At 37.7% G+C, this 121,896-nt stretch overlaps 1 protein-coding gene across 1 annotated transcript; it reads right to left on the bottom strand.

Annotated features, from left to right (window-relative positions):
* Nucleotides 1–12,976: 12,976 nt before the first annotated feature.
* On the bottom strand, nt 12,977–64,242 carry FAM241A (family with sequence similarity 241 member A). The gene is made up of 2 exons (XM_053566730.1): nt 63,934–64,242; nt 12,977–15,163 (listed from the first exon to the last, which is right to left on the bottom strand). Exons 1-2 carry the CDS (start codon nt 64,069–64,071, stop codon nt 14,918–14,920), a joined length of 384 nt encoding a protein of 127 aa, XP_053422705.1. The 5' UTR covers nt 64,072–64,242; the 3' UTR covers nt 12,977–14,917.
* Between the last annotated feature and the right edge of the window lie 57,654 nt (nt 64,243–121,896).

The raw sequence follows: 121,896 nt of genomic DNA, 5'->3' as shown, positions 1-121,896 counted from the left end.
CCAAATGAAGTTACAAACTGCCTCCCAAAGGATTCTATTCCCTACGCAAATGTTTGGATAACAAATAGGTGAGAGTTTTATTTCATTTATAATTCACACATCATAATTGTATATATTGATGGGGTACAGTGTAATATTTCACATCAGGCCAATTAGCATATCCTTCAGTATAAACATTTATCATTTCTTTGTGGTGATAACATTTGAAATCTTTTCTAGCTATCTAGAAACATACAGTGCCTTATTATTAGCTACAGTCACCTTACTGTATAATAGAACAACAGAATTTATTCTTTATGACTTTCTACTTATTGGCCAAATTGTCGTCATTCTCCCCTCCCCCAAAGAAATTTTTACTTGGACCATCGATTTGAGAGAATGTTGTAAAAAGCAATATAAACTTCTAAAAAATTCTGTATTTAATTATTTTTAACTTCTGTAGTGTTTAAATAAATTCTATACAAGTTTGCTTAAGAGAAAATGAAGCAGGATGGAGCTTAGCTCAGGGACAATTGCCCTGAAACTTGAGCAGATCACTTAAGAACTAGTTCATGTTTACTTTCAGCTACTATATACAACTCCCAAGCTACCTGCAATGTGACAAAGCAAGATTGAGTAGGACTGCAAGGCATTTCGAGTTATCACAGAGGAAAGAGTTAAGATTTAAGATATAAGATGCTGGGCTCTTCAGTTGATTTGGTCAGTCAGATTAAAAAAGGCATTATTGCCAACTTGAGGAAAAAAAACAGGATTGCTCCAGCAGAAGTCCAAGAGAGCTTCAGAAGGAACTTGCCTTGGCCTTGGTTTGGAATTGCTCCTCTCCTTCCTGACTTTCTGGTATGGTGGTAGTGGAAGAGCAGCAGAGGTAGGAAACTTTCTGAAAAATGTTTTCAGGGATTCCAGATTATAAACTATCATAACTCATGCCTGGTATGCAAATAGTTGAACAAATAACTGTATAAAATTAGATTCAAAGTAATCAGCAGCGCTAAAAAATTTTCACTTCAATAGTTTTCAGGTCATGACTGAACTTTGTGTGACATTGTCTCATTTTCCTAACAAGAAATGGTGACATAGCCTTTGGAGCGCTTTGTGCCCCCACAGACCAGTTACAACTAAAGAAAACAGTTCAGCATTTGGGCCTTCTTATGTTTTTTGTCAGGCAGGCATCACCAGGTTTCTCCATCTGTGATCAGGCCTGACCACTCATGCAGTTTTTATAGTAGCAAATGAAAATAGTTTGGAAATTTCCATCTTGAAGGCCAGCACCTTGTGGAAAAGTTTGAGAAGCATTTTGTTCATTACTAGAAACTCAGTTTATTAACATTCTTAGTATGTATTTTTGCAGCTCTTTTATAATTTCATTAACCACTTTTTGCCAGGCAGGGAATGGGTAGAAGGGAGAGACATGTAATGGACTCAATGCATGAATTAGCATGAATCAAAACTATAATTTTTTTATCACAGCATATATGGACTGCATTCTAGAAAAATAAATGATGCAAAAATGATGAAACAAAACATATCTACCACTTAGAGATCACCACTCTCAACACCTACTGTATTTCCTAGAAAATGCTATATAAATAAAAAATATACAAACATAATAAAAATACACAACAAATATAAACATACATATTTCACCAAAGTTAAGACTTTTTTTTGAGACAGAGTCTTGCTTTGTAGCCCCAGCTAGAGTGCAGTGGTGTCATCACAGCATCATAGATTTTTTAAAACATTATCCAATAATGTTTTACCTCTTTGAGAGCTAGATGACATTGGCATTTACAAACAGAGAAACCGAGGCACAGTGAAATTTCTAGAGGGCAGGAGTCAAGTGCCATATCTTTTTCCTCTGTTATGTTGCCCATTCAATGTACAGATATTCTTTGTAATCACTATTGGATGGGTACAGTAGCTGACTTTCAAAAACCAATACAGAGTAAAGGGAGATATTGGGGCAGAAATATTTTCCAATTCTCATAAACCAGAAGAACTCTTAATGAGAAGAAAAAGGTGTTGCTGTCAGAAGCAGGAATCAAGTCTCATGCCTCATAAAGACTTACCCCCCAGTGAATATCCAGCACCTGTTGTGCTCCCCTGAGGAAGCCCTCTTAGTAATATGCAGATATATTGAGGATGCCTCATGGTTGGGCATGAATGTACAGGGAGATTGCCAGGTGCAGGAACCATCTCTAATGCTTCTTCTTTAGGGTCCTCTAAGGCCACACGGCCACGTTGATGTTAACCTGAAATGCCTCCCTAATAGAGCTTTCTGAGATGTTTCTGGCCTAGGAACTCTTTTATGGATAGACTGGTCCTGAGACCAAGACTGTTTTGGGGTTGATGGGAGAATGAGACAGTGTTCCTGTCTGGTCTTTCCTGAGCAGATCAGCACATACCATGATGGTGAGGCTGTTCAGGACCTCTGAGCCAGCAGACCCTGGAAGTGCTCAGCCAGAAGCCTGCATACTTCATGGTGTTTTGGAGGTATCCTAGGAGTATTCTGGGATTCATAGATTGGCTAAGGACCCTACATCAAGGAGGAGCCTCTAGAGGTATACCTCAAACCCAAAGACTCTTGTGTGTGAGACAATTGCTTTGTATCAGGACATTTAGATTCCTATTCTTTTTTCCTCCCCTGAAAAATTATTAAACAGAAGTCACATGCTCACATGAAAAGTTACAGATCAATACTTTTTCAAATGAGAGTGAGTTAATGTGAATTTTATATTGCCACTGTGAAGTAATGTATAAAAAGAAGAGGGTGAAAAAGAGAAGCCATTAGAAAGTCATGTTGTCTAATAACGCAAATTACATTTATAGAGAAGGGGATAGTATGCAGTGACTGATGTCACTAAGGGGTCAAGTAGAACTTGTTAAAATTACTTTTTAATAAGCTTTTCATTTTATAATACCTGGGGATTAAGACTTACAGAAAAGTTGGGAAGGTTTTACAGAGGGCTCCTGAATATCCAGGATGCAGTCCTTCCTCTTGTTACTATCTAACATTCAAATTAATACTCACAGTATAGTACCTTTGCCACAATTAGGCAGCCAATAATAGTTCATTATTATTAATTAAAGTTCATTTTCATTTAGAATGCCTTTCTGTAAATAATCTTTTTCTGTTCTAGAATCCTGTCTAGGATACCAAATTACATTTATTTATTTGATTTTATTTATTTTTTTGAGAGAGAGTCTCACTCTGTTTCCCTGGATAGAACGCCATAGTGTCATCATAGCTCACAGCAACTTTGAACTCCTGGGCTCAAGCGATCCTCTCACCTCAGCTTTTCTATTTTTGGTAGAAATGGAGTCTCTCTTTTGCTCAAATTGATCTTGGATTCCTGAGCTCAAACAAACCACCTAACTGGCTAGGAATACAGGCATGAGCCACCGTGCCTGGCCAATACCACATTGCATTTAATCATCATGTGTCCTTAGTCTTCACGGGTCTGTGACAATTTTTCGGACTTTCCTTGTTTTAGATGACCTTGACAATTTTGAAGGGTATGGGTCAGATATTTCTTAAAATGATTCTCAAATTGGATTTGTCAGATGTTTTTCTCATGATTATCCTGGAGATATGGTTTCTTGAGGAAAACCACAAACGTAAAATGGCATTCAGTTAACACCCTGTCATGCTATCACATGACTTACCGCTGATGATATTGAGCTTGATGCTTGACTGAGGTAGGCTTTGTCAGGCGTCTCCAATATCAAGTTACTTCCTTCCCTCCCTCCCTTTCTGTATTCTTGGAAAAGTAAAAGCCCACACTTATGGATTTGGGAGTTATGCTCCACCTTCTGGGGGGGGGGGCGGCAATATCTATGTACATTTTGTGAAATTCTTAATTTATTTTATTTTTGGAGACTGAGTCTTGCTCTGTCACTCAAGTTGGAGTGTAGTAGCATCATCATAGCTTACTGCAGCCTTTAACTCCTGGGTTCAAGGCATCCTCTTGCCTCAGCCTCCCTTAGTAGCTGGGACTACAGGCACATGCCACAGTGCCTGGCTAATTTTTATTTTTTACTTTTTTGTAGAGATGGGATCTCATGCTATTGCCCAGACTGGTCTTGAACTCCTGGCCACAAGCCATCTTCCCAAGTGCTTGGATTACAGACAAGAGTCACTGCACTTAGCCTAGAATTCTTCTGTACAGATTTGTCTATTCTCTATTATTAATTTGTTTATGCAATCATTTATTTCTATTGAGATAAACAGTGGGTGTTTATTTTAATACCTTGGGTTACAAGTAAGTTACACTTTATGTATTTTGCCCCTCAAGTTGTTTAGCTTTGATCTTTGGAAGCTCTTATATCCTCCTTTTTCTGTGATTTTAGCACTTTTTTACTTTCCAGAATCATCTTGTATACAGAAGGTGCCAAAAAAAGTATACACTTTTTAATAGAGAAAAAAACTGTATTAAAATTGTAGTACTCAAGTTACATTTGATCAGCACAAGAGATACAAGATATAATATGTGTACACAAGATAACAAACATTATTAATATAGGTATAATAAAATATAATAAAATGTATTACAATTTTAATACAGTTTTTTCCTTTTTTAAAATGTGTGTATTTTTTTGGCACCCTTTCTAGTTTCTGTACCGGCCTAGAATCAGCCATTTCTCCAGGGAGCCTTAGTTCCTTTTACTGGAGAATTGCATCAAATAGAAAGATGTGAGTATGCTGGTTGTTAGTGGGGTGTTGTTGCTTCTAGGCCATGTCAGCTTGGAAAGATGTGTCTTTACTAACCCCTTGTATACATACATATCTATTACAGTAACACTTCCTGTAAGTTAATCACCCAAGGCACTGTAACAAACTGGCCAATATATGAACGTGATCAACATAGGGAACTCAGCCTACCATACGGATGCATATATGTGGTGCATGTCCAGTCCCTGAAAAGTAGGTCAGCTCAGCTCAGCACCTGTGGCTTAAGTGGCTTAGGCGCCAGCCACATACACCTGAGCTGGCGGGTTCGAATCCAGCCCGGGCCCGCCAAACAACAATGACGGCTGCAACCAAACAATAGCTGGACGTTGTGGCGGGCGCCTGTAGTCCCAGCTACTTGGGAGGTGGAGACAGGAAAATCACTTGAGCCCAGGAGTTGGAGGTTACTGTGAGCTGTGATGCCATGGAACTCTACCCAGGGCGACAGCTTGAGGCTCTGTCTCAAAAAAAAAAAAAAAAAAGTAGGTCAGCTTGAGGAGGTGGTCAATGTAGGGAGGTGGTCAACTATGGAGGTTCTACTGAAGTTCTATATTTCTTCATTTGTATCTATAGTAAGCTATATATGAGTTTATTCTGATGTCTCTTGCTCTGTATTTAAAAAAAAATTAGCAGCAGATTGTGTCTCACAGAATTCATTTTGGTTTGCTGTGATTAAACGTCCAAATCAGTATCTTAAATCTGTTTTCTGGGTCTCCACTGAAGATTAGATTGCATTGAAAACACAGTTCGACTGGGAACTGATCCCTGCACAGAACTAGCAAAGCAGTAAACATCAAGAGAAAGAGAAGAGGTGGGCAGGTAGGGCAATAATCTGGCTCTTTGACTAGATAGCAAGAGCTATGAAGTGTGAAGTGTGGATATACTTGGGGAATTCACCTATACCACTTTTTCTGGTAGGAACATTTCTGACAGTCAGTGATGAAGAGAAATGACTCATCTGGTACAGAAAGCTGTTTTCATAGCATAGTTGTTTGTCTTACTTGATTTGGCAGAGATGAAACATCACTTAGCATCAGCCAGAAAGCACCTGTAATTTAAAACAAGTATTATAGTCCAGGCCTTTTTGTTTCTAAGTCTTCCTGCCATTGAAAAAATAATGTCTCCTTTGTATAGCCTAGGGCTTTTGTAAACCAAGTTAGTGGAAGAAAAAACCTGGCTCATCGACTTGGGTGTCAGCAATATGGTAGGGCAGGAAAAGCAGATTTTCCATTACAGAGAGGTGATTGTAAAGATAGGTTAGCCAGGCATAGAGTTCTCAAGAAATGTTTCTTACAACTCGAAAAATGGAGAAATACCTGAAGAGCTGTATTTAGCTAACATCAGCTCTATCTAAACATCTTATAAAAACATCTAAAAGTGTAAACTGACGGTTAAGGAAAATGTGGGAGAACCAGTTTTTAAACGCACTAAGAGATAGCACTAAAGATATGCTATAGCTTACCATAAACATTTGATTTGAGAAAGCTCCAGTTTTCAGGTAGAAAGAATTACCTGAAAGAAAAGGAAATATGAAAAAGAAGTCCGGATGAAATAATATAACTGAAGGTTTGCTAAAAATAGAGAAAGACTAATTAAAATAGTAATGTGCATTTAGTAAGATTTCAGACTAAAAAGACTTTATGAACACATTACTAATACTCTTTCAAATGCTACATATGTGCATATTAATCAGCTTTCCTGGCTTATACTATCTATGTATACAGCATGTACCCATGTGTGCTGGCATAGGATGGATTTTTTACAAAAGTACTGGTTTGGGCTATAGAGTGTGGGTTATACTGGGTAAAATTATACTTATTTTGGTAAAACATTTTGAAATATGTATTGAAAATATAACATAGAACAACAAGTTAGTTTGAAATTTCACTTCAAAATCAAAACAACATACTGTATGTGATTCTATAATGTCCTGTGAAACTCTTAGCCTATGATACGGAGTAAAACTTAGAGCTAAGTATTTTCAGAATTGACTTTATTTTATAAATGTTCAGACCACAGCAGAACTGTGTGAATTGCTGAATGTGATTCTGCACCTAAGTGTACCTAGGCAAAGAAGCAACAGAAAATGCATGGCATGGTGGTAAGCAGGTGTTTGAATAAAGTGTCTTGATAAAGAAAGTGCAGTTGCACAGAACGCATTCATTTCTGTTCATCAACTCTGAGGGTTCTTCATTCCTTATTTTTATGATCATTTTAATTCATGAAGCACTAATTGTTAAAATTAATAAGAGAATTTGTAAAAATTTTAATCATGAGTGATTGAGAACAGAGCATTGTAGCAGAATTCCCTTGGATTTACCTGTCTTTTGGCAACGATAAAATAACCAACCTTTTTATGGCTTTCAATACATGTAATTTCCATGGGTACTGAAGAAGGCCATTTTCTTTCTCATATGTGAATGTTTATATTTAACAACAATGACTAACATTTGTTGAAAGCTTGCTTTATACAAGGCACTGTGATAAGATATGCAGTAATTTATGCAACCATAACAGTTACACTTTACAGATGAGCGACTTGAAGTTTAAAAGGGTGTAGGTGTGGTTTGTTCACTCTACAGTTAGCAAATGACAGAACAAAGTCTTAAATGCAGGTAATATGTAAAGAGATCTTTTTATCTGAAAGCTTGTTTGGACACTGTTCTAACATTTTCTTATAACTAAAGGGGAAAATTATGCCTAAATACTACTAAAGTTTTAGTACATAATTGGGTTGGGGCCACGGTCTTGTTTGATCTCACCCACTCCCAAGATTCCAGGGACAAAGCAGCAGCTAAAAATTACTCTTGTGTATGTGGGCAAAATATTCTGGACTTAGATTGGAGAAAGTTCTTTTCAAGTGCCTACTGAATTACCAAATCTGGCTGCCAAGACCATATGTGCTAAAAATAAATAGGAAATTCATGATTAGTGCCAACTCTCCAAGTCATAAATCAGTTGCAGTAGTTGTTGGGGTATGAGTGGAGGGTCCAGGATGTAATTTCTTTGTAAGTGAGTTCTGCTTTGCCATTGAAAATGTTATTTAAATATTCTCTGAAAGTTTGAGGATGAAAACGGCTTCGGAAACTTGGGAAAGGAGCTAGAAATCACAAATCCGAATCCTAGAAAGACTTACCTACTTCTATGCTCAAACCTCCCCACCTTCCAAGACATAACTGAAGGTTTGCTAAACCTTGATGAGGGTTTGTTTTGATGTCTTGTGAGGCCCCATCCAAGGGACTTACTAGCTTAAATGTTGGTCTAAGCAGTTGATTCATACAAAATATCTTGAATTTCCTACTTGTAGCTCTTAGTAATGGGGTTTTCTGTTGATCATTTTGTTCACTTATTCTTGGTACCATCAACCCATTGTTGGACGCTGGACATACTATTTAGTCAACTATAGCTTTACCATAATTAAGACCTGAATCTCATAATATCTAACACAACAAACTAAAAGCTGGATTCCCCCACCCTAATTTTTTTTTAGCCATCCTAACCAATGAGTTGATGGTTTAGTCATTTCCATACACTACTCTGAAGAGTGGGGTTTTTGGAAGTGACTCAGGTACCGTGGAGAGTGAGGTGGGAAAAGAATGGAGTCTGTAGTAGATGCTGTGCTGTGCTGCTCAAATTCTCCCTTCAGAGCTGAAAGATTTACAGTTGCTAGGAGTGCTGCTTGAGGACAAGCCCAGCTGTCCTCGCTGGGAATTACTTTTGGCTGAAGAGAGATGCTTCTTCCAGTATGGGAGAACCTTGAAGGGCAATCCTAGCTTCAAAGAACCCCATAGGGTTGCTAAAGCCTTATTATGATTCTCTCTGTCCAATCCTGCCCCCTTCACTTCCCTCACAGGTGCTGATTCCACAGCAATCCCTAATACCTTCTCTGCATGCTAAATTCTTCTGGGTCTGCTTCCCTGGGAACTTGACTTATAGCAGTATCAATCACAGCTGCTCTTTTATCACATACATATCATATGATCTCAAACACATATTTGATATTCATATAAGATTTAATTCAAAGCAAACCAAACTAAGAACTTTTGAAAGCTTACTGGTATAACAGTAATGGACAGCTAATGAAATGCTACATCTTATATGAAAAGTCATCATTAGAGGTTGTGCAAGACCAATTTATTTAACTTCATCTGTATAAACCAACAGCCAGGGAATGTGTTTCTATGTTTTCCTTTGTAATTGTTTCTTCTTAATCTTTATTTATGTTTTCCATTTACACATATGCTCTTGTGCCCTTTAAAACAGAAAACATCTTAAATAAAAATTATGACTATTTTTAATATTACTTATCTAAAAAACCCCAGAAAAGCAGATTAACAGAAGCAATCATGGCAGATGAGAGAACAGTATCCAGTAGGTGGCACATATTCTCAAACATGGATAGAGTTTTTACATATCCCCCTACTCCAAGAAAAATAATTCATTTTAGGCTTTGTCTTAACTGTGCTATTAATAATTATATTGCATATAGACTTTCCATTCCTACATTAAAAAAACTCACGCTAAAAAATATACCATTAACTAGCCAACTGTAATACAGGAGACCAATAACCAAAAGGGTTCCTGGTCTGATGATACAAGTCACTATATTCTGTGGCACTTTGGAGAACTGATGACGGAATTTTCAGGTAATAAGTTGATGAAGGTTGAATGATAAAACTTGCTGAAAAATTGATGAAAAGATAACTCCAATTTAATAAGAATGTAAATGTTCTGGACCTGTAGCAGGCTTCTGAAGGGTTCATTCAACAATTCTAATTTACACAACACTCAAGGCAACAACAGAAAGAAGCAACACAGCTTGGAGGCAGAGGTTGATCTTGATCTTGGTTTTCCTACTTCTCTTTGCCTGGGAAGCCCTACACATGTCAGGTCTTGGCATTCTGTTCCAGCAATAGGAATGAGGGAAAAAGACAAGCTCTATTCACTCTTAGCTGTGTCATTGCTTTGAAAGTTTCCAAACTGGATGTGGCAACCATTAACTGACAAGCAGAACATGCTATCAGGAGTCAGAAGAGATACTATGAAAGAGTATTATTTATTAAAAAGAATAACAAACTATTTTATATATGTGTATACATCTGGGTTACTAGGACATTCTAGCAATTAAATTATTCTGGAGCCTAAAATACCAAGCTTAGATACTTGAGAATTCCTATTACCATTTCAGAGCTTTTTCATAAAAAGTTAAAATTAGTAAAGGTGCACTGAAAAATATTAAAAAATTATGAAATTCTGGTAGCATCAGTGGCCATATGTATTGTACTATTTCTTTCTTTTTTTTTTTTTGTAGAGACAGGGTCTCACTTTGTGGCCGTCGGTAGAGTGCCATGGCCTCACACAGCTCACAGCAACCTCCAACTCCTGGACTTAAGCGATTCTCCTGCCTCAGCCTCCCGAGTAGCTGGGACTACAGGCGCCCGCCACAACGCCCGGCTATTTGTACTATTTCTTTTTTAAAGAAACAGTGAATCAACCAAACAACACTGGAAATACATTTTCTCCTAAAAAATGCAAGTGTGTAGCAACAATATTGTGTATGTATACAAATAACAGCGCTATTCTTTTATCAAAAGTGAATAAGCTTTATAAATTATAACGTATACATCAATACACTCTCTTTATGCATACTTTTTTTTTTGAGTCAAAGAACTCTCAAGTACTATCAACTCTAGATCTTTTCAGGGGACTATAGAGAGAACGTGAGTAAATGAAGTTGACTTACTCACTTGACAAATACTTTGAGCACCCATTATGTGCCAGGTGTTGTGTTTGGCACTAGCACTACAATGATGGCTAAGACAGACATATTCTCTTACCTATGAAGCCTGTTTAATGGAGGAAGCTGACAAACAAGCAGTTTAGCATAAGAAGTGCTCTTAGGAGAAGCACAGGGTTCCACATAAGGAGCTGCCAAAACTGAATTTAACGGTGTCGGAGAAGTTTTTCTGGAGCACGTGTTGTGTAAGATGAGGTTTTAAGGCTATGTAGGTGTTGATCAGTCTGGTGGGAAGGGGTTAAAAAAGAAGGTAAAGTATGTAAAATTCTGGAAATTAAGATGCATGTTTCTTTAAAAGAACTGAAAAAAAAGTTCAGTGTAGCTGAATCTCGGAAACGGAGGGTGGCAGTAAAGAGATGAGGTATGCAGAAATCAGTGTGTGAAGAGCTCTGCAAAACATATTAAGGAGTAAGGACTTTGTCATAAGAGCAACAGAAAGTCACTGAAAAGGAGATTGCAGTCATGTTTTAGAAAGATTACTATAACCATAAAGTGGAAAACGAAGGCAGGGAGGCCAATCAGGATTTGAGGTAGCATTCAAGGGCGAGATGACGGCAGTATGGATTAAATTAGTGATCCTAGGAATAAAGAGAAACAGAAAGATTAGAGAATTTTTAGAAATAAAACAGATAGGACTTGGTAATTGGTTATATATGTAGGCAGTGTAAGAGAGACAGAAGTCAAGGGTATCACTACAATTCCTGCTTGAGCAGTGAGGGATAAGATTGTGTCATTTGCTGAGATGGGAAGCACAGGAAGAAAAGATTTGAGAGGATGCTGAGCTCCTTTTTTGGACATGCTGAATTTGAGGTACTATGGAATAACCAAGTGCAAATGTTGGGCAAGCAATTGAATGCATGATCTTATGTTCCATACGGCGCTCTGAATTCCAAAACGCAGACTGGGGAGTTGTTAGTATGTAAATCATAACCGAAGTCATGTGAGTTGCTGAGGGGAGGTATGGAGTGATGAGTGAACAGGTTGATGGGGTGAACTCCAAGTAACACCAAGAATTAAATTCTGGGAAGAGAAACAGGAGTCACAAAAGACCCTCTAACAACCCTGAAGCCACAATTCGTGTATCAGTTTATATTCTTCTTGACCAAGTCTATTACTAGAGGCACTAATAGGTATGAAAGCTTTGATTTTTTTGTTCTTCTTCCTTCACTTTTGTAAAGCCATAAAATGATAATGAAAATGTTCAAATTAAGCTGAAATCAATAAACATTTGTAAAATAACTGTTACAATAGAATCTACAAATAAAACAGCTTTTGATTGTGAGGTACCTAGCTTTGATTATGAGGTACCTAGCTTTGATTATTTTGAATTTTCTTTTTCACAACAGCCGTTATACTGTAGTTTGCCCTCCATCAGTTCCCTGTTTCTCCTTTCCTGATCACCTGGATAGTCTTTAATGGATTTGCAGCTCAGTGATGACCCAGAGAGATTTTTCTCTGATCAAGACATGTGATTATATCAAACAGAGTCCAACAGAAAAAATAAAGAGAAAAAAGGTAAATAAAAAATCATAACCCCTACCCAAACCCACATGATTAAATAAATACATGTTGGTCAGAAGATAACCATGGCCCATAATCCCCACATAAAAAGATCCAAAAACATTTGGATAGGTTGATGAGCATTTACCTCTGTCCTTTCCTTTATTTCACAAAACTTGTTCTTTCCTTTCCTATCAGTAGGATAGAAATGGGAATGTGGTCTTACAAGGGACGCTAGTCAATGATGTGCTGATGTATTTAATAATGGGCTCTTCAGGAAAAAAAAAAGACCCCTGATTTGTAGTGTTTGACAATTTTTTTTTTTTGCATAAATATTCCCACCATAGCCAATTTCAAACTACCAGTGTCAATGAAAGCAGAAAAAAACATATGCAGTTGGCTCTTATAAGCCATTGCAAGCCGGCTACAGCACACTACTGAACTAAAAATGATCTAACCAGTAGCCAGGAATGGGAATATACCTTGTACGTGACAGCTTAAGATATGAGAGAATTGAGTTCTAAAAAATACAGGGTTTTTACTTTTGGAAAAATTGATTTACTCATCTACAGTTAGATTATTTGTAGACCTTGACCTTTTCTTTTGAGAGGGCTGGCAGTATGAATGTACATTATATAATCTAATAACCTTAGCATTTTAACTTCTATTTCTTTATTTATAAGCAATAACAGCTTCTAAAAATGGCTTATATATGAGATTAAAATGATTGAGAATTGTTTTGAACTTAATTCCTTATACCACAAAAGAAAAACATTATCAGTTTCATTTCAGGATTGTTAGTATAATCTGCACTCTCATATATATCACAAAAGAAAATATTTTATCTCTATTAAATTAGTAAAACTTATTTTTTTCCATATCAAAGCAAAAGATTTGATGGTATAGTGAACTAACCAATTAGTAATATATGTAGAAAGAATACCAGCAAAATATCTTATTTCATTATATAATTTAATAATGCCCTATTAACAGCAGTGAGCAGATACATAGTATTTACAGTACACTAAACAATTACTATTAATATTTACTTTTAAAATATTTTCAACATTAGGCACTGGTGAAACCACAGCTCTTATTTGTACACTATATTTTTGTTGCATTCCAAAGGAAAATTAAAATTCTTGGTAGCATTAGAAAAGAATATACCTATTAATATTTTACAGATATACAAATTCTCATGACTTTTGAAAACTGCACAATTCTAGTGTGTACAAATGAATACACCTTTTCAAACAGTTTACACTTATACTAAGTTCATAAAAGTTACTATAAAAATATTGCAAATGCAATAAAAACACAAAGATATAGTACAAATTCTTTTGTTTTTAGAAAGTCAAATTTAAAAAGGCCTGTATTTATACAAATGCATAACACCTTTTAGTGTCCCCTGACTGATATTTCTATTCAGGATTATCTGGTTTTAGACATCTAAGTTTAAAGTATTTTATTATTTTCTGCTTCAGAAAGAAAAGACACCAAGAATAAAGGGAACACATTTTAAAAATAAGATTGGGTAAAAACTTTATGAAGTAGAGTAGTAAGCACTCTACATGTGTTAGTTATTGCCCTACCAAAACCAAAAATTCCCTGCTATCCCATTTTTCTCATATTTAATTTCTTAATTATTTAAATCTCTCCTTTGTTTATAAAGTCTTTGAGACAAAATTATAAAGATTTAGGCTCTCTAACAAACTCCAAATATCATGAAAGCCATTTTTCATTTTCCAAGCATATTTTAAGAAATGTTTATTTCAGTATAAAACTTCAAAGTGCTGAATTCAGACACATTAATAATATGGCTAGCCAATTACTGACTTGGCTTTAGCCTTAGAAGCATATTATTACAGTTGGCTGTTAAGTTCCAAATTTAAGTATTTGATTTTATACTGTAATGTTACAGATAATAAAGAAAAGCAGTTTTTTTTCCTGAAAATAACAGTAAAGTATAAATAAATTACTTTTTGCAGAAAAAAAATCTATGCCAAGATAGGAAATACATCGTTTCAAATCTTAGAATTGTTATAGAAAACTACAAAATTATAAATTTCTGAAAAAAATTACACTGAAAATGTCTCCCTTGGAAAAAAGTCAGATACAAGAAAATATAGCATATTATCATTGAGTGCAGTCAACTAGGCTTATGAGACTTCAGAAACTCACAAAAAGTAATTAGCACCAAAATTGTCTAACACTTCAAATTATATACTGAAGTAATTCCAGGTCCAAGTGTTACATTATAAAAAAGTTATATATAACTCAAGAACTTTCCCTGACAATAGTAAATATATTCTTTTCAACTTTTAGGAAATGAGCTAGCTTTACTGATTTTTACCACAATATTAAGGTAGAATATGCTAATTATCTTGGTTCAGGTTGAGCAGGGACAACAGAAATCCAAGAATTTCCCAAATAATGTCAGATAATTTGGTGGGGTACATGAGGAGCAGTTTTCCAATTAAAACCTATTTTTAACTTGTTTCATCCTTCTTCAAAAATGTTTTATTAGAACTCTTTACAAGAACTATATTGCTTGATTTAAATTCTATATTCTATTAGTTTGCCTGCTCACTTTTTGGTGGTGTTACATAAAATCTGGCAGGGGGATAAAGGTATCTAAAGGAGATAGAGATCACAGTAAGTGAAACATGAGTTTTGAATAAGCTAATGTATATTCAAACTATCTATTTAATCCTGCTATAATCAAGAGTTGAATTTAGTTTTAAACAATGTCCACATATATATTTAATTACAAACAGCCAGTACACAATTGGAAACAAGGCAAACTTTTTTGGTGGTCCAAAAGTGAAATACATAACCTCTCCAATTTACATACGTGGCTAACAAATGTGAAACAGCAACTCACTCAGCCATGTTTACTGCTGTACATAAATAATGACAAGACAAAGAACAGCAACTAGCCCAAGGGCTTGCAGGCCAAGGAACCACAGCATAACCCAAAAGAAAATGACTATTACTGGTTCCACGATTCGTTCTCCAAAATACATCCGTGTGAAGCCCATGTTGATGAGATTTTTGTTCAATTCACCAAAAAGTGTCCCCATCTTTTTGTAGTCATCTCCAACAGGCTCACCAGTGTGGTTTTGTGATTCTTCAACATCCTTTAAAAAACAACAACAAAATATGAACATAAAAATAAGAAACAGGTAAAGTTTAATAAATAAGAGCAATAGCTATCTTCTATCTTACAGTTCTCTCTCTCTCTCTTTTTTTTAATTGTTGGGGATTCATTGAGAGTATAAGAAACCAGGTTACACTGATTGCATTTGTTAGGTAAAGTCCCTCTTACAATCATGTCTTATTCCCAAAAGGTGTGGCACACACCAAGACCCCCACCCCCCTCCCTCCTTCCCTGTCGCTGCTTTTCCTTTCCCCACCTCTTCCTCCTTCTCAACTCTCTGCTCTCCCCTTCCCCCACACCTACCGCGTCAGTAATTGTCATTAATTGTCATCATATCAAATCAAAGTTCTTTATCTCCCAAGGGACTGGGCACATTTCTGACAATTACTTAAATAAATACTTATTAACTGAAAACAGGAGGAATGTTCTTTTTGATCCTGGAATTGAAAAAACAGCTGCTTAAAATGAGGAATGGCATCTGTATTTCTTTTTTATTTTTTTCTGAGACAGAGTCTCAAGCTTTCGCTCTGGCTAGAGTGCTGCGGTGTCACAGTTCACAGTAACCTCTAATTCTTGGGCTTAAGCAATGTTCTTGCCTCAGCCTCCCAAGTAGCTGGGACTACAGGTGCCCGCCACAATACCCAGCTTTTTTTGGTTGTAGTTGTCATTGTTGTTTAGCAGGCCCGGGCTGGATTTGAACCCACCAGCTTAGGTGTATGTGGCTGGCGCCCTAGCCGCTTGAGCTGCAGGCACCAAGGCCACATTTGTATTTCTAGTGGTAGTGACCATGATTTCAGAATAACCTTTCTGTCACTTTCCTGTTTTATAAGGGAGAGTCCCAGGTTGCTGTGTCCTAGTAAGCTTTCTTTGATATTAAGACTTTAAGAAACCAAGCCTCAGCTGACTGGAGCACGTCTTGCTGTTACTCTTGAGCAATCCTAAGCCATTATTGCCGTGATTGTTCATTCTTAGGCCCACGGCCGTGGACTCCACTGTAGGCCCTTATATAATTTCCTGTCCATTCTACAAATGTCCTAACTGCCCCTTATGAATCTCATCAAGACAGAAAAAGTTTTTAAACAGGATTGATTCTTTACAATGAGGCCAAAGTTCACCAAGAAGTTAATGCCACAGAGAATGTCTATGTGTACCTAGTTATATATACCCAAAACTATTATTTCCATTATCTCCCAATCTTATTACAATTAAGGCCATCATATCAATTATTACTCCACTATCTCTCAGCTTCAAACCCACTCTTGGGATCTCTGCAAATGTTTCTGCCTTCCTGTCACCTCTGCCAATACAAGTACCAGAGAAACACTGCGTAGAGGGAGAAGAAAGAAATTTGCTCGTTTCCTTCAGATGGGTTTCTTGATCCTGTTAGTCTCACTCTAACAATAGTTCTTCCTTGTGGCAACAGTTCTTTCCAGTAGCAGCAGCTAATTGTGATTTGGGGTTTTTCTAACACTTGCAGAACCAATGTCAAGGTGCCTTCTTGAGACACCAGCTCCAGGGTGCTCCTTCCTCAGATATTGGTTCCAAGGTCTATAGGTCCTTCCTCTCAACATAGAGACGCCAGTAACAGGGGAGCAGTGACCCATTCTCCCAAATCTGTATTTCATCTCATTGGGGGCCTTTTCTCAATCTTCTCAATTGTAGTAATTCCATCTCTTTTCTCTGCTGCAAGTTTGCTACTCACTTGTTTTTCTGGTAGACAGAAGTGAAAATCCAAAAGTAATTTTAAAAATTACACAAAAGTAGAGCTCAAAAGTAAATCTGGCTTGAAAACATAAACTTAGTGATGACCCATTGGTGGCTAGGATGATGGCTGCTTCTGGCTGTTATGTTGTATTTTAATGCAATGGTTTCTAAGCTTTAGCTTACATTAGCATCTCTTGGAGAGCTTGTTAAAGCACAGATTGCTCGGCCCACCACCAGAGTTTCTGCTTCAGTAAGTCTGGAGTGAGGCTTGGAGTATGAGAATTTGCATTTGTAATAGGTTTCCAAGTGATGCTTATAATACTGGACTGGTGACTATCCTTTAAAATCATTGTCTTTATGTTTTCTTTCTGCCTTTTTCATTCTTTAATATCTAGTTAACAATTACTTATATTAAATATCTTTGTTAAAATATAGTTTAAAATTAGTATAGTTTCTCTCACCTCACTAGACCCTAGAATAGTCACCAAAGAAAAACTATGCCATGTAGGTGCCATAATTGTAATTATAACTTATTAAATATTAATTAAAGTATATTTTTAGGAGTCGCGGTTCAAATAACTATTGAACACCTACTTGCTCATAGTAGGTACAAGATGGAGAATTTTTTGTATGTTAAATAGAACCATTAGGTAGAAGGTTTCACATAATAACCAATCACTAAATATCATTAAATAGGCTGTTTTGGCCAAAGGAAAGTAAAATTATCTTAAAAAGGGAGTGTCATAAAAATTACCTGATACAAAGAGCCAATCAATTTGAGGAAGTTTTAAGATATTCTTCAAACATCTGAATTAAACTTACATCCTTCAGTAGAAACCAAAGCTTGATCATTTCAGTCATAAATCAATAAACTACTAAAAATATTTTTTTCATTTTAACAATGAGGACTATGAAAATTCTTTTTTTTTATTCCACATATTTAGTTAAAATACATCATCAAGGGAAGATTGACTGAAGAAAATTTAACTTATGTTTGACATAGTCAGGGAAAAGGATTTTCAGTTTGACTTTAAGAAGAGCACTTTCCCCATATACTAGTAATTTATGTAAAGCACAGAGTGCTGAGGGAGATTGGTGAGATAGTAGAAAATGAGACTCAATGGGTCATCACTAAGTGTATGTGTTCAAGCCAGATTTACTTTTGAGGTACACTTTTATGTAATTTTTAAAACTACTTCTGGATTTTTACTTCTGTCTACCAGAAAAACAAAATGATGCAGTTCAAATGCAGGTTGTAAGCCCTTAAACTAGCTGAATGACCTTGGCCCGACTACGTCACTTTCCTGAGCCTCAGTTCTCTAATGCATAAAATGGATATCATCCTTTTTTGTTACTGGTAGTTTTCTATTAAATTATAATTTGTTAATCATCTTTTTTTAAAACTATTTCTAAATTATCTTTTTCTTCACTAGTATGCTGCACTTAGGTATACTTTGTTTCTTGATTTCCTATACTTTTATGTGTTCCCTGATAATACACTACATTAGAAAAAACAAACTTGTTCTTGCCTTTCTTTAGGGTAGAATCTGAAGAGTCCTTGGTTTAATCTGCAATTCCCCTGGTCCCTATTCCTTTTTGCTTCGCCAGTGTTTAGCACAGTTTTTTCTTTTCTTTTCTTTTCTTTTTTTTAATTTCAGATTAATTTGAGGGTACAAATGATCAGGTTACAACGTTTGCGTGTGTTGGGTAAGGTCCCTGTTGTAGTTGTGTCTGGCCTCCAGGAGGTGTGCCACATACTTTTTACATTTTGCCCATTAGGAAGGAGCACAGCATTCTCTTCCCTCCTCCCCTCTGGCTGCCCCACCCAGCATTGTTGCTATTGTTTCTGTACTTTTTTGTTTTTCAGTTTTTATTAAAGTTCTTAAAAAAAAATTCTTTTTTGCTCTTCCCAATTTCTTGCTATGTACCCATTGTTCTTTGGGGTTTTTTGTTGTTACTGAAGCTTAAGACCTTTTCTTCAGTACTTTTGTGGTTTTAGTACAAAGGAAATATCCTAATCTAATATAGTAGGTACTCTCTGAAGGTTTCTGTAAAATTCTTTGCAAATGAATTAAATCTATAAATTCTTGTGTTTTTTTAAGGGGAAGAAGTAGGTGTCACAACACTTAAATCAAGATAAGGAGTTAGTTAATCAGGCCAGGTGAGGATCACAACATCTCAGATCTTGGGAATAGCTAGTGGGACTGAGCCTGGAAGACACAGCAGGGACTGGGGTGGTCAAACTGTGGCTGTTGCAGCCTGCTGCTACTTCTTTTTTTAATTATAAAAAGTTTCATGTGCATAAAAAATTAGAGAAAGTAGTACAATAAACCCCTGAACATCTATAAGTCAGGTTTAGTAACTACTACAATTTTGCCTTCTTAGTGAAATATTTCTTAATCTTGGGCAGAGCCTGTGGCTCAGTGAGCAGGGCGCCAGCCCCATATGCCGAGGGTGGCGGGTTCAAACCCAGCCCCGGCCAAACTGCAACAACAAAAAAATAGCTGGGTGTTGTGGTGGGCACCTGTAGTCCCAGCTACTCGGGAGGCTGAGGCAGGAGAATCGCCTAAGCCCAGGAGTTGGAGGTTGCTGTGAGCTGTGTGATGCCACGGCACTCTACCAAGGGCCATAAAGTGAAACTGTCTCTACAAAAAAAAAAAACAAATAAATAAATTAAAAAAAAAAAAAGAAATATTTCTTAATCTTAAACCAAAAAAGTCCCTAGAATGCCTAAAAGTAACATGAAATGAAATTCTGTAGAAATAGCAAAGATATCTAGCAATGAATTGGATCAGAAATCCAAACAATTTTAAAAGAAGATATTTAAGAATATGGAGAAGAGGGAAGCAGAGCAAGATGGCGGCCGAGTAACAGCTTCCTTGCATCTGGGCACCGTGAGTCTGGGGAGATAGGACTCCAGGCATCTCTGGCTGGTGGGATCTGCCTATCATCACTCCTATGAGGATACAGGGAGTCAGCGAGAAACTTCTGGACCCCAAGAGGAGGACTAAAACAGTGGAAAACCGGCAAGTGGTCAAGTGTGTTCAATCCGTCTAAACCCGCCCACAACTGTAAGTTCAGTAGCAGCGAGACTGCAAACCAGAAAGGCCTTGCCTGTGAACTGTTTTGGTGTCCTTGGACTTGGCACTGAGTTGAACTGCCTTGGGGAGGGCCTCAGTGGGAGTGCGGAGAACTTTGGCCGTTGTCTAGGGCCCCAGTCTGAGCTGCTGAGCCAGACGGAGCTAATAGTGTTTGGCGGTGGGTCACACGGAACCATTGTCAGTGATCTGCCCCGGCAAGCTCCGCCCTCAGGGTCACAGAGCTAGAAGGGTGGAAGCTGGTAACCCAGCAACCAAGTAGCCTAAGGGTGGGGTCTGAGCCGCCTTGCAGCCCAAACCCTCAGGGGCAGAGTGAGACTGGTTTTGGCACACTGGGTAAGTGGATAGCCACTTCAGCAGTGATTCCAGCGAGAGAGCTGGGAAAGCTTCTGCTCAGCAAGTTTAAAAGTTCAAAGTGCCTTTTAAGTGGGCTGAAGAAAGATTTAGGGTGTCTACCTGCTGGGGTTTGAGAAATCAGCAGCCTCCAGTTGTATCAGAACTGTGATTAACATCTCATACCCCAGAAGACCACGTATTGCCCAGACAATATTCAATAACATACAAACTGCTTTGTTTTTGGTTGTGGATTTTTTTCTTTTTTTTTGTTTGGTTGTTTTTTTTTTGTTTATTTTGACATTGTTGATGTTCCTTTGTTTTTTAATTTCAATCCTTTCCATACAGATCCCTTTTTCTTTCTCAATTTTTCTAGTTTAATTATAATTTCCCATTGCTGCCTTTTTTAATAACTAGAACTTCATTTTTGCTAGTGTTTCTACTGCTATCATTTGGTTTTTCACCCAATTTTATCCGCGTAAAGTTTTCTGTTTGCTTGTTTTGGTTTGATTTATAGCATTTTTGTCTTTCCTCTCTACTTGGTGGAGGTGGGGTACTGTGTCTGATCAGGTTAGCAAAGAGCTGCTGACCTCAAGGGAAACACCCAACTGGGCACCCCCAGAAGGTGGGGTTTTTTTAAGGTTGTGTCAAAGTACCCTACTGTACACCTATATTGCCCTGTCTCCCTCTTTCTGTGCCTCTCTTCTTTTTGTTAATATTCCTTATACCCACCCCCTCTCCTTTCTCTATCTTTCTTTTTTTTCTTATCACTCGGTCCTCCTTTCTTTCATCCCTTTTTTGCTCTTCAACCTTCTCACCCTTCTGGTCCTGTAACCCTTAGTCCACAGGCACAAGAACTTAAAGAGCAAGAGGAAGTGAAAGGAAAATTAGGGCAAGGAAACAGATAAAAGAAATCACTCATGAGGAAGAATCAGCAGAAAACTCCAGGCAACATGAAGAACCAGTCTAGAACAACCCCACCAAGGGACCATGAGGTAGCTACTGCAGATGATTCCACCTATACAGAAATGTTAGGAATGACAGAAAGGGTATTTAGAATACACATGTTGAAAACAATGAAAGAAATGATGGAAACAATGAAGGAAATTGCTAATAAAGTGGAAAATAACCAAAAGGAAATCCAAAAACAGAATCAAATAAGAGATGAACGATATGAAGAATATAAAAAGGATATAGCAGACCTGAAGGAGCTGAAACAGTCAATTAGGGAACTTAAAGATGCAATGAAAAGTATCAGCAACAGGTTAGACCATGCAGAAGAAAGAATTTCAGAGGTAGAAGACAAAGTTCTTGAGATAACTCAGACAGTAAAAGAGGCAGAAAAGAAGAGAGAGAAAGCAGAACGTTCACTGTCAGAATTATGGGACTTTATGAAGCGTTCCAACATACGAGTTATAGGAATTCCAGAAGGGGAAGAAGAATGCCCCAGAGGAATGGAAGCCATACTAGAGAATATTATAAAAGAAAATTTCCCAAACATCACCAAAGATTCTGACACACTGCTTTCTGAGGGATATCGGACCCCAGGTCGCCTCAACTCTAACCGAGCTTCTCCAAGACACATTGTGATGAACCTGTCCAAAGTCAAGACAAAAGAAAAGATTCTGCAAGCTGCCAGGAGTAAGCGCCAGTTGACCTACAGGGGCAAATCCATCAGAGTGACCGCAGACTTCTCTAATGAAACTTTCCAAGCAAGAAGACAATGGTCATCTACCTTTAATCTACTCAAACAGAACAATTTTCAGCCCAGAATTCTGTACCCTGCTAAGCTAAGCTTCAAAATTGACGGAGAAATCAAATCATTTATGGATATACAAACATTGAGGAAATTCGCCACAACAAGACCAGCTCTACAGGAAATACTTCAACCTGTTCTGCACACTGACCACCACAATGGATCAGCAGCAAAGTAAGAACTCAGAAATTAAAGGACAGAACCAAACCTCCACACTGATGCAAAAGATAAAACTAAGCAATGGACTCTCACAAAATAAGACGAATAGAATACTACCACACTTATCAATTATCTCAATAAATGTTAATGGCTTGAATTCCCCACTGAAGAGACATAGATTGGCTGACTGGATTAAAAAACACAAGCCATCCATTTGCTGTCTGCAAGAAACACACCTGGCTTCAAAAGACAAATTAAAGCTCCGAGTCAAGGGTTGGAAGACAATTTTTCAGGCAAATGGAATTCAGAAGAAAAGAGGAGTTGCAATCTTATTTTCAGATACATGTGGATTTAAAGCAACTAAAGTAAAAAAAGACAAAGATGGTCATTTTATATTGGTCAAGGGAAAACTACAACAAGAAGACATTTCAATTCTAAATATTTATGCACCCAATTTAAATGCTCCCAGATTCTTGAAGCAGACCTTACTCAGTCTGAGCAATATGATATCTGATAATACCACAATAACAAGGGACTAACACTCCTCTTACAGAGCTGGACAGATCCTCTAAACAGAAATTAAACAAAGATATAAGAGATTTAAATGAGACCCTAGAACAACTATGCTTGATAGACGCATATAGAACACTCCATCCCAAAGATAAAGAATATACATTCTTCTCATCACCCCATGGAACATTCTCCAAAATTGATCATATCCTGGGACACAAAACAAATATCAACAGAATCAAAAGAATTGAAATTTTACCTTGTATCTTTTCAGACCATAAGGCACTAAAGGTGGAACTCAACTCTAACAAAAATGCTCAACCCCACCCAAAGGCATGGAAATTAAACAATCTTCTGTTGAATAACAGATGGGTGAAGGAAGAAATAAAACAGGACATCATTAACTTCCTTGAGCATAACAACAATGAAGACACAAGCTACCAAAACCTGTGGGATACTGCAAAAGCAGTTTTGAGAGGAAAAGTCATCGCTTTAGATGCCTACATTCAAAAAACAGAAAGAGAGCACATCAACAATCTCACAAGAGATTTTATAGAATTGGAAAAAGAAGAACAATCTAAGCCTAAACTCAGTGGAAGAAAAGAAATATCCAAAATCAAATCAGAGATCAATGAAATTGAAAACAAAAGAATCATTCAGAAAATTAATGAAACAAGGAGTTGCTTTTTTGAAAAAATAAATAAAATAGATAAACCATTGGCCAGACTAACTAGAAATAGAAAAGTAAAATCTCTAGCAACCTCAATCAGAAACGATAAAGGGGAAATAACAACTGATCCCACAGAGATACAAGAGATCATCTCTGAATACTACGAGAAACTCTGTGCCCTGAAATTTGACAATGTGAAGGAAATGGATCAATATTTGGAATGACACCCTCTCCCTAGACTTAGCCAGGAAGAAATAGACCTCCTGAACAGACCAATTTCAAGCGCTGAGATCAAAGAAACAATAAAAATGCTTCCAACCAAAAAATGCCCTGGTCCAGATGGCTTCACTCCAGAATTCTATCAAACCTTCAAGGAAGAGCTTATTCCTGTACTGCAGAAATTATTCCAAAAAACTGAGGAAGAAGTAATCTTCCCCAACACATTCTATGAAGCAAACATCACCCTGATACCAAAACCAGGAAAAGACCCAAACAAAAAGGAGAATTTCAGACCAATCTCATTCATGAATATAGATGCAAAAATTCTCAACAAAATCCTAGCCAATAGATTACAGCTTTTCATCAAAAAAGTCATTCATCATGATCAAGTAGGCTTCATCCCAGGGATGCAAGGCTGGTTTAACATACGCAAGTCCATAAACGTTATCCACCATATTAACAGAGGCAAAAATAAAGATCACATGATCCTCTCAATAGATGCAGAAAAAGCATTTGATAAAATCCAGCATCCTTTTCTAATTAGAACACTGAAGAGTATAGGCATAAGTGGCACATTTCTAAAACTGATTGAAGCTATCTATGACAAACCCACAGTCAATATTTTACTGAATGGAGTAAAACTGAAAGCTTTTCCTCTTAGAACTGGAACCAGACAAGGTTGTCCTCTGTCACCTTTACTATTCAACATAGTGCTGGAAGTTCTAGCCAATACAATTAGGCAAGACAAGGAAATAAAGGGAATCCAAATGGGAGCAGAGGAGGTCAAACTCTCCCTCTTTGCTGACGACATGATCTTATACTTAGAGAACCCCAAGGACTCAAACACAAGACTCCTAGAAGTCATCAAAAAATACAGTAATGTTTCAGGATATAAAATCAATGTCCACAAGTCAGTAGCCTTTGTGTACACCAATAACAGTCAAGATGAGAAGCTAATTAAGGACACAACTCCCTTCACCATAGTTTCAAAGAAAATGAAGTACCTAGGAATATACCTAACGAAGGAGGTGAAGGACCTCTATAAAGAAAACTATGAAATCCTCAGAAAAGAAATAGCAGAGGATATTAACAAATAGAAGAACATACCATGCTCATGGATGGGAAGAATCAACATTGTTAAAATGTCTATACTTCCCAAAGCAATCTACCTATTCAATGCCATTCCTATCAAAGTACCTACATCGTACTTTTGAGATTTGGAAAAAATGACTCTGCGTTTTGTATGGAACCGGAAAAACCCCCGTATAGCTAAGGCAGTTCTTAGTAATAAAAATAAAGCTGGGGGCATCAGCATACCAGATTTTAGTCTGTACTACAAAGCCATAGTGGTCAAGACAGCATGGTACTGGCACAAAAACAGAGACATAGACACTTGGAATCGAATTGAACACCAAGAAATGAAACTAACATCTTACAACCACCTAATCTTCGATAAACCAAACAAGAACTTACCTTGGGGGAAAGACTCCCTATTCAATAAATGGTGTTGGGAGAACTGGATGTCTACATGTAAAAGACTGAAACTGGACCCACACCTTTCCCCACTGACAAAAATTGATTCAAGATGGATAAAGGACTTAAATTTAAGGCATGAAACAATAAAAATCCTCAAAGAAAGCATAGGAAAAACACTGGAAGATACTGGCCTGGGGGAAGACTTCATGAAGAAGACTGCCATGGCAATTGCAACAACAACAAAAATAAACAAATGGGACTTCATTAAACTGAAAAGCTTCTGTACAGCTAAGGAGACAATAACCAAAGCAAAGAGACAACCTACACAATGGGAAAGGATATTTGCATATTTTCAATCAGACAAAAGCTTGATAACTAGGATCTATAGAGAACTCAAATTAATCCACATGAAAAAAGCCAACAATCCCATATAACAATGGGCAAGAGACATGAATAGAACTTCCTGTAAAGATGACCGACGAAGGGCTAACAAACACATGAAAAAATGTTCATCATCTCTATATATTAGAGAAATGCAAATCAAAACAACCCTGAGATATCATCTAACCCCAGTGAGAATGGCCCACATCACAAAATCTCAAAACTGCAGATGCTGGCGTGGATGTGGAGAGAAGGGATCACTTTTACACTGCTGGTGGGACTGCAAACTAGTACAACCTTTCTGGAAGAAGTATGGAGAAACCTCGAAACACTCAAGCTACACCTCCCATTTGACCCTGCAATCCCATTACTGGGCATCTACCCAGAAGGAAAAAAAAATCCTTTTATCATAAGGACACTTGTACTAGACTGTTTATTGCAGCTCCATTTACAATCGCCAAAATGTGGAAACAGCCTAAATGCCCACCAACCCAGGAATGGATTAACAAGCTGTGGTATATGTATACCATGGAATACTATTTTCAGCCATTAAAAAAAATGGAGACTTTACATCCTTCGTATTAACCTGGATGGAAGTGGAAGACATTATTCTTAGTAAAGCATCACAAGAATGGAGAAGCATGAATCCTATGTACTCAATCTTGATATGAGGACAATTAATGACAATTATGGTTATGGGGGGGAAGCAGAAAGAGGGATGGAGGGAGGGGGGTGGGGCCTTAGTGTGTGTCACACTTTATGGGGGCAAGACATGATTGCAAGAGGGACTTTACCTAACAATTGCAATCAGTGTAACTGGCTTATTGTACCCTCAATGAATCCCCAATAATAAAAAAAAAAAAAAGAATATGGAGAAGAAAATGGGCAGTGTTCTTAAATTAGTGCGATTACAGTCAAGGAATGTCATTATAGTATTCTATGTATGTAGGCTATTCCTTCAAGCACTATAATTCTAAAGGGTACAAACTGTGTGTTGGTAAATGCTTAACAATGGGCTTTGTGGAGGGCCGGGGGAAGCTATTTGCCAATTCTGTATGTTTGTTCAATTTGTATAATTTTAGTACTCTCACTGTAGCCAATTTCAAACTGTTAACAGCCAGCTTACACTGTTTCTGAAAATTTAACACTCAGTTTTTAAGGTCTGGTAGGAGCCAGCACCAGCACTTCACAGTAGGAATAGTACTTGAGATAAGTTAAGATAAAGACCTACATGGTCATTGATCTCTCCCTATTTCCATCAATTGGTATATTGTTATTTTTTTAAGTTTATGAAATTGATAAATTGGAATAGTTAAGCAGAATCACTACAAGTCAGTTGAAATTGGAACACTGTATTAAGAAATAAATATATTATGATGAATAGTGACTGTCAGATTGAAGGAAATGTGTGTAGTGACACAAAATTTCTGTACGTAACAGAATTTTGCTTTTTGTGGTTTGTTTCATGCAGATATCAAAAGGCATCCAATTCAATCATTTTTACATATGCATATGTACAATAACATTTAAATCACCTGGTTGATTTGTGAGGAGGAGTGTGCTTTGTGGGGGGTTTTGAAAAAGCACCCTCCTCCATCTATATGCCAGATCCAAAGGCCAGGAACAGGAGGATTCTTGACCTCCTCCCTGTTCCACATGTCCCATACAGCTTATCACCATATCCTCTTTGATTTACCTTTTAAGTATTTCCTTAATGTGAATACACTATCCATCTACTGCTATAATACTAAACAATCTTACTAACATTGCTTGCCTTGACTATTCCAATACTTTCCTAACATTGCTCTTGCATGGACCCATTAGCTCCCCTTATAATCTGTATAACACACTGCAGCCACAGTGTTTCAAATTGCAAATCCAATCATGCCATCTCCTTCCTGCTTTTCAGATGAAGGCCAAAATCTTTAACATGATCTATGAGGCCCTGCTTAGTCTGGTTTCTATCTGGATCGCTGGCCTCATTCTGTCATCAACATCCCTCTTTTTATTTCAGCTTCTTACATAGGCAATGCTCTTGCCTACCACAGGGAGTCACATATGTGTTTTCTTTGCCTGACAGTCTTTCCTCCCTGCTTTTCTTAGTAGTTAAATCATGCTCTTCTTTTAGTCTTAGTTTAAATCTCAGCTCAGTCTCATATAATCAGTCAATGGCCTTTCAATGTATTCTAATTCACATTCAATGTCCATATGTAGGTGATTATTTGATGTCTAACTGTACTTCAACTCCTTGAGGAAGAGGCAATATCTATTTTTGCCAGTCACTGATATCCTCTGATATGAGTAAATAATAGGGACTATGTCCTGGGAATAGCAGTGCATAGAAGAAGCTCAATTCATGTTTTTTGAATAAGGCTGGGCGCAGTGGCTTTGGGACGCCGAGGCAGGTGGATTGCCTGAGCTCACAGGTTTGAGACCAGCCTGAGCAAGAGCAAGATCCTGTCTCTAAAATTAGCCAGGCATTGTGATGGGTGCCTGTAGTTCCAGCTACTCGGGAGGCTGAGGCAAGAGAACTGCTTGAGCCCAAGAGTTTGAGGTTGTTGTGAGCTATGATGCCATAGTACTCTACCAAAGATGACAAAGCGAGACTCTGTCCCCCCCAATATATATATATATATTTTTATTTATATAAATTTATATATATATTTTGAGTAAATAATATTTTATCTTGTGTTTTCCTGGCAAGAATTAGGGCACTATTTGGTAGATTTTCTATCTTGCTCACTTTTTACCAAACAAAAGATGGTCCTTATTTTCCAAAGTATTATTTATTATAGTAATCTCAAGGCAATGTATAGATTTTTATGAGACTAGTAGTATCTCTGACGTGGGTATTATCTAGCATCCATTCCTTCTTTCCCCTTCTTACGTAGTATTACAACCTTAAACCAGGCCATAGTCTTCAGGTGAGGTTAATCCCTCGTGCAGTTCCAGAGATGACAGGTCTAAGAGTAATTTTTAATTTACCAGCAGCTGGTTTTGGAAAGTACATGTGATCCACTTTGGAACAATGACTTTTGTATGTCTTCTAAATAAAATTCTTCCTAACCCGTTTTCCCGAAAATAAGATATCCTCTGAAAATAAGACCTACTTACAAGGCAAGATAAGACGTCCCCTGAAAATAAGACCTAGCACATCTTTGGGAGCACACCTTAAAATAAGACTTATTTTCGGGGAAACAGGGTAGCAACTCAGGGACAACTTTGGAAAATGATCCTTATCTTCTTCTCCTTCTCCATAAATACTCTTTAAGTAAAGAGAACTTATTGTACTTATATTAGTTTTCTATAGCTGCTTACAAAATTGCTACACATTTTAATGGCTTAAAACAATACTTTTTTATAGTTTTGTACATTAAGAAGTCATCTTGGAGGGATTAAGTTTCTTTTTTGGAGCGAATTTATTTCCCTACTTTTCCAGCTGCGAGAGGCTGCCCTCATTCCTTGGCTCCTGGATCCCTCCCTTCATCTTCAAAGCCAGCAATGTTGCATCTCTCGGACCATTCTTCTGTCCTTAACATTTCCCTATGACCACAGTGGAGGGAGGTTCTGCTTTTAAAGATCTGTGTGATAAAGTTTGGCTCAACTGAATAAGTCAGGATACTCTTCCCATTTCAAAGTCCTCCCCACCCCCCATTTCAAATCTTTTTTGCCATATAAAGTATCATATTCTACAATTCTGAAAATTAAATTGTGGACATCTTTGGGAGACCATTATTCTGCCTATCACAATATTTTATTATAAGATTATTTCTTATATATCTATTTCCTGTCCCTAGCTTTGAACCCATTAAGGATACTGGGGGCAAGAACCACGTCTTATACTTTATATACTAGTATTTAGTATATTGCACTGTGCCTGGTCCATTGGAGGCTTATAATACATATTTCTGGCAAGAATAATGGACATATTATATAATAACAACATATTAGGGAAAAAACTCACAAAAATAAAAACAAATAAAAAAGTGTAACATCAATAGCACAGTTGTAAATTTTAAAAATACTTATAAATTCTAGACTATGTTATAGGATATGACCCTCCTAGCTAATATTTACATGCTCAGCTTAATTCTTAAACCACTATATTTTAAGAGCAGAGATTAATAAAATAGATGAGGTCTCTCTCTTCGGATTTTTTTCTCAAGATGTTTGTAATTTTCAGGGTAATAATAGTGGTAGTATTGTATGGGTAATAGAAGAGCTAACATTGACTATCTACGATGTACCAGGCACTGTGCTTTATATGCATTACCTTGTTTGATCTTTCCAACAGTTTGTGAGGGAGGCCTATTATTTCCTCCCCATTTACACATAAGGAAACTATAAGGTTTCAGAGGAATTAAATGTCTAGACATTGACTTATACTTAGAAATTGTAGGATACGAGATATGGAACCCAGGCATTCTTAATCCAGAGCCCACATCATTAATCCCTGTATTATACACCCTCCAGTTATTTTTGTTAATAGCTAACATCTGTCTAGCGCTGCTCAGTTTTCAGAAAAATTTTACATATTTCATCTCTGAAAAAAAGAAAAGCTATGAAAACACACTTTCATTTTATACAAAATGAGTACATTTAACATAGTAATATGAATGAACATAAGTATCTTTATTGCTTTATATTTTTCTCAGTTTCTAGTATCCTAGAAATGAGTTTATCAAGCAGAAAAGTTGCTCAAATTTTTTTCATCTTGTATGAAAATTTAAACAAAGTGAAGTCATTTGTAGCATGTTAGTATATTTTCATAGCTTTCTAAGTAGTGACTAGAGTTCAGATTCAAATGTGAAAAAAAATAACTCTAAGTAAGAAGAGATATGGTTGGCAAAATTGCAATGAGGCAAAGCAAACAAGAAATGAAGATGGAGACTTTTTCTTTTTCTTTTTTTTTTTTTTGTAGTTTTTGGCCAGGGGTGGGTTTGAACCCACCACCTCCAGCATATGGGACTGGCGCCCTACTCCTTGAGCCACAGGTGCCGCCCAGGAGACTTTTTCTTTGTTGTAACAGTAATCACCTTTTTTTTTTTTTTTTTGAGACAAGAAAGAGTCTCACTATGTCACCCTTGCTTGGTAGAGTGCCATGGCATCACAGCTCACAGCAACCTCAAACTCTTGGCTTAAGCAATTTTCTTGCCTCAGTCTTCCAAGTAGCTGGGACTACAGGCACCTGCCACAATGCCCGGCTATTTTTTTGTTGTAGTTATTATTGTTATTTGGCAGGCCCCGGCCATTTTGAACCCACCAGCCCTGATATATGTGGCCAGTGCCCTAGCCACTGAGCTACGTGCGCCAAGACTAACATTAATCACTTTTGTGTTTGATGAATTTTATTTTTTGTATGTGAGGTTTCAATGGAAGAACACTTGTCAAACATGTTTCCTTTATGGTTACACAGGGAGTACCAACATGACATGCCCGTGGTAGACTATTCTCATCAAAATAGTGATTTTTTTTTTTACATGATTGAAGGGGTATTAATTGATTCAAAATCCTTCTTGAAAGATACCTAAAATTATTGATGAGAAATTAAAGGTGAACCTTTAAATAATCAGGGGATTTTTGAGAAGGATATTTAAAGATAATTCTATCCAAGTCTTTTCCTTTCTTTCTTTTTTTTTTTTTTGAGGCAGGGTCAGGGTCTTGCTCTCTCACCCTAGGCTGGAAGGCAGTGACACGGTCATAGCTCACTGATAACTTAAACTCCTGGCCTCAAGGGATATCCTTCCTTAGCACCACTTTGTCTGTCTAATTTTTTACAAATAATTTTGCCAAGACAGGGTCTTGCTATGTTGCCCAGGCAGGATTCCACCTCCTGGCCTCATGATTCCCCCCACTTCAGCTTCCCAAAGATCTAGGATTATAGACATGATCCACCATGCCCAGCCAAAGTCTCTTACTTTAGAAACAAGTAATAAAGAGGTTAAGTAACACAGCCTATAAACCCAAACAACAGGCTTTGGAAGTAAATAGGACAGATTCAAATTCTGCTCTGTCATGTATCAACTATGTGACACTGGGACAATTACTTAACCACTGACCCTCAGTTTCCTCATCTATAAAAGGAGACAAATATGCCTACCTCATAGAGTTGTTGCAATAATAAAATGAGGAAACAGATAAAAAGCTTTCTGAATACACATAATAAGCACTCATTATATGGTAACTATTATTATTACTATATTTTAGGTAGAATGTATGACTTGTGATTTTTACTTCTATTCTTTTGAACCAAGCTATCTGAGATAATTAATACCATAGTGACAACCTTTCTCATGATAATTAAATTCAGTTGTATTTTTCTTCAAGTGTTATGACAATTTAATTACATAGAAATTGAGGTGGGATGTTTTCTATGGAAAATCCTTACCCATGGAACAATTTGTGCACATTAGCATGGTAGAACTTCTGTTCACTCATTTTTAGAAGAACACAAACTACATTCTATTAACAGGCTTTCCCTGAATGGGTGACAATTTAAGATTCACTTTTAGCTGTTTTTCTGTGTCTAGCATTACATGTTGCTGTATTAATGCATGTTATTACATATGTGATATTGGAAATCTGCTGTTTTTGCCTGGCTGGTATTTATTCCACCTTCTTCTACTAGTAGCATATTGACTTAACTTTGGGGAAACCACTCCTTACCTGCTCTTAGCCAGTGTGTAGGCTGAAGATGTTCCTGTTCCCTAGCTCCAGGTTGGCCCAATAAGAACATTTCATTTTCTTGGGCATGTGATTAGTTAAGGAGAGTGCATATACCCCAAGACAGGTCAATAAAAACTATATCACAATTATTAAGAAAGAAACAATTAAAAAAACCTGTGCTTGGTTAGCTGCAAGATAATAGGGCATCTTATTACTATCAGAAGAAACCTCATTAAGAATGAAGTCAACAAAAAGAAAAGTCAAGAAATGGATAGATATACAGAGTCTCAATAATATAGTTTGAGTACTTGGAACAGCTAGTGTATCTATCTCTGGTCTTTTTGATACATGAGCCAATAAGTTCCTATTTTCCAAAGTCTAGTAGAAGTTGAATTTTTTTCACTTGAAACCAAGATTTCTGACTATAATAGTCAATGACGATGCTGAAAATGATAATAATGAATGGTTACCATTAATCAAATGTTTACCATATGTTAGATGAGTGGTTCTCGAGCTTCCTAAAGCCGTGACCCTTTAATACAGTTCTTGTGGGTCATGACCCACAGGTTGAGAACTGCTGTGTTATACTGTGCTGAGTACTTTAGATTCTTTATGCCATTTAATCTTCATTTCTACAATACTTTTTTTTTTTTTTTTTAGGTAATTTCAAAGCCTGTGTTCTCAACTATAGGCTGAACTGCTTCCTCATTTATTTGGTTTTATTGTTACTAGCAATAATTAATGAGAAGACTATATTACTAATATTTAAAAAATTAATGGGGGTTAGCCAAGTGGAAATTTTTTGATGCAACCTTCAAAAACTTGTTTTTAAAAACTACATAAGAGGGCGGTGCCTATGGCTCTAAGGAGTAGGGCGCCGGCCCCATATGCCAGAGGTGGTGGGTTCAAACCCAGCCTGGGCCAGAAACTGCAAAAAAACAAAAAACAAAACAAACAATATAAAAAACAAACTACATAAGAATACATGGATAAATGGCTATTGTAAATAAAAATGGATATAGCTATCGTAAATATTCAGAAAACACAAAATCATACAGAGTAAAAACCGAGATGTTGCTTTCTCCTGCCACTTTTAGTTGTTCTCTAGCTATCACATAGTGCCAGCCTCAATAATGCACCCCCCTTAGAAATCATAACTAGGATGGTCAATCTATTATAGCATACATGTCAAGATACATACCAAGGAAAGGGGAAATAATTACAGATGGCATAGTTTGAGAATTCAGGTTTACTGAATGAATAACAACTCTTAAATCTTCTTGCTACAATTCCTCTTTCCAATTTGCTTATTCAACTACTCCCATTGACTATTTTTCAACTTCTCTGGGATTATACTCCATTGACCTCTGATTTCTTTTCATCCATGAGAAAAAAATACAAATTCTCCATCACACAGAGAAACACTGTGCTGCTCTGAAGTGTTAAACAACATTGTTACAAAATAGATTAAGATAACCACTGGGCACAAAAGATGTGCCTGAGCTCTTTTTGGCTTGAGGTGGCTGCCTTAAACCAGCCCTTACGGCTTTAGAACTACTTTAGTTGTCCTAAAATCTCCACCTAGTAAAAAATTATGTCATTAACATAACATGGGTTATATGAGGGCACATGATGATTATACTACAAAGTTTGATTTGTTTCAATGTGAACATACAATGATACAATGTAAGAGTTTCGCTTCACTCCCTGGAAAGGGATTTAAGGCAACATCACAAACTGGCAGATTAGATTTTCCTAGCAAGAAAGTTCCTATAGAAAAAAAGTCTCGGGCCACCAAACAGCAAGGGCACCTGTAACTAACCTCTACTAAACTCATTTAATTTCTTGGGTCTTTTGCCTCCTTCTTAATTTGGGGAGGGGAAGTTTTTCTATACCGTCCAGGGATTTTCTCAAAACAGGAAGCTCACTCCTTTCTTCTTTTCCTCTAAAAGTTAGCTGTGAATCTTACTCAGGTCCCTTGTATGTGCTAAGTTGTTTTCCTTGCCTCTAAGACCAAGATCTTTTGTCTTTCAACATTTTGATTATAATGTGTCCAGGTATGGATTTGTGTTTATCCTACTTGGATTTTGTTGAATTTCCTTTTTTTTTTTTTTTTTGTAGAGACAGAGTCTCACCTAATTGCCCTCAGTAGAGTGACATGGCATCACACAGCTCACAGCAACCCCCAACTCCCGGGCTTAGGCGATTCTCTTGCCTCAGCCTCCCTAGTAGCTGGGACTACAGGCGCCTGCCACAACACCCAGCTTTTTTTTGTTGTTGTTGTTGCAGTTTGGCCAGGGCCGGGTTTGAACCTGCCACCCTCGGTATATGGGGCCGGGGCCCTACCCAATGAACCACAGGCACCGCCCTCTTGAATTTCTTGGATGTGTACCCTAATGCTTTTCACCCTTGAAAAGTTTTCAGTGTAGAAGTGTTCCCTTTTCTCCACATCCACGCCAACTTCTCTGGTTTTGGGATTTTGTGATATGGGCTAATCTTACTGGAGTTAGATGATATCTCAAAGTAGTTTTGATTTGCATTTTTCTGATTAAGGATGATGAACATTTTTCATATGTCTGTAGGCTGTGCACCTGTCTTCTTCAGAGAAGTTTCTCTTCAAGTCCCTTGTCCAGCCTGCGATGGGATCACTTGTTCTTTTCTTGCTAATACATTTGAGTTCTCTGTAGATTCTAGTTATTAAACCTTTGTCGGGGACATAACCTGCAAATATCTTCTCCCATTCTGAGGCTTTCTGCTTGCTTTACTTACTGGCTGTGCAGAAGCTTTTTAGTTTGATCAGGTCCCAGGAGTATATTTTTGAAGTTGCTTCAATTGCCCAGGGAGTCGTCATAAAATATTCACACAGATCGATTTCTTCAAGAGTTTTCCCTGCACTTTCTTCTAGTATTTTTATAGTTTCATGTCTTGAGTTTAAATCTTTAATCCAGTGAGAGTCTTAGTTAATGGTGAAAAGTGTGGGTCCAGTTTCAGTCTTCTACATGTTGCCAGCCATGCCCCGTGATTGCATTAATGTACACAGCTATGATTTAATAATTAAAAAAAAAAAAAAGAGCAATACAGTAGAGCCTCCACAGTTGACCACCTCCTTACATTGACCTAATTTTCACAGACTGGACATAAACCACATGTATGTATCAGTACAGTAGGTCTAGTTCCTTATGTTGACCACCTCTGTCTGCTGACCAGTTTGTTACAGTCCCTTGGGTGGTCTACTTACAGAGGTTCTACTGTAAATGCAGAGCAAAAGAAGAAATTACATTTGTGCTCTTTTATGCTAATGATTAAGCCATATTTTTTAAAATTACAAATTTAAAAATAGAGCTCCATAATCTAAAAAAAAAAAAAAAAGTTTTCAGCCATACTATCTTCTATTCTAAATATTTTTTTTTCCTGTTCCTTTATCCTTCTTCCTGATATTCCCATTATTTGTATGTTATTGTGCTTAATCATGTCCCACATTTCTCTAAGGATCTCTCCTTTTTTATTCTTTTTTTCTGTTTTTAAGCTTGTATATTGCATACTTCTATCAACCTATCTTCAAATTCACTGATTTTTTTACTTCTTCTAGCTCAAATTATTTTAATTTGGGTTATTGTTCTTTTCAATGCCAGATTTGTTTCAATGTGAACTTCCATTTGAGTTTTTTAAAAACAATTTATCTTTATTACACACTTTCCTTTCATTCTTTAAGCATGGCTTCCTTTAGTTCCTAATTATGAAAATGATTATCATAGCTGCTATGAAGCCTTTTGTCTGCTAAGTGAATGCTTGGGGCCCCACTGAGGCAATTTCTATTGTCTTTTTTCTTCCTCCTTATAGGTTATACACTCCTGTTTCCTTCTATGTCTCATAATCTTTTCTTTGTAACTGGGCATTTTAAGTAATATTTTCAGTAACATTAAATACTGATCATCCCATCCTCCTGCCATCAGGGATAGTGGTGGTTAGTGTGTACTTATCTGTTTAGTTATTTGGCTGAACTAATGCTGCAAATTCTGTTTCTTCCGCACTGTTTTGATGTTTTTCCTCACATCTTTCCCCTTGTTTTCATCTTTTAGCCCCATTATCTAGAGATTGGCCCTAGATTAACACAGCCACTTGTTGGATAAAGGTTGTATGTAAGCCTCTTAAACAAGTAGGTTTTTACTCTTTATCACTGGATGTATCAGGAGCTTAGAGATTGCTATCATAGTTGGAATTTTACTTGTTTGCCCACGTTCATCCAAGGACTTACTTAGATAGGTCCCCAATCTGACCACTCCTAAAATTACATCCTTGAACATGTACACAGTTTCCCAGACTGCCAGGGCTTACTATGATACTATTTTTAAGCATGGCTTCCTTGGAATTGTCCCTGGGTCAGAATAGCTTATTGTTTAATCAGTGTTTGGTCAGAGGTTTTGTCAGAGGCCCTTGTGCCTTCAAGGCTTTTGTCCTATGTGGATGGGTCTAGGTGCAGCATGGAGAATGCTTTCAAGTCTACCCTACATCCTGCTTATGATTGCTCCTGCATGGGTCAGTGAAAGGGGAGGCACTCGACCAGCAGAGATCTCATAGACCATCAAGGCTTGTACGAAAGGTCTTTATTGGTGAGGGGGGGATGTTGCAGGACAACACCAAAGAGGAGTGAGGAAAGAAAGAGAGAGGGGAGAAAAGAGAGAGAAAAGGGGGGGAGAGATGGAGACCGAGAGAGACAGAGAGGAGAGAGAAGAGAGAAGAGAGAAAGAGAGAGAGAGAGAGCGCACGTGTACGAGAGTGAGTTATATAGGTTCGGTTAGGGGAAGTCTTAAAATGGTGATGGGAGGGTAGAATAGCCAATAAGGAGTTACTGCCCTGGCCGGAAGAGGCGTTAGGGGCAGGCCATAGTTAATCTTGGTCTGTAGAAAGTAGGAGGGGCTTTTCTGGGGGCAATTACCTAACATTCCTCCCTCCTTGATTTATTAAAAATAGGGGGTTGGCCTTGGGATAGGGGACTAGGGGACGTAGAGTTCTCTCTTCTGTAGTTTCTTCCTGCTGAGAGGGGCTCGTAGTTTCAATTGGCAAACTAGAGGACAATTATGATTTTTTTGTTGGGAGGATGTAAGTTTTTCCTTTCAGACTGTTCTTTTAGTGGTGGTTGTTTAGGAAAGTCTTGTGGTTTGGAGTAGCGTAGTCCATTTACGAACAGTTTCTCTTATTGTAGGTTTGGTGTACTAATTGAGTACCTGTTGAGATAACTTTGAGAGTTGAGTTTGAATAAAACGAGTTATTGAGTAGGAAATGTTGGCTGTTCCTATGTTAGTCGTGATTCCCACTGCTGCCAGTAAGGGAAGTATGGCAACTTGGGCGGTTCATTTTACATAAGTTGTTGGATAGAGAGAAAGATAAGGCAATAGAATGGATTTATTTTCTGTAATAATTTTAAAATTAGGTAGTAACATAATTATGGAACAGAGATTCTGAATGTGGATGGGGGAATTGGGTATAATTCTTTCCTGTAGAGAAACTGGAAGGAAGGATGGCACTTTCTGTGTAACTTCTTTTTTGGTTTGAAAGGGAAAGTGACTGTGTTAGAGCACTTTGATGGGTTTAGGCCTAATAGGGGAGTGGTGCTGGTAAAGTTGAAGTAAAGAGGGTATGACTGGATGACTTGATTGAGTGAGGGTACAAAAGGTTTAGTTTTATGTGTGTAAGTTGTTAAATTAAGAGATGTGGGGTTTGAAAGGTTGAGAGATAAAATGTTAGGAATTAGGACTGGGGCGGTTTGAAGTTTAGTGTGTAAGAGACCTTGAAGATTTAATCTAATTCATTAGTCCAGTTTATATTTAGGGTGATGTTTTAAAAGAGAGTATGTTCGTAAGATGGAATTATAGGTTAGATTAAGATTTAGTTGGAGTGTGTGAGTGGAGAGATTGAAATTTCAGATTTGATTTTGGCTAATTTCTTCTTTTAAAATTTGAGAATGAGTTTTAATGATTTTGATAATACCTGTTAAAGGAGGGGGGATAAATTTTGGTTTTAATACTGTTATGGTGACTTCATAAAAGTATGGCCAAGGGGGTGGAGAAGTAGTTGTTGATAGTTGTATATAGGAGTCGGTGACCTTCCAGGGGGCTATGGATTCACAGTCTCAATACCCACATCCTTTTCTATATTTTGAGTTAGGATTTTGAGTACTGTAAGTATATATTTTGAGTACTGTAAGTATATATTTGGAGGGCATAGTTTAGATAATAATGTTTGTTTAAAGAGACTAAGGTATATGAATTACCTTTAAATAATTTACATAAGGTGACATTAAATAATATATTAGAGTGATTTGATTTTTTAATTAATGTTTTGTTAATAGAGGTGTGATATCATTTTTAGGTGTTAGACCGCGAGTTGATGTGTAATTTTCATGTTTTTCTCAGTGGCCAGAGAGTGAGAGAAGTTGAGGGTTTTATAATTGAGACTCATAAGTATTAGGAGAGTTTATTAGGAATAAGAAAATTATGAGAGGCATTTTAGGAAGGTAAGAGAACACTTTATGAATATGGAGTAAAGGGATACAATGTATTCTGTTTTTGTGATTATGGTGGAGTAATTGTGATTGGATTAATCTTAAAGAGTAATATTAGGAGTATAGTTATTATTACTATGAAGATGTCTATTGGTGAGTATTAAGGGAGGTAATGATTGAAATTTTATGAGACCTATTTTTTAGAGTGTTGGGACCTCAGGTGGAGGATGGATTTCGGTTTCCTGGACCTCTGGAATCTAAGTGAGTTTAAGCTTTAGGGGGCCTGTTTCTTGAGCTGAGTATGAGATTTTTAGGTGTCGTCTGTTGACCTGTAGTAATAGTTGGATTAAGGAAAGGCTTATTGCGAGATATATGAAACTATCCAGGAAATGAGGCCAATTTTACTGCAGTGGGTGTTGATAAAATTACTCCATGAGGTGCTTGCCATTTTGGCTCAAGTCGTTTTGGGGGATGATTAGGGGGAGCTACTAGAACTTGATCTCCTGGGTGAAAGGAGGTGGGTAATGAAGGTGTTGGGATAGGAAGAAGTGTGTCTGTTTGTTTCTATAAAAGGGATTGGATATACTGAAAAAGAGAGGATAACATGGAGGGAGATAATGGGCTATTTGAAGGTGTAAGTCCTGGAGGAAGAATGGGTCTACCAAACATTAATTCAAAAGGAGAGAGGTTGGACGGTTTTCTGGGAAGGGAATGTAGGCATAGAAATGCCAGGATAGAAGAGTGATTCAGTTTAAGTGAAGTTTAAGGGAAAGTTTGGTTAATAGAGATTTTAGGGATCTGTTAGACCTTTCAACCTTCCCTGAAGATTGAGGATGGAAAGGAATATGGAAATGTCAGGGGATACCTAAGGCTTTGAGAAATGGTGGAGGTGAATTCAAGTTCATTGTCAGACTGTAAAGAACAGGGGATTACAAAGCCAGGAATAATGTCTTGGAGTATGATAGAGGCAACAGTGGTAGGCCTTTTGTTTGTAGTAGGAAAGGCTTTAATCTAACCTGAGAAGATATTTATTAATACTAAGAGGTATTTATAATGTTTGGTTTTAGGTATGTGTGTGAAATTAAATTGCCCGTCTGTTCCAGGAAAAAGTCTCCTAGCCTGATGAGTTGGAAAGTGTGGGAGGTGAGACTCTGTGAGTCAGAGCACTGGTAGATTTCATAGGATGATGTAAGTTGATTCAGAAACTCTGAATCTATTTGTGAGAGAGGAAAGAAAGTTTTAAGAAATTGTAGTAAAGTTTGAGAGTTGGGGTGAAATAATTTGTGGAGCTAGATGAGGAGATTATGAGTGGGAGGTTGATTTGTTTCTTCTACTGTAGTAGTAATGAGTAGAAATAAGAAGGAGGTAAGAGAAGGTGTCAGGAAATGATTGTTGGAGAGTAGCTGTATGTGCTGTACGGTTGGCTCGGTTATTACCCTTTGATATAGGTGAGTGGTTAGATTGATGTGAATGGTAATGAACAATGCTTATAGTCTTAGGTAATTTAGAAACTTTTAGTAGTTTGATAATAAAGTGAGGGTTAAGAGGTCTTTCTCGTATGTTGGAGAGGTAAGGGAGAAGAGTGTCTAGTGTTTGAAGGTAATCACGAGTGGGTGACGAGTTAGAGGGAGTAGGTAAGAAGGATGTAGGATTTAGTGTGGGATATGTGTTAAAAGATAATGATGGGTCCGATAAGAGAGGCTTGAAGGTTAAGAATGCGGTATGGTGGGAGGGTTTGTATGTTAAAAGATCAGATAGAGAATGAGGGGATAAGACAGTAGTAGGGGAATCAAAAGTGAGTTTCTTGGATTCTTGTATTAGAGTAATTGTGGCTGCCATTGTCTTAAGATAAGGGGTTTAACTTTGAACAGTGTGATCTGTTTTGAGAGATTAAGTAATTGGAGTAAAGGCAGGGCCTAGTATGTCGAGAGAAAATATATATTTTTTGTAATATATAGGAGGAAGTGGTGAGAAAGATTAGGAAGGTGAAGGGCTGGAGCTTTTAATAAAGCACGCTGTAGAGATTAAAAGAAGTGGAAATGGAGATTAGGAAAGGCTTATGAGGGTTATTTCGAGTAGTATTATATAAAGAAGCAGTTAGGAGAGAAAATTTGGGAATCCATGCTCTGAGGTATCCAGCTAATCCTAAAAAGGAGAGGAGTTCTTGTTTTGTGGTGGGTAGGGGAAAGTTGTGAAGGAGGCCTTTTTTTTTTTTTTTTTTTGTCTACGGTAATAGTTTTGAAGTTTGGGGATAAAAGGATATTAAGATATGTGGTTTTCTTTTGGAATAATTGAACTTTTGAGGGAGAGATCTGTTATCTCTTATTTGTAAGGAAATTAAGGAGGGAATAGGTGTTTTGCTTAGAGTCATGTAAGGTGGGATTATAGAGTAGGAGGTTATCAACATACTGAATTAAGGTTGAAGGAGAGGGATTATAGGGTTGAAGGTCTCATGCTAATGTTTGGCCAAGTAAGTGGGGGCTGTTATGAAATCCCTGGGGGAGTATAGTTTAAGTAAGTTGGGAAGAAGTTCAACTTACTTTTGGAGATTTTTGTATAATACGTCAGAGTTCTAGGAGACTAGATTGGGAAGTAGATATTGACGTTGACAAGAAAAAATAGAGGGGTCTTTTGGTTTAATAAGAATTGCAGAGTAGGAGGCAATTGAGGGGGTTTTAGTATCCTAAAGTTTAGGATTTACTTGCTCTGGTGGAATGGGTTAGGGCAAGGAGTCTTTTATAGTTTGGACGTCCTTTATAGAAAGGACGAGGCAGAATGAGGCAGACGGAGATGGGTCAGCATTTATCAATTTAAGATCAAAAGTTAGGGTGGTACTTAATTTGGAAAGTATGTCATGTTCCAGAAGGGGAACTGGACAGGAAGGTAACATTAAAAAGGAATGTATAAATGAGAAATTGCTAATTATGCAGTGTAAAAAAGGAGTTTGATGTAGATGGTGGGAAAAAACCTTTACTCCAACAATAGAGGTGGGCGACAGGGAGGTAGGACCGCTGAACTCTTTTTTTTTTTTTTTTATAGAGACAGAGTCTCACTTTATAGCCCTCGGTAGAGTGCCGTGGCCTCACACAGCTCACAGCAACCTCCAACTCCTGGGCTTAAGCGATTCTCTTGCCTCAGCCTCCCAAGTAGCTGGGACTACAGGCACCCGCTACAACGCCCGGCTATTTTTTGGTTGCAGTTTGGCTGGGGCCGGGTTTGAACCCGCCACCCTCAGTATATGGGGCCGGCGCCTTACCGACTGAGCCACAGGCACCGTCCAAGGACCGCTGAACTCTTTAAGAACTGAGATGCTTATGAGGACAATTAATGACAATTAAGGTTATGGGGGGGGGAAGTAGAAAGAGGGATGGAGGGAGGAGGGTGGGGCCTTAGTGTGTGTCACACTTTATGGGGGCAAGACATGATTGCAAGAGGGACTTTACCTAACAATTGCAATCAGTGTAACTGGCTTATTGTACCCTCAATGAATCCCCAACAATAAAAAAAAAAAAAAAAGAACTGAGATGCTAGTTTCTGTGTTTAATAGAAAGGTGATCATCCTACCTGCCACCATCAGAGTTACTCTTGGCTTCGTAGAGGTAATCTTCATTGGGTGAGAGAAGCCAGGGTCCCTTTAATCTTCAGAAGAGTCAACTCCCAAGTTTGCTTGTAGGTGCTGTAGGTTGGCTGGCCCCATGTCCTCTCTGAGCCAAGGGGCAGTCAGCCTTTCAGTGACCCTTTTTTTGCAGAGAGGGAATGGCCATGGTGGAGGTTTGGGATTGGGCAACGAATTACCCAGTGGCCTTCTCCATCGCATTTGTAGTATGATTCAGGTGGTTGAGTTATGAAGCCGTCTTTTGCCCCTGATTTCTTAGGTAGGTTAGGAATGATGGCCTTAGAGATACTATAATGTTTTGAGCTAGCATTTGCTAATTTTGGGTTTGAGATTTTTTATTTTCCCTTCAGAAAATATCATCTCATCCCATGTAAATTTTAAAGGCCGTGTTTAAAATTACAGCCTGGGGTGTCAGGGGGTCCATGCTCCAAGCGCTTTAGCTTAAGTTTGATGTCGGGGTGACTTTGGTTAAAGGAATAAGTTATGAGAATGTTTTTCCCATCTATTGTTTCAGGATTTAAGTTAGTATATTTAATAAAAGCCTTGATAAGGCGTTGGAGGAAAGCTGAAGGATTTTTAGACTTACCTTGTGTGATTTCCTGTAATTTATTATAATTGATAATCTTTTGGCAGAAGCTTTAAGTCCGCAAAGAATGTAGGTAATAAAAAATGTTTCTATTTTTTCTTAGTATTATTATTATAATTATAATTTGGTTGGGAGTTAAGGACTATAGTGTCATCTGTAGGATGCTTATTGTTAGATATATGAAATTGATTTGCTGCCTCTTTCGCCCTCTCCCACACTTGTTTGCACTTGTTAGAGGTTAGGGTATTGGTTAAAATAATAAAAACATTATGCTAGGTAACTTGATAGGGTGTAGTAATACATTATTATACCGTGGTACTTTAGGATTATTATATGGAGGAGCTGGAGGGAGAAAGGAGTAAAGAAGTCTGGAAGAGTTTCTTGGAGCAGTAGGAAGTGGACTGAGAGACCATATGAAGAACTGAGTGCCAGTTGGAGGGGAGGAGTTAGGAGTCGAGCTCAGATTGGTTGACAGGGAAGTAGGAGCAACAGAGGGTGGAGGTAACTGTGTGGTTGAGGGAGGAGTCGAACATGGTGGGCCAGAACAAAAATGACTAGGAACCCGTGGCCTTTGGTCTGCATGGTGGAGGTTTATTTGCCGGGTTGAATAGGTTTGGTTTAGGGAGATAGAGTAGGAGAGCCTTTTATTATGAGAGTTTTGGAATTATCCGAACATAAATTAAGCTTAGTTTTAAGATATGAGAAGCCCTGAACATAGGGAACCTCGCTCCATTTGCCAAGGCACTTACAATAGTTATATGTTTTGAATTTAAACCTAGGTAGAGTTTCTTTATTCTACCAGGTGGCATAAGGAGCACCCCAGGGGGATTTAGGGGGGCTAGAATGGCTTGCACTCATGGTGATTCATGGCAGAAATAAAGCGTGAGTAGAATCACACGAGGACCAGGACAAAAGAACGAACGTCTTTGTTACTTTGTTGCTGGCCGAGAAAACGAGAACACAGTCTAGGCTGGTCATCACCGTGCACTAGAGCAGTGTCAGGTCCTTGAGGCCATGGAGAGCTTGAGACCTGGCACCAGAAATTTTCGTGCGAAGGCGTGGAAGCTCTGCACTAAGCCATGCAAGGTCAAGGGGAATACGGAACTCAAGCCTCGAGAAATGGGTGAATCACCAGGAATGTAAGCAACCCAGCCGACAATTAGGGAAAATTTGCTTCCATAGGGGTACTCACCAAGTCTGGATGGGGCTGGTGGTGGGTGCTGGTTAGAGCACTTTGGCGAATGGACACAAGCCAATGCGGTGGTGAGCGCCAGGACTGCGAGAGGATAGGGAGCTCCCAGGAGCTAAAATCCCATGGAAGAGGTGGAAGCTACTCTTGGGGGTGTCTCTAATTATATCCCGCTTCTGACATCAGATGAAAGGGGGGACACTCCACCGGCAGAGATCTCATAGACCACCAAGGCTTGTACGAAAGGTCTTTAGTGGGGGGGGGGGATGTTGCAGGACAACACCAAGGAGGAGTGAGGAAAGAAAGAGAGAGGAAAGTGGGGGAGAGATGGAGACCGAGAGAGACAGAGAGAGGGGAGAGAGAGAGTGAGCGAGCACGCGTGCGAGAGAGAGTTATATAGGTTCAGTTAGGGGAAGTCTTAGAATGGTGATGGGAGGGTAGAATAGCCAATAAGGAGTTACTGCCCTGGCTGGAAGAGGCGTTAAGGGCAGGCCATAGATAATCTTGGTCTGTAGAAAGTAGGAGGGGCTTTCTGGGGCAATTACCTAACAGTCAGCCTAACACATACGCCTTGCTTTCCTGACTCTCAACACTGACTTTGATTCCAAGAGGGGTCATCTTGGCTGACTTTTTCTAGTTTTCCCTTTAAGACTTTTGGCTGCTATCTTGTTTTGATGTATTATTGAGATAATAGCCTCCTTTTAATTGTTCTTCACCAAGATCTATATTGTTTTCAACAACAAACTTAGGCATGGAGTTCTCCATCCTTTTTTAAAAATAAAGTCAGTTCTCTTAGGCAAATGGAACTTTTCACCCAAAGGCATATCTTTCCTCCTAGGTAGAGCTCCTATACCACTGTACTAGTCGGGGGCAGTGACTTGCCTTCCCTGAGATGACAACTCTACTGTAAAATTAGACACTTGGGTTTGGGTAGTAGCCTCTGGTCTTCCTGGTATGGGACCTCTGCTCTACAGAGAGTTGGAGGTAAGCAGGAGCCATAGGACCTCAGTGTTTTCAGCTTACTGTGCCTGGAGTAGGTGCTGGTTGAGGGAGGAGAGACTTGGTCCTCTCAGGCACGCCTAGCTGGATAGAGCTTCTATAACATGAAGCTGGGAAGAGAGGGGGAAGAGATGAGAGACACCAGAGGCCTGCCCCTCCAGGGTGAAACTATAGTCTTATACTAGGGAATTGGGGGGTGAATGAACCCCCTGTCTTTGCTACATATACTGAGATAGAACTTATAAAATAGCATGGTGAGGGGAAGATAAGAGAGTGGGTTGTGGTTCAAATGGCACAATATCATTGTTTTTACTAAGATTTAGTAGATTTCTTAAACGAATGTTTCTACATTTGCTATATGCCTTGAGGATGATTCCAAGAAATTTAAAAAATTGTTTTATTTTGTTTGCTTAATAATTTTAACCAGTTAAATAGATTTTTGCTGGGAAGAGAGTCTGCTAAATTCCTTACTTCATTATTCTTGAAGCTCTGCCTTGGTTGTATGTGGACATAAATTATTTTTGTTAGTGAATTGTAAGACAATTTCTATAAGGCTGAATCAGAGGATGCTGGATGGTAAAGAGCTAGATTTCCGGAATCAGTCCTGAGACTTTAAGCACATTGAAGAGTGTTTATTATTCTTCGTATGTCCTGTGATGATCAAAGTCTGAGTATAAAAGTTTGACTTCTGAGAACCCATCTAATCAGATAGTTCTTTTCACTAACACATTTTTAAAAGTCTTTAAATATTTACTTAAAGTTTAAATGAATAAAAACCAGTGGCTTTCTTTTTCTCCTTCCTCATTATCCTTTCACACATATCATTAGCTAGGCAATTTTCTTTCTTTGTTCAGCAGAGCCTACCAAGTAGTTTAACTGGTATTAACTAATTTTTTTCATTAAGCTTAAGAAAAGTTAAACAGAAATTCAAATCTCAGAATAGTCCTGATTTTTCCTTAGTTGCTTTCAATACATTAAATATCATATCCAAATATGTCTTTATAATATATTTTTAGAAGAATTCAAATACTGTCTCTCATTTTTCATAATCCTTTGAAGAAGTTCTTAAAAATGATAGAAATGTCAGAAGTCAAAAATGCTCTGTGAGCATTAAAATGGTCTCCTTTTTCTTCCTCACATTAAATCCCCAGCAGCCCAGAAAGAAAAAAGCAGCAATAGCCACAAAGAAAGAAACACAGCAACACATCTAAGAACAAATAAAGCTACATTAAACTGTCATTTATATTTGATAAAACATGTGTAATTATTTTCATTTAAAAACCCTTTTACTTTATGGAACCAATTCAACTCAACAAATATTTTCCTGGTCCCTACTTAATTATTAGATAAATAAGACTACATCCTTAACTTCAAGAAGCTAATAATCTTGTATAGCGGGTACCACATATATACAAATAAGTATATTTTAAGGCAAAATGTTATAAAAGCATTTAAAAGTTATAAAATACTTGGTATTTAGTTTAAAGAAGGTCAATTTGGTCAAAAATCAAATGAAGAGAGTTGGCAAAAAATAAAAATGCAATGCTTTCAAATATTTAGTTAGATAATGTTTTTAAAATTGATATTATTAGTTTAACTGTTTTGTATTGTTATACAATAAGATAGCCTGTTTTTAGCACTGATGTACCACAAACTGATTCTGTGGTTTCAAAAACATCTTTACTTCACCATCACCTGCAAAGACTCATTTCTTGCTTTCTAATCTTCTTTCTCTCAAAGGCTGGCCTTATGTAGATATACTCTGAAGTATGTATGCCTTGAAAACAACATTAAAGTTTTTTATTGATTTCATAACACATTTATTAATAATAATTGCTAAGATTCACTGAATTCTATCTAGTGTGTGCTGGGCAATGTTTTGAGTATTATAATCTTCAAAACACGTTCCTCCTTTGAAAAGGAAGAAGAAAAATTCTGTAATTCAGTAAAGATGACCTAGTAATTGGTGGAATGAAGACACACATTCAGGCAGTTTGGCTCAAACGCTGATAAGCTTTCTTAGTAATATAAAATCAATTTTGTGATGATACATATTCATATTGATATGCTACATATCAGTTTTAACAGCAGTTCAAGCGTTATACTTGTCCTGATTTACTTTTTTGGTTAACTTCTTATGAAAGGGTATTCTCACATTTGTGAAATACCAATAAGACAGGATCAGACAGAAAAAGAAGATAAATACATGAAAATATATACTAAGAAAGAAGCATTTATGAATTTTAAAAGTCTCTGGATTAGTTATGTATTTAACTCTTTTGGCTTTTATTTTCTCCTTTCAGTTTAGAACCTATATGCTACAATTTCAATTGTGAATTTATAGCCACATGTTCTTCCCCACTCCTTAACTTTCAGCAACCTACACTTTCCCTGCTTCATCTTCTAGGCTGCTAAATATTGGTAAAAATTGTGCTTGGATGCTTCATAATAAAATCATGTCTCATTGTTCTTGGTATTCTTTCCACACTCCCGAATCCTTTCAGTCACCTCTTGATAACTGTCTGTCCAATTCATGAAGATAGTTTCGAGTATTTCCCACTCTTTTCTCTTCTCCTTACTAGAGAGATTACTATTTCTATTTAAGGTTAACTTTACTCATAATCCTAAATCCTCTTATTCATGCAGCTAAGTATGAAAGGGATTTCATAGTGTAATATATACCTTCTAATTCCTAAGGCAAAAGAAACAAAATACAGATCCTGATTGGAACTAGAACATTTGTGTATTAGGCAAGTCAGCTTCCTCTTAGAACAAAAGCATGAAAAGCAATGATATTCAAAATCATAGATACCAGTTAGAATCTGAGGCACTAACCAGGTGAGGACTGGTTCTTAAGACATTGAGCATATCATTGTTGTTCTGGTTATTTGACCATAATCTATTGAAAGAATCATTAACATTTATGACTTTGTAAATATGCTCTTTTAAATTAAATTTTAGGATAGGAGTTTTAAGTTTGTACCTAGGACAAGAAAGTATAGTTTTATGGAAGTCTGAAAACTGTATTTGCTTGTGCCATTATGTACCTTTTCCATATACAAATATACAAATCACTCTTGTTAGAATTAAGTTTCCTTTGAAATTAACTTGCTATTAATTTCTTGCTAAAATCTCTAATGGAATTTTGTCTCATAGCTAAGATGACAGTACATACAAATTTGACAATTTTTCAAAAGCTAGGAGAAAGCCGTTCATATGTCACGAATGTTTGGGAGTTGTTCATTGTGTCTTGTGCAATAATACCTTCTTGTTTTGTACACTGCACTTTTTCTCAAATCCTGTAAATTGGCTAATTTTTTTCTTTACAGTTCTGATATAACCATTGGTGTATAATTCTTATTAAATGAAATGTCTTTAAGTTATCAACAATCTGGACTAAACAGGGATAAAAGTTTAGTTGCCTTTCATTATTTATAGCACTAAAGAATCTATGGGAATCTAGTCTTGTGATTTAACAAGGATGTGGGCCTATGACATTTTTATGGAAGAAATTCTTTAAAAAACAGTATACCCTGTAGCTCAAAGGAGTAGGGCGCCAGCCTCATATACTGGAGATAGTGGGTTCAAACCCGGCCCTGCCCTAAAACTGCAAAAAAACAAAAAACAATATACCCTTTTGAAGTCACCTTATAACAAAGTATATTAGTTGTTTTAATTTTAGATGAATGGTGATACAGTGAAAATTATTAGAAGTTTTCTGCTTACTTGATAAAGTCTATACTTACATTTCAAAGTTACGATCCTCTCCTCTCAGCAAGTTTTGCACCTGCATTTTATGCAAGATGTGTTGTGCCCTACTTGTGGCAAGCTTGCACAGACCTAACTGATTTGCCAGACTGATTGATAGATACTTAACTTTCAGGAAACCACACTCTGGTTCTTGGTATGAGTCACGTCCTCCCTCTAATCTTTGATTATTAAACTCTAACTCTGATAATTCATAATCTTTGATTTACAGATCATGCTGACTAATAAACTCATTAGTCAATTTAATTCAACTCAAAAAACAATAATTGAATGCCTACCATGAGCAGGGTAAGTGCTTTGCAGTAGTACAAATAAATAACCCATCTCCCTTCAATTAAGCTGCTTAATACATAATGAAAATGCGTACCTAAAACACTGCTGTACTATCCCTTTCAACTTAAAATAACCTATATTTTATATGAGACTAATAGTTTTCCTCTTATCTTTCTGAGTATTACTTCTCAGCTCAAGCAACTAACTCGTCAGGTTTTTAGACTTGTATGCTCATTCAACATTTCCATGTGGATGTGTTATTGGAACCTCAAATTCAGCACTCCTAGTACCAAACTCATAATCATCTGTCCTAAATTTGGTCTTCCTCTGGGATCCCCTGGCTCAGTGTATAGCATATCCTACAGTGCTAGCCAGAATTCTGCTGCTCATTCTAAATATCTTCATCTCCTTTGTCCTTTTCAGTCTACTTTTGCTTCATTTCCCTCAGAGTTTATAAGCAATCATAGCTCACTGCTGCAATCTCAAACTCCTGTGCTCAAGTGATCCTCTTGCTTCAGCCTCCCATGTAGCTGGGACTACAAGTGTATGCCACCACAACTGGCTTTTTTTTTTCTTTCATTTTTTGGTGTGTATGTGTGTGTAAATGGGTTCTTGCTATATCACTCAGGTCCACCTTAAACCCCTGACCTCCATGGTCCTCCCACTTCAGCCTCCCGTCTTTGGGATTACAGGCATGAGCCACCACACTTGGCTTCAGTGAATATTTTGGATCTCTTTAGATAAAATGTTTATAATTTTAACTTGATTCCCCCCCCCCACTTTTCTTTATTTATTAGTCATATGTTCAGTAAACTTACTAAATACATATATTTCAAGTATTTTCTCCTCACAAAAATGCAGTGAGACAGCCAGTAAGGAGTATTCTGACAACAAATTCTGAGCTCATTCCAATAAACCATAGCAGTTTTTTTTACAGCAAATACCTTTTCCGGAATATGTGCTTTGTTCTAAATAACTTACGTTGTCTTTATCTTCACTCCTTCACATCAAGTAATCAAACCTTTATGTCTCTTATTACAAAGGAATTGAACCAAGTATTTTAAAAAAGCAAAATATTTAAACAAATTCATTATAACGTGTGATTGTATAATCTTCCTTAAGAAAGAAATACACTTTTTAAAAGATGAAATTTGCTAACTAAAATAATGCATAATTAACTTACTTTTTCCTTCATCATTCCATAAAGGATTTGCATTTGCTTATAGTAGGAACGAATGAACAAAATAGTAATACTGAGTAGAAGTGGGGATGGGTGAGAAAGAATTGAGAATCTAGAATGAAGAAAGATATGTGACCACAATTACTAATACTGGGCCTCAAATTTGGCTCTACTCTCCTCTGAGTCAAAGCAAAACAAGGGGCATGGCCAAGTAATTTTTACTTCCTTTGGGTCTTTGCTCAGCTATCACCTACGTGAGTTCTTGTGTGACTACCTTATGTAAAAGTGAAATGAGCCAGGTAGAGAAAGACAAGTATTGCATGTTCTCACTCATATGTGGGAGCTAAAAATACTGATCTCATGAAGAGCAGAATGATGGTTACCAGCAGCTGGGAAAACTGTGTGTGTTTGTTCGTTTGTGTGTGCAGGTGTGAGTGCTCCCGTGTGTGTAGGGTGTATGAAGAAAGGTTAGTTAATGATTACACACAGTTAGGTTGAAGGGCTAATTTCCACTGTTTGATAGCATTGTGTGACTTTAGTATAGTGTATATTTCAGAATAGCTAGAGGAGAAGATCCAAAATGTTTCCAAACACAAAAAATAAGTGTTTGAGATGAAAAATATCTTAAATACTCTTGGATTTAATCATTATACATTGTATGCCTATATCAAAATATCACCCCATCAAAACATACTCTATAACTATATTCAAATATTATGTAACAATAAAAAATAAAAAAAGAAATAACAGGGTGGCGCCTGTGGCTCAAAGGAGTAGAGTGCTGGCCCCATATGCCAGGTGGCGGGTTCAAACCCAGCCCTGGCCAAAAACTGCAAAAAAAAAGAAGTAACAATAAAAATTAGAAACTCTACCCAACACCCATACTCCTATCCACTTTCCCTGTTTTTAATTTTACAGCACTTACGACCTCACTGACGTACTTGTTCACTTATTCATTGTCTTGCTCTCTTCCCACTACAAAACAAGATTTATTGGGGAGAAATCTGGGCCTGTATTTGCTTGGTTCTTTGCATTGTGGCCTAGAACAGTGCCTGGAAAATAAGAGCTCAATAAATAAATCTTTTAAATGAATAAATAAAAAACAAGATAAGTACATGCTTACCAGATAAATGATGAACAAATAATAAATAGCCAATTTTTCTATAATGCAATGGTTAAAATCTGCTGTTAAAGCAACTGATATTCAATATGATTTAAATGGCAAAAGAAAATATCTTCAGTACATGGCCAGATTGCTAGAGGAACTTAAGTCTTAAATATAGGCAAATACGGGATTCCCAAAGACTCTGCTTTTCCAATAGCTAATTATTTAAACTCCAAGGAAAAAAAAATTATTATATCATCTAGAAATGGCAGAATCATTATAGTTTTTTCATTATGTTATTATTAAATAAACTATAATAATAAATTATACGTAATAAATAAATGAAATGATAAAGCACAAAGTTTGGTATTTAATTTTTTTCTTCAGATAATTTTTCTTTACACTGGGTATTTTTATTGACACCAAAGATGGTCATGCTAATTTTTTAATTCTTTATGAAAAAAATCACTTCATTCTTGCTTTTTAAAAAATTTACAAGCTTCAGCTAAATGTGCTTCTATACTCCCGTGAAACTCTTGAGTAGACAAAGTTGTCTCTGAAACCAATGACCCCTAAACACATGAAAAATATATGCTAGGATGACAAGCAACTGGGATTTCTGTGAAATATAAAAAGTAGACATAGATGTGGAATCCTTGGAGCAGCAATCTTGTTCTCATCAAAAATATTTTATTTTCAGGAGTGATCTCACTGTCAGGATAATGTCAACTATATAACTCAACAGAAAGAATGTCATAAAAATCAGCATTTGCTTTTCATATGTATATTGTGTGCATTTTCTCATCTATACTGAATATAAGCATTCAATGGTACCAAGGAAGAAGACTAGAATAGAATTAGCATTTTTCTAGTAGCACAAGACACTGTAAAGTAAGAGATTCAGTACTCTCACTAGCCACACATTGATCTATGTTTTATAGCAAATTTTAGAAATCGTCTTTCTCTATTACTATATTATCTTTTGTCTCTATTTAGAACAAGACAAAAAAAAAGCAAAAAACTCCTAGCTGTCTCTATGGAAGACTATGCACTGTTTAGAACACTGTTCAGCCTTCATAGTCGTGGAGCTACTTTATAGTCTGTAAGTTACAGATAATGGACAGAAATACAAAATTATTCTTATCTATAAGAATAAATTTTATTCCAGTGGAGGTTCAACTGACTCCCCCCTCTGCCTGTGGAAAAAGTCAGTTTGGAAATCCATTTCAACGCATCTTTTCCACAAATACTCTTGGTTCTTTGATTTCTCCTTCGAATCCGATGGAACATTTGCTGGGCTCCCTCATATAATGATGAGTTAAATAAAACCTTTAATGCATGTTCAATTTATATTTAATGAGAGATAAAATTTTATCTCTTCTTGAAAATTATGCTGTAAGATTGTCACAAGTGAAATGGCTGATCTGAATTTTACCTTAATGTTAGTCCTTAGTTTCATTTACTATCTTTCAGCTCTGGGTTTCATTAACTATCTGGGTTTTTTACTCTCCTGTGTTCAAGAAAAACAAAAAACAGAATTGCAAATTTAGACCAATTATATACCAGTTAATATTCCAAGTTTCTGTGTTTGTTAGCCTTTTATCTTCTTCATACTGTGGTGGTTTTAAAATACAGTATATCAAGGACTACAACCTTGCCTAAATTTTTACAATTTTTTCATAAGGATCATTTAAGCTCAATATGTAACTCACATTACCAGATTATTTTCTGTTGATTCTGACAAAAGAATATGTCTCCGTTATATACAAATTCCAAGTTTCTCTTTCTTACAGACTAATTTCTGCCATGGTATTCTCACATGGGAAGATATACTGCTTTAGCAAAAAAAAAAAAAAAAAAAAAAAATCCATTGAGTTTTTAGCAGCAATGTGTTTTTGAATATGAGTTTTTTGGGGGGCGTGGGGGAGGGATAGAAGTTTTGACAAGCTCATCCCTTCTATCTCAGGGATGCTAAGCTAATTTTCTGAAGCATTTGCTGTTCTCATGGAGATTATGTTTTAGAGTAGGCCTGTGGAGGAAGGAGCAGGGAGGAGCCGAAAACAAGCTAAGTTCAAGCTAATTTCAAATAGTGATAAGAGCTATGAGAAAAAGGAAGCAGTAGTGGAACAGAGGAATATGGAGTAGGAGGTTCTTTCCATAAAGTTGTGAAAGCTGGGATTCTGAAGAATTCACAGTGAGCTAATGGTGTGAAGTTATAACAAAGGAAGATCTCGGGGAGAGGTCCAGACAGAGGCCTTGAGATAGAACTGATCTGGCTGTGTGAGGGCAGTGATCATGACTGTGATTCACAATGACAAATACACAATATTTTATATCTGAATGAGTACATATAAAGTTCCACAAAATGATACTAATGCTATGTTTGGGGCAATTTCTATCCTATCCTTTTCCTACAGTGTTCATAATCCAATATATTGATATCCTGGCCAATGCTGGCTTGGCAGTTAAGGGCTTTGAAGCTTGGGCTTGAATATCAACTCTGCAACTTTCTAGCTGTGATTCTTTCACTGTTACTTAACCTCTAGTACTACAGTTTGTACTTCTTAAAGTGGGTTTGAAACCAGATTTCCCTCCAGAAATGATGAACAAATTTATATATCTCCAATTTTTCATATATTCTTATTTAATATACTATTTCTCTACACCCATATCATCTTTTCAATTTTTGACAACTTGATAGCTGAAAAATTATTCCTAAATGTTTTAATTTGCATTTCTTTTCTATCTAGTGAGACTGAACATGTTTTCCTATTTTTGGACACTATATGAAGTTGCAGTTTTCAATTCCTACAAAATGTAAAAATGACATAGTGTAATTAAATATAAAAAATACTACCTACATAAAACTTCATCTAATAATAGCATTATATATATAACAACATAACATAACCATATTACATAACATTACTTATTATCATTATATTTATAATTTGCCATTTATCATTAACTGCAAAGTGATAGCACTCTGTTTTATATTTATTTTCCACTAAACTACATAGAACCAGTAAGGGAAAAAGACTTCTTGAGGAGATGGATAAAAATCAATGAGAATATCAACTAGAACTGAAGTCTTTTTTTTTTTTTAAAGACAGAGTCTCATTTTCTTGCCCTCAGAGTGCTGTGGCATCATAGCTCACAGCAACCTCAAAATCTTGAGCTCAAGAGATCCTCTTGCCTCAAACTCCCCACTAGCTGGGACTATAGGCACCCACCACAATGCCCAGCTATTTTTAGAGACAGGGGTCTCACTCTTGCTCAGGCTGGTCTTTGCACTCCTGAGCTCAGGTGATCCACCTGCCTCAGCCTCCCAAAGTGCTAGGATTAAGGCTGTGAACCACCGCATCCAGCCCAAGAATTTATGTCTTTGAAATGATTATAAACTGAAAAATACCAAAATTTTAATTTATTTTTCATTTTAACTAAGATGATTCAAGCAATATCCCTGGCCTCTTCCTACTAGATGCCAGTAGCACCCCCTTGTTCTCAACAACGAAAAATTCCATACATTACCAAATGAAACCACCAGATATTTAAAAAGGTACTCAATTTCAGTGACCTCTAACAAACATATTAAAACAGTTGCCTATTGTAGAGGAAGGAAATAGTTAGGCAATGAAATAATAAGTTAAATAACACAAGGGCTTTGCATGAACTAATGATAAATAATAGTGGGCTTTGAAGTGAACAATATGTCTAATTAAAGCCTCTCTCTCTCTTTTTTTTTTTTTTTTGGGCCGGGGCTGGGTTTGAACCCACCACCTCCGGCATATGGGACCGGCGTCCTACTCCTTGAGCCACAGGCGCCGCCCTAAAGCCTCTCTCTTAATTCAAACTGCAGCTTAAAAAATTTCTACGTTTTGCAAATCTTTTTTTTTTTTTAAATTAAATCTCTGGTGACATTACTGAGTACCTTGTATGTGCAAGAAAATATGCTGGATGCTACTACAAGATGGGCGAGTGTATCTTTTTAAATTAGCCCAAATCAAACATCTTTCCTGAAAAATGACTTTCCTTCTCAATTTTTGATTTGCGGCTATGAACAATTTTGCTTCAGCTATGTTATTACCTCTAAAAACCAGAGAATAAGGAATTCTGAATCCAGTCAGACTGACAGAATTTGCAGTTCATGAGATATCAGATTTATACCTCTATAGATGGTCTGCAGCATCCAAGTAAAATTTAGATTAAGGATAAAAAATAAAAATAAATGTTTTTTTGTTAACTGGAAGAGGGAATGAAAAAATTCTCAAACATAGATATCAGAAAAACTATAAGAAGAAAATACAGTAAAAACCATAAATGGGAATTTATTCAATTTTCTTAACATTATTTTTAAATATTAAGTATTAATAATAACTTTATCCTTCATTTTTCATGAAGTTCAAGACATTTGTACCATGCTTTCTCTTTGATCAGCACTCTGATAGACTGCAGCTGTTGCCATAAGAAAACGGCAACAACAAATAAAGCTAGCTGTTTCTTCTTCCTATGCCAGATAAGGCTCAGCTGCCAATGGGGTTAAATAAGAAACAAACCAAAAGCAAACCAAAGAGAACAAAACAAAGCAAAACGAAAAAACTCCACTGGATAGGGGGAAAATTAGATCAGAAGATCTGCATCAAGTTAATTGGAAATTGAGTTTCTCTGTTCAAATGAAACCACACTTCAAATGTCTTATTAGTTCTGTTAAACACACACAAACAAACTGAATGTACCAAAACATACCTAGTAGGAGGAATGCTTAAGGTTTTTGAAGTTAAGTGGCTGCTCTTGCAAGATAAGATTGTGACTCTGGAGAGAAAAAGACACTGAAGAAAGTGGCTTAGAGAAAGATATGACTTAAAGAAAGTACAAATAAAAATACAGTTTCTGCTTTAGGGCAAGACTGATGGTAATGGTACTTTCAGTTTTTCCCTTTAACATTGCTTTATCACTTTTTTTGAATAGGAGACTGAGAATAACTTTTAAGAGGAGGATGGATATTCTTTTTTTTTTTTTTTTTTTGTCAAGGATCAGTGACCTGCACCAGGAAAAAAAGTCTACATTAAAAACAAATACAGCAGAAACTCCATAGTTGACCACCTCTTTCAATTGACCTAATTTTCATTGACATGTACCACATGTACTTAATGGAAGTTCCAAATCTTGATCACTTCTATAGGTGGATCACTTTCTTTTTTTTTGCAGTCTCTTGGGTAGTCAACTTATAGTAATTCAGGTTTAGAGGGTTTTTATAGAAATTATGAAACAATTTATCTGACTTTTAGGCTAGAAAATATTAATATAATACTTTATTCAACAAATAATATTTATTCTATAAATCTGAGAATTACATGTACTAAGATTACTGTTTATGATGTTGTTAGTTGAGGATAATAATAAGAAGATAACCAGGGAAAAAGATGAGAAAGAGAAAATGTGAGGAAGAAATTGGGATCTAATATTTGCTGAGGGCACACCTACTCCGTGTTAGGCATTCTGCATACAAAATTTCACAGAATCCTCATAAGGGCTTTAAGAGTTAGGTAGCATCATACACAATGAAATGAGGAAACTGAGTCTCTGAGGGGTTAACTAATCAGGATCACAGGGCTAATAAAGTAGTAAAGCCGAGATTCAAAATTAGAACTGTCACACACTCCAAAACCTTTTTTATTGTTTCGTAATGCTCAACTTCTACAGAGAAGAGAAAGCAGTTGAGGGAGAAAGATGTATGGAGAAAAATAGAAATGGGCTGAGATGAGTGGGGAAGAATAAAGCATGTGGGAGGATGAGACTCGAGAGGGATAGAAAAGGGACAAAGTAGGAAATCAAGGGAGGAGAGGAAAGTGAAAGGGAGAGGAAAACAGCAAGTTGGCAGGAAGGGCTGCTGTAGAGATTCAGAGAAAAGGGGTCATTTGGGAGACTACCTGTTTAGAACGTAGGCTTTAAAAAAATAAACAATTTTTACCTATCTATTGGAATATCTACTATATTCCAGAGTAATTACACATGACAGCTGAAAGAACTGTAATGCTTATACATTTCAAGTACGGTTTCTCATCTTCGACACATTTTGAGCCAGAATGTATTTTCCCGTAGGGGACCATTCTGTGCGTTATAGGATATTTAGCAGTATCCCTGGCCTCCTCTTATTAGATGCTAGTAACACCCTCTTACCCTCGATAATGAAAAATTGCAGACATTGCCAAATGTCCCCTGTAGGCAAAATGGCTCCCAGTTGAGAGTCATTAACTTAAGAGGTTCCATTCTGGATAATGATAAAAAATGAACAAAGGATACGTACTTTATGCAAAATTATTCCTTGAGTTATTCTAGTGACAGGATGGCCTTAAGAACAAGATAATAATAAGTTTGGTTGGTATTCATCTAAACTCATAGCACTTGTTACAGTATTGCTTACAAACTGCTTTTAAAAGATGTGAAAGGAGGAGAGGCACCTGTGGCTCAGTGAGTAGGGTGCCAGTTCCGTATACTGAGGGTGGCTAGTTCAAACCCGGCCCCGGTTAAACTGCAACAACAACAACAAATAATAATAACAGATATGAAAGGAAGTGGGTATAAACGCCTATCTAGTTTTGAACTAAACAATCTAAAGGAGGCTAGCAGATTATCAGACTGTTTTCCCCATCAGATGGGCTCTCTGTATAAGTATATAAAAATAACATTGTCTTTGAAGTTTGGAGACCTGGATTCTGGTCTGCTCTAGCATTAGTTGTAGGACCTACAGCAAATCACTGAACCTAAGGGAACAACTGTTGGCTTCTCTTACCTTACCAAGAGTTCAAATAAACACTTCTGAGGAAATAGTTGAATAACTTCCCTGTTATCTACTACTGACACTAGGTTGAAATGCAAGTATGGTGAATACTGTGTATTGGCTTGGTTATCCTCTATTTCCTTGTATGGTTTGTGAGCACAACATCAAGTTGACTAAGGAGAATCACTTGTCAGAGATGCAAAATCTCAAACCTTACCCTAGATTAACTGAATCAAAATTTGCATTTAATATGAGATGATTCTTATGCACATTAAAGTTGAGGAACATTGTTCTATTTTACTTTCCTCCTAGGTTGCCATTCTAACTGCAGAGGTTGGAAGACTTAAAAGTTTCTTTCTCAGATTTCTTTTCGGTTAAGTTCACCAGCTAAGACTCATATGCTATCTATGTGCTAAGAACTGCTCTAAGCACTTTTTATATATTTTAACTCATGCAATCGTTCCAATAATTCTGTGGTTGATACAATTATTATTTTCATTATACAGACAGAGAAACTGAAGCCCAGAGAGATTAATTAACTCACCTAAAGTTATAGTTACTGGCAAACCTAAGTATTCTTTCTTTCTTTTTTTTCTTGCCCCAGGTAGAGTGCTGTGGTGTCAAAGCTCACAGCAACCACAAACTCTTGGGCTCAAGAAATCCTCTTGCCTCAGCCTCCCAATTAGCTTGGACTACAGGTGCTTGCCACAATACTTGGCCAGTTTTTAGAGATGGTGTCTCACTCTTGCTCAGGCTGGTCTCAAACTCATGAGCTCGAGTGATCCACCTGCCTCAGTCTCCCAGAGTACTGGGATTACAGACATGGGCCACCGCAACTCACCTCAAACCTAAGTATTCTTAATGTAGAATGTGTACTGTTAATCATATTTCTACTGATAGATCAAAGAAGATGCAAAACTTGTCTCCATGATTTTGTTCTTTGCTTTTTGTTTCTTTCTCTTACAGATCATCTTATGGAACATAATTTGGTAAATACTGCTATAGAGTTTCTTTCATTTATTTACTTAAATATTACTATGAATCAGCATTGTTTTGAAACTTCCGGGCACTGCAAAAGGCAAGAAATAATAATGAGCCATCATGATGTGATGAAAGAAAGTAAAAGCATTCTTATATATAATAAGATATAGAATGCTTATATACTTAGAAGATGCAAAAGAATCAAGTCTAAGAGATACTAGTATTTATTAGTATTGGAATAAAGTTTAGAAAGGTATCCAGTTAAAAACTGAATACACAAAAATCAATACCTAGAAATCAGTAGCAAAAAAAACAAGAAATAAAAAAATTCTTTTTATAATACCAATAAAAATATAAAAATTTATAGTAGATATATATACCCTAAATAAATAGATTTTATATAATATGTATATCCTAAATAGATTATATACTCTGTGTGTGTGTTGTTTATCTACTGTAAAAGATTGTCAAGTGAGGGAGAAAGTGGATTATTCAATGATTAGACAATAAATCGCTAGCTTCACACCTCACAAAATACATAAAGTAATTCTAAAAAGATTAATTACAAAGAATCAAATAAAACATAACACACACACAAAAAATAGGTGGATAGTTAACTGGTTGTAGGATTAGAAAGAATTACAAAACAAATATATTGAGAAACATGTGTGATATATGTTTATGTGTGTGTATATGAAATTACCAAAAAAGAAATTCTTTGACTAATAAAAATTTAAAACATTTCTAAATAAAAAACATCATGAATAAAATTATGAAGTAAATAGCAAGCAGGGAAAATATTTATAGTCAATGTGGAATAAGGGATTAATATCCTTATAATACTGCCAAAAGAAAAAAATGGTCAAAGAACATGATTAAAAAGAAATACAAATGCCTAATAAATGTAAGAATGTTTTAGTAAACCTCCCCCGCTATATCTTATAACAATAAGAGAAAATTTTGCCTACTAAATTGGCAAAGATTAATTTATAAATTTATTGCTCATTGCTGGCATGGATGGTTTCCAACTGGTACTCTTACACACACACACCAGTGCTGGAAGTGGGTATGTGGGTCTGACCTCTTTTGAATGCAATTCTTTGTGATGTTTAAGAAGCTCCAAAGTTTGACTCGCTGACCTTGTTCTTCCACTTTTAGGAATCTCTTCTAAGGAACAGGTGTGAGGAATTATAAGCAAAGATTTTCACACAGCATTATTTATAAAAGAAAGTTTGAAGCAACTCAAGTGTGTACTGTTAGGGGATTGAATATTAGGTAGTCCTAAAAATACTTTTCATGCAGAATTTTCATAACATGAAAAATATCAAAACCTTCTAAATAGATAAAAGAAGATACAAAATTCTATTTACATTAAATCATGTTAAAATGTGTATATACATAAGGAGAGAGATAGATGAATATACTGTAGTAATATCGAATGTCTGATATTTGACATTGAAATATTACCCAGAGTGGGATTTCAAGTGCGTTTTCTTCTTTCTACATTTTTAATTTTTCAAAATATACTTTACTTTTTATCATCATAATGCCCTTACAGTTAGAGTTAATGATTCTGAGTCATCTAAGAATAATGGGAACTCTTTATGCTCTAGGTAAGAAGGGCCATCTTAGAGTATTCAGGGTGTGACCTGCACTGAGCCACATCTAAGCAGATGCCATTGACATTACAGACTTACAATAAAAGGACTGGTAATGTTTAGCCTTCCAATTATGCAGCAGGGCACAGAAACTTATATAAAAAAAACCTGGCATTCACCACGGCAAACATACTTGGATCATCGCTCATGTGCACAATCACCAACACATGTATGGAATAGCTGTATCCTGTCCCTTCAGTTCCTTGGGCATCCTCTGAAATTGCTTTTCTCCCATGCTCATCTCTCTCTGAGGCCTGACTTCTACATCAAACCTGAGACAGTTCCTTCATCTGTAGTACTTGATCTATTGTCTCAAGTCTTCCTTTCTGAGGATATTTGATTTTAACCCAGGCCTTTTCTGTCAATCATCCTACCTGGAGAGACTCTGGCCAGAAGAAAAAAAGAACCTTAGTTTTGTCTCAAATGGAGTAGCAATTCAGGGCAAATTGTAAAAATGATGTATCTTAGTTATTAATTAAACACTATATTAATGTCGGCATCTCAATATTACATGAAACAGATTACCAAAATACAGATATATTTTGATCTGATACTATAATAACAATGAGCCAAAGATAGATTTTGTATAGTCAAAACTGATGCGAGAGCCTTCCAGACTGGTGGAAAACAATGAACCTTTCAGACAGGAGTAGAAAGAAAAATCAGTGAGGGAAGGGATGCTTGTAGAGGAGCCTTTAGCCTGGGAAACAGCCCAAGAAAAAACCTCTTCATCAAATTATCAGGAAAGGGCAAAACTCTGTGAAGGAAATAGAAATATAGAGGGATTTAATACAGAAAATTGAGTGCTGACAAAATTGGAAGAGCTGGAGGAGCACAAGTCAGGTGTCTCTGGAGCTACTGAGTTCAAGAGCACATCACCATGGTCCGGAACCAGACAGGAAGGAGCCTCTCTCCCACCTGCAAGTCCCTTCAACATCCATGCGGCTGCTGAGACTCTGAACACCAAGTGAGCACGACAAGCAGAAAGGACATCAGAAGATAGCCTCTGCCTCATTTCCAGCTAATTACTTTTAGTTTTGTTTCTGTTTGTATCATTGTTTTTATGGAAAAGTTCACTTTAAGTTCTAAAGCGCTAGCTTAGCAATCAACTTTTCAGATATACTCCATTTATAATCTGGAGTCCTTGTATTCTCAGAATAACCGACAAAACCAACAAAATAAACAAAAAAACTCATCTCCCTAAATAAAATACCCATACCTCCTTGGGATATGTCTTATAGTTGTTAATTTCATTTACTTCTCCCTCATGTATCTTTATACATGTAAAATTATCTCCACATTACATGGCAGTGCATAACAATTTTACATTTCATTTGCAGAACTTGGAAAAAACCTAGAAAACAAAAGCTGGCTTCTTATACCAGTGGTTGGGTTGCACCAATTTTTTGCTTATTTTTTTCCTTCTTGATAATAAGTTCTTCTTTGGTGCTGATGTCGTTAGTAGGAAATGCATCTTAGGTGTTACGTAGGCTTGAAGTACATTAATAAAGCATGAGGTAAAAATGAAATGATGAAAATAACACCATCAAAGGAGAATAGGAAACAAATTTTCATGACATGCAGTGAAGAAAGCAGGTATGCAAGGTATTATCTTTTTTCTAGGAAACACATTTCATTCTTTTTTGTTTCATCCTTTTTTTTGGTACCATAAGTAATTTTAGAAAGACCACAGCTACTGATGACGTCCATATCATCTTATTGATGAAGTTGACAGAGCTTACATTTAGTATCTTACATGTGTCTTTACAACTATTTGCAAATTTATTTTGGAAACCTCTATTCAAATTTATCCCTCCACCCCCAAGGAGGTCTTGTTGCTGTTTTCTTCACTTTTCCAGTTGAGCAGCTTAGGTAAGAGGAAACCAAGCCCTTTGGCTACTGAGTCATGGTACAGTTAACGGAAGGGAATCAGGAAGGTCTGCTAGCTACCAATTATTTGCTTCAGTCACCGTTTCTTAAATTGTCTTTCAGATGAAAAATTACACTCTACATGGTGATCATACCTATTACCAAGGCATATTTTGTGGGCCATACACTGTAATTTCTGTTTCCTCAGTAGTACTACAATAATAGAAGTTATGCATAGTACTTCATTTATTAATGCATTTACTGATGATACTGGAGTTTATGAAATGTGACACTAAGGACAGATGGAAAAGGACAGAAGAGATAGGTATTAATGGACTGTCCCATTAACACAGGCTGTAGTATAGGTCAATAATTATTCGAATTCCTATCCCTTAATGTGATTTTAAAGATCAGCTTATCTCGAATATCTTTGAAGGTCTAATTACTAAATTTAATGGAAAAGATTCATCCTCTCATATAATTCAGATTTTTAAATTAAAGTTCTTGCCTAACCTTGAAGATATTTGATGTTGTAATGCCCGTTTTCATCACATGTTATTTAATGAGATCAAATTTAAGAGTTAAAAAAATTACCCAACTTCTCTTTTTCCTTATTATGGCTCGTCTCTTACACTTCTTTGCTTTTGGTATCTAACGAAAGCAACATTCTTGCTTCTTCACTTTCTATATGAAGTTCAGATCTCACTGTGTTCGTGTGATCTGGCTCCGGGAGAGTCCCCGTCAAGCCACTTATCGTAACACTGGCTCCTACACGTGCCTCCAGACAGTGCCCAAGTTGAGCAATCCCACACCTTCCCGAGTCCCTAGGTGCGCGCTCAGAAATGCAAGATGGAGGGCAGGGGAGCAGCTGTCTCCTAAAACACAGCGCGGGTACCGACTAGAAGTTGAACAAAAGTGTTTACGAGTAAGGCTTTTAAATAAATGACCACATGGAGGGCGTTTCCACAGATCCCCAGGCGCCCGCCAGAATATCACCTGCCGGACGGTAAGGGACGGCCTCGCTGACCCCGCCGGACCCGCGACCCGGCGCCGGGGCTCGCGGCTGCACCCGCGCGACGCCGCACCGCGTCCGGGCGGGCCGTCTAACCGCTCCTCGGGCGGCTCCCTCGCACGCCGCGGCGGCCGGTGCCCCACGCGGGGCAGAGCTGGGGCGCGGCCAGACTGCCGGATCACTTCCCTCCGCCGCCGCGGGGCCTGGAGGGGGCTCGGGGCCGGGCCCGGGCCGCGCCGCCGCCCCTGCCCGCGCTCACCTGCTCACTCTCCTGCTGCGGCTGCAGCCCGCGCCGCCGCAGGCTCGCCGTGGGCTCTCGCTCGGTCTCCGGCGCGTCCCCGTCCTCGTCACGCTCCCCGTCGCCGCCGCCCCGCAGCAGCTCCCCGGCTGAGAACATCCCGCCACCAACTCCCGCCGCCCGATGCGGCTGCCGGAGGGCCACGCCGCGACGCAGCAGGCAGCGCCGCCGCCCGAGGGCCGCCCTGGGATCCGCCGAGCTGGCCGCTGACAGGAACCTCCGGAGCGCGCCCTGCAGGCCGGGGCTCTGGAGCCAGCCCGGCCTCTCCTGTCACTGGCTCGCCCCGCCTCCGGCCGCTGGGAGGAGCCCTTGCGGGGGCGGGGCCCAGGCGGGGGCGGGGGCGGGGCCACGGGGACGTGGGGGCGTGTGTGTGTGTGAGAGAGACACTGACCGGGATGTGAGAGACTATGTACATAAAAGACTGTATGGGGGAGATTGTGTATGAGAGAGTGCATGTGCACAAGAGAGACTCGTGTATGTGAGATCAAGTGTATGAGACAGCGTGTGCTTGAGAGACTAAGTGTGAGAGAGACCGTGCGTGTAGGTAGGGGCGGGTACAGTGGGAGGAGAGCAGAGAGAGTGTGGTGTGGGTGTCATGCACACACTCTCCAGCGGGGTCCCTCCGTCTGCCCTGGCACTGGCATCTGCCCAGGTTTGCTAATGACCGCCTTCCTGAGCAGCTGTCCATCCTGTGCAAGGAATACACGTTTCTCTGTCTCTTTGGTTCCTCTCCCAGTACCTCAGAGCCTGTCTCACTCTGTTGAATGCTTCCTGGTGTGTGTCGGTTTTGGAGCCTTGGAATCATTTGATCGTGTATCTGACTTTGCCTATATTTCTATAAATGAGTAAGAATATGTCTTTCTCAGTGTATGGAAAGGGGAACCCATCTAATTTATAATTCTTTTTTTTCCCCGCTAACTCATCCATTTTGTTAAGGGAAATTGAAGGAGATTGAAATTTCAATAAAATTGTAAATGTTTGTGTCTTTTACCTGTACATTGAGAAAATGATGGAGTATCAGGTAGATAAAATATCAGGCTATGCAAAGTAAACAAGCATTGGTATGAAGAGTAAGAGTTAGTTGGGATCTTCTATTAAAAATTTTCAGGCTCAGAGAAGGAATTGAAATAGGCCAAAACTCATAGACTTATTTTATAGACCTTATTTTGTTTGTGTAGTCAGGAGACTCTGAGAGTCTGTCTTACATACCCACAGTCTCTCATACACACAATCATGAACTCACATATGTTCAGTCTCTCTCGCTCTCTCTCTCTCACACACACACACACACACACACTCTCATACACAATATTGTACATGTAGTCTCCCCGTTACACGTGTCCTCTCTAATTGTCTCCCCCTCTACACACAGTCTCTCCAGGGATTAGAAAATATGTTTTTGAATACCACAAATTAGAAAAAAGAAAAGAATATGTTTTAGTTCCTGCCTTAAAAGCCTTTAAAGATCCCTAATTACAGTGTTTAATATATTTGAATAGTTAGAAACAAATGTCACCGGGGGAACACAGAAACATCACTGATGGACTTTATTTCTTTCTTCTAATGACAATATTTTCATTTTTGAAATTTTAGTTTGTCTATTAGTAATGTTACTTATAAAGATGACCTTACTTTTTTATATAAAACTTTAAGATTATATACAGAGAACATCAGTTCTTTACTGCCAATCCTGTAAACTTAAGACACATTATAAAATTCTCTGTCTTTTGGCTTGTGTCTATTAACTTGGTAAGTGAAACAGCTATGTACCCTTCAATCAGGCTAAAAAGTGAATAGAAACTTCTTGTGTACATGAGGACTCAGAAGGCACAGAATACACAAACGTATAGCTGGGAATGTCAAAAGAGTAATATGGAATTGAGCTTTGTTCATCGTAGGGAACAAGTCTTACAGAAGTCCTTCAGAATCTACTGTTTGGTCTTTTGTAGAATTAGGATTCTCAGTCCCTTGAGGAATATATTCATTCAGTGTTCTAGCAGGTCTTCTTTGAACACTACCATGCCTTTGACCCAGGTCTAGGTCCCTACTCTAATGAAGCTTCCATTTTAATCTCCTAATTTTTGTCTGCTTCACTTGGCAAAAGCCAAGAACTTTCGCCAAGGAGTGGCCAGAAAATCTTCTGATCCGCACCTAGGACTCAAGTCAGACCTTATCTTTTTCCTACTATCATCTACCTGTCATTTAGTGAGTGAGTTTTTCTTTAAACTGTTATGCTTTTGTTCATAGACACTTTTTTTTTCCTGGAGATCTAGAGAGCCGGCTCTCTAAGCAGATCTAATAGTAGCATTTTACACAAAAGACATTTGTCAGATTATAATACACTTTCAAGCTTATGAGAGGATATGGCAGTTTTTGCTCTGCTGCACAATGTATATGATATACACAAAAGCTAGCACTGCCAGTTTCCCATGTGAAATATAAGATTACTATTACCTAGGCAACTATAACATGTTGGTTTCAAATTATATGTAGTTGAATTGTGATTATACTACATATTAGTGTGGTTACCTTGTGCCTTCCCAGGAATTAACAAGTGGCAAGAAACAGATGCATGTCTAAGAGTGCCTGTCTAGTGCAAATGTGGCTTGTGCAGTTACTATGGAAACAAGCAAGGACTTTTAATCCCTCGCTGTCATGTTTTTAATCTCTTAATTTTTAACATCCTTCCACTCTTATTTCATTTGTACATCTTTCCAGAGGGGGAAACATGATCAAATCAGAGAGATCTGTACTCACTTAGCAATGTAATCTTACAAAAACAAATGCAGTTATGTGTGGAAACTACCGCAACTTCATTTGTCAGTTTGATTTGTGACATAATATGATGTTATTTTATTATAAGCTTTTTATGCTTTAATTTTTGCTTTTCATATGATTTCCATCTGCTTTCTCCTATTTAGTAGGACCTTCAGTATGGGAAGTTATTTTTGAGACGTTTGGAGTCTTAACCAACAATCCAGGAAACTCTACGGTCTTTGCACAATTCATGTAAATTTAAAGGAAAAAGAACTTATTGGGGAACCCTGACTTCTTTCAGTGTTCCTGCAGTTGAAGGAAGCTGCATCAGGGAGCTACTAAACCAGCGCTTTCTCAGTGCTCTCTATTTTTCTCAGAAAGTCCATTCTGATTGGGAGGATGAACAATTTGCCCTTCCTCTTAGAATTAATTTACATCTTCTCTGCTTTATATACTTTTTCTGGTGTGATTTCTTTGTATCCAGATGCAGTACTGAGGTCTCTCTCTACTGTAAGAGTGTATACTAAGAGTTGTTTTCATTTAAAAAAAGTATGGAGGGCTATTCAAACTCACTACTAGAGAAAAGAAATGGAAATGTAAGCAATTTATAAAGTAGTATTTAATATCTGTTAGCAAGTTTTAAGATGTTGAATGAAACCTGATGTGGACAGTATTTTAGGGAAATGGTTAAACTCAGTTATTGCAAGTAGCTCTGCAAACTGAAAGCATTATTTTGGCAGTACTTATTTTGAACCATAAAGATATCCACATATTTTTGCCAGAGGGGTTGGGATAGGGATGGGGAGATGTTGGTCAAAGGGTACAAAGTTTCAATTAGACAGAAAGAATAAGTTTTTGAGATCTATTAAATAGTGATCATAGTTAATAATAATGTATTGTACATTTAAAAATTGCTAAAAGAACATTTGAAATGTTCTCACTACAAAAAAACAGTAAGTATTGAGGTGATGGATATGTTACTTTGCTATGAATGTTCCACAGTGTATACAGACATCAAAATATCACATCGAACCTTATAAGTACATACAATTATTATTTGTCAATTAAAAATAAGAATAAAAAAACAAAAGAGGGAAAAAGTAGTTTGTATAAAGATGTTCAAGGCTGAATTGCAGTGAAAACTTGGAAGTAGCATAAACTTTAGGAAATGCCTGAGTAAACTCTGGTATCCTGAGACAAATATGTAAGGCCTTAGGACAGTAAAGGTTTTGTAGTAATGTGATAAACATTAATATGTACTTTTAGTATAATGTTAATTGAAAAAGTGAAGACCAGTAACAGCAGAGCCATTCAATTATCCTGTTCCCCAGGAGCAAGGCAGGTAAAAAGAATAATTCAGGACTTTGCTTAACAAAGGAAATAAGTCTTATACGTGAAATTATGTGAACACATAGGTCAGTTTTGTAATAGAAATTTTTAAAATGTTTTTTGAAAGATGTGATTGTGGGTGATCTGTTTTCTTGTAAAATTAATTTTAATGTTGTAATTTAAAAATAAATCGTTTCTAAAGATCTGTATCTCTTTTCCTTGTAAAATGGGATTGCTGGCACCCAAAGGCTGGTTGATTCAACCTCATAATTGTAAGTTCTATTACCTTTTGTTGAATAATTTAGCTCCCGAGTGAGTTTGAATCTTTTATTCATGCTGTTCTCAATAATTTAGAATCTTAGAGTTGGAAGGAATCTAGGAGGCAGTTAATAGCAAACCCCTACCCAATACAGGGATCTATTAAGTTTCTGGCAGGTGGTCACTCTCTTTCTGACTGAAGGCCTCTAACTGCAGGAAACTCATTACTGCATGATATCACCTATTCAATTCCTAGATATACCTCTAACTGTTAGAAAGCTATTTCTGTTTACTGAATCAAATCTATAGCCTTATCTCCTCTGCCTATTGAACATAATTCATTCCTAAAGTACAAGAGAACAAATTAATCTTTTTCCTCCCTCATGTTAGTCCTTTGAATTTTTAAGTGATTTTGTCTTAAACTTTATTCCTTCAACAGTTATTTATGGATAGGCTTTGGTTTTGCTCTTGTTATTAGTACACACCTTTTTTGGTGGGTGGGGCAAAGCATATTTATTATAGATAGGCAGCAAGATGTACCTACTTCTTGTGTTAGCAGGATCCCAGCTTTTCTTACTGATCCTTTTCTCTTCCATTCTCAGTCTGTGGTTTCAGTGAAGATGATTCTTTTTTTTTAATTATTATTATTCAATCATAGCTGTGTACATTAATGCTATCATGGGGGCACCATACGCTAGTTTTATAAACTATTTGACACATTTTCATCACACTGGTTAACATAGCCTTCCTGGCATTTTCTTAGTTATTGTGTTAAGACATTTATATTCTACATTTACTAAGTTTCACATGTACCCTTGTAAGATGCACTGCAGGTGTAATCCCATCAATCACCCTCCCTCCCCTCCATCTCCCCCTTCCTCCTATTCTTAGGTTATAAGTGGGTTATAGCTTTCATGTGAAAGCCATAAATTAGTTTCATAGTAGGGCTGAGTACATTGGATACTTTTTCTTCCATTCTTGAGATACTTTACTAAGAAGAATATGTTTCAGCTCCATCCATGTAAACATGAAAGAGGTAAAGTCTTCATCTTTCTTTTAGGCTGCATAATATTCCAAGGTGTACATATACCATAGTTTATTAATCCATTCGTGGATCGATGGGCACTTGGGCTTTTTCCATGACTTAGCAATTATGAATTGGGCTGCAATAAACATTCTGGTACAAATATCTTTGTTATGACGTGATTTTTGGTCTTCTGGGTATATAACTAGTAGAGGAATTATAGGATTGAATGGCAGATCTATTTTTAGATCTGAAAGTGTTCTCCAAACATCTTTCCAAAAGGAATGTATTAATTTGCATTTCCACCAGCAGTATAGAAGTGTTCCCTTTTCTCCACATCTATGCCAACATCTCTGGTCTTGGGATTTTGTGATATGGGCTAATCTTACTGGAGTTAGATGATATCTCAAAGTAGTTTTGATTTGCATTTCTCTGATAATTAAAGATGATAAGCATTTTTTCATATGTCTGTAGGCCCTGCGCCTGTCTTCTTCAGAGAAGTTTCTCTTCAAGTCCCTCGTCCAGCCTGCAATGGGATCACTTGTCTTTTCTTGCTTATATGTTTTAGTTCTGTGTGGATTCTGTTTATTAAACCTTTGTCGGAGACATAACCTGCAAATATGTCCCATTCTGAGGGCTGTTTGCTTGCTTTACTTACTGTGTTCTTGGTTGTGCAGAAGCTTTTTAGCTTGATCAGGTGCCAGTGGTGTATTTTTGAAGCTGCTTCAATTGCCCAGGGGGTCCTCCTCATAAAATACTCGCCCAGACCGATTTCCTCAAGGTTTTTCCCTGCACTCCCTTCTAGTATTTTTATAGTTTCATGTCTTAAGTTTAAATCTTTAATCCAGTGAGAGTCTATCTTAGTTAATGGTGAAAGATGTGGGTCCAGTTTCAGTCTTCTGCAGGTTGCCAGCCAGTTCACCCAGCACCATTTGTTAAATAGGGAATCTTTTCCCCACTGAATGTTTTTAATTGGTTTGTCAAAGATCAAATAACAGTAAGTAGCTGGATACATCTCTTGGTTCTCTATTCTGTTCCAGACATCTACTTCTCTGTTTTTGTGCCAGTACCATGCTGTTTTGATCACTATCGATTTATAGTATAGTCTGAGGTCTGGTAGCATGATTCCTCCTGCTTTGTTTTTATTTCTGAGTAATGCCTTGGCTATTCGAGGTTTTTTATGATTCCATATAAAATCAAGTATTATTTTTTCTAGATATTTAAAGTATGACAGTGGAGCTTTAATAGGGATTGCATTAAAATTGTATATTGCTTTGGGTAGTATGGACATTTTAACAATGTTGATTCTTCCCAGCCATGAGCATGGTATGTTTTTCCATTTGTTAACATTTTCAGCTATTTCTTTTCTTAGAGTTTCATAGTTCTCTTTATAGAGATCTTTCACGTCCTTTGTTAGGTAAACTCCCAAATATTTCATCTTCTTTGGCACTACTGTGAATGGAATAGAAACCTTATCTGTTTTTTCAGCTTGACTATTGTTGGTATATATAAAGGCTACCAATTTATGAATGTTGATTTTGTAACCTGAGACACTGCTGTATTCCTTGATCACTTCTAAGAGTTTTGTAGTAGAATCCCTGGTGTTTTCCAGATATACAATCATATCATCTGCGAAGAGCCAAAGTTTGATCTCTTCTGACCCTATATGGATACCCTTGATCTCCTTTTCTTCCCTAATTGTGGTGGTTAAAACTTCCATTACAATGTTAGAGAGCAGTGGAGACAATGGGCAGCCTTGTCTGGTTCCTGATCTGAGTAGAAATAATTCCAATTTAACTCCATTCAATATGATATTCAATACGATATTGGCTGTGGGTTTGCTGTAGATGGCCTCTATCAGTTTAAGAAATGTCCCTTCTATACCAATTTTCTTAAGTGTTATGATCATGAAGGGATGCTGGATATTATCAAAAACTTTTTCTGCATCAATCGAGAGAATCATGTGGTCTTTGGTTTTTAATTTGTTTATGTGCTGAATTATACTTGTAGATTTACATATATTGAACCAGCCTTGAGACCCTGGGATAAAACCGACTTGGTCATGATGTATAATTTGTTTGATGTGTTGCTGGATTCTGTTTCTTAGGATTTTGTTGAATATTTTTGCATCTATGTTAATTAGTGATATTGGTCTATAATTTTCTTTTCTTGTTGGGTCTTTTCCTGGTTTGGGGATCAGGGTGATGTTTGCTTCATAGAACGTGTTGGGTAGTCTTCCTTCTTTTTCCACATTGGAACAGGTTGAGTAATATAGGTACTAATTCCTCTTCAAAGGTTTGGTAGAATTCTGACGTGAAGCCATCTTGTCCTGGGATTTTCTTTTTAGGGAGATTTTGTGTGGTTGATGCTATTTCAGAATTTGATATGGGCCTGTTCAACATTTCCACTTAATTCTGGCTAAGTCTTGGAAGGTGGCATGCTTCCAAGTATTGGTCAATTTCCTTCAGATTTTCATATTTCTGAGAATAAAGTTTCTTTTAATATTCATTCAGGATTTTTTGAATTTCTGAGGAGTCTGTTTTTATTTCATCTTGCTCTCACCAGACAATGAACTTAGCAGTGCCTTCATCTTGGACTGCCCCATTGCCAGAACAAGAGAAATACATTGCTATTATTTATGAATTACCTAGTCTCAAGTATTTTGCTATAGTAATACAAGTGGACTAGGACACATGAACTTTCCGATTCTAGTCTGGATCTGAATGGCAAAGAAGGCAAGTATCAGGAATAGGGGGTGAAGTTGACAAAAGTATTAGGAGGCTGAAATAAAGTATTCCATAAAGCTTGTTAGTAAACCAGTAATATGTGTATACATCTATTCTAGCATTTACAACATTATAGTAACTCCTTTGTTTTTGTTTTCCTCTCTCCAATTAGACTAACTTTTCTGGAGGGAAGACCCACTACTATCCCTTTGTTTCACAAAGTGCCTGTGCGTTGTCATTGTTGAGGTACAGTCCATTTTGGAGCTGATTTGGCTACCTGTACATTTGATTAGGTTTGGTTTGGTAAGAACTCATCCCATGCTTATTTTGAAGCCTCCTGCTCTGTCTAATTTCTAATTAAACATATATTTAAAGAAGTCCAATATTGTCTTAAGTAAATGAAAAGCAAATAGACATTTACCAAACTTTAATCAACTTAAAGCAAGAGCAACATGGGCTCAGTCCATGATTGCTAAGCTCTTTTTTAGAGCTCCTGCCAGACAGAAGTTTGGTAGGAAGGAGAGAAACATAAAGACCTCATAGAGACATAAATTTTAGGCCATTTGTGAATACTAATCTGCTCTTTCTGTTTCTGAAACCCATTAGAAACTAAAAAACAAAATCAAAATTCTATGGTTCTTTGTCTTCTTAAATATTTAAATTATAGGCAGTCCTTACCTCTCAATTTCTAAAATTTTGTCAAGCTTGTTATTTTCCACATTATTAATTGGCACTCTTAAAACAGTGTGCACCATTGTATTAAGCAGTTGGAGAATGCTTATTTTCAGCCATTAGAGGAAGGGAGCCAATGGCTCAGTTTGGTCTCATTGCCTTCTTTTTCTGAATAGTGACAATTCAAGTATTGAATTTAATTTTGTCATAAAATTTTTGTAGATATACAAGGCAGTAGGACAGAAAAAAATCTGTTGGAACATGTATGAGAGGTATAGGGCCTCATGAACTTAATTGTAGTTGAGCAAAGGTCTAAATTACTAGGGATGTTCCTAATGACACAATATTGGCTTTAACACACAGTATTTTGCTTTAACTTGTTTATCTATGTGGTTTAGTTACTAGGGAAGATAATGAAATTAAATAGTTAATAAAAATTGTTAGACATAAATCTCCAAATTACACCTGTAAGACTACCTTAAATATTTGATAGGTATTAGCTTTCTATGGACACATTTGATTCCCCGATAGACTTTCCAAAATTCATTATATTAAAAGGTAGATGACTGTTTATATTACTAGTAGCTGCCAAATCATAATTGAGTTATCTTTCATTTTTCCTGCTTTGATAGTATCTTGCTGTTCCATATCTCTGCCTCTTATCTATCTAAACACCTTATCTCTCTAGAAGAAAGTTAAAAACAAGGAAGTAAGAGAAAGGTATTCTGAATGAATTTGAACTACCTGCACGTTGTTCATCTACGCAGAAAAAAAAAATGCTCCTTGGATCCTCCAAGTTTGTTTATTTATAATCTAGTCACAATTCTAACAGTCTTGGTGCGAAAAAGATACCTGTATATTGTTTAAGTTCTCTATGCAAGGCACTAATTTATATTCAGGGCCACAAAGGATATTCTATTGGCAGGTGTGTAAGCCCTAATAGAATATACAAAATATGTATACAACTAAAAGTAAAGCTTTTAGAGTGAGGAAAGTCTCTCAGGGAATTATAAAGGAAGTGCTATATAGTGCAGAAGAGAGGGAGGCTTCGTAGGTAGTGAACTCCCATACCTGTAGTATACACCTGAAATGGCAAATTTAGAAGAGGGAACTGCCATAGGTAGGCATGCTGTTAGCAGTACTGTTACCACTGACAACATCTACAGAGAATTTAACAGTACTCTAGACAGCAGATACCTGAACTTAAAATGTCCAAGAGCCATTAGTGTAGGGAAAACTTTAAAAAACTTTGAGGACATCACTAAATATAATAATATAGTATAGTGATGTTGTAATGTAGTAACCAGCATCATAATGATTCATAGACATTTGTTTATTTATTTATTTTTGAGACAGAGTCTCGTTCTCTTGCCCAGCCTAGCTCCCAGTAACCTCAAACTCCTTGGCTCAAGTGAGACCTCTGAGTAGCTGTGACTACGGTGCTGCTACAAGGCCTGGCTAATTTTTTCTCACTCTTGCTCAGGCTGGTCTTGAACTCCTGAGTGCAAGTGATCCTCCCACTTCAGCCTCCCAGAGTGTAGTATTAGAGGCATGAGCTACCATGCCTGGCCAAACTTTTAAAATCAGAAGTACCCTTAGAGGCCATTTAGGCCCCACAATTTATTTATTTATTTTTATTTATTTATTTATTTATTTGAGACAGAGTCTCAAGCTGTCACCCTGAGTAGAGTGCCATGGCTTCACAGCTCACAGCAACCTCAAACTCTTGGACTTAAGCAATTCTCTTGCCTCAGTCTCCCAAGTAGCTGGGACTACAGGCGCCCACCACAATCAATGCTCTGCTAATTTTTGGTTGTAGTTGTCATTGTTGTTTGCCCCACCCCCCCACCCCCCGCCCGGGCTGGATTCAAACCCACCAGCTGTGGTCCATGTGGCTGGTGCTGCTGAGCTACCAGTGCCGAGCCAGGCCCCACAATTTATTGATGACACTTAGAAAGGATGACTTGCCTAAGATGGCCTTGCAGTATAATTCTTGACTTCTTTTTTGTCATTCCTTCACTTTTTCCAACCTTTTCACCGCTTGTCCCCTTTCAATCTATCACTTTGTCTTTTTGACTTCATTTTCCTCAACTGTATGTATCTTCCCTTTTCCATCTCAGTTTTCACTGTCTTTTTCAGATCTTTGGTATCTCTTGCTTGAAATTCTTCCATAGATTTCTAACTCATCTTCCTCCTTTCATTTCTGTTTTTTTTTTCTTAAATTTACATCCCACTTATTTAGCAAAAGCCTTCTAAATGAAATGTGAATCTGATGGCAACACCCTTTGACTTCATATTTCAACAGCTTATCATTGCCTGATAAACTTCAAACTCCTAGCCATCCTTTTCCCACTTTCTACTATCAACTCCTGATACTATAAGTGTTGTTGCAACCACAAGGCAGTTTCAGCCTAAGTCTAGTTGCTTAAGTCCAGTTGCAAAAATCCAATTACTGAGATGAGGATTGTCCAGGAAGAAAGGAATTTTTAATATGATGGATATCTTTTTGGGAGAACAGGAGAAGCTGCCTCAAATCCACCTCTGTCAAGTGGAGATTATGGATATTTAAAGGAGAAGCTGTATGCCTTGGAGCAGGTCATGGTGTAACTGACAAGGAGTTACATGCATTGGGGAAGGTCTTACAGATCATCCTCTATTCTGGGAAACAACTGAAAAGGTCATATTGTTAGTTAAGGGAGAAGATTAAAACAGGGGTCATTGAGATTTGTTCAATGGGGAGCTAGTTACGTATGTATAATTTTGGGAGACTTACGTGGGTCATTACAAGAGTTTTGAGATACACAAAAATTAACAAGTGTAAAATTCACTTGGATGGAAACAAATGAGCCTTCCCAGAAACAGCATTAAACTGAGCAAGTTGAAACTTACTTGCATGGTGAATCAGAAAGAACAGTCAGCTGTGTTTTCTTGGAAGTGAACTAATGGACCATAACACCATCTGTCTCAAAACCTTTGTAGTGACCCATATGGAACATGGCCCATTTTTCTTCTTCATTCCCTCTCCAAATTCACTTGACCAATCTCACATCTCAGACATCTTCACCTCCAAGAAGTCCAGGCTAAGTTAGGAGTCTGTCACGGTCTAGGGTAGGGTTTCATTGCATCCTCTTACTGGATTGACATCATTGTTCTAAATTATGTATTTTTGCTCTACTACTTGAATGTAAACTTTCATCATATGATTTTTTACTCATCTTCTTATGCCAAAGGTCACGTTAAATGCTTGCTGCAGACTGAGTCCTCTCCCAAAATCACTATGTTGACATTCAGTTTCCTGTATGATAGTATGGGGGGATGACTTTGGGAACTGATGAGGTTATGAGTGCAGAGTCCTCACGGTTCATATTATTGCCCTTATAGAAGAGGCACCAGAGAATTCCCTTGCCCCTTCCACTTAGTGAGCACACAGAGTGAAGATGGCTGTCTGTGAACCAGGAAGCAGGGCCTCACCAGATACTTCATCTGCTGGTGCTTCCTTGATCTTGAACTTCCAAGCTTCCTGAACTGTGAGAAACTAATTTCTGCTTGTAAGCCACACAGTTTCTGGTATTCTGTCACAGCAGCCTGAATGGGCTATGATAGTGCTCAATATTAGGACATGTTAGATGTTCCATAAATGTGTGTTGAGTGGATGCACAGCTATCAGAAATAACACTACTTGAATACTAATGATTAGGCAAGTGTTATTCTTCTTATATTCTTGGTTTCTGAAACTGGCTATGAATCAGAATCACCTGGGAAGTTTCTTAAAAGCACAGGATTCTGGACTTCACACCTGTTCTAGTAAATCAGAATGTTTTTTCTGTATTTTTATATGTTTCCCAGGTGATTCTTAGGAGTCAGCCAAGCTTCTGCTCTCAGGCTAAAGTTTATAAATTATTGCATATTTCCTTTCATGAGCCTCTTAGAATAATCACATTTAAGAATTCAAAATAGCCGGGCGTTGTGGCGGGCGCCTGTAGTCCCAGCTACTCAGGAGGCTGAGGCAAGAGAATCGCTTGGGCCCAGGAGTTGGAGGTTGCTGTGAGCTGGGTGAGGCCACGGCACTCTACGGAGGGCCATAAAGTGAGACTCTGTCTCTACAAAAAAAAAAAAAAAAAAGAATTCAAAGCAATGTTGTAGTCAATTTTAGAAAGATTTACCTTAGAGATAGTTAAATTTGTTTTAAATGTGTGTTCGGTAAAGGATAAACCTCAGCTCTCCAGAAAGCTCTCTACAATAATAATAATTCACTGACTAATGAATTCATAATAATAATTATTATTATTCATAACATTAATCATAATAATTCATTGACTAATGTTTCTGGGAGACAAGGTTTTAATTTTTGTTTATATCACTCAATTATTTATAGTTCTTCCTTTCCTAACTCCTCTGAAATGGATTTAATTTATTAGTTTTCTTTATGTGACTGCTTCTTAACATCTTTGCCCCTTTCTTCATCTATAATTAGGAAAAGTCTATTCCTTTATATCCCCCAGTCTCTTTTTCCTGTTGAAATGTATCTTTTCAGCCTTTGCTTCCTAGAACCTGTGATACTTCATTCAACTGCTCTGTGGTTTGGTTGAGACTTGGTAATGCACTTAAAGATTTCCATGTATGAGAGAAGCAGGTCCTGGGTTTTTTCTTGCCATCCTATGGAGCTGATCAGTTTCCGTGAGTTGTCAGGGTGCCTCTGAGGAGAGGAGCTGGTGTGGGTGGGAATTTGGCTGACTCCACAGTTGTCCATATGCATCGTGTGCTCCTCATGCTGGAGCAGGAAGCTGGTCTCCACAGGCAGACCTGGGAGCAGGAAGACAGCCACTGTGTGGGTGGTTTTGAAGAAATCTCCCTGTTTTTCCTGTACCCGCTGGTTTTAAGTGTCTGCATGGTAGTGCTAAACAGCCTCCAAGTTTTACCTTTGATTTCATGGGATTTCAGGACTATGTTGAAGATTGCTGTTGGTTTTGGACTTCTATTTTGATGTAGTATACAAGACAATTTATCTCTGGCTGTGGTTTTCGTTAGATAAATTTTGTGCAAATGTTTGTTATTTTTAGTTTTGATTATGCAGTTTGATACAAATCCAATGATCTCCCAATAGTTTATACTACTCTTACGCTAATTGTGTGTGTAAATGAATTTGTTATAATTTTCATTAGTATTATGATTTACATAATCTTAAATTCCATTCTAGATAAAAGGCACAAAATAATATTTTTCATTGTTTTTGTAAAGTATATAACTTTCAGATCACTATGAATATTGACTAACTTAGCATTTACATGTTATTATGTTATTACTTTGTTTTCTTTTGTTAGCTAGCCATGTGTGTTTAAGAGACCCTCCTTGTTCTCGAGTACTTAAAATCTAATAGTAACTATAAAGCTTTTATACAACTAGGAATAAGTGTTTCGAAGTTGAGAAAGTGTCAAAATAAGTTAATGGAACAGCTCTTTGAGTCTTTAAAAATTTCTATTTTGAAACAACTTCTCAGCCCTAAGCTGGCTGATTCATATAGGACAGGAAGTCAATTTCTAGCAGCTACCTTAGATTATTTATGTTTGTTAACTGGTTGTTGCATAGTCCGGAGTATATGTATATACATAATTTGGGGAATCATTAAGGGTATAAAAAACCAGGTTATACTGCTTGCATTTGCTAGGTAAAATCCCTCTTATAATTGTATCCCACCCCAAAGAGGTGTGTCACACACCGTGACCGCCACCCCCTTCCCTCTCTCCACTTCTCCATTTCCCCACCCCCTTATAATGGCACACTCTTTAGCAATTTTTTTTTTTTTTTTTTTTTTGTAGAGACAGAGTCTCACTGTACCGCCCTCGGGTAGTGTGCCGTGGCGTCACACGGCTCACAGCAACCTCCAGCTCTTGGGCTTGTGTGATTCTCTTGCCTCAGCCTCCCGAGCAGCTGGGACTACAGGCGCCTGCTGGGTTTGAACCCACCACCCTCAGCATATGGGGCTGGCGCCCTACTCACTGAGCCACAGGCGCCGCCCTCTTTAGCAATTTTTATTTAAGTGTTGGTGAAGTGGTTCACTTTGGTTATTTAATGAAATATACCAATTTTTGCTTGATTTTTTTCCATATATCTCTAGGAAAACCTGCATTATAATCTTGCATACTAACTTAGAAATACTAGACTGCAGGTCAAAACATTTAAATCTATTATTAGGCATACAAATCCATAAAAGGCCTATAATTTTCTACAAGGGATATTTAGATGACATAAGGTGATGTCTTTTAAAGTAGCAGTAGTAGAACCCAGGTGTGATGTTAATGTACTTTCTTAATGCTGGAAATCATTGTCTTTTACATATATGTATTTTATATTCATATTTAAAATTATATTTAAGATATTTTTTAAAAACCTGATAGCAGCGAGTTTTACATATCACATGTAAAAAATGCAGTGTTGTTTTTGGGTTGTCATGTAAAAATCATTTTCAGATGGAGTCATAGCTGTCACAGTTGTAGTTGTTTTATATTTTAGAGTGGACTCCATTATGAACTTGATAGTTTTAATATGTACTAATAAATAGTGAATACACTTTCCTCTCTATCTAAAGCAAAAACTGTGATCAGTAATTGTAATAATAAGCAATTGAGTATACAAGAAGATATCTCTTATAAAGTCTAGAAATATTTTGGGATACTCTAGGATACAGGTAGAAGAATAGCTAATTTTAAAGCAGGGACAGTACTTGGTAAATTCCTGAACTTTAGTTCAGCAATGAGGAGCTCCAGCTCTGCATTTAGACTGGATTTTAACTTTGATTCTGTCATTTAGCAGCAGTGTAGCTTCAGTCAGCCTTCTAAATTCTGTTTTCCTTATCTGTAGAATGAGATGAAGGTACTTCATTTTGGTAATTTCATGAGGAAATATATAATGCGTTCAGTGTAGTAAAATTTATGCTTCAAAATTGCAGATGTTATATTGTAGATTATAAATAGATTATAAACTAGTAGGAACTTTTACTGAATTAAGTTTATTTGCCTTTTTTTTTTTTTAATTTTTTTTATTAAATCATAAGTGTATACAATGATATGATTATGGGGCATCATACACTCACTTCATAAACCATTTGACACATTTTTATCCCAGTGGTTAACATAGCCTTTCCGGCGTTATCTCAGTTACTGTGCCAAAACATTTATATTCTACATTTACCAAGTTTCGCAAATACCCCTGTAATATGCACCACAGGTGTGATCCCACCGATTCCCCTCCCTCTACCCACCCCCCCCTTTCCCACTTCCCCCTATTGTTAAGTTGTAGCTGGGTTATAGCTTTCATGTGAGAGTCCCAAATTAGTTTCATAGTAGGGCTGTGTACATTGGGTATTTTTTCTTCCATTCTTGGGATACTTTACTAAGAAGAATATGTTCCAGCTCCATCCATGTAAACATGAAAGAGGTAAAGTCTCCATCTTTCTTTAAGGCTGCATAGTATTCCATGGTATACATATACCACAATTTATTAATCCATTCGTGGATCGATGGGCACTTCGGCTTTTTCCATGACTTAGCAATTATGAATTGGGCTGCAATAAACATTCTGGTACAAATATCTTTGTTATGTTGTGATTTTTGGTCTTCTGGGTATATGCCCAGCAGAGGAATTACAGGATTGAATGGCAGATCTATTTTTAGATCTCTGAGTGTTCTCCATATATCCCTCCAAAAGGAATGTATTAATTTGCATTCCCACCAGCAGTGCAGAAGTGTTCCCTTTTCTCCGCATCCACGCCAACATCTCTGGTCTTGAGATTTTGTGATATAGGCTAGTCTCATTGGAGTTAGATGATATCTCAAAGTAGTTTTGATTTGCATTTCTCTGATGATTAAAGATGATGAGCATTTTTTCATATGTCTGAAGGCCGTGCGCCTGTCTTCTTCAGAGAAGTTTCTCTTCAAATCCCTTGCCCAGCCTGCGATGGGATCCCTTGTTTTTTTCTTGCTGATGCGTTTGAGTTCTCTGTGGATTCTGGTTATTAAACCTTTGTCAGAGTTATACCCTGCAAATATCTTCTCCCATTCTGAGGGCTGTCTGCTTGCTCTGCTTACTGTGTTCTTAGCTGTGCAGAAGCTTTTTAGTTTGATCAAGTCCCAGTAGTGTATTTTTGAAGCTGCTTCAATTGCCCGGGGGGTTCTCCTCATGAAATACTCACCCAGACCAATTTCTTCAAGGGTTTTCCCTGCATTCTCCTCTAGTATTTTTATAGTTTCATGTCTTAAGTTTAAATCTTTAATCCAATGAGAGTCTATCTTAGTTAATGGTGAAAGGTGTGGGTCTAATTTCAGTCTTCTGCAGGTTGCCAGCCAGTTCACCCAGCACCATTTGTTAAATAGGGAATCTTTTCCCCACTGAATGTTTTTAATTGGCTTGTCAAAAATCAAATAGCGGTAAGTAGCTGGATTCATCTCTTGGTTCTCTATTCTATTCCAGATATCTACTTCTCTGTTTTTGTGCCAATACCATGCTGTTTTGATCACTATCGATTTGTAGTAAAGTCTGAGGTCTGGTAGTGTGATTCCTCCTGTTTTGTTTTTATTTCTGAGTAATGTCTTGGCTATTCGAGGTTTTTTCTGATTCCATATAAAACGAAGTAATGTTTTTTCAAGATCTTTAAAATATGACAGTGGAGCTTTAATAGGGAGTGCGTTGAAAGTATATATTGCTTTGGGTAGTATGGACATTTTGATAATGTTGATTCTTCCTAGCCATGAGCATGGTATGTTTTTCCATTTGTTAACATTTTCAGCTATTTCTTTTCTTAGAGTTTCATAGTTCTCTTTATAGAGATCTTTCACGTCTTTTGTTAGGTAAATTCCCAAATATTTCATCTTCTTTGGCACTACTGTGAATGGGATAGAGTCCTTAACTGCTTTTTCAATTTGACTGTTGTTGGTGTATATAAAGGCTACCGATTTATGAATGTTGATTTTGTAACCTGAGACGCTGCTGTATTCCTTGATCACTTCTAGGAGTTTTGTAGTAGAGTCCCTAGTGTTTTCCAGATACACAATCATATCATCTGCGAAGAGCGAGAGTTTGATCTCTTCTGACCCTATATGGATACCCTTGATCGCCTTTTCTTCCCTAATTGCGGTGGCTAAAACTTCCATTACAATGTTGAAAAGCAATGGAGACAATGGGCAGCCTTGTCTGGTTCCTGATCTGAGTGGGAATGATTCCAATTTAACTCCATTCAATATGATATTGGCTGTGGGTTTGCTGTAGATAGCCTCTATCAGTTTAAGAAAAGTCCCTTCTAGACCAATTTTTTTGAGTGTTCTGATCATGAAGGGATGCTGGATATTATCAAAAGCTTTTTCTGCATCAATTGAGAGAATCATATGGTCTTTGTTTTTTAATTTGTTTATGTGCTGAATTACATTTATAGATTTACGTATATTGAACCAGCCTTGAGACCCTGGGATAAAACCAACTTGGTCATGATGTATAATTTGTTTGATGTGTTGCTGGATTCTGTTTGTTAGGATCTTGTTGAATATTTTTGCATCTATATTCATTAGTGATATTGGTCTATAATTTTCTTTTCTTGTTGGGTCTTTTCCTGGTTTGGGGATCAGGATGATATTTGCTTCATAGAACGTGTTGGGTAGTCTTCCTTCTTTTTCTACATTTTGGAACAGGTTGAGTAATATAGGTACTAATTCCTCTTTAAAGGTTTGGTAGAATTCTGACGTGAAACCATCTGGTCCCGGGCTTTTCTTTTTAGGGAGGTTTTGTATAGTTGATGCTATTTCTGAACTTGATATGGGTCTGTTCAACATTTCCACTTGATTCTGGTTAAGTCTTGGAAGGTGGCGTGCTTCCAAGTATCGGTCTATTTCCTTCAGATTTTCATATTTCTGAGAATAAAGTTTCTTGTAATATTCATTAAGGATTTTTTGGATTTCTGATGAGTCTGTGGTTATTTTGTCTTTGTTGTTTCTGATTGATGATATTAGAGATTTTACTCTTTTTTTCCTGATTAGGTTGGCCAGAGGTTTATCTATTTTATTGACCTTTTCAAAAAACCAGCTTTTTGATTTATTGATCTGTTGTATTATTCTTTTGTTTTCAATTTCATTTAATTCTGCTCTAATTTTGGTTATTTCTTTTCTTCTACTGGGTTTGGGGTTGGAATGTTCTTCCTTTTCCAGTTGCGTGAGATGTCCCATTAAGTTGTTAACTTCCTCTCTTTCCGTTCTCTTGAGGAAGGCTTGCAGTGCTATAAATTTCCCTCTTAGAACTGCCTTTGCAGTGTCCCAGAGGTTCTGATAGCTTGTGTCTTCATTGTCATTTTGTTCCAAAAAATTGGTGATTTCTTTCTTAATCTCATCTCTGACCCAGCTATCATTCAGCATAAGGTTATTTAACTTCCATGTTTTTGTATGGGTATGCAGATTCCTGTTGTTACTCAATTCAAGTTTTATTCCATGATGGTCCGAGAAGATGCATGGAATAATTTCTATTCCTTTAAATTGACTGAGGTTAGACTTGTGACCTAAAATGTGATCAATTTTGGAGTAAGTTCCGTGGGCTGATGAGAAGTATGTGTATTCAGTTTTGTTGGGATGAAATGTTCTGTAGATGTCTGCTAAATCTAAATACTGGATGGTTAGGTTTAAATCTAAGATTTCTTTGCTCAGCTTCTTTCTGGAGGATCGATCCAACACTGCCAAGGGAGTGTTGAAATCTCCAACGATTATGGAGCTGGAGGAAATCAAGTTACTCATGTCTGTTAGAGTTTCTCTTATAAATTGAGGTGCATTCTGGTTGGGTGCATAGATATTAATAATTGAGATCTCGTCATATTGAGTATTACCCTTAACAAATATGAAGTGACCATTCTTGTCCTTCCTTACTTTTGATGGTTTAAAGCCTACTGTATCTGCAAATAAAATTGCAACACCTGCTTTTTTCTGATTACCATTTGCCTGAAATATGGATGACCATCCTTTCACCCTGAGTCTGTATTTGTCTTTTAAGTTGAGATGTGACTCTTGTATGCAACAAATATCTGGCTTAAGTTTTTGTATCCAGTCAGCTAACCTATGCCTCTTTAGAGGACAGTTTAAGCCATTCACATTGATGGAGAGTAAGGATAAGTCTGGTGGAATTTTGGGTATCGAGTTTTTCAAAGGTCCAGTGGACATTTTTAATCCTTTCGCCAGTGTGGAAGTTGGAGTTTGATCCGAAGTTTCTGAGTGAGTTTACTTTTGTGGTATAGGATTGGGTTGGTCATTGTGGAGGATAGGTCTGAGAACATCCTGAAGAGCTGGTTTACTTATGGCAAATTTTTTCAACATATGAATGTCATTGAAGTATTTAATTTCTCCATCATAGATGAAACTCAGTTTAGCTGGATACAAGATCCTGGGTTGAAAGTTTTTTTGCTTTAGGAGATTAAAAGTTGATGACCAGCCTCTTCTTGCTTGAAAAGTTTCAGCAGAGAGATCTGCAGTTATTCTAATATTCTTACCTTTGTACGTTATAGTTTTCTTTCGCCGGGCTGCTTTGAGAATCTTCTCTTTCATGTTAACTTTAGTGAAGCTAATTATGATATGTCTGGGAGATGGCTTTTTGGGGTTGAATCGTGCTGGGGTTCTGAAGCTGTCTGCTATCTGGATTTCAGATTCTCTAGGCATGTCTGGAAAATTTTCTTTCATAATTTCATGTAGAAGGGCCTCTGTGCCCTTGGCTGCCACGTCATCAGCCTCCGAAATTCCTATAACCCTTATGTTATTTTTTTTCGAATTATCTGAGAGCTCTCTGAGTGAGTGATCCGTTTTTGCTCTCCATTTCTCTTCCTCTTTGAGAGATTGGGAGCGTTCGAAGACTTTATCTTCAATGTCAGAAATCCTTTCTTCTGCTTGCTCCATTCTGTTACTGAGGGATTCTACTGTATTTTTCATATCTTTGAGGGCTGTAAGTTCTTGTTTCAGTGTGTCTAAGTCTTTGGTGGTTTTGTCTTTAAATTCGTTAAATTCTTGAGACAGTTTTTGAATTTCTCCTCGAATTCCTAATTCCATTTTATTAATCTTGTCTGCAAACCAAATTCTGAATTCGACTTCTGACATCTCAGCCAGTTGTTTATGAATGGGATCTTCAATCACATCTGCCGTATCTTTTCTTGGGGGGGTTGATCTATTCTGGTTATTCATGTTACCAGAGTTTTTCCGCTGATTCCGCCCCATGGTTTACTCCCTTTGGTTTTTCCCCTGGGGTTTTATCGAGGGCCCGTACAGTGTTGTGGCCTGAGAAACTGGGGCCCTGTCTGGTGTGGTGGAGCAAAGTGGTTCTGTCTTGTTTTCAGCTGGTTTCTGTTCGATCCTATTGCAACTTCTACTCTGGCTTGAAGTCTCAGCTGTGTGGAAAAATCAGCAATTAAGTCACCCCGCCTGCCCACCTCTGGCCCCAGTTGGAAAAGGAGAATCAAACCTTCCTACAATCGCACACCCAGGGCACCACCTGAAAAGTCCTCAGTCTATTAGCCCAGTTCAAAAGGTCCGAATCAACTGTCTCAATCGGCACTTGTCTCAGGTGGAAGGGTTCAAGAGGTCTCTGGGAACTGGATCACAGGGGCCTGGTGACTCCTCTGAGACAGCTCACCCCAGTGCAGCGTGGAGTCAGGAGGAGCCACCCCGCAAACAGAGCAGTCTGGGAAGGTTGACGTCTCCTTCCCCACTTTGCCCCTCCGTCGGACCCAGTCACTGGTATCTCTGCAGATGGCTAACCCAGTTGCCTGCAGTGAACAGACACTCCAGGTGTTTGCACCTGCCTGAATCGCGAGGAAGTCTGCCAGGCCCCCGCAGACTGCCGCTATCTAGCAGGAGGAGATGGGGCCTGACATCTTTGAGTGTTTGATGCAGGTGATGGGAAGGAGGTGTTCACTCAGGCTTAGCCCCGTCCCTGATGGATGCTGCTAACAGAACAGAACAGAACAGAAAACTTTGTGAGGTTCTGTCTCTGTTCCTGTCGTCGCCTACAGGAGATGGGCTGTTTTGAGTTCAAACGTCTTTGCTGCTGGAGAATTGCGTCTGAACACCTCTCTGGGTCGGCCCTGCCCTGGAGGCTTCTGGGTTTGTGAGCCGTGACACCGGTGGCCTCCTCTGGTTGCCCAGGGAGACAGGGGGTGTGGCCTCAGAATATCCAGAAGTGAGAGTTCTGCCGTTAAAGAAAAAACGGCTGTTGATCTACCTCCAGGGAACTGCTGCTCTGGTGTGGGCACTCAGGCGACCCTTTTCTCCTCTGTCCCGCGCCCCAGAGTCAGCACTGAGCGGCCGCAGTTTGTGCTGGGTCCACACCCCTTAAGAGATCCCCCAAGAATCAGAACTCTTGGGGGATGGGCCCCCAGACCCCGATTGGGAGTGGGGCGGGGGGAAGCTAGAGTTTCATTCAGTTTCACGCAATACTACGGTCCGGGGAGGGCTCCTGCACTGCACCGCAGGGAAGTGCCGCCAAGGCTTGATTTTCCCTCAGCAGAGTGCCCTCTCCTCGCTCACGTATCCCAGAGTCAGCGCTGACCTGACGCAGCTCAGGCACTGTGCACTCCCCTCGAGAAATCACCCAAGGAGCCGAACTCCGGAGGGATAGGCCCTCAGACCCCGAGTGAGAGTAGGGGCTCTCAGCTCTCAGCGGGGAGGCCAGAGTCTTATTCAGTCTTGTGCCCGGGGAGGGCTCCTGCACTGCACCGCAGGGAAGTGCCGCCAAGGCTTGATTTCCCCTCAGCGGAGTGCCCTCTCCTCGCTCACGTATCCCAGAGTCAGCGCTGACCTGACGCAGCTCAGGCACTGTGCACTCCCCTCGAGAAATCACCCAAGGAGCCGAACTCCTGGGGGATAGGCCCTCAGACCCCGAGTGAGAGTAGGGGTTCTCAGCTCTCAGCGGGGAGGCCAGAGTCTTATTCAGTCTTGGGCCCCGTATGCCCGGGGAGGGTTGGTGCACTGCACCGCAGGGAAGTGCCGCGAGGCGTGACTCCCCCTCAGCCCGGTGCCCTCTCCTCACTCGGCGCGCCTCAGAGTCAATGCTGACCAGTCGCAACTCGGGGACTGTCCACTCCCCTTGAGAAATCACCCAAGGATCCGAAGTCCTGGGGGACAGGCCTCCGGACCTCAGTGGGCGGGAGGGGAGCGCCGGGGATTCAGGGTTGCCGGCAAAGGATTCCCAAAGTTTTATTCAGCCCTATGTCCGGCAGGAGAACGCCACGGCACCCCAGTAGGGGAGGTAGGTCCAGTTTTTAGAAGGTCTCTCCCGTGGAGTGTAGTGGGAGGGGCTTTAATTTCTGCCCACTTGTTCAATTGTGGGGCTACAGAGCTGGTCTCATGGGGGAGGGGGACTCCCGTCCGCTTGGTGGTGGATTTTGTACCTTTTGTTTGCGTCCTTGTGATCACAACTTGCCTCAGCGGTGTTGATGTGCGTTCTTCAGCCTTCTCTCTTGGTGAGGCTCAAGTCCACCAGGATACTTACTAAATTCCTGTCCCTTAACTCTCCTTCTGGACGGGAGCCTTTGTTGAAAGCTGGCTTCAGTCCGCCATCTTGTCTCCCCTCTCAGTTTATTTGCCTTTTACAAAAATACTGTGATTTTAAAATCTTTTTTCTTCCAAGAGGAAGGCTTAGAAATTTTTACTTAGAAACACTCCTGATAAAAATCTTTATTTTAAAATTGAATTTATAGGGTGGTTGAGCTTGATAATACCTTAAAAGAACATCTGTTCTACATATGAATTTATTGGTGAGGAGGCTGAGCTCTGTAATATTTAACTGACTTACTCAAAACTGAAGTATAAAAGGAAGAATATATTCATGTAGTTGATCATTATTTTTTATGGTAGTAGATATTAGCCCTTTATAGAGAGTGGAGATGAAATTGATCATTATTTTTTATGGTAGCAGATATTAGCCCCTTAAAGAGAGTGGAAAAATGAGATAGTTATCTTGACAACAGAGATACAATACATTTTTAAGAATATATTCTTCAATATTTAGTGTTTTCTTTATGTAGATTATAGTTCTGTTGTCTTGGTGTAACTATTATTAGTGCCCCTTTCACCCTCAAAAGTGTCTCAGTTTGGATAATATATTATGTGCTCTTCCTGTTTAATTGTGTTTATACAAGCAAAGAATAGCAACCATCTGGTAAGTTGTGGACTGGGTAGATCTCAAAATAGACTACGTTTTTGGTTTTTTTTATCCATTTTTTCTTGCTCTAAAATTGGGGAATAGCTGGAATTACTGAACCATTTTGCTCAACACTTCATCTTCTGAGTATAGGCCTCTACTAGAGGGAATATTAATTGATGGTGTGAATGGTGGGGACAGAAAAATCTATTAAACTGCTGGAGTTAAATGCAAAATGGTGAGTGTATATCGATGAGCATTTTTTCTGGAAGTGCGTCCATATTTTCTATCACACTTTCAAAGGTTCTACAATACCCTAAAAGAATAAGGATCATTGTTCCACCTTATGTCCCATAGCCATCCCTTGTTGCCTTGATAGGGTCTTTATTATCAAATCTGTACATGATCGGAGGAAATTAGTGGGTTTCTGAAATTCCTCTGGGCCAGGGTAATAGAATTATTGCCATATTTTGATCCGGGGATGTGACTATTTCATATGCTTTAACTGAGCTATCTCACACGTGAATTTAATTTGACAAATTATATTGAGACCCTACTTTACAAAATTATTGTATAAGGGGTGTTCAAGGAATATACATCCCTTCCCATTTTAGGAGAATTAAGGGTGTTTTAAATTGGGAAATGATTGCATTTTTATTCAGTATGACTTAGCAGTCGTATATGACTCAATACTCAGGGAAATATAGTTCTAGTTGGAGAGACAGACATTTAACTAACGAATATAATGTACAGCAGAATAAAATAAGGATGTGGTAACATGTTGTGGGTTCACAGAGGAAAAGCAGGGTGGGCTCCATCAGTTCTCTGCTCTGTGGAGAGCAGATAGGTGGAGACAACAGATTTGAGAAACTTGATTTGCCATGAATTTTTTCTTACTGGTTATTCTCCTTTCCTGCCCTTAATCAAATTACTCTTTTTCTTAGCCTCCATTTTGTTTTTAAATGGTAAGAGAAAAAAAAGTTTCTTAAAAAGGCTAACAAAAGAGCACATGCTTTCAGAGCACAGATCACTTAGCTCCTTAGGATAAAGACTCTATATACTTAAATCCAAATATAGATAGATTAAAGGATATCTGCTGTGTTTCAAGGAAGCACGGTGACCAGTTGAGTGAGGTTTGTGTTATTCCCTGTGTTTCTTTAAAGAAAAGTGCCGTGAGTTTTTAAAATGATCACTATTAGGAGAAAAGACAGTAAAATGACTCAAGTTTAAATAACTGCCTAACTAGGGAGCAGAGTCCCAGGAGATGGCTGGCAGAAATAGCTATGCTTTTTTTAGCTGCCTGTATTTTTACTTTATTCAGAGAAAAATGAATATCTATCAAATCGAAGTCTACACAAGGATGTATAGAATTAGAAAGCCTCAACTGGTAAGTGGATAAAGAATTCTTTCAAATAATATATAAAATTCAAATACTGTATAATAATATTTTATGTGCACACATAGAATTATGTATTTTCACTGAGTGAGAAAGAGACACAGGCTTTATCAGGAGAACAAGAAAGCATAGCTTGTAGTTGCACCTACATTTCATAAGAAGCATTTTTGGGCAGGTAATTCTTCTTATTATTTATTTATTAACAAATACTAAAGCTAATTTTCCAGAGCAAATGATGGGAACCTGCAGACATTGGAGGTCATCTATCCTAGCTTTCCTATTTCAGTCAAATTGGAAGCCTAGGGAGAGCCCAGGTGTCTTGCTCAAGGCTTCTACCCCACTGATTATTTAGCCCACAGCCTCGCCACTGTGTCACTTGTTTTAGTGAGTTTTCAAAATTTATGAAAATCATCTATTGTGATTAGAGGTTTTTATAAGGACACATGAAACTTGAGGTCAATGATTATTACATTACAATTTTCTATATGTTCTCATTATTCCAAGAAAAGAAAGTTTTATTATTTTTTTTCAATATATGTTCTCTGGATGTAAACTTAGAAAAGAAAAAAGAAAATGGAAGTAAATATCGAAATTTTAATTCTCACTTTTTTAACTAGCAGAATAAGATACAGTTTGTAACTGAATACATACTATAAGACACTCCTTTTAAAGTGCAAAATTCAGTTGTTGTGACTGTATGTGATATATTGTACATCCATAGTTTCTTCCATTTTCCAGAACATTTTTGTCTCTCCCTCCCAAAACCCTGTATCCATTAACAGCCATTCACCATTCTCCCTCCCTATTTACTGCCACCCCTGGCAACCATTAGTCTACTCTCTGTCTCTGCGAATTAGCCTATCTTGAACATTTGATATGAATGGAATCATACAATATGTGGCCTTTGGTGAGATGTCAGAAATTGAATTCAGAATCTGGATAACAAATAAGATCAAATTAGAATTCCAAGTAGTAACCCAAAAGATATCTCAAGAATTCAATGAATTCAAAGACCAAATGACCAAAGATTTCGACACATTGAGACAATAAGTTGCAGCTCTCAAAGATCTGAGAAACTCAGTAACAGAATAGAGCAAGCAGAAAAAGGATCTCTGACATTGAAGACAAACCTTTCGAACGCTCCCAAACTCTCAAAGAGGAAGAGAAATGGAGGGCAAAAACAGATCACTCTCTTAGAGAGCTCTGGGATAATTCAAAGAAAACTAATATTCATCTTCTAGGGATCCCTAAAAGTGATGAAGTGGCTTCACAAGGCACAGAGTCTCTTCTCCATGAGATTATGAATCAGAACTTTCCAGACATGCCAAGAGATACTGAAATTCAGATAGCAGACAGTTTCAGAACTCCAGCACGACTCAGCTCGAATAAGACATCCCCCAGACATATCATAATAAATTTCACTAAAGTTAATATGAAGTAGAAAATTCTGAAAGCAGCCAGACGAAAGAAAACCATCACCTACAAGGGCAAGAATATTAGAATAACTGCAGATCTCTCTGCTGAAAACTTTCAAGCTAGAAGAGGATGGTCATCGACTTTTGATCTCCTAAAATAAAATAACTTTCAACCCAGGATCCTGTATCTAGCTAAACTGAGTTTCATTTATAATGGAGAAATTAAATACTTCAATGACATTCACATGTTGAAGAAATTTGCCATAACTAAACCAGCTCTCCAGGTCATTCTCAGACCTATCCTCCATAAAGACCAGCATAATCCTCCAACACAAAAGAGAAACTTTAAGAGATGTGAGCAACTCGATTTCCTCCAGTTGCATAGTAGTTGGAGATTTTAACACCCCTTTAGCAGTCCTGGATAGATCCTCCAAAAAGATGCTAAGCAAATAAATTTTAGATTTAAACTCAACCATTCAACATCTGGACTTAACAGACATCTCATCAGCCCACGGAACATACTCCAGAATCGAGCACATCTGAGGCCACAAATCTAAACTCAGCAAATTTAAAAAAATAGAAATTATTCCTTTCATCTTCTCAGACCTTCATGGAATAAAAGTTGAACTCAATAACAACAGAAACCTGCATACCCATACAAAAACATGGAAGCTAAACAACCTTATGGTGAAGGATAGATGGGTTATAGAAGAGATTAAGAAGGAAATCACCAAATTTTTGGAAAAAAAACAACAATGAAGATATGAATTATCAGAACCTCTGGGATACTGCAAAGGCAGTCCTAAGAGGGACATTTATAGCACTGCAAGCCTTCCTCAAGAAAACGGAAAGAGAGGAAGTTAAGAACTTAATGGGACATCTCAAGCAACTGGAGAAGGAAGAACACTCCAACCCCAAACCCAGCAGAGCAAAAGAAATAACCAAAATCAGAGAAGAATTAAATGAAATTGAAAACAAAAGAATTATACCAAAGATCAATAAATCCAAGAGTTGGTTTTTTTAAAAGATCAATAAAATAGATAAACCTTTGGCCAATCTAACCAGCAAAAAAAGAATAAAATCTCTAATTTCATCAATTAGAAATGGTAACGATGAAATAACAACAGACCCCTCAGAAATTCAAAAAATCCTTAACAAATACTACAAGAAACTCTATTCTCAGAAATATGAAAATCTGAAAGAAATTGACCAATACCTGGAAGTACGTCACCTACCAAGACTTAGCCAGAATGAAGTGGAAATGTTGAACAGGCCTATATCAAGTTCTGAAATAGCATTAACTATACAAAATCTCCCTAAGAAGAAAAGCCCAGGACCAGATGGCTTTACATCAGAATTCTACCAAACCTTTAAAGAAGAACTAGTACCTATATTACTAAACCTCTTCCAAAATATAGAAAAAGAAGGAATATTACCCAACACATTCTACGAAGCAAATATCACCTTGATCCCCAAACCAGGGAAAGACCCAACAAGAAAAGCAAATTATAGACCAATATCACTAATGAATATTGATGCTAAAATACTCAATAAGATCCTAACAAACAGAATCCAACAACACATCAAAAAAATTATACACCACGACCAAGTGAGATTTATCCCAGGGTCTCAAGGCTGGTTCAATACACATAAATCTATAAATGTTATTCAGCACATAAACAAACTAAAAAATAAGGACCATATGATTCTTTCAATTGATGCAGAAAAAGCTTTTGATAATATCCAGCATCCCTTCATGATCAGAACACTTAAGAAAATTGGTATAGAAGGGACATTTCTTAAACTAATACAGGCCATCTACAGCAAACCCACAGCCAATTTTGTATTGAATGGAGTTAAATTGAAATCATTTCCACTTAGATCAGGAACCAGGCAAGGTTGGCCATTGTCTCCATTGCTCTTTAACATTGTAATGGAAGTTTTAGCCATTGCAATTAGGGAAGAAAAGGCGATCAAGGGTATCCACATTGGGTCAGAAGAGATCAAACTTTCACTCTTTGCAGATGATACGATTGTATATCTGGAAAACGCTAGGGATTCTACTACAAAACTTTTAGAAGTGATCAAGGAATACAACAATGTCTCAGGCTACAAAATCAACACCCATAAATCTGTAGCCTTTATATATACCAATAATAACCAAGCCGAAAAAAACGGTCAAGGACTCTATTCCTTTCACAGTAGTGCCAAAGAAGATGAAATATTTGGGAGTATACCTAACAAAGGACATGAAAGATCTCTACAAAGAGAACTATGAAACTTTAAGAAAAGAAATAGCTATAGATGTTAACAAATGGAAAAATATACCATGCTCATGGCTGGGAAGAATCAACATGGTTAAAATATCTATACTACCCAAAGCAATATATAATTTTAATGCAATTTCTATTAACGCTATATTGTCATATTTTAAAGATCTTGAAAAAATAATACTTTGTTTTATATGGAACTAGAAAAAACCTCAAATAGCCAAAACATTACTCAGCAATAAAACAAAGCAGGAGAAATCATGCTACCAGACCTGAGACTGTACTATAAATTGATAGTGATCAAAACAGCATCGTACTGGCACAAAAACAGAGAATTACATGTCTGGAACAGAATAAAGAACCAAGAGATGAATCCAGCTACTTACCGTTATTTGATCTTTGACAAGCCAATTAAAAACATTCAGTGGGGAAAAGATTCCCTATTTCACAAATGGTGCTGGGTGAACTGGCTGGCGATCTGTAAAAGGCTGAAACTGGACCCACACCTTTCACCATTAACTAAGGTAGACTCTCACTGGATAAAAGATTTAAACTTAAGAGATGAAACTATAAAAATACTTGAAGAAAGTGCAGGGAAGACTCTTGAAGGAGTCAGTCTGGGTGAATATTTTATGAGGAGGACTCCCCAGGCAATTGAATCAGTATCAAAAATACACTACTGGGACCTGATCACACTAAAAAGCTTCTGCACAGCCAAGAACATAGTAAGTAAAGCAAGCAGACAGCCCTCAGAATGGGAGAAAATATTTGCAGGTTATACCTCCGATAAAGGTCTAATAACCAGAATCCACAGAGAACTCAAATGTATTAGCAAGAAAAGAACATGTGACCCCATCTCAGGGTGGGCAAGGGACTTGAAGAGAAACTTCTCTAAAGAAGACAGATGCACTATCTTCAAACACATGAAAAAAAGCTCATCATCCTTAATCATCAGAGAAATGCAAATCAAAACTACTTTGAGATATCACCTAACCCCAATAAGAGTAGCCCACATAACAAAATCCCAAAACCAGAGATGTTAGCGTGAATGTGGCGAAAAGGGCACACTTCTACACTGCTGATGGAAATGCACACTAATATGTTCCTTCTGGAAGGATGTTTAGAGAATACTTAGAGACCTAAAAATAGACCTGCCATTCGATCCTATAATTCCTTTACTAGGCTTATACCCGGAAGACCAAAAGTCACAATATAACAAAGACATCTGTACCAGAATGTTTATTGCAGCCCAATTTATAATTGCTAAGTCATGGAAGAAGCCCACCTGCCCATTGTTCCACGAATGGACTAGCAAATTGTGGTACATGTATACCATGGAATATTATGCAGCTTTAAAGAAAGATGGAGACTTTACCTCTTTCATGTTTACATGGATGGAGCTGGAGCATATTCTTCTTAGCAAAGTATCTCAGGAATGGAAGAAAAAGTATCCAAGTACTCAGCTCTACTATGAAGCTAAATTATAGCTTTCACATGAAGGCTATAACCCAACTATATCACAAGACTATGGGGAAAGGGCCAAGGAAGGGGAAGGGAGGGGGGAGGTTAAGGTAGAGGGAGGGTAATGGTAGGGGCCTACGGTGCATGTTAGAATGGGTACAGGGGAAACTTACTAAATGCAGAATACATGCCTACATACAATAACTAAGAAAATGCCACGAAGGCTACGTTGAACAGTTTGATGAGAATATTTCAGATTGTATATGAAACCAGCACATTGTACCCCTTGACTGCACTAATGTACACAGCTGTGATTTAACAATAAAAAAATTATTAAAAAAAAAAAAAGAATGAGGTACCACAGAGATTACAAAGATGAGATCCAGTCCTTGAAACTTAAAAGAATTGACAATCCAGTAATTACACAAATATGTCAGTTATCCATTTACTTTTCAGCTCAAAATTCACTTTTTAACATAACTTTTTCCAATAACAGACAGATTTCTTTTAAACATCTTTACTGTACAGTGAGCATGATGCTAAGCATTCTTGGTAGAGGATGTTGGAAGAGGACATCTCCTGTTTCTGTCTGGCACATTCTGAGTAGATAGAGTGGGTTTGAGGACATCTGGTGGAACTATTTGGGCCACATGCCTTGAATGTGTGGTCACTAGGTAACTTTGTAGTCTCAGTCTAGCCTTGCAATAAGCTTCCCAAAAGATCTCTGGACATAGAAATGGGTGCCCCAAAGGCTTCCTGCCCACATGAGTGTCCTAATTCACTGTATAGGTGTTCCTGTGAGTTGTCACCAGCCTGGGGATTTCCAGAGGGACATTACTCTCTATCTGGGCCCTGTGGTTTGCCTACCAAGCCTTGGATCCCCACCCACTGTGCACACCATGCAGCTGGTTACCAATTATCTAAGTTCTGCCTGTAGTCTAGAGCAGGGGTCCTCAAACTGTGGCCCATGGGCCACATGAGGTGGTGTGATTGTATTTGTTCCCGTTTTATTTTTTTACTTCAAAATAAGATATGTACAGTGCACATAGGAATTTTTCATAGGTTTTGTTTGTTTTTTTTAAACTATAGTCCGGTCCTCCAACGGTCTGAGGGACAGTGAATCAGCCCCCTGTTTAAAAAGTTTGAGGACGCCTGGTCTAGAGGAATGCTTCCTGCTATCCCAGGGATCCCTAACCAGCTCTCTGGCCAAGGCAAACAAGTAAATGTATCTGTTTCTGTTATCAGGATGAACTGCACTTTTCCCAGTGAGGTCTGGACCCCAGGCCTGGGGAGAGAGTCCCTTTCAATTTTGTTCTTTCTCAGCTACTCTCCCTCAACCCTAAGGTATCTCATGGTTTTCTGATACTACACTTGTTTCTTTCTATATAATCATTTATCAGAGTTTAATGATATTTGTATTATACTTCTGCTTTACTCACTGAATGATTAGGTACACATCACACAACAACTAACATTAAAAGTCAGAATTAGTAGATAATATCTTAAGAAATCTGAAAGTGAGTTTAGGATTTGGAGCTTACAGTCTGTTGATGGAATCAGGAAGGATTTAATGATGAAGTGCAATTTAGGATGACCCTTGAAAGATGGATAGGATAGGATTTCCATTGAACTTGCCATTGAGGAGCTTATATTTTAAGTTGATTGCCTCAGATCTCCACTTCAAGGATAAAGATATTCACAAACTGAATTGTACAATTTGTCCCAAACGACTTTCCTTTACTCCTGACAAGCTCACCCCGGCTTGTGTTAGAAGTCGGGCTAAAGTTGCTCAAGGTGGCATTAGAGATTAGCAGAAGAGGTACCTGCACTTAAGTGGGTACCTCGCTCCAGAAGATGTTTAAATGGCATCATCTTTTTGGAATTACTTAACCAAATGTTTGAAAGAAAGATTTTGATGAAATGTTTGGTATGGTTAGAAACGAACACCCACAGCCATATGTACTAATTAATTTCCTTTCCAAATGTTTTCACACTGTTGGGTAGATGTGGCCTATGTTTTGGAAGGATTCTTTTTCCTTTGAAGTAGTCATCACACTATCTTATTTCCTATATGTATGCCAAGTATACACTACTTTTTCATTTCTTTTTGCTTTCAAAGCCTTTCGATATTCTTTCATCTCTTCCAAAAATCTCTAATAAATAATTATGCTCTGCCAGGCTATTTAAAGCATGGCTCTTGAAACAGCAGAATCAGCATTTTGGGGATCTTATTAAAAAGGCAAATTTGGGGGTCCCATTTTGGACTTCTTAAAATACAATCTGTGACAAGGTGTGGCTGTGAATGTATGGTTTAACTAGCTTTCCAGGTGATTCTTATACACACTAAAGTTTGAGAAGATGCCAATTAAGATTTTACTGATTGCATTCAGGAATTTAAAAAAAGATCTGGACTGTTAAAAGCTGTCTGATGAGTTCTAGTTGAGAGTATCTCCAATATCCCGGGTAGGTTGGCATCTAACTGCTACTTGTCATTTTTTACAAATGCAAGCTCATTACCTCACAAGTCAACCTATTACAGTTGGGAACAATTCTAATGATTGAAAATCTCACTTATTATGCATTTAACCCAGGTTCCTTGTAATTTTTTCTTTTTTGAAGTTTTTGGCCGGGGCTGGGCTTGAACCCACCACTTCTGGCATATGGGGCTAGTGCCTACTCCTTTGAGCCACAGGCATCACCCTCTTTTAATTTTTATTTATTGTTGTTTTTGGAGACAGGCTCTCACAGTGTTACCCAGGCTGGACTGGAGTGCAGTGGAGAGATTATAGCTTGCTGTAGCCTCAAACTCCTGGGCTCAGGTGATCCTCCTGCCTCAGCCTCCCCAGGGGGTGGGACTTCAGGGATGCAGCACTACTGGTCTGACTAATTATTTTTAATCTTTTTGTAGTGATAGGGGTCTTGTTGTGTTGCACAGCTAGTCTCAAACTCCTAATCTTAAGCAATCCTACCACTTTTGCCTCCCGAAGTACTGGGATCACACGTGTGAGCCACTGGGCTATCCTGCCAACTGTTCCTTTTATTCATTGTTCTCAATCCTTTTTATGAGGCACATGAAATAAATCTTATTTCCTTTACCCAGCCCAGACATTTAGATATTTGAGACTGTTGTCTGTTCTCTCCTAAGAATATTTTTCTCAAGACAGAGCATTCCTAATCCCTTTACTTTCCCTATCCGATAATGCCTTTTGGCTTCTTCACTGTTAGAATGTATTCATGTATCAATATTCTGCTTAAAATGTCACCTCCAGAATCAAATATGAAGTTCTCCATGGAGTTTGGCCAAGAAGGCTATTATGGACAATTCTATCAGTTATTGAAATTAACCAAGCTCTCTCCTGGACTTTAGAAAGTTGAATTCTAAGCCTGATTTTGCTACTAGGGATTTGGACGAAGCACTCAATTTCTTGGATTTAATTAGAATGGGCATTACAATGTGGCGCTTAAACCTGGGGAAATGCTAACGTTTAGGGAGTGGGCAGGGCCAATAGAGCACATGAAAAGAATTGGAATGGAGCTATCAAAAAAAGGCAGAAGAACGAGTACAAAGTGCTGTTGCAGATATTTGATTCTTTCTCTTAATAGGTGTGACCTAAGCACTAGGCCTGGAAAAGTCACAGGAGTCTGGGCTAGGCTCCAAGTCAGGGTATTTTTCACCTGAGGTGCCAGAGTTCTCCGTAAGGAGTAAGTGGGTAATTAAAGATGCCATGTTTTGATGGTGTGCAAGCTTAGAATAAAGATAAACAGTCCCAGCCTAGGTTACAGAGGCCTGTATGAAAAGAGGCTGCTGGTGATAAGGGAGGAATGACCTTGGATCAGCCGTAATGTGCCGCTGCCGTGCATTTCCATGCTTGCTCTCCCAGGCACCCTGGGTGACTTAAACGGTAAAAGACAAGGGAATGGTTGAACCCCAGATCACAACACTTTGCAAGTGTCAAATGACATAGTTAAGTTAAACAACAAAAACAAGCAAAACACCAGGGCAGAGAGATGTTGAACCCAATGGGATGCTTTTGTTGCAGTGGAAAACTGAATTTATGTGGGGTGTGGTGGCACACTCCTAGCACTTTGGGAGGCCTAAGTGGGAGGACTGGTTGAGGCCAAGAGTTTGAGACCAGTTTGAACATAGTGAGGCCCTACCAAAAAAAAAAATTAGTTGGGGGTGGTGGCATGTACCTGTAGTCCCAGGGAGACCCTCCCTGTCTCTAAAAAAAAAAAAAAAAAAAAAACCCTGAATTTAAACTGACTAAAGAAAAAGGGATTTATGTTCACACACAAAAAATGAAAAGGTAAAACCATCTTTGAGTGGCTTTGTTAGAATTCCAGATCTTGCTCTGGGATTCTCTAGGCTTTGCTGTCCTCCGTGGCTTAGGTTTACCCTCAGCCTGGGCCACTGGGTCCCTTCCTGAGGATAAGAGCATGTAGTTCCCTGACTGCTGATTGACAGGACCCAGCTCTGCCTTGCATCACTTCTGGACCAATTACTGTACTAGGGGGAATGCCTTGCCCTGGAGAAGGAGATAGTATAATTTTCTTTTAATCCCTCCCAAACCCCAAGGGAACGAAGAGTGAGTGATTCATCACTTGAGAAAATTGCACCCCTTGGGCTACATTGTCCTTTGGTCTAGACTAGCGGTTCCAGCCAAAAAGATATTCCTTTTCTTTGCTCCTTCCTGTGAAAGCTCCAGGAAGAGGTGTGGAGGGATTTGTTCATTTGCTCTTTGTTGAACCAATGTCAGGGCATAAGGGGGTGCGATGCCCTGACTGGCTAGACCAGGACTGTGTGCTGCCAGAGGTAGATGGAAGGACCAGCAAACTCCTCAGGGTCACCATGGTTCACTTCAGTTGGTTGCTGGATTAGTGATAGTGATATCTATCACTGTTGTAAATTAGTCTCTATTTCCTGTTCCAGGAAATAATTTTATTTTCATTTTCATCTTTTGCAGAGCTTCTTATTTATATGTTTTTATAATTGGTAGATGAAGATTTGTGAAAACTAATATTCCTTTCATTATTATGTGAAGGATCAGGGACATCATTCTTGGTGATCTGCAGATTCCTCCATGGCATTTTTTGTTTCTAAAGGGAATTTCTCCACAGACTTCCTCCTACTAGTTCAATGATAGATTTTCAGTAGTATGCTAGGGCTCCCTCCTTCTGGCTCCCTAGAGTCAATAGCTAAATACTCAAGATACTTTGAGCTGGTTCTTAAACCATCAGTACCTTGAAATTATTTCTAGCAGAGTATTTATACCATGAAAATTGCAAATGCTATAAACCAAGCCCCTCCCTTCCCCCCGTCAGCTGTAAACCACTAGTCTTATATCAAAATATATTATTAGAAAAGATTTTTTTCTGAGTTAAAATTCATCCTCTGGGGAGTAAATTTTAATTCTAGTTTCCGAAATTCTGTTTGTGTTATTACTCAGAAACTCTCTCGTTTGTGTTTGAGGATTTAAAAGAATAATATTATTAGGAAATTAAGTATATTTTTCACATAGTATTGAGTTTATTATATTTTTTTCCCATTTCAAAACCTGACAGTGCTAAAAATAACAAGACAATCACAGATTAGAAGAATGTATTTGCAGGGCGGCGCCTGTGGCTCAAGGAGTAGGGCGCCGGTCCCATATGCCTGAGGTGGCGGGTTCAAACCCAGCCCCGGCCAAAAAAAAAAAAAGAATGTATTTGCAAGTAATAAATCCGGTAAAGTATTTGCATCCAGACTACATAAAGAATACAAATAACTCCAAAAAGAAAAGATAAACTGTCTAATTAAAAAAATCAAAAAAACATATGAATAGAAATTTCATAAATAAAATATATAAATGGTTAACAAGCTCATGAAGAAATGACTTAATAACATTAGTCATTAGGAAAATGCAAAATAAAACCACAGCAAGCTATTATTACATTCCTACTATAATAGCCATAATAAAAAAGACTGATAACACCAAGAAATTTTTACTAAGATGTGTAGAAATTGTACATGTCAGACATTGCTGGTACAGGATGCAAAAACAGTGCTCCTGCTTTGGAAAACAGCTTGGTGGTTCTTCAAAATGTTAAATATACAATTACAATCACAATATACAATTACCATATGACCTAGTAATTCCACTTCATACAAGAGAATTGGACATGTTTACCCACACAAAAATGGGCACATGAATGTTTGTAACAGCATTACTTATAATAGCCTAAAAGTGAAACAATTCAAATGTCCATAAAGTGATGAATGGATAAACAAAATGTGCTATATCTATGAAATGGAATACTATTCAGCAATAAAAATGAGTGACTCCTGAAACAGGCTACAACATGGATGAATTCTAAAATGCTGTGTTATGTGAAAGAAGCTAGATGTAGAAGACTATCATATTGCATCATTTTATTTACGGGAAATCTTAAGAAAAGGCAAATATTAGAGAGACAAAAAACCAAATTGATTGTTACCTGGCGCTAAGAGTAGGAACAGAAGTGACTGCAAACTGCCAGAGGGACTTTTTTTTTTTGTAATAGAAATACTGTAAAACTGGATAGTGATGGCTCTTGCATAACTCTGTAAATTCACTAAAAATTGTTGGACACTTAGAATGGTGAATTTTATGATATATAAAAAGTCTTCTTCAATAAAGCTATTTTCAAAAGTCCCAAAGTCACAAATTCACTTATATATTTCTCACTAATAGCTAAAAGTCATAAATAAGTAGTCAAGGAGTTTAACCTTCCAGTTTTCAGCTTTTTCATCTGCACTCTTCAATCTTGGATGAGGAAAGTGAATCCAGAAACAGTGAGTACATGAGGTCAGACGATTAAGTCTGAGAATGCCTCCTAGACAAAAAGTGCTATATATCTCCTTGCTGAATATCCCTGCGGTCACCAGACGGCCAAGGAGAGAACTTCAAAGGTGACTGTAGTGAGACTCAGCAATGAAGTATGTAGCACTTCGACTAAGATGAGTTTGTGAACTTAATTGTCAGACCCGGTATGTACTTTTCTAAAGAAAAAGATATTTACTCCTCTTTGGTTTTAGAATCTAGCCTACTAAATGAAAATATTTCAGTGTTATGTTATAGTCCAGTGACTGTTTACATGAAAATTAGCCAGCACAAAAAAATTGAGAGATATGGGCAGTGCCTGTGGCTCAAAGGAGTAGGGCACTGGTCTCATATGCCGGAGGTGGCCGGTTCAAGCCCAGCCCCAGCCAAAAACTGCAAAAACAAACAAAAAAAACAAACAAAAACAAAACAATTGAGAGATATCATTAATGATGTTTGCCAAAGTGGAAAAACTTTAAACAATCTAAAGACGGGATTGAATACAAACACATGGAGATGCGTGCACATGCACAGAGTAACAAAATGTATTTTCAAGAATAACTTTGGGTTTCTTTACCTAGTCTTATTCTGTGTACTTTATATAGGAAATATTGCTATTTATCTTTTCATAATACATTCAAACATGGCACATTATAATTTCCTCTTGGGATTACTTTCATTATTTGATTGTTCTGATAACCAGAGAATCATTCTTCGTGTAATTTGAATGAAAATCTCTCTCCCTATCACCTACCTTGGGATAAAAAATGATGAAAGATTTAGCTGTGTTCTGAAAATGTGCTGTGGCTGACTCGACAGCAGCAATTTCAAAGTCTCTATCTACTCTTTGACTATGTCCTTGGAGGCCATTAAGATGAATTTGAAGAAGTTTGGAGTGCCTTCAATTTTTCTGAATAAGAAAATAAGACTATTTTTTTTTTCTATTAGCGATGGAGTCCGGAAAAGAGAATAGTTAGAAGCCTGAGCAGCGTGACAGGCGTTTGTAGGCCAAGTTGCAGAGATGATTACAGGACATTTTAGGAATAGGAATTTAAAACTTTATTTTCTAGATGTTTCTATTTCTCCCAAGTAAATTCCCTCCATTTTAATACAACTTCAGCAAAGTCAGCTTCTCTCAAAATCTTGTGGGGAAGCGTGTTTTATTTATTTATTTTTATTAGGAGATAAGGAGTATGAGGGAGAAAAGTAAGAAAAGTAGCTGAGCTGCTTGTGTGAATCTATCCAGGCTGACAAGAGTTAGCAAATGCAAAATGGTCATGTAGTAGAAGCAGAACCAGAAGTGATCACAGAAACGTAAACTTCCTGAAAAGTCCTTGGAAATATGGGGAGAGAGTGAAAATCCTTGGAAATGTGGGGAGAGACTTAGACTACTTTTCGATAGGTTGAAAAGAAAGCATTAAGATATCCAGTTTGGGGCAGTGCCTGTGGCTCAAAGGAGTAGGGCAGCAGCCCCATATGCCAGAGGTGGTGGGTTCAAACCCAGCCCCTGCCAAAAACTGCAAAAATGATAATAATAATAATAAAGGTTATGTAAGATATCCGTTTGTATTAACACATACTGATTATTTAGTTTTTCAGAGGCCAAGGAAGGTGTGTGCGGTGAGACCCATACTATGAAATGCTGAGGTATACGTTTCCTTCCGCCATATTAATACTATAAAATTGATGTGAGAAAAACTTTTAGAGAAGAAAATTGCCATATGTGCATGTGTTTAAAACTGCCCTGTGGAAATATTATTTTAAATCTTATAACAAGATTGCATGAATGAGGTCAGATGCAAGTTATGCTTTTAAGACACCTACAATATAACTTACACCTTACATTTACTTCTATCAAGTACCAGGCCTCCTCTCCAAGGTTAATCACCCCTACACTGCTAGCTAATTTCCCTGATAGTTATAGATCTCTAAGTTATGTGCTCATAATGGTATTTCTCAGTTTGTCATTGGGAGAATTAGTTTTCTCCTTTATCAGTCAATGTTTCATTCAGGGAATTGCAACCATTCTGGGAATTTAGTGCAGGGAATTAGGTGATTACTAAATTGTTAGGGGTGAGGGAATGAGGAAAGCGGGAATTGAATGGGTGTCGAAGTTGATACTAAGGTCCAGAAGGTGCTCCTGTCCACCTCTGCAGATGCCCTACACCCATGAGGTCCTGGAGAGACATTGGAATGCAAAGCTTGTCCATTGCAGACATTCTTATCTGTCTAACCTTGTTTACTAGCAGCCACAGCCACAGGGAAATGACCTTTGCCTCACTTCTGCCTTCCAAATCTAAAATGATTGCTTCTTATGACAGAACTTAAATTGCATCCAGAGCTATAGTTGCAGGACTCTTAGGGAAATGTGGTCATTTTTAGCTTCTGAGCTTCTGTGATTAAGAGGATACATTAAAAGGGTGAGTATGTATGTTGAAGACCAAATGAGCAGACCTAGAACGCTCCCATGTCCCACACTTTCCTTTTCCCATACCTCAATGTAATTACACTATCAATTTTGGCTAAATCAATACTCACTGTTTATATTATCGTGGCCGTGCAAATGTTACACACTACTGTGCACTACGCCACGCCTCTTTCTCACATAATACATTTTCCTGCAGTTAATAATTCTCTCAGCTTTTCATGTGCCACGTTTGTTAAGATCCTTTTGCTGATTTTTTCCAAATCTTACGACATTTTTGTCACATGCCTCTCAACATTATTTTGAATACACTTAAATGCACTGTGAATTGGGGCCGGACGAGTAAATGTGAGGGGATTGGTGTCTAAGTCTGGCTGCTGTTTTCAGAACTGTCATCTGAAAATGGAGTAGAAAAAGCTGCTGAAAGTCTCAGCTTTCAGTATTCAGATTTTCACTTTATTCCCTCCTCTGGTTTCCGCTCTCCATCCCCCACGGTATGTTTTTGTTTCATGAGTCTGGTGCTTCTCTGAATTAATTTCTGGTCCTTGATCGGTGATATGATGGGGAAAGGGAAGTAGACTTCTGACTGCTTCAAATACAAACAAAATGTACAGACTTCCAGCTTGGCCCTGATTTCAGCTTGTGGCTTGCCCCACTGCCCATGGGAACACGTAGATCCTGGCCCTGAGCCTCCAGAGAACAAATGGGCAAGTTTTACTACTATCCCTCCCCATGGCCCCTGAGGTCCCATGGCTAAGTTAGTTACTTCCGTTCTGTCATCTTCTCCAAAAAATTTGTTGAGATAGTTCTTATCTGCTGTGGTCCATTCTTTTATTTTTTTCTTATACTTTAATCTCATTTTTTTCTCCATTTTTGTGGAATTTGTGAAAAAAGAAGAAATAGAAGCATGTTCAGTTAGCCGTATTAGCTGGAAGTTTATAGTTTTCCCCTTACCACCCAGATATTCTCAGTAAGCCTTTCTGATTTTCCTTAGATAATTATGTCACTTTGGAAATATTTTAACACATTTCACAGAAATTGAATCTCAGAAAGTTAAAATAATGTATTCAAGGTCGGTGGGGAGTGAATATGTAACAAGTACAGCTAGGTAGGTAAAGTGTGGGGAAAGAAATATACAAAACTGGAGCTAAAGTGGATAAAAAGCACATGGTAAAGCATTAGTGGATATGAGGGCCTCGCTCCTAAGAGGGAAGATAGGAATTAAGATCTGAAATATTGGGCGGCACCTGTGGCTCAAAGGGATAGGGTGCCAGTCCCATATGCTGGAGGTGGTGGGTTCAAACCCAGCCTCGGCAAAAAACCACAAAAAAAAAGAGATCTGAAATGGTAGGTTTTCAAGAATAAATTTGTGATTACTATCCTCAGCCATCTCTAGTTTCCTCATATCATTATAAAACTGTGGTGATAAAACTAGCTTGGGTGCTCTAAAGGTGTGACTGATGCTTCGGTTAGCACACTATAGTTTTATAAAAGAAATTAAATGAGAGGATGAAAACAAATCTGACATGGGTGGAGGGAGGGTGATTGGTGGGACCACACCTATGGTGCATCTTACAAGGGTACATGTGAAACTTACTAAATGTAGAATATAAATGTCTTAACACAATAACTAAGAAAATGCCAGGAAGACTATGTTAACCAGTGTGATGAAAATATTTCAAATTGTATATAAAACCAGTGTATGGTGCCCCATGATTGTATTAATGTTCACAGCTATGATTTAATAAAAAAAAAGAATGAAAAAAAAGAAAACAATTCTGACATGTTGATTTAAGTAAAAGACTAAGAAAAATGTCGTGCTTATTTGTCGTAACACAAGGCTATACTCAACCCTTATGAGATTCATCTGTGTCATTAGGCCCAGTAGTAGGCCCTTCATTCTCATTTTGGCATAGTTTTCCACATTGACACTATAGTACACTTTATCCATTCTGTTGTTGATGGACTGTGCAAAGACCAGTTATTTTAAAAGAGATGATTTAATATAAAGAATTGGATATATAGGGATTGAACAACTGAAAAGGCAAAGGGACCGTTAAGCTGATACAAAGATAATAACTGCAAGAAAAACCCATAAGGCTTGTAGACAAAGGAAAGAAGCTGAAATTATTAGAACCTAGAAGTTTGGGGGAGTAGTTCATCAGAGTTGCAATCAAGATTTCTGAGTAGGGGTTATGGCTCAATGGGCATCAATGTCTCAAGCCCTTGGAGAAGGGGGCCCTGAGGGACCTGGGTAGTGCTGATGTCTCTGAGGGTGATGAGGAGGCTGGTTTTGGAAGTGTGAAAAAAGTTGAGTTGGAAACTGCAATCAGTTGCCAATGCCAGAGTGAGGAATCACTGTTGAGATGATGCTGGCAGAAACAGGAACTAAATAGGAGGGAATCTAGTTCCTTCTCCCTCTTCAAGTCCTCTAGTCTCTCTTCACCACTTCCATTGGTAGAACCTAACATAAGTTTATCCACCAAAGAAGATATGTAGTATATACATATACCACAGTTTGTTAATTAATTCCTGGGTTGGTGGGCATTTAGATTGTTTCCACATTTTGGTGATTGTAAATTGAGCTGCGATAAACAATCTAGTGCAAATGTCTTCATGATAAAATGATTTTTTTTTTCCTTCTTGGCAGATGCCTAGTAATGGGATTGTGGATTAAATGAGAGATCTAGTTTGAGTTCTTTGAGGATTCTCCATACTTCCTTCCAAAAATGTTGTATTAGCTTGTAGTCCCACCAACAGTGTAAAAATGTTGCCCTCTCTCCACATCCACATCTGCAGCTTTTGGACTTTTTGATGTGGGCTATTCTGACTGGGGTTAGGTGATATCTCAGGGTGGTTTTGACTTGCATTTCTCTGATGATAAGGGACGATGAGCCTTTTTTCATATTTGTTAGCCATTCATCTATCTTCCTCAGAGAAGGTTCTGTTTATATCTCCTGTTCAATGGTAAATGGGACTGCTTTGTTCTTTCTTGATGTTGTTGATTACTTTGAGTTCTCTGTAGATTCTAGTTATTAACCTTTTGTCAGATTCATACCATGCAAATATCTTTTCCCATTCTGAAGGTTGTCTTTTTGCTTTACTTGCTATGTCCTTAGCTATGCAGAAGCTTTTCAGCTTAATTAAGTCCCATTTGTTTATTTTGTTGTTGCTGTGATGGCTGCTGAAGTCTTTCTTCTTCATAAAATCTTTCCCCAGTCCAACGTGATCAAGTGTTTTTCCTCAGAATTTCTTCTAAGATTTTTATCATTTCATGTCCTAGATTTAAATATTTTATCCATCTTGAGTCAATTTTATAATCAGTATTTCAAAAAATTTTCTTTATAGTTTTTACTTTTAAATCCTGTTTATGGAATCTTTTGCTACTTTAAGTTTCAGAGATACTCTTCCATGCTTTTCTTTAGATTACCTGTTTTCTCTCTTTCACATTCAAATCTGCAATCCATTTGGAATTCATTTTCTGTATTGTGTGAAAGGGTAGCCTTGACACATTTTTTTTTTTTTAATATGGAAATCATCTTGACCCGGCACTGTTTGTTGAAAGGAACAAACTTTTCCCACCACACTGCAGTGTCACTTTTGCTGTGAATTTACAGTTCTATTTATGGGCTCTTTATTCTTGGTCAATGTATTAGTTCTCTACTACTACCACTACCACTACAAATTACTACAAACTTATTGCCTATAAACAACACTAATTTTTTATTCCACAGTTTTGTAAGTCAGAAGCTAGTACTGTGTGGCTCTACTGGGTTCTTTGATTAAATCTAACAAGGCTGACATAGGAAGCTCTGAGGATGAATCTGCTTTCAAGGTCATTCAGGTTGTTATGTTAGCTGAATAGAATGTCTAGTGGTTACAAGATTAAAGTCCCCAATTCCTTGTTGGATGTCACCTGGGGTTCATTTTTGCTTCCAGAAGCTACGTGTTCCCTTTTATGCTTTCCATGTGTCCTCCCTCCTTCGGCCAATGGCAAGTGAAGTTCCTCTCTATATAGAATCTCTCTTGTTCTTTGGCTGTGTCTCTCAAATTGACTCTTCCTCCCTCTTTTGCTTTTAAGGGCTCATGTGATTACATTGGATCTATCTGAATAATCTATACTAATCTCCCTATTTGAAAGTCAACAGGATAGTAACCATAGTTATATCAGCAACATTTCTTCATAGCAATATCTAGATTAGTTTTGATTAAATAATAATGAATAAGAATCTTGGTGGAAGGAATCTTTACAACTTTGCATCCATATCACACTGTCTTAATTAGTACTGAAGTTTTATAATAGTTTTTGATATCTGGCAATGTCAATTGTTCAGCTCTGTTGTTCTTTAAGATCATCTTGGCTAACATTCATATAATTGGAATACCAGGAGAAGAGAAGAGAGCTAATGGGACAGAAGTGATATTCAAATAGATAGCAGGCAGTACTTTTCCAAAATTGATGAAAAGCACCAAAGATAGATATTGATAAATTGCCTTTCAAAACATTTGCAACAACTTACTGTTTCATTAACAGTGGCCAAAAAAGCTACTTCCTTGCACTCATGACAACATGAGGGTCTACCTAATTTAAAAAAAGGAATGTTTATCTTCTCAAATAACTAACTTTTAGTTTCATATACCCTGTATTTTTTTTTCCAGCAATTCCATTACTACATGTCTACTCATTTCATTAAAAAGACACCTGTGCTCAAATGTTTATTGATGTACAACTCACGATTATAAAGATGTGGAAGCAACCCAAGTACTTATCAATTCATGAATGGATTGACAAAATATGGTATATGTACACAATGGACTACTATTCAGCCATAAAAAAGGGTAAATTAGTGCCTTTTGCAGCAATTTGGATGGAACTGGAGACCATTATCCTAAGTGAAGTATCTAAAGAATAGAAAAACAAATGCAACAAACATGCTCTAATAAGTTGGAACTAACTAGGGGTACACAAGTGCACAGAGGGAAGTAAAAGTCACTGGAAATCAAGCAAGAGGGAGAGGCAACAACCTACCTAATGGGTATAATGAACACTATTCAGATGATGGACACACTTATAGCCCTGACCCAAGCATTACAAAGGCAATCCATATAACAAAAATATTTGTATACCCTTAAATATTTTGAAACAGCATATAAAAATGGCAAAAAATAAATGATAATCTCATAGGTAAAGTATGCAAAATTTTGTCATTTTGATTCCATTTTTAAAATTAAGAATGACATTAAGCATTTTGTCATGTTTGTAATTTATTTTTATGAATAACCTATTTGTGTCCAATTGCCAATGGTTTAATTTTTTTCTTTGCTTTGCTTCTTTCTTTCTTTTCTTTTCTTCTTCTTTTTTTTTTTTTTTTTGAGACAGAGTCTTATTATGTCACCTTTGGTAGAGTGCCTAGGCGTCACAGCTCATAGCAACCTCAAATTCTTGGGCTCAAGCATTTCTCTTGCCTCAGCTTCCCAAGTAGCTGCGAGTACAGGGACCTGCCAGAACATCCAGCTATTTCAGCCATTTTGTTTTATTGTCATTGTCATTGTTGTTTAGCAGGCCCTGGCTGGGTTCAAACCCACCAGCCCCAGTGCATGCAGCTGGCACCCTAACCACTGAGCTATGGATGCTGAGCCATTAAATTTTTTTTTTCTATTTGTTTGTTTATTGCCAGGCAGAGGGTTTACAATTTCATAAAGTTAAATTTATTAGTTTTCTTTTGTCACTTTCATAATTTGGATCATGCTTAAAAAGGCTTTCCCCCTTATGAGAAAAAAAAGAAACTCTCATTTTTTTTTTCTGGACATTTTCTGGTTTCCTTTTTGTTTTGTTTTATTGAAACCTTTGACCTTAAACTTAAATTTATTTTTGGGTAAAGAGTGAAGCCACTTTTGGGGGGAGTCATATAAAGTTGGAAAAGTCTACTTCACTGCCCTCAAGCAACTCTGACTTCTGACCGCACCCTTTTCTTCTCCAGAGCACCTTCCGAGTGAAGAGCATGTGCATTGGAAAGTGATCTTAACTCCAAAGGAAAACTGACATTGTGCTTGCAGTGTTGGTTTTCTGAGGGCATATTATTTAGCATTTTCTGTTTTGATAGCAAGTGTCACAGGTGAAGCTCATTTATGAACTTTATAAGCAGAGTAACAGTTTGGATGCAGGCACATAAAATCTTAGAAATCCCCAGTCTGTAGACTAGTTCTCTTGCTTTGTTAACACTCTTAGGGAATCTAGTAGGGAGCTGGACAAGCTTAGACATACTCACAACCTAGTTGTGCACTGGGTCAGGCACAGAGAACTTCCTTTTAACCTTTTCATTATTTATTCAAGGATAAAATCTTTGTTCAAATATGTTATACCACATTTCAGAGATTGGCTGCTAGACAGGTTTGTGTGAAAATGTCATGGGGCTAGCCATATGAAAGAAATTTGCCCCTGAGATTTTTTACCTTAATATTGACATAAAGAATCAAACAAATGGTTATAATTTTGTAAAAGTTGCTTTTGTAAAAATATTCTCATGAGCATCTGTGGCAACAGGCTTAAGTAAAGACCTAGAATATCCAAGAAGGGTGAGCTGCTATGATACACAACTAACTTGTTTATTGTTCAGAATACTCTTATTTTTTTCTCTGCAGTTTTCTGCCTCTGTGAAGCATTACAAAAAGATACAATTATCAAAGTTTTTACTGTGTTCCCCTTCTGTCCTTCATTACTATGCAGTTCATGAGAGAATATAAACAGAGTCTCAGGTATCTAAATTGTTATAAAATCATAAAATTGAAAGGCATCCTTGAAACAGTCTAATGTCTTCTAAGTGGTTTATTAATCTCTTTATAACATACTTGAATGAGTCTTCAAAGCTCTTTTTTTCCAGTGACAGTAAACTCTCTGCCTTAGAAGGCAGACAATGATAGCACTGGGCATTTTTATTATATAGGAAATTTCTTTTTTATTTTGGCATAAACAGACTCAAATTCAGGGAACCATAATCATGGCAGTGAAGGGACATGGGATCACATCAGGGAAGGAACATTTACAAGAGTCTGGGGATGTTTCTTTTGTTGAAGAGGATACTCAGGAGAAGCAGATGAATACACCAAGGACTGTTCTGAGGAAGGTGGATTAAGTCCAGCCTGTTTGATCCCAAAGATGATGTTGGCTTACCAAATGTGATATTAACAGAATTGGCTAAACATAGAATGGGTACCTGGGGACATAGTAAGATCTTGACCACAACAAGGATTAACAGGTGAGTGGACCACTTGGTGGGGCTACTGTAGATGACACTCACACGTTGGCTCAGTTCCAACAGTAGGTTATGAGACTATGATATCTGCTTCCCTCTGGCTTCCATCTGTTCCTGGCCCATGGGAATCCTCCCTGCCTGTTGGCCCCAACTTGCATGCTGTATTAGTTTTCTCAGGATGCTGATACAAAGTGCCACAAACTGGATGGCTTGACAACAAATTTCTCCAGGCAGTTCTAAAGGCAGTAAGTCTGAAACCAAGTTGTTGGCAGTGTTGGTTCGTTCTGTGAGTGAAGGAGCTCTTCCAGGAGTCTCTCCTTGGCTTTTAGATAGATCTCCTTCTGGCCAATAGATATCTTTATGGTCTTCTGTCTCTAAATTTTCTCTCTTCATAAGGATACTGTCATATTGGATTAGGGCTCACCCATAAGGACCTCATTTTAACCTGATTACCTCTATAAAGACTCTTTCTTCAAATAAGGTCACAGTCTGAGATCCTAGGGGTTAAGACTTCTTATGAATTTTGTGAGGAACACAATTCAACTCATAACAAATGTGTAAGGGAAAATTTGGCTTACAGGATAAAGAGACTGGTAGAGCTTGTGAATTCAGGAACTAGCCAGATCTGTCAATATTTTGCAAAATTTCTATTGTATTTACTATTAGCAGTTTAGAATAAACATCTTATTGCCCTCACAGATTCTGTAGATCAGGAATTTGGACAAGACCCCATTCAAATGGCTTGTCTTAGTTTATAGTCTGGGTCTTCAGATGAGAAGGTTTTCAGATGAGAAGGCTTGAGGGTTGGAAGTAACTCAAGGGCCAAGGGCTGGGAACTGGGATCAACTCACTTTTCTGGGGGTTGATGTTATCTGTTAGCTGGAACATCAGGAGGGGCATCAATTAAAATACCTACACCCACCTGGTGTCTTACTGCTTCCTGGGCTTCCTAACAGTACAGAAACCTCAGAATGGCCAGGACTTCAAAAGTTAGTATCTCAGAAAACAAAATGGAAGCAGCCTTGTCTTTTATAATGTAGCCTCAGAGTTCATAAAATACCATTTGTCCTGCATTCTATTGGTTAACCGTGAATCATAAACCCACTTAGATTTTCAAGAAGTAATATAGGCCCTATATTTCTCTTGACAAGAGAATTTCTGACTGTTACAAAAAAAGAACACATATCTATTTAAAGAGAATTTAAATTATAGAGCATATTGTAAAAGAATTCCTAAGAGAAAAACAAGCTTATGCTTGTCTCACTTTCAAAAAGCAATAGATAACAGACTGGGTGCAGAGAAAAGAGGCCCTCTTAGGACTTTCTCTGGCTTACTAAGGCCACTTTATCTACTGGTCATGTGTATCTTTCCACAACATGGAATAATTTTTGCCTTTAAAATTAATACATACTGGCCAGGCAAGGTGGCTCATACCTGTAATCCCAAGCACACTAGGAGGCCGAGGCGGGTGGGATTGCTTGAGCTCATGAGGTCAAGACCAGCCTGAGCAAAAGTGAGACCCTGTCTCTACTAAAAATAGAAAAACTGAGGCAAGAGGATCGCTTGAGCTCAAGAGTTGGAGATTGCTGTGAGCTATGATGCCATGGCACTCTACCCAGGGTGACAGCTTGAGATTCTGTCTCAGAAAAAAAGAAATAATGCATACTCTTCAACATCCACCGAGCTTTTAGGAATTACCATCCACTCCCCCAAAAGAAGAATTCTAATAAGTTTTAATAGAAAAATATAAGATAAAGAAGAGCAATTATAAACTAGGTTTTTTTGGAGGGGGATTGTTTTCATTACTTGTCCAAATGATTGCACTAGCTAGTTTATTTCATAGAAACTCTGAGCAGACTAGGAATTTTAACTTGGCCTTGATATAGTCACCAGATGGCCTTCACTTTCTATGTAATTCCAGCTCCCTGCTGATTCCATAGTTCTTTTCTTGTATCTACTTCAAAACACATTATAACTTGTATAGCCATTTTATCAAACAAGCTGGACTCTGTGGGGAGTAAATTATTTTCTATTCTTACCTTTTAAACCTGCCTTTGGACTTACTCTTCCTGACCTGGATGAAATGTTTGGCAGGTATAATGGCTTTTTAGCTGCTTTAATTGCAAGGGAGTCTCATTTTAGCCCATAAAAATTCCTATCAAATATAACATTAAAATTTAGGATTTTTGGCTGGGTGTGGTGGCTCATATGAGCCTGTAATCCTAGCATTCTGGGAGGCTAAGGTAGGAGGAATACTTAAGCTCGGGAGTTTGAGACCAGTCTGAGTAAGAGGGAGACCCTGACTTTACTAAAAATGGAAAAATTAGCTAGACGTCTTGGTGCAAATTGTTAGTCTCAGCTACTTGGGAGGCTGAGGCAGGAGGATTGCTTGAGCCCTGGAGTGTGAGGTTGCAGTGAGCTATGCTGATGCCACTGGGCTCAATCTCGGACGACAGAGTGAGACTGTTTAAAAAAAAATGAGGATTTTCATCTAATTTATGATCTCCTGTCTGCCAGTTTAGACCCGACTGGGGGAGCACGTGCTGCTTCTTAGGATATCCTAATTCTACTTCCTCTTCTATCACGAGGTATGATTTCCTGCTCCTCCAGAGAAGAGACGTTTTATCTACTGGTATTGTATCTGGTGACAAAGTGGGAGCTTCCTAGCCTTGGAAGTCCTGCAGTGTCAGTGCTGCAGGATCTACCGGTTAGAAGTGAGTCACAGACACCCAGAGTCAAGCTCAGGAAACACAGATTAAAAACAAAAGTGTCAAAGACAATAGATATACAATTGTGGGCTCTTTCTCTGGGTTGCGTTTTTTTTTTGAAGGAGTGAGACATTTTATTTAGCTTTACAATAATTCCCAAATGGCAACTATTACTGAAATACTTTCTAACGGAAAAGCCGATATTTTATCTTTCCTTACATTTGAAATTCAAAACCTTGATTTTTTTTCTACTATATTCTGACCTCAGCCTCCTCACTATTCATAGTTACCTTATGAATAAGGTTCCATACATCCCCAAGCAGACATCTGCCTGGTGCTGTGTAACTATGTCACCTTACTGTGGGTTGTCTGTACTGACTGCAGTTCACGTCCAGTCAGCCTATTCTTTTATTAGCATGAGAATAGTCTCTTCCCTTATATCAGATGACATTGAAAAATTAGTATTTAGTAAGTAGAAAATTAGTGCTGGAGCACTGGATATGAAAACCTCCATCTCTGGATGAAGGCATAGAAATCTGTTGTTTCACCACGTGTCCCAAAAATCACCCATAAAAATCACCATACATAGAATGGGAAATTATATCTAAATGTACCTTTTTTACAAAATATTTATTACAAAATTTTACGAAGAGGTGGCCAACATGTAGAGAACATTTTGTAATATTTTGCATAATTTCAAATATAAATTTTACCTTTCCTGGAAGATTATTCCAATAGAGGGCTCCCACTTGCTTTAACACATAATGGAGAAAAACAATCATAGGAAGATTTGTGAAGACAAAATTTTAAAATGTAGAGTTTTTTCCCCCAGCAAGACTATTCTACTAGCTGTATATTCACCTATTTGCTTGTCCTAGAGTCCAGCTCAATTTATGTATCTGCCTTTCTCTAGCTAGATAACCATAGTTTAATCCATTCATTAATGTCTTTTTGATTCTTTGCTAGAACATTCTCCATGTCAGTTATTCTAAACCATCCATATCCTCCTCAGGGACCCAATCCAACTATTTCCTTTAATCTTAAAACTTATTCCCTTTTCTGATTTATGTAAATAATGTCTTATTGTAAAAAATTAAAATGGTAGTGGATAAAATTTAAATCAGCATCATTGATCTCACTTTGCAGATATTAATTCTATGCTTCTATATTTGGTATATTTCTCTTCATTCTTTATTCTAGGATACCTGACATACACTATATACACCCATATATATTATACTGAGTGTAGTTTCTTATCTTGTTTTTACCACAAAATGTTTTAAGACTTTTTCCATGATAGGAATATTCTTCAAAATATTATTTTAATAGTATAATATGACACTATATGAATGTACTACTATTTGTTGATGCAGAAGTACAGTAATACTGTGATGATCATCCTTGTACATATGTCTTCATAGGCAATCATTTCTTTAAGTCGTTATTTCTGAAACCAAAATCCCTGATCAAAAAATATAACATTTTTAAGGCTCTTATTCCATGTTCACAAATTTCCCTTTAGCTGTGCCTATTTATAAGAGTACCTGCTTTACTTTGCCCTCACCAACATTGGATGTTATAACTTTTAAAAATGTGTATCATTTACTTTGGGAGTTTATTGTTGTTAATGTACATTTCTTGAATTGGTTACATACTTTTATATATTTTGGACTAGTTTTATTTGGGTTGCGTTTTTGTCTGGTGACTGCAGTTCCCCGTAAACAAGTAATGTTCCATATCTTTAGCCCTAAGTTGCTAATAATACACCTGTTCATTTTGAGCCTTTGTCTGAGAACCCACATCTGGGCCTGGGAGACAAACACCTTTGCTCCCTGTTCTTGGAGTCTTAGAACTCATCTAACATAGCCATTTGCTCTTTGCTGTTCACAGTTAGGCTAATCTGGTCCATGGCCTTGTATCTGTAGACTTCTCAGAGCAAAAGAGATTCTAGTGTCTGGGTCTTCAGTGACCAGAGGCTGTAGGCCAAGTTCTTTGAGAGGTTCGTAGAAGCTCCTGTCACCTGGATTAAGGTGAGAGAAAGGACTTTCTCCTCTACTTTCCCAGCCCACGTCCTCAGTAGCATCCAGAAGTCTTTCCAAAGGAATTGCCTGTGTAGGCTTCTTCAGCTTCATTATTTACTGAGATGGGGTAAAAGACTGAGCAATGTTGGTAGAATCAGTTTCACACTCCTTAAGATGTATTGCTTTGGTGGGCTAGCATCTCAGTTTAAAGTGTTCTCAGACTTTGGAGCCTCAGGTGAAATTCCAAGACAAAGGAGTCCTAGTTTAAAATTCTGCTACCCTTAGCCAATATTAAGCAGGCAGAAATGCCACTTTCCCCATAGTAGTGTTTAGTAAGTCCTGAAAATGATCAGTTAGGCTTGCCCAAGTTTCAAGGAAGAGTTTGTGGGAGTATTTCAAAGCTAAAAAGGTTGCATGGCATTTAAAAATAACTTTGTGAGTAAACCCTTACCAAGGTCGCGGGTCAGTGAGATTTTAAGAGTTCAATGTTCTTTTTGTAATCCAAATCCTTGCCTTGTTTTTCTCTAATTGACTCTTCACAGTGTGGCCAAAGGGCCATTCTAAAGTGAAAAACTCTGTGTGTAATTTCCCTGTCATGTTTCCTATTTCTCCTTTAAAAGACAGGGCCCAAGTTCTTTAGCCTGACATGGAAGACTTGCCAGGATCTAGCCCTTGGCAACTCTAAGGCCCTGTCTCTCACCGATTCAGTAGAGAATAAAGGAACCCAGGCAGGAGTGAATGAGCAGAACTTGCCCTTTTCCTTCCCAATCATTCAGGCCAAATTTGGCTGGTACTTAGAGGAAAAGAAATCAACATAAAATTGAATCAAGACTGAAGTTTTTAAAATTAGATGAAGCTAGACATTAATAACCATAAATAACTCCCAACCAATGTAATCTGCTCAAGATGTTAAAATGTAGGAAAGAGAAATTTTACAAAGTAGGTTTAAAGGGAGAAAAATAAGTTTCCATGTTTGTACTCTACTAAGATTAGACCACTTGATAAATTTGCTTGAAAGATGTATCCATCATTTAGCAGGAACAGGGCTTAGGGGAGTGGTGTGTGGGAGAGTGTGTGCAAATGCCAGTTGATGCCAGGAAGATGCTTATTTGTATAATTTTGTTGAGGACTTGAAATTTAAATTCACATTGTAAATTGTCTAGCCATATGCTTTTCTAAGTAGACATTCTGGATTTGAAAAAAAATCAGAGAAGTTATATATAATTAAGTCCATCTTATATGATTCTCTTTTTTGTTCACTAAGAATCACCACATTGGCCTTTCTCATGTACCAAGTTTCTTCATGGTACCAGTTTCTTCATGTACCAAGCTCTTTACTGTCCTAGGAATGCTGTATGTGTTCCATTTAGAACATTTTCTCCCCAAGTCTTCACCTAGCTAATCCCTACGAGTTCCAGAGGCCTCACATTATATATATCCTAATTTAGAGAGATTATCTCTAAGTTGGGTGCTTCTTTGTTCTAATCACAGATGTTCTCCTTTGTTTTTTATTCACTTGTAATTTGTAATTACATATGTGTTTTTGTGTTTGTCTCCTGTCTGATTCCTTAATTAAATGGTATGCCTCACAAGGGTGAAACTCTACTTGTTTTATTCATCATTATACTATGAATAAGTAACAGCTAGGGCAATGTCTGAAACATAGAGGGTATACAATCAATCCTTTTTCAATCAATGAATAAGTCACAAATTTTTTTGATTATACTAAAACATTCATAGTATTTCTCAAGACATTTTTTCTTTTTTCCCTTTTTCTTTTTCTTCTTCTTCTTTTTTTCTTTTGGCTGGTAATGCCAGGCTAATAATATGAAAAGAATGAATAATTTAGAAAATGACTATCTAGGCAACTTCAATTTAGATGACATGCAGGGTAAATGAAAGGATGGAAACCTAGGCTTGAGGCCAGGGATTTAAGGAAAGTTCTCCAAGTAGTCCCACTGAATATGAGCTGGATTCTAATTCTGGAACAGGCTTCATTTCTTATGCTCCTTGATTTTCATCTTTGAGCTGCTTTAAAGGATGTGTATGAAATGACCCATCCTCGCTTAGAATAATGAGAACTTGAGGATGAGGATTTTTCCATTTTGTTTGAAACAAATTATACACAGTGGAATATATGTAGCCCTGAAATTATAGGATACTTATATCTACTCTTAGCAAGGATGTTGAATCAAATAAATATTGACTAAGAATGCTTTGTAAATGTAGCTCAGGAATGCCCTATATACACAGAATAGGAAATAGTCTGTGAAAGGAAAATAAAAGGCCTTTTTTTTTTTTTTTTTGGAGATAGAGTTTCACTTTATCGCCCTTGGTAGAGTGCTGTAGCATCACAGCTCACAGCAACCTTCAACTCTTGGGCTTAGGCTATTCTCTTGCCTCAGCCTCCCGAGCAGGTGGGCCTACAGGCACCTGCCACAAGTCCTGCTATTTTTTGTTGCAGTTTGGTCGGGGCCGGGTTTGAAACCTCCACCCTCTGCATATGGGGCCGGTACCCTACCCACTGAGCCACAAGCACTGCCCAAAAGGCCATTTTTTAAAATCAAGGGGTTACTTATTATTTTAATACATAGCATGTCTTCCTCATTGTCACAAAAACTTGTAATGGAAACAGAAATATTCACCACTCACAGAATGACATGCGTCCTTGCTATATCAATTTCCACAAGGCAATTATTTTATGCATTTTTGGGAAGAGTGGATTAGGTAGAAAGGAGGGTTATAATAAGGTTAGGTTGTAGGGAGGAAGATTTGTTTGTTTCTACCACAGCTGAGCCAATTCCCAGGTGTCAAATCACAAGCCAGATTGCAGAGGAAATGGCTATTGACCTTTATTTCTTGTTGATGGCCATTAGACAAAAACAAAAGTTTAACTTCCAAGTTACTTTTGGCAGAGGCACTGGGGGATGCTCTTTTACCCCAGCTCTTTCTGTGTAACATACAGAGTCTCAGCCATCCTTAACAGGCATGTCCTGAAATGCTGTTTCTTGGAATAGTAAAACAAAACAAAACAAAAAACAAACAAACAAAAAAAGAATATGGCTAATTCATAACTTTGAACTTTTATTTTGTGCCAAGTCCTATAAACTAAGAGTTTATGTATGGATTATTTCACTTAATACTCATAGATATTTATAATGTAGGTATTATTATTATTATCTTCATTTTATGGATAATAAAACTGAGGCTTAGACAGGCTAAGTCTCTTGCTAAGGTTACGTAACTATTAAGTAGCAATGCCCAGATCTGAACCCAGACAGATTCTAAACGCTGCATAGCTTCTCTTAATGGCCGCCCATCAGGGAAAACACTTTCCAGGATGGATAAAGTACAAGCTTAAGTATAGAATGAGAGGCAAATGCTCAATGCCACGTGACCTAGAGCTGCCATAGGTCAGGATTGTTTGGAGGTGCATAAAAATGCTACGCTGCTTGTTTTCCATGTGCGAAGTACTCACTGAGCCTCCTATTCCCCACCTACCCCAAACCGATTACCTGGCTTAGGGATCAGACCTGGAGGACTACCACGAAAGCAATTTTGTGGCATTGTCCCTCAGGAATCAGAAAGTGCAATAACTAGCGGTCAGCCTATAATTTCCCTCCTTCTCCATCTCTTCTGGGGTGAAGAGGGGAGACAGCTTTTTTGAGAAAAATAGAGGGCCTAATGGGGCTACCCTTTCACCACCTTGTCTCTGGTACCTTGTACTGAACCCGCATCCTCTGAGAATGGCTCTTGAATATGCAGTGGTGCCATTTCAAATTTTTTTCCCTCTAAATTATTGCTGCAGAAGGCTCTGGGAGATCTGTGCCTACATGACTACTTTTGTGCTAAAAGTCTTAAGTTGGGTTTTAGTAATTATTTGTTACAGAGCTTGAATAAATCACAGCTTCACTTTGATTCATTATTGTTATAGCAAGAAATCAAGATATCCATTATTTCCACTTTCCAGATTGGGTGTTTTCTGCTTGTTTGTTTTAGTTGTTTTAAGTACTTGACAAAAGTTGTGATAAAAGTCAGCTGTATCAATGACTCTTCATCCCCCTATCTTTGTGTATTGTGAAAATGAAAGAAAATTAGAGTTAATAAAAAGGCAAATCATGCCACTCCAGTTTGAATATAGGGCTTTTTTTGTTTGACAACATAAAAAGATTTTTTTTTTTTTTTTTGTAGAGACAGAGTCTAACTTTATGGCCCTTGGTAGAGTGCCGTGGCATCACACAGCTCACAGCAACCTCCAGCTCCTGGGCTGAAGCGATTCTCTTGCCTCAGCCTCCCGAGCAGCTGGGACTACAGGCGCCCGCCACAGCACCCGGCTATCATAAAAAGATTTTGATGAATTATTATTTTAATATTGAAAATACTAAGAACAAATTAAAAGCTAAATTATTCCCTATCAAATAGTTATACCTAAAGTCTAGCAAAAATTATGGGACATAGGCTCAATTAAGCCATTCCCATAGCAAGGATGAGGTTCAAAGCCAGCACTCACTAGGAGAGTGGTCCCTGCTCCCGACCCTGGATCCTTGACTGTGATCCCTGGCTCCTGGACATCCAAAGCTGTGTAACCCAGCTTTATGTCTCTCAGAATACTGTAGAATATCTGTCCTTGCTTCTGTACGAATCCTTGTTACTGGCCCCTCCTACTCTCCAGCAACCTGACTCTTGGATTTTGGTTTCTATTTGAAGTTGCTACTATTGTGCTATGTAGGTCCTGACTTAAAACTGTAGCTAGCAAATGTTGCAGCCATACAATTTCTTTTTCATTTAGAGCCTGGGAAAAATAATTGCAGCTCTTTTCTGCTTCTGTTCTTCCTCTCTTGACAAAAAAGAAACCTAGAACTCTCAAAACAAAAATATTCTTTGTCATAAAGGGGCTCCGCTTCCTGTTGAAACTTACTTGATCAGTGTCCAGTGGACACGCTTAATTCTACTTCCCTCAGCGGCGAGTTCCTGGGTAATGACGTCCAGGGACAAGTCCGCTCTGTAATTGTACCTTACCCATTAACCAATGAATCAGGTAAGAAATATTGTTCTCCTTCTTTTTCCCTGATGGGAAGCCATTGGAAACATATTTTTTTTTTGTAATGTTTGAAGATAATTTTAAGATAACATGTGAATATTCCAAGGAATTTCACTTTTGCCGTAAACAACTTAGTCTACGTTTTCCCTTAAACTCATTCTTTCTTCTACTTGTATTCTCTATTTAAGTTTCATTTCTGACGGTAACTTACAGTAGTCAGACTTACCCATGGTGTGGATTTATCCATAAGGCATGATTTATAGGAGCCCACAAAAATATATGAATTTTGTTTTAAATTTGGTAGGGAAAAATATGTAATTATGATATTTAATAATAAATGCATCCTGGAATCTATATCAAAGCAGTCATACAATAGGATTATGTATATATGTGCATATATATGTATATACATGGCCATATTTCATATTCTTCAGAGATTTTATGTTTATGGGTTTGATGATTGTGTGAACCATTTCCTGTTAGATTTTTCGGCAGGTTATACAGCTTGTTGGTCATAGGTTAAAACTAGAGTGGAGTGTGAAAGTCCGAGCAATACAAGTGTTGGCCAATAAGTAAACCTTCTGATGTGATCTGATATCTTAATTTGGCTTTAGCTTTTCCTTATCCACAAATTTATTTTGTATTGTTTTTTAAAACATGATTTTCAATTTAACATAATTTGCTTGGTTTACACTTATTATTTTCCAAAATTATGGCACCATCTATTGGTAATATAAAGAACAGTTCTATCTGGTTTGATTAAGGGAAACTGAGTGGAATCCTACATCCCAGGTATTTACAAAATGAAGACAGACAGTTCACACTACCTTCTTCTCTTGACAATTCAGTATCCCTTTACTCTGTGCTTTAAAACTCAGTTCTTACAGCCTCAAGTAATGTCATCTACTTTTGTAGTTTTCTGTTGAACCATAATATCCAACTCCAACCCCGAATTTCCTTCCCAATTTCCCCACCCCCAGGTTTGTATTTTCAACGCTAACTGAACCGGACGTCTTTTCAACTCTAAGGGAAAGTCATCAGCTAGATTAAGGATGGTTTCTGTTAAGCCGTCTCCTCTGGCTGTACCCTGTAGAGATCAGAAGTCCACCTCTGCCTGAACTCACATAGTACACCGCTCTGCTTACTTTGTCTTTATTTCGAGGAACTGTCTTCTATACC

Source organism: Nycticebus coucang, chromosome 1, assembly GCF_027406575.1.
Source record: "Nycticebus coucang isolate mNycCou1 chromosome 1, mNycCou1.pri, whole genome shotgun sequence".
Taxonomy (NCBI): Eukaryota; Metazoa; Chordata; class Mammalia; order Primates; family Lorisidae; genus Nycticebus; species Nycticebus coucang.
Note: the sequence above shows the minus strand (reverse complement) of the source record. Positions and strands in the feature narration are given on the sequence as shown.

What these genes read in the sequence shown, in the direction of transcription:
- FAM241A (XM_053566730.1), bottom strand. Translation starts at nt 64,071, where the DNA reads ATGTTCTCAGCCGGGGAGCTGCTGCGGGGCGGCGGCGACGGGGAGCGT. An exon ending in CGCAGCAGGAGAGTGAGCAG is followed by an intron (nt 15,164 to 63,933) that starts GTGAGCGCGGGC and finishes TGTTTTTTAAAG; the next exon opens with GATGTTGAAGAATCACAAAA.